A 126,194-nucleotide genomic window follows, 5' to 3' on the forward strand; every position below is an offset into this window, starting at 1 on the left:
CGCAGAGATGGGGGGACAAGATACTGGGGGCAGAGATAAGGGGGACAAGATACTGGGGGAAGAGATGGGGGACAAGATACTAGGGGCAGAGATGGGGGGGACGAGATACTGGGGGCAGAGATGGGGGGACGAGATACTGGGGGGAGAGATGGGGGGGGACGAGATACTAGGGGAGAGATGGGGGGGACAAGATACTGGAGGCAGAGATGGGGGGGACAAGATACTGGAGGCAGAGATGGGGGGGACAAGATACTAGGGGAGAGATGGGGGGGACAAGATACTGGGGGCAGAGATGGGGGGGGACAAGATACTGGGGGCAGAGATGGGGGGACAAGATACTAGGGGAGAGATGGGGGGACAAGATACTGTAGGCAGAGATGGGGGGACAAGATACTGGAGGCAGAGATGGGGGGGGACAAGATTGGGGGACAAGATACTAGGGGAGAGATGGGGGGGACAAGATACTGGAGGCAGAGATGGGGGGACGAGATACTGGGGGCAGAAATGGGGACAAGATACTGGGGGCAGAGATGGGAGGGGACAAGATTGGGGGACAAGATACTAGGGGAGAGATGGGGGGGACAAGATACTGGGGGAGAGATGGGGGGACAAAATGGGGGCGAGATGGTGGGGGCGAGATACTGGGGGGAGAGATGGGGGACAAGATTGGGGGACAAGATACTAGGGGAGAGATGGGGGGACAAGATTGGGGGACAAGATACTAGGGGAGAGATGGGGGGACAAGATACTGGAGGCAGAGATGGGGGGGACGAGATACTGGGGGCAGAAATGGGGACAAGATACTGGGGGCAAAGATGGGAGGGGACAAGATTGGGGGACAAGATACTAGGGGAGAGATGGGGGGACAAGATACTGGAGGCAGAGATGGGGGGGACGAGATACTGGGGGCAGAAATGGGGACAAGATACTGGAGGCAGAGATGGGGGGGGACGAGATACTGGGGGCAGAAATGGGGACGAGATACTGGGGGCAGAAATGGGGACGAGATACTGGGGGCAGAGATGGGAGGGGACAAGATTGGGGGACAAGATACTAGGGGAGAGATGGGGGGACGAGATACTGGGGGCAGAGATGGGGGGGACGAGATACTGGGGGCAGAGATAAGGGGGACGAGATACTGGGGGCAGAGATGAGGGGACGAGATACTGGGGGCAGAGATGAGGGGACAAGATGCTGGGGGCAGAGATGGGGGGACAAGATTGGGGGACAAGATACTAGGGGAGAGATGGGGGGACGAGATACTGGGGGCAGAGATGGGGGGGACGAGATACTGGGGGCAGAGATAAGGGGGACGAGATACTGGGGGCAGAGATGGGGGGACAAGATGCTGGGGGCAGAGATGGGGGGGACAAGATGCTGGGGGCAGAGATGGGGGGGACAAGATGCTGGGGGCAGAGATGGGGGGGACAAGATGCTGGGGGCAGAGATGGGGGGGACAAGATGCTGGGGGCAGAGATGGGGGGGACAAGATGCTGGGGGCAGAGATGGGGGGGACAAGATGCTGGGGGCAGAGATGGGGGGGACAAGATGCTGGGGGCAGAGATGGGGGGGACAAGATGCTGGGGGCAGAGATGGGGGGGACAAGATGCTGGGGGCAGAGATGGGGGGGACAAGATGCTGGGGGCAGAGATGGGGGGGACAAGATGCTGGGGGCAGAGATGGGGGGACAAGATACTGGGGGAAGAGATGGGGGGACAAGATACTGGGGGAAGAGATGGGAGGGGACAAGATTGGGGGACAAGATACTGGGCGCAGAGATGGGGGGACAAGATTGGGGGACAAGATACTGGGCGCAGAGATGGGGGGACAAGATACTGGGGGCAGAGATAAGGGGGACAAGATACTGGGGGAAGAGATGGGGGACAAGATACTAGGGGCAGAGATGGGGGGGACGAGATACTGGGGGCAGAGATGGGGGGGACGAGATACTGGGGGCAGAGATAAGGGGGACGAGATACTGGGGGCAGAGATAAGGGGGACAAGATACTGGGGGAAGAGATGGGGGACAAGATACTAGGGGCAGAGATGGGGGGACGAGATACTGGGGGCAGAGATGGGGGGACGAGATACTGGGGGCAGAGATGGGGGGACGAGATACTGGGGGCAGAGATGGGAGGGGACAAGATACTGTGGGCAGAGATGGGAGGGGACAAGATTGGGGGACAAGATACTGGGGGCAGAGATCGGGAGGACAAGATACTGGGGGCAGAGATGGGGGGACAAGATACTGGGGGCAGAGATGGGGGGGATAAGATACTGGGGGAGAGATGGGGGACAAGATACTGGAGGCAGAGATGGGGGGGACGAGATACTGGGGGCAGAAATGGGGACAAGATACTGGGGAAGAGATGGGGGGGACAAAATGGGGGCAGAGATGGGGGGACCGAGACAGGGGGATCGAGATGGGGGGGGGCAAGATACTGGGGGCAGAGATGGGGGGGACAAGATACTGGAGGCAGAGATGGGGGGGACAAGATACTGGAGGCAGAGATGGGGGGGGACGAGATACTGAGGGCAAGATGGCGGGGCAGAGATGGTGGGGACGAGATACTGGGGGCAGAGATGGGAGGGGACAAGATGCTGGGGGCAGACATGGGGGGACAAGATGCTGGGGGCAGACATGGGGGGACAAGATACTGGGGGCAGAGATGGGGGAAACAAGATACTGGGGGCAGAGATGGGGGGGACAAGATACTGGGGGCAGAGATGGGAGGGGACAAGATTGGGGGACAAGATACTGGGGGCAGAGATGGGGGGGACAAGATACTGGGGGAGAGATGGGGGGACAAGATACTGGAGGCAGAGATGGGGGGGACAAGATACTGGGGGAGAGATGGGGGGACAAGATACTGGAGGCAGAGATGGGGGGGACGAGATACTGGGGGCAGAAATGGGGACGAGATACTGGGGGCAGAAATGGGGACAAGATACTGGGGAAGAGATGGGGGGACCGAGACAGGGGGATCGAGATGGGGGGGGGGCAAGATACTGGAGGCAGAGATGGGGGGGACAAGATACTGGAGGCAGAGATAAGGGGGACAAGATACTGTAGACAGAGATGGGGGGGACAAGATACTGGAGGCAGAGATGGGGGGGGACAAGATACTGGAGGCAGAGATGGGGGGGACAAGATACTGGAGGCAGAGATGGGGGGGACAAGATACTGGGGGCAGAGATGGAGGGACATGAAGCTGGGGGCAGAGATGGGGGACATGAAGCTGGGGGCAGAGATGGGGGGACAAGATACTGGGGGCAGACATGGGGGGACAAGATACTGGGGGAGAGATGGGGGGACAAGATACTGGAGGCAGAGATGGGGGGACAAGATACTGGAGGCAGAGATGGGGGGGACAAGATACTGGGGGAGAGATGGGGGGACAAGATACTGGAGGCAGAGATGGGGGGGACGAGATACTGGGGGCAGAAATGGGGACAAGATACTGGGGAAGAGATGGGGGGGACAAAATGGGGGCAGAGATGGGGGGGACCGAGACAGGGGGATCGAGATGGGGGGGGGGCAAGATACTGGGGGCAGAGATGGGGGGGACAAGATACTGGAGGCAGAGATGGGGGGGGACGAGATACTGGGGGCAAGATGGCGGGGCAGAGATGGTGGGGACGAGATACTGGGGGCAGAGATAAGGGGGACAAGATACTGTAGACAGAGATGGGGGGGGACAAGATACTGGAGGCAGAGATGGGGGGACAAGATACTGGAGGCAGAGATGGGGGGACAAGATACTGGAGGCAGAAATGGGGACAAGATACTGGGGAAGAGATGGGGGGACAAAATGGGGGCAAGATGGCGGGGCAGAGATGGTGGGGACGAGATACTGGGGGCAGAGATGGGGGGACGAGATACTAGGGGAGAGATGGGGGGACAAGATACTGGAGGCAGAGATGGGGGGGACAAGATACTGGAGGCAGAGATGGGGGGGACAAGATACTAGGGGAGAGATGGGGGGGACAAGATACTGGGGGCAGAGATGGGGGGACAAGATACTAGGGGAGAGATGGGGGGACAAGATACTAGGGGAGAGATGGGGGGGACAAGATACTGGAGGCAGAGATGGGGGGGACGAGATACTGGGGGCAGAAATGGGGACAAGATACTGGGGGCAGAGATGGGAGGGGACAAGATTGGGGGACAAGATACTAGGGGAGAGATGGGGGGGACAAGATACTGGGGGAGAGATGGGGGGACAAAATGGGGGCGAGATGGTGGGGGCGAGATACTAGGGGGAGAGATGGGGGGACAAGATACTAGGGGAGAGATGGGGGGACAAGATACTAGGGGAGAGATGGGGGGACAAGATACTGGAGGCAGAGATGGGGGGGGACGAGATACTGGGGGCAGAAATGGGGACAAGATACTGGGGGCAGAGATGGGAGGGGACAAGATTGGGGGACAAGATACTAGGGGAGAGATGGGGGGACAAGATACTGGAGGCAGAGATGGGGGGGACGAGATACTGGGGGCAGAAATGGGGGGACGAGATACTGGGGGCAGAAATGGGGGGACGAGATACTGGGGGCAGAAATGGGGACGAGATACTGGGGGCAGAGATGGGAGGGGACAAGATTGGGGGACAAGATACTAGGGGAGAGATGGGGGGACAAGATACTGGGGGCAGAGATGTGGGGGACAAGATACTGGAGGCAGAGATGGGGGGGGACGAGATACTGGGGGCAGAGATGGGGGGGACGAGATACTGGGGGCAGAGATAAGGGGGACAAGATACTGGGGGCAGAGATGAGGGGACAAGATACTGGGGGCAGAGATGGGAGGGGACAAGATACTGGGGGCAGAGATGGGAGGGGACAAGATTGGGGGACGAGATACTAGGGGCAGAGATGGGGGGACGAGATACTGGGGGCAGAGATGGGGGGACGAGATACTGGGGGCAGAGATGGGGGGACAAGATACTGGGGGCAGACATGGGGGGACAAGATTGGGGGACAAGATACTAGGGGAGAGATGGGGGGACAAGATACTGGGGGCAGAGATGGGGGGACAAGATACTAGGGGAGAGATGGGGGGACAAGATACTGGGGGCAGAGATGGGGGGACAAGATACTGGGGGAAGAGATGGGAGGGGACAAGATTGGGGGACAAGATACTAGGGGAGAGATGGGGGGACAAGATACTGGGGGCAGAGATGGGGGGACAAGATACTGGGGGCAGAGATAAGGGGGACAAGATACTGGGGGCAGAGATAAGGGGGACAAGATACTGGGGGAAGAGATGGGGGACAAGATACTAGGGGCAGAGATGGGGGGACGAGATACTGGGGGCAGAGATGGGGGGGACAAGATACTAGGGGAGAGATGGGGGGACAAGATACTGGGGGGAGAGATGGGGGGGACAAGATACTGGGGGCAGAGATAAGGGGGACAAGATACTGTAGACAGAGATGGGGGGACAAGATACTGGAGGCAGAGATGGGGGGGGACAAGATACTGAGGCAGAGATGGGGGGGGACAAGATACTGGGGGCAGAGATGGAGGGACATGAAGCTGGGGGCAGAGATGGGGGGACATGAAGCTGGGGGCAGAGATGGGGGGACAAGATACTGGGGGCAGAGATGGGGGGGACGAGATACTGGGGGCAGAAATGGGGACAAGATACTGGGGGCAGAGATGGGAGGGGACAAGATTTGGGGACAAGATACTAGGGGAGAGATGGGGGGACAAGATACTGGGGGCAGAGATGTGGGGGACAAGATACTGGAGGCAGAGATGGGGGGGACGAGATACTGGGGGCAGAGATGGGGGGGACGAGATACTGGGGGCAGAGATAAGGGGGACAAGATACTGGGGGAGAGATGGGGGGACAAGATACTGGAGGCAGAGATGGGGGGACAAGATACTGGGGGCAGAGATGGGAGGGGACAAGATGGGGGGACAAGATACTGGGGGCAGACATGGGGGGACAAGATACTGGGGGAGAGATGGGGGGACAAGATACTGGAGGCAGAGATGGGGGGACAAGATACTGGGGGCAGAAATGGGGACAAGATACTGGGGAAGAGATGGGGGACAAAATGGGGGCAAGATGGCGGGGCAGAGATGGTGGGGACGAGATACTGGGGGCAGAGATGGGGGGACGAGATACTGGGGGCAGAGATGGGGGGACGAGATACTGGGGGCAGAGATGGGGGGACGAGATACTGGGGGGACGAGATACTAGGGGAGAGATGGGGGGGACAAGATACTGGAGGCAGAGATGGGGGGGGACAAGATACTGGAGGCAGAGATGGGGGGACAAGATACTAGGGGAGAGATGGGGGGACAAGATACTGGGGGCAGAGATGGGGGGACAAGATACTGGGGCAGAGATGGGGGGACAAGATACTAGGGGAGAGATGGGGGGGGACAAGATACTGGAGGCAGAGATGGGGGGGGACAAGATTGGGGGACAAGATACTAGGGGAGAGACGGGGGGACAAGATACTGGAGGCAGAGATGGGGGGGACGAGATACTGGGGGCAGAAATGGGGACAAGATACTGGGGGCAGAGATGGGAGGGGACAAGATTGGGGGACAAGATACTAGGGGAGAGATGGGGGGGACAAGATACTGGGGGAGAGATGGGGGGACAAAATGGGGGCGAGATGGTGGGGGCGAGATACTGGGGGGAGAGATGGGGGACAAGATTGGGGGACAAGATACTAGGGGAGAGATGGGGGGACAAGATACTAGGGGAGAGATGGGGGACAAGATACTGGAGGCAGAGATGGGGGGACAAGATACTGGGGGCAGAGATGGGAGGGGACAAGATTGGGGGACAAGATACTAGGGGAGAGATGTGGGGGACAAGATACTGGAGGCAGAGATGGGGGGGACGAGATACTGGGGGCAGAGATGGGGGGGACGAGATACTGGGGGCAGAGATGGGAGGGGACAAGATTGGGGGACAAGATACTGGGCGCAGAGATGGGGGGACAAGATACTGGGGGCAGAGATAAGGGGGACAAGATACTGGGGGCAGAGATAAGGGGGACAAGATACTGGGGGCAGAGATAAGGGGGACAAGATACTGGGGGCAGAGATAAGGGGGACAAGATACTGGGGGAAGAGATGGGGGACAAGATACTAGGGGCAGAGATGGGGGGACGAGATACTGGGGGCAGAGATGGGGGGACGAGATACTGGGGGCAGAGATGGGGGGACGAGATACTGGGGGCAGAGATGGGAGGGGACAAGATACTGTGGGCAGAGATGGGAGGGGACAAGATTGGGGGACAAGATACTGGGGGCAGAGATCGGGAGGACAAGATACTGGGGGCAGAGATGGGGGGACAAGATACTGGGGGCAGAGATGGGGGGACAAGATACTGGGGGCAGAGATGGGGGGGACGAGATACTGGGGGCAGAAATGGGGACAAGATACTGGGGAAGAGATGGGGGGGACAAAATGGGGGCAGAGATGGGGGGACCGAGACAGGGGGATCGAGATGGGGGGGCAAGATACTGGGGGCAGAGATGGGGGGGACGAGATACTGGGGGCAGAGATGGGAGGGGACAAGATGCTGGGGGCAGACATGGGGGGACAAGATGCTGGGGGCAGACATGGGGGGACAAGATGCTGGGGGCAGAGATGGGGGAGACAAGATACTGGGGGCAGAGATGGGGGGGACAAGATACTGGGGGCAGAGATGGGGGGGACAAGATACTGGGGGCAGAGATGGGGGGGACAAGATACTGGGGGCAGAGATGGGAGGGGACAAGATTGGGGGACGAGATACTGGGGGCAGAGATGGGACGAGATACTGGGGCAGAGATGGGGGGGGACGAGATACTGGGGCAGAGATGGGGGGACGAGACACTGTTGGCAGAGATGGCGGGACAAGACACTGTTGGCAGAGATGGCGGGACAAGACACTGTTGGCAGAGATGGCGGGGACAAGACACTGTTGGCAGAGATGGGGGGGACAAGACACTGTTGGCAGAGATGGGGGGGACAAGACACTGTTGGCAGAGATGGGGGGGACAAGACACTGTTGGCAGAGATGGGGGGACAAGACACTGTTGGCAGAGATGGGGGGACAAGACACTGTTGGCAGAGATGGGGGGACAAGACACTGTTGGCAGAGATGGGGGGACAAGATACTGGGGGCAGAGATGGGGGGACAAGATACTGGGGGCAGAGATGGGGGGACAAGATACTGGGGGCAGAGATGGGGGGACGAGATACTGGGGGCAGAGATGGGGGGACGAGATACTGGGGGCAGAGATGGGGGGACAAGATACTGGGGGCAGAGATGGGGGGACGAGATACTGGGGGCAGAGATGGGGGGACAAGATACTGGGGGCAGAGATGGGGGGACGAGATACTGGGGGCAGAGATGGGGGGACGAGATACTGGAGGCAGAGATGGGGGGACGAGATACTGGGGCAGAGATGGGAGGGGACAAGATTGGGGGACGAGATACTGGGGGCAGAGATGGGAGGGGACAAGATTGGGGGACAAGATACTGGGGGCAGAGATGGGGGGACAAGATACTGGGGGCAGAGATGGGGGGACGAGATACTGGGGGCAGAGATGGGGGGACGAGATACTGGAGGCAGAGATGGGGGGACGAGATACTGGAGGCAGAGATGGGGGGACGAGATACTGGGGCAGAGATGGGAGGGGACAAGATTGGGGGACAAGATACTAGGGGCAGAGATGGGGGACAAGATACTGGAGGCAGAGATGGGGTGACAAGATACTGGGGGCAGAGATGGGAGGGGACAAGATACTAGGGGCAGAGATGGGGGGACAAGATACTGGGGGCAGAGATGGGGGGACAAGATACTGGGGGCAGAGATGGGGGGGGACCGAGACGGGGGGATCGAGACGGGGGGCAAGATACTGGGGGCAGAGATGGGAGGGGACAAGATTGGGGGACAAGATACTAGGGGCAGAGATGGGGGGACAAGATACTAGGGCAGAAATGGGGGGGACATGAAGCTGGGGGCAGATATGGGGGACATGAAGCTGGGGGCAGATATGGGGAGGGATAAGATGCTGGGGGTAGAAATGGGGGATTAAGATGCTGGGGGTAGAAATGGGGGGACAAGATACTGGAGGAAGAGATGGGGGACAAGTTACTGGGGGCAGAGATGGGGGGACAAGACACTGTTGGCAGAGATGGGGGGACAAGACACTGTTGGCAGAGATGGGGGACAAGACACTGTTGGCAGAGATGGGGGGACAAGACACTGTTGGCAGAGATGGGGGGACAAGACACTGTTGGCAGAGATGGGGGGACAAGACACTGTTGGCAGAGATGGCGGGGACAAGACACTGTTGGCAGAGATGGGGGGGGACAAGACACTGTTGGCAGAGATGGGGGGGACAAGACACTGTTGGCAGAGATGGGGGGGACAAGACACTGTTGGCAGAGATGGGGGGACAAGACACTGTTGGCAGAGATGGGGGGACAAGACACTGTTGGCAGAGATGGGGGGACAAGACACTGTTGGCAGAGATGGGGGGACAAGACACTGTTGGCAGAGATGGGGGGACAAGACACTGTTGGCAGAGATGGGGGGACAAGACACTGTTGGCAGAGATGGGGGGACAAGACACTGTTGGCAGAGATGGGGGGACAAGATACTGAAAGCAGAGATGGGGGGACAAGATACTGGGAGCAGAGATGGGGGGGACAAGATACTGAGGCAGAAATGGGGGGACCAAGATGGGGGGGGATGAGATGTCAGGACAAGATACTAGGAGCAGAGATGGAGGATAAGATGATGGGGGACAAGATACTGGAGAAAGATGGGGGACAAGATACTGGAGGCAGAGATGGGGAAGGGCAAGATACTGGGGGCAGAGATGGGGGGGGACAAGATACTGGTGGCAGAGATGGGGGGACAAGATACTGGTGGAAGAGATGGGCGGACAAGATACTGGTGGCAGAGATGGGCGGACAAGATACTGGGGGCAGAGATGGGGGGGACAAGATACTGGTGGCAGAGATGGGCGGACAAGATGCTGGGGTAAAGAGATGGGGGACAAGATACTGGGGGCAGAGATCGGGGGGACAAGATACTGGGGGCAGAAATGGGGGGACGAGATACTGGGGGACGAGATGGGGGACAAGATACTGGGGGCAGAGATTGGGGGAGGATGGGGGACAAGATACTGGGGGCAGAGATGGGGGGAGATACTGGGGCGGACGAGATAATGGGGCAGAGACGGGGGGGGACGTGAAACTGGGGGCAGAGATGGGGAGACATGAAGCTGGGGCAAAAGAAACTGGGGGCAGAGATGGGGAGACATGAAGCTGGGGCAAAAGAAACTGAGGGCAGAAATAGGGGCGGGGGGACGACAACATACTGGGGGCCGTGTCGGGGGGAAAACATACTGGGGGCCGAGATGGGGGGGGGGGGGACAACATACTGGGGGCCGTGTTGGGGGGGACAACATACTGGGGGCCGTGATGGGGGGGGGACAACATACTGGGGGCCGTGTTGGGGGGGGGGGACAACATACTGGGGGCCGTGTTGGGGGGGACAACATACTGGGGGCCGTGTTGGGGGGGGGGGGGACAACATACTGGGGGCCGTGTTGGGGGGGGGACAACATACTGGGGGCCGTGTTGGGGGGGGGGACAACATACTGGGGGCCGTGTTGGGGGGGGGGGGACAACATACTGGGGGCCGTGTTGGGGGGGGACGACAACATACTGGGGGCCGTGTTGGGGGGGGACGACAACATTCTGGGGGCCGTGTTGGGGGGGACGACAACATACTGGGGGCCGTGTTGGGGGGGGACGACAACATACTGGGGGCCGTGTTGGGGGGGGACGACAACATACTGGGGGCCGTGTTGGGGGGGGGACGACAACATACTGGGGGCCGTGTTGGGGGGGGGACAACATACTGGGGGCCGTGTTGGGGGGGGGGGACAACATACTGGGGGCCGTGTTGGGGGGGAGGGACAACATACTGGGGGCCGTGTTGGGGGGGGGACACAACATACTGGGGGCCGTGTTGGGGGGGGGGGGGACAACATACTGGGGGCCGTGTTGGGAGGGGGACAACATACTGGGGGCCGTGTTGGGAGGGGGACAACATACTGGGGGCAGGCCCGCTCTGGCTAACAGTAGAGGGGCGTTGGGGCCCACGGCCCACGCTGTAGGTGGTTTCCGCACGCATCAGGGGGCCGCCGAAGTCGCGGGTTTTAGCTAGTTTCTATATCAATGTGCTTACTTTCTGATATTGCGTTATACCAGACAGATGAAGGAACCTAGTAATTCCAAAACCTTGCAATCTGTCATTGTTAGCCAATTTTAATGGATTTTAAAAGAAAGTCATTTCTAATTGTGTAAACCTGGACAACCCTTTTGAGTAGATTACAATCTGTTAATGGCAAGTGCTACTAGAACACCAACATTAATTTCTGCTACATCAGCAGATCTGTAGTCTGATCAAGACAAATTTTCAGTGAGTCAACTACACAGAAGTCACATCCAATATCAACTTTATTAGGCTATTACAACGCGCGAGATAACATCACACAAACTCGTTCGATGTATGGTCTAGACCAGGGGTCCTCAAACTTTTCAAACAGTGGGCCAGAGGCAGAGCAGGTCGCACAGACATCAAGAGCGGTGCCCTCCAATAGGTAAAGTGAAGTGTGCTCCATGGCCTGGCCCGAGCTCATTATAAATGCACGCCTGCCGGCGGGGCCAGACAAAAGTGCTTGGCGGGCCGCATGTGGCCCGCAGTTTGAGGACCCCTGGTCTAGACCAATCAGATATTCAACTGGTTCATCATGACTTTTGCATGAGCTTGCCAAACACTGGAGTAATTCCTAGGAATCTTGGCCTGATCACAGACGTCACCTCAGGTACACCAGTCAAGTTACTTGACATCCGGAAGGCTAAAAGAAATAAAGAATGATTCTTTAAAAACCATATGCAGGACCAAGTTAGCGGTTTACAAGATCTTTATCACAATGAGCTCAGAAAGATTACCACTCAGTCATAGACATCAGACTGGGGCGGTACATAAATATCATCACAGCCCATTATGAGGGTATCCACAAGGTTATAACAATGGATATGCTGGGACTGACGCTTACCCTTGTGTTGACGTGCTGTGGCCTGTGAAGAGGAGAACAATAATACATTAGACCATTAAAGATTAACGCTGTTCATAAACCTATCACTATGGGGGATCTCTTCAGTATAGCGACGATCCTTGTCACAGCCAACATGAGTGTCAGCTCAGGGTATAGTCAGCAGAGGCACGTCATCTGCTTTTTTTGGGACTTGCGCATTTCAAGCTATTGCAGTGAGTAAGTTTGTGCTGTTTTGCAGAAGAGTTTTGGTAAAATACCAACTGAATCTGCTACATGTACCAGCAAGCTTGCAGTGACCCCATCCTGTGGGAGTATAGCCTAAGGCTAGCCCATAACATGCACATTAAGAGGATTTAATGTGTTGTCCAAGATCTGACATTGCCATCTATACAGATCTACATACAGCTGACAATAGTCCCAGACTAACGCCAAGGTTAAGGTGATCTTTGATTATCTGATCATGGCCATGTTGTTCATTGTATGCATCAGCAGGCTTGTTAATGTAAAGATCATTAGCAATAAGATCTTACCTGAACGGTTCAGTTCTGTCCATGGCTGCACTCACCATCCTTAACCCTGAAAGAGAAGGTCAATTATTACCAATGCACAAGAAGTGACTTACACGCTCCGCCAAATAATCTCCAAGCTGTCAGATTAAAAATTCTCATCAGTGCAATTCAGACGAACGAGATTCCAAAGATAAGATCATCATGTCAGCTGGAGAGAAGCTGTTTAATGCTACACCACATTGACCACTAGATGCAGTTTTTTTTGCCCGTTTGGGCAGACCAGTTTATGTTGTAAAGTATACAGCACCATGGTAATGGCATGAACGACCATCTTGCCAGTGCTGTATTTTAGCTTTAGTGCTTGAATCATACAGCCGGGGAAAGCCAGGGCAATTCTTGCATGCAATGACCATCAGGTTCACCATAATTGCTATTCACGTTATGCAGGTTGCAGGACAAATGTGTTATAATGCTGAAAATTGCAAGTGCCAAGGTGGCAGCCACTGCAGTACCCAAGACTGATACCTAAAGCTACCAGAAGTGCTTGCAATTGCAGGATCATATCTTCAGGAAGCATTAGCTGCATCTGGTCTAGACAGATTGAAGTTCTGGCTAATAGACATCTTGTTCCCCAGTTAAGCAGGTACTCAACAATAATGGCAGTTTGATGGTCTAGGTCAGGGGTAGGGAACCTTCAGCTCTCCAGCCGATGTGAAACTACAACTCCCATCATGTTCCATTCACTTCCATGGGTGTTCCAAGAACAGCAGAGCAAATATGCATGTTGGGAGTTGTAGTTTTGCAACAGCTGGAGAGCCGTACGTTCCCTACCCCTGGTCTAGGCCAAAATCTAGTATACCATGTAGAACTCAAGCTTGCAGTTTGTCAAAACTTACCTGCACGATGTAAATGCTCGGTAGACATTTTAGTCACATTGGTCAGCACACTAATGTCCTGATGGCAGTGTTAGAGCATTAGGGCCCTTGCACACTCTGGAAACTGAGCCATAGTTGGTTAGAGTCCAGTGTATGGACTGTACTTTGGCATGTACATAGTCATTGCATCAGTTATAATAGAGTGAGCTCCTGAACAACCAATCACTACATGAGTGAGCCGATAGGGAGAACAATTCATGATAGCCAGGTCTGACATGATACAGTTACTCCTATGTACGCTACTAGATCAGTCCAGAAAATACAACTTACACGGACTGGACTCAGCGTGCAAAGGCCCATATACAGACATCGGAAGGCTTTTATTTTAATGCAGTCACAAAGAATGACCTGACCATGGGTTAACATTATCTTACAGCAATAAAGCCCTGTTATGTCAGTTTGGATCAGACCCCCTAGCTGGGTACAATAGAGGTGTATTATGGCTGTTTGTAGCCAATCTTACAGGTGAAGCTGCTTTCACATTGAGCCTATACGAGGCTTCCTGAACTCTGTTTAGATCTTTGTCTTTCATTTGGCAATTAATACAATTTAATTTTTGGACTTACCATTTTTTCCCCCCTTCTACAGAAATCTTAAATCTTGAGAGATTGGAGGAGCCCTGAGGAGAGAAAAGCCATTAGCCAAACAAACCAGAAAACGAAGCGCTGCTTGGTAACCACAGCTTTATCTCAGAATTAAAAGTATCATTCACTGACAAGTCAGATATATGCTTGTCTAGAATATTCATCACTGATCAGGCACAAGATGATCGAGTTATGCCACGTACACGTCTGCATTCAGGTTTTCCATTCCATTTGCTTGGGAGAACTAAAGATTGGAAACCAACTCCGCTTTAAGAGGGATTACCTGTGGACCCCGTAGACTATAATGGGGTCCACTGGGTTTCCACAAAAAAGTGGAGAGGAGTCCTGGCTCTCAGGACTTCTCTGCATTTTTTTTTTTTAAAGTAGCTTGGGGAACAAATCCTGAATGGAGAGCAGGTACAGGTGGAAACCGGGACTTATTTTTAGGTTTTTTTTTTTGACTCACCTACTGCAGCAGTCACCCATCATCTCCAGGAGAAGTGCAGCAAAGTGCTACAAAGAAAAAAACAAAACAAAACACTAAGTACAACAGAAGGTCCTCAATATTTCACCCCCATCTACAAAATTGACTGATATGGTATAATGAAACAGTCAGTACCCCAGCAATCACATGTCAGACAGAGCATGGCTACAGCTCCACTGGACCCCCAAAATCTTAGAACATTACAAGTACAGTCACCACTCAGCCAGTGAGGTTCTCTCCACGGTCAACTCAGAAAGAGAGTTCAAGTGTTATCATCTTTGTGGCTCATGTACAGAATAGGCTCAATCCAGAGTAGACTCCTGCTAGAATACCTTCTATTGGACACTCGTCATTGTCTGTTAGAGCCAGGGTTTGACACTGGATGAAGGTGTGGCACATCTAGTTTGAACTAGAATTTTCTGACATGCTAGACATGTGGGTGTGGCATCAATATAAGGCACATGGCTCAAATTTATCATGTTGCAATTTACTGGGGGCATGAGACGGGGGGAAGGGGGAGACGACGACAAGATACTGGGGGCACGAGATGGGGGGGGGGGGGGACAAGATACTGGGGCAGAGACGGGTGGACAACATACTGGGGGCAGGCCCGCTCTGGCCACTAGTAGAGGTGCGTTGGGGCCCACTGCCCGCGCTGCAGGTGGTTTGCGCAGGCATCAGGGGGCCGCCGAAGTCGCAGGATATAGCTTGTTTCTGTATAAATGTGCTTACCTTCAGATATTGCGTTATACCAGACAGATGAAGGAACCTAGTAATTCCAAAACCTTGCAACATGTCATTTCGTTAGCCAACACCCCCCCCCCCCAGAACTCTTTGGAAGCAGTGGTCACACCAAATTAGCTTCCCAACCCCCACCCCTCAACAAAATTTAAAGGGGCTTGCTTGGCTGTGTGCCTTAGGTCATTTAAAACTGACCAAGCTGTTCCCTATCCAGTTTCTCTGGGGCTTGGGACGGAAACAGCAGTCAATTTTTAAAACCCATTCAATTTTAATGGATTTTTTAAAAAAGTGTAATTTCTAATTGTGTAAACCTGGACAACCCCTTTGAGTACATTACAATCTGTTAATGGCAAGTGATACTAGAACACCAACATTAATTTCTGCTACATTGTTTAAAAGCAGATCTGTAGTCTGATCTGGAAGAGTTTTTAGTGAGTCAACAACACAGAAGTCACTTCCAATATCAGCTTTATTAGGCTATTACAAGGCACGAGATAACGTCACACAAGCTCGTTTGATGTATGGTCTAGACCAATCAGATATCTTCAACTGGTTCATCACGACTGGAGTCATTCCTGGGAATCTTGGCCTGATCACAGACATCACCCCAGGTACACCAGTCAAGTTACTTGACATCCGGCAGGCTACAAGAAATAAAGAATGATTCTTTAAAAACCATATGCAGGACCAAGTTAGCGGTTTACAAGATCTTTATCACAATGAGCTCAGAAAGATTACCACTCAGTCATAGACATCAGACTGGGGCGGTACATAAATATCATCACAGCCCATTATGAGGGTATCCACAAGGTTATAACACAGATTTGCTAGGACTGACACTTACCCCCCTTGTGTTGACGTGCTGTGGCCTGTGAAGAGGAGAACAATAATACATTAGACTATTAAAGATTAACGACGTTCATAAACCTATCACTATGGGGGATCTCTTCAGTATAGCGACGATCCTTGTCACAGCCAACGAGTGTCAGCTCAGGGTATAGTGGAATATTCATCATTGAGTCCCCTTTTGAGTATAATCATTTATATCAAGTGAGTGTATAATCCATTGCTTAAGATCACCCCAGTCAGCAGAGGCACATTTCATCTGCTTTTTTGGGACTTGCAGAATTTCAAGCTATTGCAGTGAGTAAGTTTGTGCTGTTTTGCAGAAGAGTTTTGGTAAAATACCAACTGAATCTGCTACATGTACCAGCAAGCTTGCAGTGACCCCATCCTGTAGGAGCACAGCCTAAGGATAGCACATAACATGCACAATAAGAGAGGCTTTAATGTGTTGTCCAAGATCTGACATTGCCGTCTATACAGATCTACATACAGCTGACAATAGTCCCAGACTAAAGCCAAGGTTAAAGGGATTCTACCACTAAAACACATTTTTTTCTAGTTACCACGTCGGAATAGCCTTTAAAAAGGCTATTCGTCTCTTACCTGTGGAAGTGCTCTCCGCCGCGCCGTTCGTTCAAAATACCGGTTTGTACCGGTATGCTAATTAGTTCTCTCGCAGCGATGGGGGCGTCCCCATTGCAGCTCGAAAACCGACCGCAGCGCCGCCTCTCTGGTCTTCGGTGTCCTCCCCTTGCTTCTTCAGCGTACTGTCGGACGCCTGCGCAGTACGCTCTGTTCGGCGAAGATTGCCGAACGTACTGCGCATGCGCGAAATTGCGGTCCCAGCCATAGTGCGGGCACTGCACTTTCGCGCATGCGGAGTACGTTCGGCAAGCTTCGCCGAACAGAGAGCATACTGCGCCCGACAGACGCTGAAGAGGCAAGGGGAGGATACAGAAGACCAGAGAGGCGGCGCTGCGGTCGGTTTTCGAGCTGCAATGGGGACGCCCCCATCGCTGCGAGAGAACTAATTAGCATACCGGTACAAACCGGTATTTTGAACGAACGGCGCGGCGGAGAGCACTTCCACAGGTAAGAGACGAATAGCCTTTTTAAAGGCTATTCCGACGTGGTAACTAGAAAAAAAAATGTGTTTTAGTGGTAGAATCCCTTTAAGGTGATCTTTGATTATCTGATCATGGCCATGTTGTACATCGTATGTGTCAGCAGGCTTGTTAATGTAAAGATCATTAGCAATAAGATCTTACCTGAACGGTTCAGTTCTGTCCATGGCTGCAGTCACCACCTTAACCCTGAAAGAGAAGGTCAATTATTACCAATGCACCAGAAGTGACTGACATACTCTGCCAAATAATCTCCAAGCTGTCAGATTAAAAATTCTCATCAGTGCAATTCAGACGAACGAGATTCCAAAGATAAGATCATCATGTCAGCTGGAGAGAAGCTGTTTAATGCTACACCATATTGACCAGTAGATGCAGTTTTTTGCCTGTTTGGGCAGACCAGTTTATGTTGTAAAGTATACCGCACCATGGTAATGGCACGAACTACAATCTTGCCACAGTGCTGTATTTTAGCTTTAGCGCTTCAACCATACAGCCGGGGAAAGCCAGGGCAATTCTTGCATACAATGACCATCAGGTTCACCATAAAATGCTATTCACGTTATGCAGGTTGCATGAAAAATGTGTTATAATGCTGAAAATAGCAAGTGCCAAGGTGGCAGCCACTGCAGTATACCCAAGACTGATACCTAAAGCTACCAGAAGTGCTTGCAATTGCAGGATCATATCTTCAGGAAGCATTAGCTGCATCTGGTCTAGACAGTAGATTGAAGTTCTGGCTAATAGACATCTTGTTCCCCAGTTAAGCAGGTACTCAATGGCCGTTTGATGTCTAGATCAGGGGTAGGGAACCTTCAGCTCTCCAGCCGCTGTGAAACTACAACTCCCATCATACTCCATTTACTTCCATGGGAGTTCCAAGAACAGCAGAGCAAGTATGCATGCTGGAAGTTGTAGTTTTGCAACAGCTGGAGAGCCGTACGTTCCCTACCCCTGGTCTAGGCCAACATCTAGTATATCATGTAGCACTCAAGCTTGCAGTCTGTCAGAACTTACCTGCACGATGTAAACCGCTTGGTAGACATTTAAGTCACATTCTTCAGCACACTAATATCCTGCAAAAAAAAAAAAAACCTACAGTTAGACGTGTTCTCAAGATACAAAGAAGACTAAAGAGAACAGATACTGCTCAGGAGTTCATACATTTTCATTATGATATCAAAGTGAGCTAGTTTGACTCATCATTGCAGCCTTGTCCTCCAAGCAGGAAGCTGTGCAATTACCTACCAGGTATATAGCGGTGCAGATTCATGTTCTTCCATTATCCTGCAAAGATAAGACATGCTTAGGGTTCTACTGTACACTTGGCGTAATGGATAATCTTATCTAAGAGACTCAGCAAATACCAATCAGTCATTGTACATCAGACTGGGGCGGTAATCGGAAACATCACAGATCTCATGCTAGAGTCAGATCAATGCATGTCACACTGAATTACCTGGCATAGTCAATCCAGATGCCCACCATACCTGGAAAAACAAAGACACAGTTAGTAAAACATGAACCACCATTATAGCCCGACCATAATCAAGCTGCTATATCCAACCCTTGTCAGACCGTTCCTGCTGGAACACTGCATCCATCCTCTCCTAATGAAGATGCCAGTGGGTTCGCCTTTTTCAGGCTCTGGCACCATACAGAAGGTCGGACATGTGAAGGAGTCATCACTAGGGTAAGCGACCAGTTACACCAATATACATGCTACTAAGAAATAGGATTCAAAGATATTTACCCAAGACAGGGAGGCTCCATCGTAGGTTGTTCTCAGGAGAAACATCTGCAAGAAAAAGAATCTATGAACTCTACTGAACATAGGATCACAAAGCTTTAGTAACTGCGCACATACTGCTAAGATTCCCACCACTCCCTGTAGAGAAGCAAGTTGCACTATATCTGCTCATTAGGCTTCAAAGAAGACTGCAGTTATATACAGATTCTAGCAAGATGGCTGTGCAAGAGCCCTAATGCTCTAACACTCAGTAGTCTGGAAACTGAGCCATAGTTGGTTAGAGTCCAGTGTATGGACTGTACTTTGGCATGTACATAGCAGTCATTGCATCAGTTATAATACAGTGAGCTCCTAAACAACCAATCACTACATGAGTAAGCAGGAGAACAATTCATGATAGCTAGGTCTGACATGATACAGTTACTCCTATGTACGCTACTAGATCAGTCCAGAAAATACAACTTACACGGACTGGACTCAGTGTGCAAAGGCCCTTATACAGACATCGGAAGGCTTTTATTTTAATGCAGTCACAAAGAATGACCTGACCATGGGTTAACATTATCTTACAGCAATAAAGCCCTGTTATGTCAGTTTGGATCAGACCCCCTAGCTGGGTACAATAGAGGTGTATTATGGCTGTTTGTAGCCAATCTTACAGGTGAAGCTGCTTTCACATTGAGCCTATACGAGGCTTCCTGAACTCTGTTTAGATCTTTGTCTTTCATTTGGCAATTAATACAATTTAATTTTTGGACTTACCATTTTTCCCCCCTTCTACAGAAATCTTAAATCTTGAGAGATTGGAGGAGCCCTGAGGAGAGAAAAGCCATTAGCCAAACAAACCAGAAAACGAAGCGCTGCTTGGTAACCACAGCTTTATCTCAGAATTAAAAGCATCATTCACTGACAAGTCAGATATATGCTTGTCTAGAATATTCATCACTGATCAGGCACAAGATGATCGAGTTATGCCACGTACACGCCTGCATTCAGGTTTTCCGTTCCATTTGCTTGGGAGAACTAAAGATTGGAAACCAACTCCGCTTTAAGAGGGATTACCTGTGGACCCCGTAGACTATAATGGGGTCCACTGGGTTTCCACAAAAAAGTGGAGAGGAGTCCTGGCTTTCAGGACTTCTCTGCAATTTTTTTTTTTTTTTTTTTTTTTTAAAGCTGCTTGGGGAACAAATCCTGAATGGAGAGCAGGTACAGGTGGAAACCAGGCCTTATTTTGTTTTTTTTGACTCACCTACTGCAGCAGTCACCCATCATCTCCAGGAGAAGTGCAGCAAAGTGCTACAAAGAAAGAAAAAAAACAAAACACTAAGTACAACAGAAGGTCCTCAATATTTCACCCATCTACAAAATTGACTGATATGGTATAATGAAACAGTCAGTACCCCAGCAATCACATGTCAGACTGAGCATGGCTACAGCTCCACTGGATCCCCAAAATTTTAGAACATTACAAGTACAGTCACCACTCAGCCAGTGAGGTTCTCTCCACGGTCAACTCAGAAAGAGAGAGTTCAATGTGTTATCATCTTTGTGGCTCATGTACAGAACAGGCTCAATCCAGAGTGGACTCCCGCTAGAATATCTTCTATTGGACACTCGTCATTGTATGTTAGATCCAGGGAACTAGTTTGACACTGGATGAAGGTGTGGCACATCTAGTTTGAACTAGAATTTTCTGACATGCTAGACACGTGGGCGTGGCATCAATATATGGCACATGGCTCAAGTTTATCATGTTGCCATTTTTAATTCAGTCAAGTTTCATTTTGACCAGACAATCTATTTATCACCCAAGTTAAAACCCTCTCTATTTAACCATTAGTAGATCTGGGCCATACTATACAGACAGTCTGCACAGGTCAGGAACCCATCACAAGTATAGAGGGGGTTGCACAGCACGTATAGGCAGTCCCATGCCCCTCCATTAGAATCCTACTTATGGACATAAGCTTGCTAACCCTAGCTACACCCAACTTACAACAGGGCAAGGATGTAAATATTGCTGGTACAATTATATGGCATTATTAGAATATTAAAAAAATTTAATTGTTTTAGCACACATCATAGCAAGTGGGATACACGCCACAATGGCCAGCCCTTTTAAAGTTATCCCTGAAAAATTCCTTAAAGTCCCTCCCCGCCATTAGACACCATCTAGATGTGACCAATTCTCTGAGCTGCTCATATACCAAGTTGACTAATATGGACTTCCATAGTGATACATGGAGCAGATTGCGCTCACTGATCCTAGATGTGCCCCACTGATTTCTAGTATGCGTTAAGATACAGAGATGGACTGCAAGTCCTGTGATATGGCACCACACCCAGTCCGAATGACTTTCGGAAATAAAGGAGGCCAAGAACTGTTTGCATTCATTGTGCAAGTATTAAATACATCAATAACACTGAGTAGATCACTTGCCCCTCCCCAATGTAAACATGGCGGCAGATCCGGCATGTGCTCCTTCTCTATGAAGCGACCAAGACCAGCTGAGTAGAGGCCATGACTATCATTGGGGGAGAATCAGTAGCAGTCTGAGTAGTCAGACACCGATCAGCCTGTTAACCCTATCTATGGGGATGGGGGGGGCCCTGAGAGTGACCAGGATATTCTTTAAAGTATCAGTAAATTAAATTAAAAAAAACACATTGCAGCTCCTAATAGAGGACACTTACCAGGCCACTCTGCAACACGTGCTGCCTAAGGAAACAAATAAGACATATTAGGATCTTGGAGACAACGTTAGTAAGACCCCATGAATAAGGGAAGGACTATGCGGCTCAGAGACTTCAGCTGTCCTCACAGGTCTCAGAACAGGTCTGTGAATAGTCTCATCCCAGACACGGTGACCCCGCACTGCAGGACTCGCCCCGCTCCCAAGTACCAGTCAGTGCACAACCCGCACATACCACCACTGACCACGTGGCCGGGCACAGGAGACCCCAGATTACAACTCACCATCCTAGGAGAAGCGCCCGAAACGGCCGAGCGTAAGAGCGCAGGCGCTTTTATAGTAAAGGACACCGCAAGGCATGACGGGATTGTAGGCGGGCGCGCAGACTCTGTCACTACTATTTTTTTTTTTCCTTATTTTTCTCAATAAGCTTTATCAAAACAGTTTTAACGCGCCAAAGCCGACATGTTGGAAATTAAATTTAAAAAAGCTAAAAGGAATCTGTTTCCAGGTTTGGAGCCCTGAACCAGCAGCAGCACGTCCATAGCCGGCACTTGTGTCCTCAGCTCTATTCATTGCTCCATCCAGGAGTCATTATACATTTCATCTGCTGCAGTCTGTGAAGAGATGGCTGCACACTTTTTTTTTTTTTACCCAAAAAAGTGCCCCCTTTATAAGGTACAGGGTTGTCAATGAAAAAGGGAGGAGGGATTTATTAAGACTATACGCCAGGCTTAACCACTTTCCTGGCTCCTTAATGATAAGGCTTAGCAGTCAGTCATGCCCGGCGCAGGAGTTCCGCCTGAGAAGCCACACACACCTGAGAGGTCAGCAATGGCAGACACCGGAGTATCTCATTCCTGGTCACCCCTTTAAACCAGAGGTTTTCAGTTTAATCGTTACCATACTGGTGAAATACATGATAAGCCCTGGTTCACATCTGCGTCAGTAATCCGCATGGGGAGCCCCCCGGAATACCAAACGCATTGGCAAGCGGTGTGCAGTGAAAGCACACGGATCCCATTGACTATAATGGGGTCCGTGTGCTTTCTGCACAGAACATGCAGAAAGATAAGTACTACAAGATCTACTTTCCTGTCCGCATGACTTGTGCGGAGACCATGCAGAAGGCACACGGACCCTATTAGTCTATGGCAGGGGTAGGGAACGTACGGCTCTCCAGCTGTTGCAAAACTACAACTCCCAGCATGCATACTGGCTCTGCTGTTCTGGGAACTCCCATGGAAGTGAATGGAGCATGATGGGAGTTGTAGTTTCACAGCAGCTGGAGAGCCAAAAGTTCCCTACCCCTGGTCTATGGGGTCTGTGTGCTTTCACTGCACACCGCTTGCCAATGCGTTCCAGTAGTCTGTTTGAGCGGGTCCCCACCCATGCAGACTCCTCCGAACGGTTTACCAACGCAGATGTGAACGAGGCTTATCATGCTATGAGTTACTTGGGGGGGAGCGTGCCTTTTCCCAGCTAAAAAAACCCCCCAAAACACTGTAAGCTAAGCCTTATGAGGCTGCTACTGCTTAGTAACTCAGGCACTAATCTTCTGTTCCCTAGAATTGAAGTCTACACCAGTCAGGAAATGGCGCAGAGTCCTGGTATAATGTGCACCAGGTTTATGACAAGAATTAGACTAAGGCCACACAGCACTTTGCACAGGTTTTCTCTGCAGAATTTCTTCAATTATATCCATAGGGGAACCGCCGTCGTTTCTATAGATATGATTGACATGCTGCGATTTCCAAAACTGCAACGGTTTTGGAAATCGCCAAGTGTCTGCTCTGCGTATTTTTCCCACAAAGTGGGCATGGGATTCGATAGAATTTCATCCACTTTGTTGTGACTCTAAAAGGCCACTTTTTTTTTCTAGCGGAGAACTGTAGTGTTTAGCCTTCCTGGGGGCCCAGCCTTAGGCTGAAACCCCACATTGCGGAAATGCAGCTTTTTTTTTTGTTGCAGATTGTGCTACGGTTTTGTGACCGAACCAAGAATGGCTACAAAAGGTATGAATATATAGGAAGCTCTTATACTTATATCTTCTGCTCAATCCACTCCTGGGTTTGGCTCATAAAATCAAAGTAAAATCTACCAAAAAAAAAAAAAAAAAGAGACCTCAGTAAGAGTCATTAGAGATACTGTATGGTTGGACTGAGATTTCAGAGGATGTTCTATCATGTGGGATGGAGGACTGATTTCTGGTTAAATATGGGGGGAAAAAAAAAAAAAAAAAAAAAAGCTTATGACAAGAAATTCACATGATAGAGGATAAATTGCTGACTGGTCAAGGTCTCATCACTGAGGTCCCTGCCAATGAGGGAGAGTTTTATCCCTGTCATGAATGCAGTCTCCATGAAGGCAGCCAAATCCCTAGTACAGCACTCAATATCTCCTGCTGATATGAATGGGAGTGGTGGCAAGTCACTAGGGATTTGGCCATCTTCACTGCAGGAGCCTTCTCAGCGTTTGATAAATTATCCCTGAAGGTGGGGTATGATACCCTTCCTCTGGAACGGGTAGTTTATCAATCAGTGGAATTCAGTTCCTAAAATGAAACTCCCGGTTGCCACACTATCTAGGACACAGGTCGCAACCCATGGCACGGGAGGCTTATTTCCCCTGACAGGGCAGACCGAGTCCTCGCCCAGCAGTTTCAATCAGACCAAACACGGCAACCCATGGCACGTGGCCCCAAGAAAATAAGCTGTGTAAGCAGCCATTTTCTTGTGGCTGCTTACACAGCAAGTTGTTGTAAGCAGTCATGGGCATGCGCAGTTTGCTCTGCCCGAGGCCTAATGGCATAGCCGACTGCGCATGCCTAGTAGATTGAAATGTCTGGTAATGGGAAGCGCAACTACCGCATTTCCCTGAAAATAAGACAGAGTCTTTATTAAATTGTCATCCTGAATATAGGACCCGTCTATTTTTTTGGGGGACAGCGGAGGGTGGGGCTTTGACGGTCGCACCAGAGAGCCTCACTTCACTAGTTTTGCAGCCAGCTGGATGCTGTGCACTGTGCTCCGTGTGCACAGGAAAGCTGGCTGCTGCCTCTGGGATGAGCTAGGAGAGCCGACTCCCCACAGCATATGTACAGCAGCCATCTCCCAGCTCATCATACAGCAGCAGGGACAGTGGGTACAACAGTAGAGGCAGCATCCAGGTTTCCTGAGCACATTGCACATTTGCAGCCAGCTGAAATTGTTTTTTTTTGGGGGTGGGGAGTCTTATATTAGGCAATTCAACAAAAGAAGAAGCCCATGCCTTTCTTTCAGGGGGTGGGGTCCTACTATTGGGGAAACACAGTAGGTGGTGGACCCATAGTGGTACGAGGCGTGATGGAGATAGCTAGGACCCCACAGCAGACTGAGAACGCCATCAGGGAAAGCCTGTTTTCCCAACCGCTAAATATATTAATGGAAAGTGACCCTTTTCAACGGTAAGAAAAAACCAAAAGCGTTATTACAATAAAATCATGGTTTTAATTAGTGACATAAACACATCTTGTCCAATAAAATCAAAAGTCACCCAATAAAAGGTCCATTAGAAATATTACATTTTTCATCTACATATAGGGTTAAAGGAATAAGTTAGACTATGTACATAAGTGCCATGTGGAGGGGTTAAAAGTCAGATTCTCCACACACAGAATCTGAATCATTAAGAGCAGTTTAGAGACATAACCAGTCAGAAGCTTTCCCGGGAGTTCTCATCCTCTGTTAGGTCAGGACTGTTCACGGCGATGTCCTCGTCTTCCCCCAGGATCTGGTGCCGCAGTGAGAGTGGTAAGAGCAGACTGGAGAAGTTAAAAGCATTGTTGGCAGAAGACTCACAGAAGAGATCACTCCCAGCATCAGCATCCAATTCTGAGGGGGAAAGGGACCCACTTCCAGCATTATTTCCCGCTTTCCAACGGTCTGGAGGTGGGGTGTGCTTAAACAGACAGTGGACACCATATGGACATACACCAAGAGCCGCATAGTGACGGCACACATCGCGAACAGCACTTGGGTGCTGGAAGAGGCAGTTTGAGCCATAGGGGCAACCTGCTGGCGAGCGCCAAAGGCGGCATTGCTTTCGCCTGTATAGAGACGGTGGGTGACGCTGTCTAAGACGAATGGTGTCAGGCACTTCTCTCCTCTCATTGTCGCTGTGTATGAACAGACAGCGTGGGCCATAGTTGCAGGTTCCTAGCAAATGAAAAGAGCGACAGAGTTCTGTCTTGTACTTTGGATGCTGGAAGGGTGGGCGAAGATCACTCAGGCCATGGGCAAATTGGCAGCGATTTCTATAAGCACAGTGACCATTTACAGCATATCTGTTGCAGAGTTCAGTTTTATATCGCAGAGAGGAGAGTCCTAGGCCTTTGGGTGCAGTGCAGATGGAGACAAATGCGGAGTCATCCAGAGGTGAACTCAGTGAAGAGAAGATGTCCAGACTGTCTGGGAACTTAAGAAACATCTGCAAGACAGAAAGGGTTAAAGTAAGGACATTATGCTTCCCCCAATCCAGACAGAAACTGGCATAAAGAAATGGTTTGTAGGACATTAGATAGCGATAGCTGTGGACATATACTCTAGAAGCGCTTTATACAACCTCCATCTTCTAGAGCAGTAAATGGATGTATTAACCTCCCATCAGGAACATCTGCATGCAGTCTTAAACAGGTTTTGCAGACCATAAAAGCCACTAGTCACCTACATGCAGTCAGACATGTGCATGGTCAGTGTGCTAGCAAGAAGGAGGCACAATTGTTGGCTTCACAATTGAGGTGCATGACCACACCTTGTAGCCATCAGCGTTTACAGGTAGCCATGTCAGCAATGATATAGGTCCTATGGAGTGGACAGCTGACAACTGCCCCCCTCTCTTAAAGGAGGGAGCAGAAGAACATTATTGGAAGACCCACCCTGATTTGTCTGCCCCCCTCCAACCCAACACCCCTAGTGATCACCTGTCTGGTCTTTACGTTGTGTACATGGGTTTACCTACTTGTTCAAGACTACACAGTAGGCTAAGGGAGCTTTGTCCCAAAGGGGTGAAGCAACAATAACCCGCTACACCCAGCCAAGTGCCACAGCACCGCCATACTGCCGAGTAATCCCTCACTAGGCCAATACCGATAGCATAGCCTGACAGTGAGGCAGCATTAGATTTAAAGGAGTAGTCCACGGCCTATAAATACCCAGGAACCCTAAACATCTCAATGTAATGACTATAGGTCCCACTGGAGTCTATGGGACCAGTGATCTGCAAGATTGTCAGTCCCCCATAGATCTAGTGTTGTGGATACCCTCTTTAAACCCCCCCACCTAGCCTGACAATTCAACCTGCATCGAGAAGGGGGGGGGGGGTCACCGATCAGGGAAAGCTGGGCAGAAAGACACTATAGTAATAACAGCAATTCAGACAGCTGCCGCTAGGGGGCGGTATAAACGTGACACTAGCCTCGCTGGTAACCTAGCCGTTCTGCTTAGCCCGTCACTGCAGCGATGACTACCACAGACACGCCAAATCTCCCGCCATCTCCTCACCTGGTCCTCTTTCTTCATATCCATGCTGAGAGCCGATGTCTTCACTCACCACACACTGCTGAACCCATCCAACTCCCATCCCCGCCGACTATTTAGGACAATCAATCGACCAATCACGAATCACAGTGGGGGCGTGGCAACCTGACAGACTTGCCGCTGATTGGCTGGACTAAAGGCGCGAAATTTAATTCATGACACCTGTGAATTAGGATATCAGCGCATAATAGCAGCAGCAGTGTGACGTGCTGTCTGTCAGAGCATGCTGGGAGCTGTAGTTCTACAATGTCTGGAGTAACTACAGCTGTTCTGTAGGAATACTATCCAGCCTGTCACACCTACTACAATACCATCACCCTTCATATAGATGGACGCTGACATTCAACCTGTACAGAACAATGGCTGTGGAATGTGCTGCAAAATTCTTGGAGGGTTTTTAATAAAAAAAAACGTGTTGAATGCTAGAAAATGACTAAAGATATATTATTCACCTCACCAGTCCCTGTATTGTGGCCTCTGCTGGTGAAATCTCATTTCAACACCATGCCCCATGGCATATCACCCCCTTTCCTGGCCCCAACACAGTTTAACACCCCATTTACACACACTGTAATATCTCATGGTGACCACTCCAAACAGTATAATGCCCCATAGTGGACCCTTCACATACTATTATGCCCCATAGTGGCCCCTGCACACAATATTATGCCCCATAGTGGCCCCTGTACACAGTATTATGCCCCATAGTGGCCCCTGCACACAGTATTATGCCCCATAGTGGCCCCTGCACACAGTATTATGTCCCATAGTGGCCCCTGCACACAGTATTATGCCCCATAGTGGCCCCTGCACACAGTATTATGCCCCATAGTGGCCCTGCACACAGTATTATGCCCCATAGTGGCCCTGCACACAGTATTATGCCCCATAGTGGCCCCTTCACATGCTATTATGCCCCATAGTGTCCCCTGCACACAGTAATATGCCCCATAGTGGCCCCTGCACACAGTACTATGCCCCATAGTGGCCCTGCACACAGTATTATGCCCCATAGTGGCCACTTCACATGCTATTATGCCCCATAGTGGCCCCTGCACACAGTAATATGCCCCATAGTGGCCCCTACACACAGTATTATGCCCTGTGGTGGCCCCTACACATACTATTATGCCCCATAGTGGCACGTGTCGCCTAAATGTTTTGGTAGAGCCAGCAGATATACTTTAGGCCGGGGCTCCACATGGCGTAAACACAGAGGAAAAAGCGCAACGTTTTAGTCACAGCAAAGTGTATGGGATTCTAGCGAACCCCATGCCCACTTTCCAGTAAAATTCAACCACCGTTGTGGTTTTGGAAATTGAAGCATGTCAATTATACCTTCAGAAACGTTGGTGGTTTCCCTATGGATATAATTAAAGCAGAAAGTCCGCAGAGTAAACCTCTGCACACTTTCTTTCCAAAGCGCTACATTAAGAACCGCAATGCATTTTCACTGCCTCCGCTTTTCCCAAAGCGCTTTTTTTTGTTGCAGGACGCCACGTGGGGCCTTAGCCTTAAAGGGATTCTGTCACCAAAACAAAGCATATCCTCTCAACCCTTTAAGGGGGCATTCACTCGGTGTAATGCTGCACTGATTCTGGCACGATAACTCGCATAAGAATCAGTGCTGCAAAACAGCTTTTTAACCCATTGATTTCAATGTGTTACACGTGTTAAACGGAACCCATTGAAGTCAATGGGATTCTGTTTTGCAGCGCTGATTCTTACGTGAGTTATCGTGCCAGAATCAGAGCCGTGTTACTCCATGTGAATGCCCCCTAACACCTTCATAGCTCCAAAGTGCTCATTTGCAGATTGACAAAAAAAAAAACAGCATTATCTCAGCAATGGGTGGACAAAATCAGCGTTTGATTTAGGTGACCCTAACCTATCTTTTTGTGGGGCTGGGTTGATATGTTGGGTTCTGGTGATAGACCAAGTGCTCTTACATAACAGTTGCCCCATAAGTGACATTCACAGAATCTCCCCCTACTTGAATTCTCAAGGAAACAGAGACTTTGAGGTTACATGCTCACAGCTGTTCTGTGAAAAATGGAAGGGATGGCACACAGATGGCAGCCATGCACTGTTCATCTTTTCCACGGACCCATACACTTGAGGGAATTATCCTGGACTGTTTAACAGACTAAAGTATTACTATCTGGGACGCATCCTGTGGATAGGCCATAGATGTGCAATAGATGCACCCTCTGGGCCGTACCTTGTTGCTGTGAGTAGAGAACTGACCCTACATGTATATCTCTCACTACTCAGGGTAGGTTCACACCTGCTCCTATTCTCTGTTCCGGGTTTCCATCTCTGAATCAGCTGCAAGCATGACTTTTCTCTCCACATTTTTTAGGCGGTCCCCATAATAGTCTCCGCAAGTAACTGCTTTTTAAGCGGATTAGGTTTCCATTCTTCAGGTCCCCAAGTGGACCCAAAGAACAGAAACCCCAGTGGCAGTGTGAATCTAACATCATTTCTATGGAAATTCTGAGAAAGCTGAGCACACAGGGTAATGAATGTACCGTAAATAGTAGAGAATATATTGTATATTTCAGTTTCATTAAATGTTACCTCACAAAAGACATTTACCCCTTACCCAAGGACAGGTGATAAATGTGAGATCAGTGGGCCACTGCAGGGACCCTATGATCACTACAACATGGTCCCAAGCCCCTCGTTCCTTTTTTTTTTTTTTAATGTAATGTTTATTAAAAAGAATAAAAATCAAGTTAACAAAAAGGAGGACAAAGTAAACCAATACAAAGATGAAATCAGTGCAAAGAAGGGCCATCAAGTGAAAGTGCTTAACAATTAAAACAACCCGGCCAGGGGCGTAACTTGAAGGGGTGCAGACGTACCAGGGCCCAGGAACCATAATGGGGCCATAAGCACTGGCATCAGTATTAAGATTGCAGTTTCCATCTGGCCCATAAGCCAAGGAGACCACATATTCCCCTAACCACACTAAGGTGGATTAAACTCCTTAGCACCCGTAACCATCACTATCAAGAATTCACCGTAGGGATGAGGTAAGGGGCCCTGGACAAAAGATTGAACTGGGGCTCACAAAAGTTTAGTTATGCCACTGGACATGGCCCAAGACAAAATTCATTGTAAGTAGGTGGCCTAATAGTAGTGAAGAAAGTGTGGGACCATTACGGCCTAAACCCCTCTCCTTGTGAGCATCACAGACCTGGGAATCCAGTGTCGCTTGGCATTCCAGACCCTTATTCCTCTTAATTGCGCAAGCACATTGAGGAGGAGTTGCAGAATGAAGGCAGCGGCCATACTCCATGTCTAGCCTTACAAGAAAATAAGATTAAAAAAAAGCCACATAGTGAATGTCTGTCTGAATGGATAGAACCCTAGTTTGACTGACTGTGGTCCGACCCATAGTTTTCTCTTTAGTGATTTAACACTTACCCTGTGGATATGAATTATTATTATTAGTAATGGTGTCCACCCTACTGAGGACTCTGGCGGACAGAACAGTGGACTGCTCATATGGTGTACCAATATTGATTCATCTGCCAGCAGCTTAGAAAGGCTGACCAATATTTCTATTTTTCATTGTAGGAAATGAACACCACAAGCGACAGATCTATCTAACATGTCTTCTCCTGGGCAGCTTTTTTTTTTTTCAGTTTAATGCTGGGAAAGTGTATGACACATACAGCCTATGCAGCCCAAGACTCATTCTAGGCCATCCATTTTTTTTTATTTTTTTTTAATCAATTCAGTCAACAGCAGAGCTTGGAGACCCCATAGACTATAATGAAGTCCAGTGTTTCCTTTAAGGAGTCTGGTGTTTTTTGATGGAACTGGCAATGGGGTTGACTAAGCAGAGACTCCAATGCAAAAGTGATTATCGCCTAAGATGGGATTTTATAATAGATCATTACAATGCTGTGGATCAGTTCTAATAACTGGCAGAACTACCGTCACTGTCACTTCATGTAACACACAGATAAGCCAAGTCTTTCAGCATCAGTCTTCAGAGACTTTCTATTCTGTTCAGTCAGGAAATCCTATTTTATTCTAAAGTTCTCATACACTTGGCTCCAGAAACTTTTTAATAAAAATAACTACCAAAAATATTAAAATACCGTATTTTTCGGACTATAAGACGCACTGGACTATAAGATGCACCTAGGTTTTAGAGGAGGAAAATTGGGAAAAAAATTTTGAAGCAAAAAATGGTAAAATATTTAATATATGGGAGTTGTAGTTTTGCAACAGCTGCAAGGCCACATTGACAGGTGACCCTGCAGCTGTACGGGGATGCATAGAGTGTTTTTTTTGCGGGGCCAGCTGTACTTTTTAGTTATACCATTTTGGGGAATATCTATTGCTTAGATCACCTTGTATTGAAAAAAACCCCGGTGGTTTATGAGATATATATATATATATATTTTTTTTTCTAGGGACAGGAGGTGATTTAGAACTTTTATTTATATTTTTAAAGCTTTTTTTTTTTACTATTTTATTCCCCCCCCGGGGGCTTGAACCTGCGGTCACTTGATTGCAAGTCCCATAGACGGCAATACAACTGTATTGCCGTCTATGGGACATTCTGTCTATTAGTATTACGGCTGGTCATAGAGACCAGCCGCAATACTAATACAGCAGTGACAGGCCTGGGAGCTTCATTAGGCTCCCGGCTGTCACCCGAACAGGTCGGCTCCTGCGATATCGCCACGCAGGAGCCGGCCTGCAACTTCACAGGTTGGAGAAGGCGCCGCCAATACAGACTGCAGACCCGGCATCCGCTGTACTAGAGAGGCGGATGCCGGGGAGGGATAGACGCTGGCACAGGTGCCGGGCCTGAGACATCGCTGCGCTCCACTGTCCTGCATGAAGCCAGCGGCGGGGGGACGGAGGAGCGGAATAGCATCGCCGCTGCTGGCTTCATGCAGGGCAGAGGAGCGAAGCGATGTCTCAGGCCCCAGCGCCTATCCCTTGCCGGCATCCGTCTCTCTAGTACAGCGGATGCCAGGCGCCACATTCGGACTATAAGACGCACCCTTCTTTTCCCCCCAAATTTGGGGGGAAAAAAGTGCGTCTTATAGTCCGAAAAATACGACAGGGGAGGAAATGTTTTATTTGGCTGTATAATCACATAAGTAAGAGTAAGGTTATAATCACACTACTGTGTCAACTTCTCGGCCATGAAAAGCGGATAAACTGGTCAGTTTTTGACAGCCATGTGCCATCTGTTTTCCATCCATTTTTAATGGACTTATTCATCTGTTTTATTTTTACCCAACCCCCTGATCCATTCTTATGCCCATTACAAATCAATCCATTGATATCTACAGTACTGGATCCATGTACGTGTCAAGAGTGACAAGTATAAGCCTAAATTCACACAGCCGTCATAATTTCGCATTATGGCAGTGGCAGCAAGATCTGCTACTTCCATTTTCTTCAATGGGAGGTTCATGCAACTCCTGAAGAAGGAAGCGTAGAGTTTCAGGTCCTTAAGTTTCCAAATTGCCCTGACTGCTTCTCCCTTAAAGAAGCTGTCCAGGTAAAAAATGGACAACCCCTTTAACTTTTCAATCAGCCGGGGAAATGTAAAACAAACAAACAAAAAAAAAAAAAAAAAAAAAAAAAAACTCACCTGTCCCCGATGCACCGGTGTCCTCCCTGCGTGTTCCAGTTCTTCTGCTCAGTGGGCCTCAACTTCAGTTGAACTCCAGAAGAGACCCATTGAGCAGGAGAACCGGAGAGCACCAGAAGGACACCGGAGCATCGGGGACAGAAGAGTATTAGTCATTTATTTTTTCCCACTGACCCCGGCTGTATTAAAAGTTATAGGGGGTTGTCCATTTTCACCTGGACAACCCCTTTAAGGGCTAGTTCACACGCCCACGCCCACGCGGGTTTTGACACAGAGAGAGACGCGGCGAGCCGCGTCTCTCTCTTGTCAAAACCCGCCCGCCGCGACCATCGCTGTCGCGGCTTAACCCTCTGCTGTCGGCTCAAATGAATGAGCCGACATAGGAGGGAGCTGCGGGGGGCGGAAGCCGCGCGACTGAGACAGCGCGGCTTCCGCCTGAAGAAAGGACATGTCCTTTCTTTTCTCCGCTAGCAGCAGCTCGCCGCTAGCGGAGAACAGAAGCCCGGTGGTCTCCATAGACCACCATTATAAGGGGAGGTTTTGGACGCGAAATCCGCTGTCAAAAACCTCCCCTTATACTCACGTGTGAACTAGCCCTAAGTTAGATTTCTGCAAGGTGCCACAAAAAGCCACAACACATTTTGTTCTTCTGGTTTCTTTAATAAAATAAAGTTCTGTCAAGAACAGGCCCCACAAATATCTAAACTGATACAACATCAATTCCAGCAGAGTTACCACTAAAATACACAATATACAGAAGGTGAAGTCACTTGTCCAAGTGCAAAAGGCAGAGGATGCCCATCAGCTGACCAGACCTGTAGGAGACAAAAGAGGAAAAGAGTTAACCATGAATTTGCAGATTTCTGATAAAGGGCTTCTATTCCATAGTAGTTGGAGACAGACCGTGGATATCACTAGTAGAGATGAGCGCTTACTATTCGAAACGGCCGTTTCGAATAGAACACCCATAGGAATGAATGGACACAGCCGGCACGCAGGGGGTTAAGTGGCCGACCGCCGGCAAAGTCGGCATCTGGCCGCTTCCATTCATTCCTATGGGTACGTGCTATTTGAAACGGCCGTTTTGAATAGTACTCGCTCATCTCTAATCACTAGCAATTCCATATAACACAGCCACTTTACATTATGATATACAGTATGTGGATATGAATGTGCTATGAAAGCATCATCTCCAACAGCAAGGATCTAGTTACATGAATGATCTCAATGTCTGCATTAAAATCAAATCATTTCAACTTTTTTTTTTTTTGGATGACCCATTGTAACGGGGCGTCCCAAAAACATGTTACGTCTTATTTTAGTCTACTAAGATTCAGTGCATGAGGGAGCCATGAAAACTGTATCCCCAGGGCTTTGAAAAATATTGCATTTTATGACTAGAAGCTAAATGTATGATAACACACACACAAATAATAAAATGTGGATTGTAATGTTATAGCAGGATCTTACTGCTGAAGATAGTGTAGGTCTTGTTAGTGTAGTAACCCACTTACCCAGATAGTCATCCATCAATGAGCCAATAGCAAACTGGGAAGAGAGAGCAAAAATTAGAATCCAGAAGAAAGCATTAAGACGTCTTATTATAAGCCCAGGTTCCAATAATGTGGAAATTCATTAAACTAACTAGGACTTTACTACTGATAACCTGTCTTTAACCCCTTCCCACTGCAGTCATTTTTTCGATTTTCGTTTTTGACTTCCCCCCACCCCCTTCCAAACCAAGTATCATTTTTATTTTTCCGCTCCGAGTCATATGAGGACTTAATGTTGAGAAGCTGAAAATAAATAAATAAATAAATACAGAATGGGGTGGATTTGAAGAAAAAGTGCATTTGTGCGAATTTCTTACGGTATTCGTTTTCACGGCCTTCACTGTGCAGCCAAAATGACATGTCATCTGTATCCTTTGTTTTGGTACGATTATGTGGATATCTAATTTATATGGTTCGATTTACATTTTAACCCCTTAAAAATCCCAAACTTAAGTTTTATTTTTTTTTCTTAAGGGCCAGTTCACATGGGGCTATGGAGGCTGAATTTGACGGCAGATTTCGCATCAAAATCTGCCTCCATACAATGGTGGTCTATGTAGACTGCTAGCAGAAAAAAAAAAAAAAAAAAAAAAAAAAGTGACATGACCTGAGGAAAGGCAATCAAAGTGAACGGGAGGCAGAAAACGCCTAGCTTTTTTTTTTTGCAAAAAAAAAAATAAATAAAAAAAAGCGACTGAAAGCGCGAGGCTTTTTTTTTGCAGCCATTCACTTTTACCAAAAACCGCTTCCTAATTAGGAAGTGTTTTTTTTCTGGACCAAGATAAGCCACACGTAATTTACATGTGTCCTAGCCCTAAAAGTCGCCATATTCTGACACCTGCAACTTTTTTTTTTTTTATACATCCGTGTACAGGGATGTATAGGGCATCGTTTTTTGCGGGGCCGGGTGTACTTTTTAGTTCTACCACTTTATGGAATGGTTATTGTTTTTATCACTTTTTGTTCATATTTTTATAAGTTAAACAGTGGAAAAACGGCGGTTTGGCACATTTGATTTTTTTTTTTTTCCACTACGGCGTTTACCGTATGGGAAAAATATTTTTAGAGATTTGTACAGCGGGCGTTTTCGGACACAGGGATAGCTGAAGTGTATGTGTTTTACCGTATTTAAGTACTTTTATATGTATTCTAGGTTAAGGGGGTGATTTGAACTTTTTAAAAAAATGTATTTTCTTTTCCATTTCTTAGACTCCCTAGGGGTCTGATCATTAATGAAATGCTAATGCATTACAAAATACCGGCAGTTCTATTGCAGGCTACATAGCGTAGCCTACAATAGAATGACAGGCCTGGGAGCCTCACAAGGCTCCCGGCTGTCATAGCAACATGATGCAGTCACGGGCGATCCCCAGGAAAATGGTGGCACCCACGCGCCAATGGTAAAATGGCGCCTCAAGTCAGCTTTGACCTAGGTGCCAGAGGGGATAATGCTCACAATTGGTGCAGGCAATGGTCACAGGCATTAGTGTCAGGTGTCTGCTGTATAAAACAGCAGACACCCGGCAGCTATGGTATCCGGCATCCGCCGTCGAGAAAGGGTTAAGATAAGTTGTCCAAAGCAGGTTGGCAGATGTCAGTCTCCTGACACTCATGCCGATAAAAAGAGTGGGGTATTGTATGTCAGCCAGAATTACTGAGCTGCAGCATTCTGGCATGGCCAATACAGTGTACAGATCTCTGTAGTATCAGCCAGCACAGATCAGTACACTGTGCTACTCATGGTGGCTCACACCTTCTATGATCTAAGCTGATCACCAGGAGAGCTAGGTACTAGACCTACAGAATCTTTTATGGAGGACATATCCTATATTTTGAAAAGAAAAGGTCGGATGGGATCAAATAGAATGGCACCTCCACTGAATGGGGGTCCTGTGTCCCCCATCTGACTGGAGCTGTGGTCAGACAAAAGCACTACTGCTTCATTCCAGCTCTATAGAACTGATAGTAGTAAACACTTGCTTTATCACCTATCCTGTGGGCTATTTTCTCTTCCCCTTTCACAAAGATGAGGGGGTATTGTAACTCTGTTCCAGATGGAATAGTTTACAATTTTCCAGTTCTATTTTGCACTTGGAGAATATACTAATTCCACTTACTATGTCATTCTTATCCACTCTGGTTCCAACAATCTTAAGGCGAATTTCATCATCCTGCTGAATAACTACATCCTAAAAAAAAACAACACCAAATAAATATTAATATGATCTGATATGCATACATACAGAGTATAAATAAATGAAAAAAACAAATGCTTGTACAGATTGAGAACATCTAGTCCCTTACCTCATCTACAGTCTTATAACATGGCGGGTTGGAATTTGGGTCGAACTCCATTTCAGATGGGATTGACTGAAACAACAACAAAAAAAAATTAAGTCATGACAGAAAGGCGTGTTACTAGAACAGCTCTCCAACTCTCCCCCACTAAGGGTAAGTTCACACGCAAATACACGTGTGCATAATCCAGGGCGGCTGCCGCAATGGGATGCCGGTGTAGTGCACGGCATCCCGTCGTGGCTCTCCGCTTCGGAGTAGGATCAAATGAATGGGCCTACTCTGGAGGGAGGTGTTGAGAGGCAGACGTCGCGGCTGAATCATCCTGAAGAAATGGCATGACGATTCTTTTATCAGTGAGTGGCAACATGCTGCTCACGGAAAAAAGTGTATCCTGGTGGTCTACATAGACTTCCATTGTGAGGGGGCGGATTATGAGGTGGATTCCGTGCCATAATCCGCCCCCTCTGTGCCCGTGTGAACTAGCCCTTAGGCTTGCTTGCATCAGTATTGCTGATGTACATTTTATTTCTCAATTATATGCAATTGGTTATTATTCTGCCGTCGCACTGAAAATCAGTTCTCCAAGCATAGACTAGTGATCATATACAGCAGCCAATCACAAGTAGATGGGAATAACCGGTCATTACTCCAGACCCCAAGGCAGGACTTATGGGAACAGACAAGCAGTGCAGCTCTACGCTGTTACCGTAACCTTCTCAGAGGTGAATGGGAACTACAGAAACAGCATAGGGGTGACTGGGCAGTATACTTTAGTGTGATTCCTCTGGCAACTTTATGAAGATGGACTTGACGGGAATAACTAAACTGAAAATGGATTAAACTATCATACGTACATGTCTAGAGATGAAACAAGACATGGGTCCAATTTCTGTGAACAGGCCAACCTAAAAATACAAATGAACACAAACATGTTTAACACGTAGATCTCCAGAACAGACATTACAGACTATTGTATATCCTTTACACTGGAAGCATACTATTGTATTTAACATTAAAAGGGCTGTACCAAGGTTTAAAAGGTGGCAGCAGTAAATCATTTATGATCTTTGTACCCTGTAGAGGAGATACAGTTTACAAATATACCTGTTATTCAGCATTGGACCCCAATTTCATGTAAATTACAGTGTTATCCATGTGTTTTTCCTGGGAATCTAAGTTTGAGACGCAAAACACGTTTCTTCTCAGTTGTATATGAATAAAATACTAATTTACTTGACGGCGAGGTATATAGGGAAACTCTAGACTCACATCTACAAGATAGGAATCTATCATGTGGTAAGTGGTTGTGGTCCAACGACAGGGACTACCACCATACTACTGTATTTACCATAATAAAGCTACATTTCCAGTCGGGTACAAACTCAAGTATGTTTTGTGTTTTGCAGTGCAGCTTACACAAGTTCTATTCATTCCATTTACATTCAGGAATACATAAAAGGCAACCAAAAAAATGGAGGCTTTATCTCTGCACAGCGCTCTTACCTTGTTGACTTGGGTAACAACAGCATCTACTACTTCTCCCTTAAAGGGTCGGAAAACAATAGCCTTGTATTTGACTGGATATAGCACAAAGCCCCTACCAGGCTGGATAACACCAGCACCGATATTGTCAATGGTGGTGACCGCAATCACAAAACCGTATCTAGGGAAAAGAATAAATAGATAGTTGTGAAGATCTGGACATGAGATTAAAGCATTTGTCTAGGAATCCTAAAAGTTTCCAAGCCTAAAATGTGAGAATATTAAAACACACCCATGACTCGAGTGTTTCCTGATGGTCTCAGTCACTGGTTCTGATTCTGAAACTATTAAAAGATTATCACACATCTTATAATGTGCTGTACATGCATGAGAGCAATGCAACCAATGGCTGCCCACACAGAGGATGCTAGCATGCTACAAGTGTACAAGATGGGAAGACCACATCCTTCATTCACAGAGAATACAGTAGTGTAGATGAATTTTGCAGGATTCAAATGGACGACAGGTTTGAAGGAGCATATCAATGTGTACAACCCAGCGGTAACACTTACTTGCCAGTACATGTCCCTTCCACCTCTGTGAAAAGCTTTTGCTTTACTGTATTGAGAAGGTTTGGCCCAAAATATCTTGGGTGAAGGAGAATTTCATGTTCCAGGGAGATCTATGGCAAAAAAAAGTTACACTTCAAAGATATAGCTAGAAGTCACGGGTGTTCCTTGAATCGCTAAGCACGCCAAATAAACAATTACAATCTATCTGTATACCACATTGTGTACTGAAATAACTTATTCTATAAAAGGACAGAGATACTATAATTGGGGTAGGACAGAGCCTCATCTCTCTGACTGACCTCTCAGATGAACATGGCATCGGAGGGGTTACCCGTTTGTGATTAGCATTACCTCCGATGATGGACAACTCTTTGCGTCAGCTGATTAAAGGGGTATTCTGGTCACAAGTTACCCCATAGCCACAGGATTAGGAGTAAGTTTCTGTTAGGTTGGTATCCAACCACTAGGACCCCTACCATTCGGGAGAACTGCTGTGTTTTGTACCACAATGTGAATAGAGAGGCTGAGCGTGCCATTCATTGCAGTGGGAATCACAGGTGATATGAGCACAGTCCGCTGGCTATCTCCAGTAGTTCCCACTGAAGTAAATGGAACAACAGCGCGCGTTTCCAACTTGCCATGGCGTGAGCCCACTGATCAGCAACTTAGCCCCCTACCCGCTTTTTTTATTAATATAGATTGTGAGCCCATATAGGGATCACAATGTACATTTTTTTTTTCCTATCAGTATGTCTTTGTAGAATGGGAGGAAATCCACACAAACACAGGGACAGCATACAAACTCCTTGCAGATGATGTTCCTGGCGGGATTCGAACCCAGGACTTCAGCGCTGCAAGCTGTAAACACAGCCTTAAACCACTCCATGTCTCCCCAGGCAATGTCCATAGAATGCAATGGAAATCAAGCCAACAAGTCAGGAGCCAGTGGTAACTTCTAAGCACTCTGACTCCAGACTTAAAGGATCCGTCCAGATCTATTCCAGAATAATATCAGTCCATGACCCCCTATATGATAAATCCTCCTATATATACTCACGTGATAAAACATAGCGCACGCAGAAGTCTCCTGCCCAGTGCGACACTCAGGAACAGCGTCTGTGTTCACTGTCCGAACAACAAAGCTTGTTCAAACTAGGTGGTTCCAGGGCGGAACTTCCGCTGTGTACGTCACACCAGGGCGGAAGTGACGTAGCGGCGGCGGTGTGTAACCGCTCCGGCCCTACAGCAGTGCTCGGCGGACCGTGCGAAGATTGTAACAGAAGAGAAAGCGCGTAGTACACGCGGACACTCTATGACGACAAGTTCAGACTTTATAAACGGCCACACAAGGGATCATGTCAGTGATTGGCTGAGAACCTTTTCAATCACGTGTGTCGCCGACCAATCAGCGTAGCGAGGTCAGGTCAGTCTACCTCCAATCAAATTGCGGGAGAGGCGGGTTTTTACAAGGTTTGCTTTGTGCAGGTGAGAGACAGACCCAGATCACATGACCCACAATTAAATACTGTATTATCGGTAATCGTTAGGAAAGGTCTGAGCTGGAGGAAAGGGAAAACCTAAGGCACAATAGACCCAGGACATGTATGACGTCAGGCTGTAGTGGACAAGGTGTAAGGACTGCATACACAATACAATAGGACTGCAAGGGCAATGCTTCTAGTACATACATGTTATTAGCATGGCTCAGGTCATGTAGGGGATAGATAAGGTAATATCCGCACGTACTAATAACATTGTTAGATATTCTGCTCATTGCTTTATGTCATATGTATTTGTAGGCGCTCCGGGGCCACCAGGAGGATGCCGCTGATTCCAGAGCCCCAGCTCGCCACGTCGGGGTGCTCGCTGCGAGAAACAAGGGAAGAGTTCTAAGCAGATCTTAACCTTGGGCTTTATCTATTGGATATTTTGCTGGTAAGTTGCACACGTGTGATCGCACTCTGACCAACACCAGTATTACTATAGAGCACCGCTAACCAAACAACGGGTCACGACACGGGCGCAATGTTTGGGCTGTTAGCTAGTTCAGGTCTAATCCGTCATCAGCCATATCTAGAGCACCTCACAGCTCAGGATTGGGCAGGGGAGTTGGGGAACATATATACAGTGTGTGCGTGTTTGAGCAGACTTAGGAACATAGTGGAAGGATAAGGTTATGTTCACACAGCAGAATTTGACGCTGAATTTGAGATACATTCTGCCCTGATTTCAGCTGCAAAATAAGGGTCCATGTTCCATCTTGTTACAAATTCTAATTCAACCAAGGAATATGACATATGCCACTGGTTAGGCTCTGAGTCAAAATCAGTGCTGGAAATCTTTGGCTTACCATCATGGGAGGCCGGAAGGGGGACATGGAACAGGAATTTGACAAGATGTCCACCTCAAATTTCTCTATATTCTTTTCTGTGAACAGACTTGAAGGGGCAGGAGGACGGATAGGTGGGCTGGTGGGTGGCTGTACAGGACTTACCTACAGTTGGAAGAAAAGGTTTGCGGGCAGCTGCAGAGTTTTAAAAACAATAAATCTGGGCAGGTGAGCAGTGTATACATGACCACAAGAGTCAATAGATGTCCAATTATATCATGTTCCCCACTATAGGGGCCTCTGCGAAATGTGTTCCATAATAATGGAGCTTCCTATGAACTGAACTACATTTCCCAGAGGATGCCTGGTCCTTCATGCATGAGAACAGCTGTTATGACTTATGGCAGTGCAGGCAGCAGGACTCTCAAGGGTGATGGGCACAATACAGTGGTGAAAAGTAGAGTAAGAGGCAGAATGCAGTGGAATACATATAAGAGCTTTTCTTTTTCAAATGAGGCAAAGTATGATAGTGGGGGGTCCCAAACAAAATTCTAGTTCAAAAGTGGGTTACATCTTTAGTAAAGAGGTGGTCCAGGTAAAAATGCACAACCCCTTTAACTTTTAAATCAATCGCGGCATTGGAAAAATTTTAAAAAATTCATACTCCCCTGTCCCCGATGCTCCGGTGTTCTTGCAGCGCGTTTCGGTCCTTTTGCTGAACGGGTCTCTTCCGGAGTTCCGATGATTGGCCTCAGTGGAACTCCGGAAGAGACCAGGAAGATACCGCAGGAGCAGAAGAATTGGGACACGCTGGGAGGACACTGGAGCATAAGGGACAGGGGAGTATGAAATTTTAAAAAATTTTTTCCCTACTCCTGGCTGCTTTAAAAGTTAAAGGGGTTGTCCAATTTTGCTTGGACAACGCCTTTAAGTTTGGAACCCATTGCTATAGAAAATTCATTGTGGTGTCCAACGCAGTTAACCTTATGTATATGGGGTAGAGCAGTCATATCTAACAATGGCTCTCCTAGAATGCCCTGATGGACTCCGACAGATTGGAGGATTGAAGGGGTTCTAGGTCTTCAATGGCATTAGTTAACGGGAGTCTGTCAGCTGGAAAATCGGTATCAAATTAATGGCAGTACCTTGTAGGGCAATTTTTATACTTTCCAAAGATGACTTACTTGTTCTGCATTTACATGATAATATTTTATACTTCTGCAAATTAGTTGAAAATAGCTGTCCACTGTCAGAAATGCGCTCATTACAGCTTAGCGTCATCACTGGGTTATGAGGAACGCCCACAAGTCTATGCAGAAGTACTGTTGGTTCGAGGGCATTCTTCACAGCGCAGTGATGACTCTAGATTGTAAAGCCAACCCTTCTAACAGAGTGGAGATATTGGTGCTGAAATGAACACCACTAATATCTTCAGCACCGGGGCACATACCAGCAAAGATGACAGTTTGCTGAATTCAGCACACTGTAGGCTTCTTAGTGGTGTATGATACCGTACATCTCTGAGGACATGAAGGATCCTCTTTAAAGGGGCTGTCTAGAATAATATATATACTCGCCTGTCCCCTGTTGCTCCATGTGTTTCACATTGTGTTCCAGTCCTACTGCTCCGCTGTCTCGTTTTGCCGAAAGTTCTCGCCAGCTGTGACACCACGGGTCCCTTTCCTTAGACCAATGATGAACAGCCTAAGGAAAGTTACTTGGGAAGTCCCAAGCAGTGACGTCCCGTGTCCCTCATTGAAGCCGCCGATTGGCCTCAGCAGTCACGTGTGGCAGGGACTTCCACTAGAAGAAAACATCAGGGCAGCAGAAATGGACCGTGCTGATAGACACTGAGGACAGGGGAGTACATTTTTCTCCCTTCCCCAGCTTAAAATAAAAAAAAACTAAAATTATCCTGGACAATCCTTTTAAGGCTGCATTCACATCTGCCGTTTTCAGTTTTAAAGCAACTGACACCCGACATATCCCTTTATAGTAAAGTCTGGGTTCCGTATTTAACCAGTATTTTAGCGGTCCACTTCTCCTTTGTTCTGGTCCACCAATGTACCACAACAACAGAGAGCCAGCGCTAGTGTGAACCTATCATAAGGTAAGTTTTTACATAGCAATAAATGTCTAAATATAATAATATATTATTATATATGGATTATATAAAACTGCAGGTTGATCCTTGTGAACTGCTGTATGAAAGAACCTGCAAGATTTCTACTTCCTGGGGTTGATTATTTATTGTATTTTCTTTTCCCTTTAGCCATGGAGTTCCCAGATCACAGTCGGCGCATACTGCACAGTCTTAGAGATCAACAGTCCCAGGGTTTCCTTTGTGACTGTCAGGTGTCAGTTGGCACTGCTCGCTTCCTGGCCCACCGTTCAGTCCTGGCATCATGCAGCCCGTTTTTCCACATGTCATGCAGGGAGCGACCAGACATGCAAGAACTCACACTCAACAACCAGATTGTCACGGCTCCAGCATTTTCTTTACTCCTCAGCTTTATGTATTGTGGGCGACTCAGTTTTCAGGAGGCACCTACTGAGGATGTGTTGGCAGCTGCTAGCTATTTGCACATGGATGAAGTTGTAAGGGTATGCAAGAAAAGGTTGCAAGGTCGCGCACCTGCTGAAGCAGATAGCACACGGCGAGAAGAAGAAAGCGGTACAAGCTGCTTGGGTTTAGAAGATAATAATGGAGACCAGAGGCATGAGGACTTAGAGGGTGCCCAGACAGATGAGAAGAATTTTCAATATCAAGGGCAAGAAATAGCAGGAAATGGACAGCGAGCATCTACAAGTGCCATGTACAATTTGCAAGAGGTTGCAGGGAACAACAGATATCAGAGACAGGATCCAGCAGCAAATAGCCAGAAGTTATTAACAAGCATAAAATGTCAGGCTCCTGAAGCATCTGGGAGGGGAGCGGGCATTTCTAGATTTGAGATGCAGGGTATGGCAGAGAGTGGACAGGGGGTAACAGGCAGTTCTAGGTTTGAATTGCACCAGGGAGCAGCTAGTAGTGAAGCAGTCACTGGCAGCATCAAGTGCCAGGTGCAGCAAATAGCCGTGACTAACCAGGAGGTTGCGGGCAGCTCTAGGTTTGAGATGCAGGACATTGCCACTGGTGAACAGATGGAAGAGGCCGGAAGATGTTCGGTACAGGAAGCAGTTGAAAGTACACCTATGCCATCTAATCTGAGATTCTCTTCACAGAGTCAAGATACAGGGTCAGGTGGGCATACAGGGCTTTCTAGAAGCTCGCCAAAGAGGCAAGAGCCAGCTGGTAGCACACAGGGTAATGGAAGTTCTAGATATTCTCATCTGGCACAGGACACTGTTGGCATTGGTACTCAATCCTTAACTCCTTCTAGGTACTCTTTGCAATCACAAGATGAAGCTGGTACTACGCTGCCAATAGTAGGAAACTCCAGATTCTCTGTGCAAACGCAAGATCCCACTGGGAGCATTTTAGCAGTGCAAGGTACAGTCAGATATTCACTTCAGAGTCCAGAGTTGGCAGGCAACAGCTTAGCACAGTCAGGCACCTCTAGATTTTCCTTACAAGAACCTACAGGCAGCATACAGGGAGTGCCAATGCGTGCCAGATATAACTTGCAAATTCAGGAGCCAACCGCTAGTACAGCTGCACTTCCTGGCCCATCACGATGCTTTCTACAAAGCCCAGAGTCTGCTACAAATACACTGGCACTGCCAGGAACATCAAGATACGCTCTGCATAGCCCAGAGTCCCCTGCTGCCAAGAAGGAGGAAAGAGAATGTACCAAATCTGAGTTGACAGTGACTACGACGACTCAGCCTGGCATGGAGGTAGTAGCTGCACCAAGTCCATGTAGCTCCACTGTCAGTGAGGGTCAGCCAGCTCCTGGTGTGGCCGTAAAAATAGAAGCCATTGTAATATCGGATGAAGAGTGTGAAAGAGCAGTTGGGACATTTAAAAGGCATGGGTATGATGAAGAGGAGGAAGGAGAAGAAGACTCTGGGTATGTGCCTTACCATATGATCGCAGTGCCAAGTGGGCATCACCCAAGCTATGGAGGCATATTGCCTCCTTCCATTCACCCAGATGGCATGTATTTACAAGATTTTGAAGGACATCCCGGTTTCCCTCTTTTCCCTGAAGATGTGCCCACCTGTAAAACATGCGGCAAAACCTTCTCTTGTTCGTACACCCTTCGTCGGCATGCTACAGTTCACACACGGGAACGTCCCTATGAGTGCCGTTATTGCTTGCGCAGTTACACACAGAGTGGAGACTTATATAGACATATCCGCAAGGCGCACAGTCAACAGGAGCCTGGCGCCAAAAAAGCCAAGGTTGACATGGAGCCTACCCCCCCAAACTTGCCTTAAAATACTGGTGGGTTACTTTACATCATTGAGACGATAGGAATTGACTATGTTCTTTCGAAAGGTCAAAACTATTTGGGAGAGCCGCATCCTTTGTGGACCAGGCAACGTTCATATCTCCTTTTTATCTTTATGGAGGATCTCCATTCTTATAATTTATTGCCAGTGATATTGTGGGTTTTCTGTAGAATTGCTCAAAAGCCTGAACTTGCTAAATAACTAAAGCAAGATAGCTATTAAAATATTGTTATACGTCAAAGTACGGGCTTTTTAACTTAACAGTGTGCTTCGAGGAGGTGGAAACATTGGAATACTGCTGTGCGCTGCTCTGTGCTCTGATAGTCTGGTCTGTCAGTGGTGTCTTTACAAGAGTAACTGGCCAAGCGTCATTAAACTGTGTCTTCTAATGAGTAAGTGTTGCTGTGTGTGAAATTGCTCTAGGAATATCATGTGCAAAATTCTGGCTTAACCTCTAAAGAGAATAGATTTTGCTGCACACACTGTTTTGTGATCAAAGGAATATAGAGATTTATTTTACAATATAGTTAACGCCTTTTGACACAATGCAAAATATTGGCATAGAAAGAAAGGCTAGATCAATTGGATATGACGTTTCGGTCCTTAGACTTTCATCAGACGCGATCTAGTGTGGTAGCAGGATCAGTATAAGTGTTGCCTTGACACTTATACTGATCCTGCTACCACACTAGATCGCGTCTGATGAAGGTCTAAGGACCGAAACGTCATATCCAATTGATCTAGCCTTTCTTTCTATGCCAATATTTTGCATTGTGTCAAAAGGCGTTAACTATATTGTAAAATAAATCTCTATATTCCTTTGATCACAAAACAGTGTGTGCAGCAAAATCTATTTTCACTAGTATATTTGGGTCAAAGGACCTTTTTTCGCTAGCACCACATATAATTTTAGAGTGTGCGGTACCATTGACTTTTTTGCTAACCTCTAAAGAGAGTCAGTCACCAGAACAATCCCTATAGACAATGATATACAGCCCAACTCACATGTCCATGGTATAAAGTAGAAACATAGGATTTTCGGATGCCCAGATCTTTACCCTCCAATTAAGGGCAGTGTAGCAAAGCCAATAAAGCGGAAGAAGGTCCAGCAATAATAAAAAATATTCTAGAAAAAGTATAAAAATTATCATGATTTATTACAAAAGTTACATAAAGATATGCAAGATCTCGAAGACCGGGTAATATTCGGACATAAGTAGATAACCGGCAAAGTCAGCGTTACAGGTGCTTCCATTCATTTCTATGGGTGCGTGCTGTTCGGATCGGCTGATCCGAAAAGTGTTCGCTCATCTCTAGACATAAGAATAAATTCAAACGTGATAAAAACGATTATCATACAGATAATGTATGATAATCGTATAAACAACATGATTTTGTGTCTACGGGCACGCCCAGGCCTATGTACAAAAACGGAAAAAGAAAACATGATCTGAGATCACGTAATGATGTTTCAGATAAGAAACAATTTCTTAAATGATAGAGATTTTTTAGCTGGACCCAGAGGTCAAGTCAGGAATATCCTTACCGGCAGCAACAAAGTGGAAACAAATACGGTGACAAACACAAGCACAGAGCAGAGATCAAGTATAAGAAGAAGCAACAGATATTATACATGGAGGAACAAAAATTTCCACTGAATACTTCTATGAAAATGATGTGTCAAGTTGTGATAGTCTGTTGAATTTATCATCTCTCCCCTCGTTGCATAGACCTTCTCTCCAAAGGGTTAAATTTTGTTCCGACTGAAAGTTTTAATCTGTTTTTCACCTTATCAGGACTGGTTCACATCTACGTTCGGTAATCCGTTCGGGAAGTCCGCATGGGGACCCCCGAACGGAATACCGAACGCATTGGCAAGAGGTGAGCCGTAAAAGCACACAGACCCCCATAGACTATAATGGGTTCCGTGTGCTCTCCGTGCGGTGTCCGCTGAGAACATGCAGACAGAAAAGTACTTCATGATCTACTTACCTGTCCACAAGACTCGTGTGGAAAACACACAGACCCTATTATAGTCTATGGGGTCTGTGCTCACCGCTTGCCAATGCATTTGGTATTCCATTTGGGGTGTTCTCCATGCGGAGATGTGAATCAGGCCTTAGATATAAATAAGTTTGTAAGGGCACTAACTGTTAAGAAACATTTTTTCAATGATTTGACAAATGATTCGATCCATGATGACTTTGATTCTACGTGTTCTCATGATATACAAAATAATTAATTTGGAGATATTACGTTCTCGGAACAACGCTGTCTCATTAACTTGCAGAAATCGCAAATGGTTAGTTCACAGGATAGGGGTACACATACCATCGAAATTGAGTAAAAACAATACATACTTTTATCTGGTTTCTTCAAGAGTTCCGGCACTGGACCAGTTCCAAATGGCCATGGAACGGGATTTGATCAGATTGTCTAATTCTATTGGTACAAATATGGATTTCAACTTGAATAGTAAAGAAAGATCGATCATTAAGGAGTTACAGGATAATACAAATTTAATAATCAAAATGGCAGATAAAGGGGGGATGGTAGTCGTCCTTGACAAAGATGGCTACCATAAGAGTGTGCTACAAATTCTTGAGGACTCTACAACATATAGAGAACTCAATGAAGATCCCAAAAGATTTTATTTTTCCTCTGCTTTAGATTCCATTATTTTGGAGGGGGTTATTCTGGAAAATCAGGCTAAGAACCTTAAAGTGGATTTTCCAATCGTGCCGATTTTCCATGGATTACCTAAAATCCACTAAAACATAATCCCACCTCCAGTACGTCCCGTTATTTATGGGATTGGTTCCGTAGGTCTTTAGTGAATTTAGTGGCTTGGTGGAGGTAGACGCTATTTTGGGGAGAAAAATGCTTTTACCTCTAGTATACGGGCCTTTTAGATTAACAGTGTGCTTCGAGGGAGTGGAAACATTGGAATACTGCTGTGCGCTGCTCAGTGCTCTGATAGTCTGGTCTGATAGTGGTGTCTACAAGAGTAGCGGTATGTAGCTGTATTGCCGCTATATTGATGACCTGCTATTTGTATGGTCAGGCGACATGGCGGCCATACCGCTGTTTGTGGAATAACTAAACAATAATGATTTAAATCTAAAATTGACTTACAACTTCAATCAAGTTGAGATAAAATTTTTGGATATTACACTTACAGGCAATACCTCATTCAATAATCTTTCCATCAAACTTTTTAGAAAAAAGGAATCTGGCAACACCATTTTGCACGCTAGTAGTCTACATCCAAAAACACACTATTAGGGTGCATTCACACTGAGTAAAGGCTAGCTTATTTTGTAGAGTAAAATTACACTTGTAAATTTTGCTATCCCATTGACTTCAATGATATTTTTTACAAGTGTAAAAATACGCCAGTAAAAAATACGCCAGTAAAAAATACGCCTGTAAAAATACGCCTGTAAAATATCATTGAAGTCAATGGGATAGCAAAATTTACAAGTGTAATTTTACTCTACAAAATAAGCTAGCGTTTACTCAGTGTGAATGTACCCTTAGGGTGCATTCACACTGAGTAAACGCTAGCTTATTCTGAACGTAAAACACGTTCAGAATAAGCGGCGTCTAAAGCAGCTCCATTCATTTCTATGGGAGCGGGGATACGAGCGCTCCCCATAGAAATGAATGGGCTGCTTCTTTCACTCCGTGCAGTCCCATTGAAGTGAATGGGGAGTGCCGGCGTGTACGCTCCGGCATGAGCAGAGCTTGCCGTATACGCCGGCAGTCCCCATTCACTTCAATGGGACTGCACGGAGTGAAAGAAGCAGCCCATTCATTTCTATGGGGAGCGCTCGTATCCCCGCTCCCATAGAAATGAATGGAGCTGCTTTAGACGCCGCTTATTCTGAACGTGTTATTACGTTCAGAATAAGCTAGCGTTTACTCAGTGTGAATTCACCCTTAGGGTGCATGCACACTACGTAACGCCGGGCGTGTATGAGAGCCGTACACGCCGGCGTTACAGCAGGGCTGCCGAACACTTCCCATTCACTTCAATGGGAGCGCTCGTAAACGCCGCTGTTACGAGCGCTCCCATTGAAGTGAATGGGAAGTGTTCGGCAGTCTGCTGTAATGCCGGCGTGTACGGCTCTCATACACGCCCGGCGTTACTCAGTGTGCATGCACCCTTAGGCCTATACCAGCGGGGGGACTCACCAGGGTCAGACGAGCCTGCTCAGAGTATGATGATTTCGTTTTACAAAGAGAATCTGCTTGTACTAGACTGAGAGAAAGGGCTTCTCCAAACTACATGTTACATAGGGCAAAGAAGTTAGTCAATAATAAAATGAGACTGTATTCACAGATTCCACCAGTAAAATCGATTCCTCAGGCAACCAGTTGAAAGGAGAATTTTTTTCAACCAAATACAGCAGCAATTATAGTGAGACCACTGGGATCATTAGAAAAAATATTCTCATTTTGTATCAGGAGGACTCTCTGTCAGAGATATTGGATCAGGGCGTTCACTGTGTAGCTAGGAAAGGGAAGTAATTGGGGGCTATGTTATCACCTAGCTTGTTTCAGGGATACATTGAAAATAATTCAACACAATGGTGTTCATGCACCCTGTCCTGTGCTTCCGGGCTAGGGAGGAGGAAGGCCGGAACCTCCACTATAGTCTGTGGGGGTTGCCAGTATCTTCCTGGGACCAGGGATCAGCAGCGGGCCGGAGGCTATTTAATGCCTCATTCTAGCTCCAGCCCGCCACTGGTTTTTCAGTTTCCTCTGGGAAGCAGCTCACCTTTGCTTCTACTCCTGCCTGTCTTGCTTTTTCCCTGCCTTCATGTTTTGGCCTCCTAGACCACCTCTCTCCTTGACCCGTGATTTGGACACCTCGTGACCTCCAGTGTATAACCCCGCTTTTCTGATTGCTCTTCTGCGGCACCCTCTGTTACCTCGTGACCTCCTGTGTACTGACCCGGCTTGTTTGACTATGTCCTGACTATCCCTGGATACTGTGTGACCTCCTGTTTACCGACCCAATCTGTATGACTTTCCTACGGTGCTTCCACCATTCTCTGGCGCAGGGGATAATAACACTCCTTAGGGAGTGTGCACCTACACAGGCGTATGGAGACTTACAAGCCTTTTTCGCACCACTGGGGGATTTCCCATCCTCTGGCGATCATCCGTACTGCACTCAACTCTGCTGACCAGTTTCTCCTGTTTCTTCACCCACCTAGGTGAGTGGTTTTTGGGTTTTCTGGTTCTACTGCAACTTGGCGTGCGCTGTGTGTGTGACGCTCTCTATGCGGTTGCAATTCTGGGTCCCAGAATTTACCAAGTCCAACTCCACCATCAGGAGCTCTGGTGAAGACCTCTGGGGTCTGGTTCCGCTCCGGTTTGGAGGGCATTGGATGCTCAGTGCTGTTTTGCCTCGGTGTGCGGAGGACTCTGGTTGCCCGGGACTAACTGTCCATTGTATATTGCACTAGGTTCCTAACCAATGGTTAGCCCAGAAAGGTTTCTACAAAAAATTGCCAAGTATGCCCACTTGCTGCCGTTTCTATAGGTTCTCATAACAGCTCGGCCACCAAGTCTTTTTCTATTCCTAATCGTTCAGATCAAAATTTGCGATCTATCAAATCAATTGTACGCTTTGTGATTTGCAATACATAGTATGTGCTATCCCCCTTTTGTTTTCTATTGACCATTACGACATATATTTATATTTCATATTCTATTTATGTCATGGGATTGGTAGGAGTTATCCTCCGTTATATTGGTCACACAAACACACATGGTTTAATTCTATACTTATACACTTCAGTCTTTTTCAAATTTCCCGCAATGTTCTGTATGAGTTTCATGACATCCAATTACGTTTCATTTTTGAGTCATGTGACGTAACTGTCGGATGAAAATCTGTTTTGACGGACATTAAAAGCAGGCCCGTTGACTTGTGACATGTCCTATTTTTTAACAGACGTGTGAATACACCCATAGGCTTTCTTTGCTTTGTGTGCATTAGGCCATAGTGTACCAGAGTTACTTCACAGGTTCCCTTCTAATGATATTGACTATGAACTATTCAAAGGTAATACAGTAACTATCTCACTGTTACAGGCAAACTTGTACAGTTATTGGCTACCACAGATGGCCAGGGATTTGGCTATATGCGGTTGCTGGATCATGTGGCCAGGTTCCAATTCTATATCAAAACTGCAGCAAACCCCACTCCCCAAAGCCCCTCACCCCTGGAAAAAACAACCCTATAAATCTTTGTCGTCGGAGCCAGGGCTGCCTTGTACTTTTAAAGTCGGGTTCACACGGGGTCTTTTGGTCAGGATTTTGACGCAGAATCCAGGTCAAAAAACCTCCTTTTATTGAGTTCAATGGGTTGCTTTTTTGTGATTGGTTTGTTCCCCTTTCTTGAGTTGGATTCAGCAGTGCGACCTCCCTCCCAACTAGGCTCATTCATTTGGGCCTAATCTGGAGCAGAATGCCGCCACTGGATGCTGGAGCACTGTATGCACTGCAGCGGCAACCAGTCGCGGCTAGCCATTTTTTTGGACCGGATTCTGAGGCGCCCTTCTCCCCCCCGTGTGAACCTGGCTTAAGAGAGCTCATGTAGATAGCCATAGTGTATTGGAGTTGGACCTCCACCAACATATTGATAAGCCATCTACAGTATATAGTAGTCTCAGAATACCACTTCATACCCCCATCATACTAGCATGACAGCAGTTTTAATAAATGCACTCATACAGCCATTTACTATAAATGATATATCTATATACAGTATATTACGCACATATGTAGCAGTGTTTAACTTGACTTTCTGTGCTGTGATATCCTATAATAATAACTATATAGCGCCAACATATTCTGCAGCATTTTACAAATCAGAGGGGACATGAAGAGACAATATCAGACATTACAATGTGACAAGGAAAAATGTATCAGAGTGAGGGCCCTGCTCAGGAGATATTACAATCTATGAGATCCATCTTATCTTAACTCAGAAGACAAACAAAGCCATTGCAAGAGTTGAGTTAACACCAGGGGCGTAACTTGAAGGGGTGCAGAGGGTGCAGTCGCACTGGGGCTCATAAGCATTGACATCAGTATTGAGATTGCAGCTTCCATCTGGCCCATAAAGTGGATTAAACTCCTTAGCACCCATAACCATCACTATCAAGAATTCACTGTAGGGATAAGGTCGGGGGCCCCGGACAAAAGATTACATCGGGGCCCACAACACATTAGTTACGCCACTGGTTAACAGGTTCTTAACCTGTTATATCATGTTAACCTTTGCTATGTAAGTACAAGAAAATCTCCTATAATCCTGAAGAAGCTGGTGTTTTCTGATCTGTAAGGAGACATGGCTCAGTATGAACAGTGTCCAAAGTGTGGAAGGATTATGTTATTCTCAGTAACTGGTTCTGTTTCAGGCAGAATTGTCAGTGCAGCCATTTTGCTCCTATGTTATGGGCTGGTAAGGCGGTGTAGTCAGTCGCTACCGACAATGATCATCTCCTTATCCAGGATCACTATACATATAACACACTACAATTTTAAATAGGAGCCATATTTGCTCTAAGATCTCATATCTTATATGGGATAGCAATAAGCAGATTTACTTTGCTATTTTTCCATGTACTATCTGTATGTATTAGTTATAGCCATATGTACGCAGTGTCTGACTATTATCACACCTATAAGGATTTCTATTGCTTTCCTCTAAATACCACCACGTCTTGTTACTGCCCCTGCGGGGGTGGAGAGGTCATATAGCTCGGCCTGTGTGTGGCCTACATAGAGTAACTTGTTCAGTAAGTGCATGAAGAGGTGCTCAGCCAAATACTTCATGGGACCTGTATGTCACATATAGAAAGCCATCCTGGTCCCGGTGCTGAGTGTAAACTTCCATCATTGTCATTGATAAACTTGTCATTTGATGTCCATTGACCAGTACACAGAGCGAATGCGATGGAGGCAAAGAGAGTCTGCACCTATGTAGAGAGAGGGAACATTAGCACCAAGGCTCAAATACTGCATTATGTAACATTAGAAATACAATGGCCCATGACAAATATAGTTAGAGAGTTTGGATAAGGAGAAAACAAAGAAACAGTATGGATTTTAAAAAATGCAGTTTGGGCAGAGGCCATTGGGTGGCGCCACTTCCATTAGATCCCACTGATGGATCATTTTCTGGTTCCTTTTAGCTCCTGATGAGCCCATGGAGACAATTGTGTAATTATATATATATGTGTGTGTGTGTGTGTGTGTGTGTGTGTGTGTGTGTGTGTGTGTGTGTGTGTGTGTGTGTGTGTGTGTGTGTGTGTAATTAGAAATGTGCAGATCATTAGCAAAAAAAAGTGTTGAATTCTCCAAACATTTCCATTTCGTGTACTGAATACTATGAGCTTATTGTTAATTTAGTACTTTTATTATGGCTAACATAAATAAAAGTGACCCGGTGAGGAGATCAGAACAGACCTAACAGTGGCCATTCGGCTAAACCCACCAAATTTGGCTAATTCAGCAGATCTTGGGGCAAAAAGGACTGAACATGTTGAATTTCAGTATACCTCATCTTTGCATTTTAAGGGAAGCAACCAGCCACCACCGGTGTCTGACAGTGGCTTATTCCCCTCTCCCCCACTGGGAACATGTGCATGCTCAGCCGAACTAAGCGTGCATGTGTTTGGGAAGGCCGGGAGGTGTAGTTGTTGCTGGTGGCCGAGTGTGCAAACAACTATTGAAGATGGATGGCTGCTGCATTTAGGGGATGGTTATACTATTGTTATAGATGTCCGTTCTCTTCAGTCATAGGAGGAGAGCAACGGACACAAACAGTAATAGCCGAACACTCAAGACCTGGACAACACCTCTTACCTTATCATACTGACAAATTGCCCCATTGTGATTTCAGGAGGCACAAGGAATTTGATCTTCTGAAGTGGTGGTAGCAGTTTTTCCCGATGACTTCTCTCTACTATAACCTGAACAAAAAAAACGAGAAGTAAATATGTTTTCCTATATTAATGCCAGCATTGTGGTGAATTCCTCATTCCCTCTACGCCAGCTTTCTGCGAATTCTATGAATGGCCTTAGCCCGACAGATGTATTTTACCTTCCACCAGGTTCCCGGCATTAGTTAGAATGGATATCTACACTGGCTCCTACCTGGTGTAAATTTCCATTCTCGCACAGATTTATGAAGAGGCCGCAGCCCCTTCATGAATTTCCAGTTACCTGGACCATTATGACCACAAAGACTAAGCCAGGTGTGCGATATGCCAGTCTTAATGAATTTGCCCCATTGTGCCCCACAAAGCACATATATCCTCCGGAGCACTGACCTCCTCTCTGCTCCTCTGTCGCACGCAGTATTGTCAGTATAAACAGAGGTTCAGAATATCAATGCAGGTCTATGGGAGTCAGATCAGGGCTCTAATAGACTTGCATTGATTGTGTGCATGAGGGGAGCAGAGCTGAGAGTGGTGCTCCAGAGGGGAGCACGTAACTTTGCCAATAAAAGCTGTCAATAAGTTAATAACATTACAGTATACACAATATGCATAGACACTATATAGTACATTGGTAATAAAGTACATAGCGACATGAGGAGACTGCCCAATGCTATATCTTTGCTAAAGCTGCATAAACATATCTTACCGGTATCTTACAAGGATATCTGCTCTTCACTCGATTAACTTCATGAATACGACTATCTGCAAAGACATTTGTAAGAAGCGCTTAGATATCACTTTGATAAAGAACACTTATATCATAGTGTGTAGATGCTGTGTGTGTGTCGCTGCCCTGTAAGGCAATGTCTGACCCTTTCTAGCACCACATAACATGTTCGGGGGAATTAACCAGAAACACTCATCTGCATTTTCATGTCTTTGTAGGAACTCTTGGAAGGTGCTGAGTCTCCCTCGAGCAATCCAGCTGCTAGGAAATCTTTGCATTGCCCAGGGCTATAATAATGCTTAGAGAGATCTTCCTCCAGATTACAGGTGAATAGCTTCCGAAATGTATAGGAGTACAGTGAATTAGTATTGGGGGGCGGATTTTAGAAAGGTGTATTTGAAGTCTAAAGCTGTCAGTTTACACCTTAGATCGCTGTCAGATGAATGATTGTTCAACCAACAGCCAATTCTATTGCCCCCCCATACACATGTACACTCAGCGTAGCCAAGGATATATATGATCTGATTATAAACATACCAGACGTATCAGGAACATGACTTCTACTAATCTATGCTTGTATCTATCTATTGCCATAAAGAAGATCGGATCATACACATATCATTTTTATGACAATAACCTAAAAAGTTGAAAACAACAGAACCATAAACCTTAGTCTTATCCCACTATTGTCATTTGAAGCCATCCTACACCCACCGTACCCAGCCGTGACCCATGTTAGCTTGCTTTCTCCTTACCCAGGCGTTTTCTTTGCTTGAAGGAAGTTGCGTTCATTTCCAGGCTGGTGCTGTTCATCAGGGGTGGCATTGTCGCAGTGTGTGGTCTCAGTCTCAGTGAATCTACCCCTTATTGCCCACGTTATATAAGCAGCAAGCAGCTGGAACCAGTTAGATCTGGCAGCCCCCACCCTATTACTGCTGCTAGCTCCAGGAATGCCTGAATTGCCCCCTACATCTCACACCCAGCTGTAGACCTGACCTCAGCTCCATCACTGGTGTGTGACACTCGGTGCATAAGACTTCCAGAGCGTTGTGTATCATACAGAAGTGCAGAGCTTACATCTTACTGGAGGAGCTGAAATATCACACGTTACTATAATCCCATAATCACAGGGGTAGGAAATCTCTTCTGTATGGTATCATAGGTGTAGAACATGCTGTATTGGGACCATTTCAGAAAAAGTTACTATGATTCTCCCAATATATAAATTTATATAATGGGGTCTGCACAGAGGACGCTTTCCTCCACCGGTTTCAGTTTTAAAATCACAGACACACTCCATGTGCAGCCGCTATTGCATTGGTCCACATGTCCATTGTTCTGGTCTTCAGACAGACAAAAACAACAGATAGGCAAATGCAGTGTGAACCTAGCACCAGGGCCGCTTTAACCATAGGGCCAAAAGTGCACTTGCACCGGACCCTATGGTTGCGGCCTTGGGACAGCGGGTCAGTCCTGCATTTGTTGTCCCACAGTTTGGGGCAGTGAGTCCAATGCTGCCACAACTCCAACTTATCAGCATCCTCTAGACCAGACCTGGGCAATGTACGGCTTGTGGGCCATATCCGGCCCTCTGACAGCTTCTGTCCGGCCCGCATAGCTAGTGGAAGTTTTTTCAAGGACCTGTGATGATGTCATCACAACCTATCACCAGGATAGGCTATGACTCGTTAGTGGGCGGAGCCACACGGGACTGTGTGCTTTCTGCAAACTGACGGCAATGGTGGCTGCTGGATGATAAAGAGAGAAGAGACAGCATGTGTGAGCAAGAGGGGGGAACTAGGGGCAGATGTAGGGGGGCAGTTAAGCTGAATGCACATGAAGGGGGGAAATTAAACTAGGGGGCAGATGGAGGGTGACATTAAACTGGGGCAGCTGGAGGAGGATATTAAACCATGGGGGGTAGCTGGAGGGGGACATGTCTGCCTCTAGTTGCCCCCAGTTTCATGTCCCCTCTAGTTTCTGCTAGTTTACACTGGGGCACCAGGAGAGGGACTTAATACTGTGGGACATTTGGAGGGAAACGTTATAATGTGGGGGTGTATAATGTTAGGGTGACTGTAGGAGGATTTTACTTTGTGGGGCACATGGAAAAATGATTGCGAATGGGAGGAGTTAGCGGAGAAGTGGGTGGAGCTAAATTTGCAGCGGCGTGCATGGCCCTCTAGAACTGTTACAATTTCTTACGTGGCCCCATGGGAAAATTAATTGCCCACCCCTGCTTTAGACTCTCATGAGTTGAAGACCATAGTGAAGCAGGGAGTCGTCCATTCCGTGCTTCACCATCTGGCTGCTGTCTTCATTTCTGGGAGCAGGAGTTGCGATGGCATCATTTACATTGTGCTTGTTGCTCCCTGAAGACTCCAGAGTCAGGGATAGACTAGAACAGGGAATCGGGGAAGGTGAGTATTAAGTGAGTATTAAAACAGCCCTGCCTAGCGTAGGTATGAATGTCTGATGCCAAATGAACACGGGACAAGTTTCTTCCAGCCGGACCCATCTGGTAGCACTTATCTCACAAGGTTATGTTAATGTTACAGGGTCTTATATTCTTTTTTTTTCCCCTAACAAAAAAGGGCAAGGGCTTATTTTTGGGGTAGGGTCGGTGGTTTTGCACTGACATGGCGGGAGGTAGCACTTATGCAGGATGGCTGGGAGCTACAGGATGCCTATTCTCAATCTCTGTGACATCATGTGACATAACCTAGTGCTGGAGGCGATGACTGTAACTAGGGCTTATTTTTGAAGCTAGGGATCATTTTCGGGGTAGGGCTTATTTTTGGAGAAACAGGGTTGCTAGCTGTAATGAATAACATGTATAGTAATGAGGTGGGATAGTTGCTGACATACGGCAATCTAGTCTCCTTTGTCATATTTGGCTGCTGCTTGTCCCATTGGCTCCCTCTAGTGTGGGTCCTTATCACTACACCTACAAAGTAGAGACAACACTAAGTGGATACAACTACTATTGCGCCAATGCTCTTCTTCAGGCTTTGGTAGCAGTGGCGTAACTACCACCATAGCAGCGGTAGCAGCTGCCACAGGGCCCGGGACATTAGGGGCCCGGTGACAGCTGCTATCATTATGCTCAGAGGTCTTTTCGGACCCCCGAGTATAATGATCGGGGCCCTTTCCACCAACAGGGGGCCCCAAAGCTGCAGCAACGGCTGAGACACAGGAGCTTCAGGTCTGGCTCCTCTCAGCGCTGCAGGACGCTCTCCCTCTCTCCCCCTCCCTTTCTCTGCTGTCCTCTGCCCACCAATGAGAGGAGGAGGCGGGGCTTATCCCTGCCGTCCAGCACAGAAGAGAAGAGGAAGAAGCTGCTCTAGGAAAATGAAACTGAAGCTACACAGGTACGTACTGGGGTTACTATACTTATTACTATCAGGCATTTGGGGGGATTACTTGTGTTTTAGTAACTCCATGTGCCTCATAGTAATAGCAGTTAACCCTATCATCTCCCTCACATTAACCCCTGTTTGCCTCACCATAAGAGTTACTGATATGTGAGACATTTGGGGGTAATAGTAATGAAGATACTTTATTATTACCTCCATGTCTCTCACATATCAGTAACTCTTATGTGAGGTACACAAGGCTTAATGTGAGGGACATGATAGGGTTAACTGTTATTAATATGAGGCACATGGAGTTACTAAATTGTAATGCACAGGACCAGATTTTTTTTTATCCACAATTTGTCCTGGTATAGCGGTCAGCGGTGACAGTATTTAGTCCTGTAGGGGCCACTAAGGGACATAATACTGTGTGCAGGGGCCACTAAGGGACATAATACTGTGTGCAGGGGACACTATGGGACATAATAGAGCGCGCAGGAATGCGTAGGAGGGACTCGGTCGAGATCTTCGGTGTCGGGGGGGCCCCATGTCAAAAGTTCGCCACGGGGCCCCGCCATTCCTAGTTACGCCACTGTATGGTAGGTTAGGGTATCTATGCAGGCAGTGATCTAATGTTTGTGGCCAGTCTAAAGGTTTCTTTGATCCTCTGATTTTCATAAACGTATTTGGGGCGCTCAGTTGTATCTACAAGTCCACAAAAAATAGCACAATATTGTCGCAAAGTATTACAATTGCACAATATATTTGGCACAATTTGCAGGTCGTGTTCCACACATTTCTGTTCCTGTGGTCACTTCACGACTCTCCTATTTTTGCAGCAATATTCAGTTGGCTCATGTAAATTGTAAACTTTAGCACATTTTACAACTCATCTTTGCCACACTCCCATTTCTCAGACGTTTTTAATATCAGCCACTTGTATCCTTTATTCATCTTGTCAGCCATGACCTCTTTCGTGATGTACTTGTCCTCCTCCTCATGTCTCTGCCTCCCCTCTGTGCTATTTCTTTGGAGCGGCATACCTTCCACCTCAACGACATGAAGTCTCTGCCTCCCCACTGTGACTCTGCTGCACCTTGTGACCTGTCCTTTCACTCTCAGTGCCCCCTCTCTTTTCAGTGGTCTAATGACTACATTCTTCCAAAATGTCCCCTACCTTTTAGTGTTCCTGCTTTCCCACATACAGTGCAAAAAGAAACAAAAAAAAACAAAACAAACAGAAAATTATTAGAAAAAATGAAAAGGAGTAACTAAATAAACAGGTTTATTTAAAAAAATAAAAATAAAAAACATCACGTCAGGCTAATGAGGAAAATGCAATACAGCCTTAACTTCAGGCAAAACAGTGTGAAACAAAATCCTGCTCGTCTGAGTGCTAACTAAATAATAAATACTAACTGTATGTATGGCTTACTACCAGCTACACAAATCAACAAAAAAGAGCCCAACACAGTCTCACAGTGTCAGGACAGACACAGGCACTACCTCTCGCTCCCAGGATCTGCCCAAAAGTGATCATAGGCTCATTACTGGCCTTTTATGGCCTGTTAATTCATGGAATCCCATGCCAATTTTGTAGTAAAAAACACAGCCAATTTCCAAAACTGGAGCGGTTTTGGAAATCACAACATGGCAATTATACCTACAGAAACACCAGCAGTTTCCCCACAGTTATAATTGTAACAGAAAGTCTGCGGAGGAAAACACCGTGAACTTTCTGTTTAAAGCGCTGCGGGAAGAACCGCGATGCGTTCCCACTGCGGTTTTTCCGCAGCGCTTTATTGCTACGTAACGTCCCGTGGGGCCTTAGCTTTAAGGATGAGGCCGCACATTGTGGAAAAGTTCCAATTTTGTTACAGATTCTGCTGCATTTCTTTGGGACAAAATATGGAGTGTACTTACAAGAGAGAAGTCTAAGAGCCTCCTATATAATTCCCATTAATTTCAAGGCCAGCATAATCTGCACCAAAATCCTAAGGCGAAGCAACAAGTTGCAGAAAAAGCAGTGTCTTTGACCATTATGGAAACATACCTAAAAAACCCCCCCAAAAACTGCATTTTACTGTCCTAGAATGGAAGGGCCACTCACCTAAGCGCTGCTTCAAACAGCTGATCGGAGGGTTGACTGTCAGACCACTGCTGACCTGATATTGAGAACCTGTCCTAAGAATTGGGGTTGTCCAGGAATTATAGGAAACTTTGGGTGGTTGGATTGGGTGTAAAACAAGAAAATATAATGGTGACATCTATCCAGCTTTCTGTTGTACAGTCCTTTCCCCCCTGTGCAGGGACTCATTGGGCCAGAAGTGAAGAGGTTCATATAACCAGTGAGACCAAAGAGTTGCCTCAGAGGTTTGTGTTGAGGAACCAGTGATGTGTCCGAGTGAGTCACCAGTTGCCGCTGAGCACCCAGCCAGGTCTCCGTGGTCATGTCAGCCTCTCTGCTTCCAGTCTGGAGAGTCCCACACAGAAGGGAAAGGGAAACGGGACTGCACAATGGACTGCCGGTGATAGAGGAGTATGACTTTTGTTGTACATCCAACCCAGCTGCCCATCAGTTTCCTACAACTCATGGACAACCCCTTTAAGTCCTGGAAAATCCCTTTAAGTGACATTGACACGTGTGAAGGAATCAGACAATTTGTATCAATGGTTCAATGAATATTTGGTTTCTACTATTGTGAACATAAATGTAAGACAGAAACCAATTACTAACCGCGATAATGGCGCCTTTAGTAACAATCCTCAGACCTGACCCAGTGATCAGCATAGAATGACCCCGCTCACAGCGAACACAATGCTCATGCCACAAAAACTGCGAAAACAAACTAGTAAAGTCACTTTAAGGCAGAGGGTGCGAGTAAACACACTAAAATGACTGCAAATAAATCTGCACCGTCCTCAATGAATCCGACAAAGAGGTGCAAAGAAGGGGCAGTGACCCTTGTGTGACTGTGTATGTGTATCCAGACCGGGCAGATCTGGAAACTGCTGTGTGAGGGTTATGGACGTCCTCCTGTACATACAGCGCCATCAGTCCATGTCTGATGTATGACTTCATAGGAACTTTCTGCACCTCAATGTTCCCTACTACAGATATCGATAGAATGAAGGAAACTTCTATTTTACCTCCTTTTTATATATATTATTCAGAAATATCTCAGCAGAAAACACATCTTTACCCATCCTAGACATTTACAGCATTATCTACAGAATAAGTCTCGCAGCTCCTGTCTCTACCCCATGAATTCTAGTGGAATCGTAGCTGTGCACGCGCTGTATTCTCCATTCACTTCTAGGGGATTTACCAAAACAGACAAACAAGTGTATATGTGTAAGGTGGACACACCGCTTTAAGGCCTTATTCACACAATAGTGTAGTTTTTCACGTACCTAACATCAGTGAAAAACAGCTGTGTCGGTCCGTTCAAGGGGCTTGTTCACATAACAGTGAAGAATGGTCACCACACGGCCATTTTAATAACTATGTAAGTTTGTGGGTCTATTTGCATGGCTACACATGTGAACATCAAAACAGACAAAGATAGAGCATGCCAGATTTTTTGATGGCTGTGAAAAGTGCTAAAAGCTACATCCCTAAGACCCTGTTCACATCTGCATTGGGGCCATTCTATTCCTCTATCCTCATGAAAAATGCGAAGAGAAAAGTCCTGCAAGCAGCACTTTTCTTTTTTCGTGCAGAAATCACAGAGACCCCACTATAGTCTATGGCGTCTGCAGGTTTCCTTTAGATAGGTTTCCGTTTGGGAGAGTCCCCAAGCCTCTGATGGTTGGTGATAAATTGTTCTACATAGCGCCCCATGAGGAGATTCGTGAATGAAGGTGCGAATTTCGTCCCCCTTGGTTTGTATAAATATCTTTTTTTTTTTAATTTAGATTGTGAGCCCCATATAGGGATCACAATGTACATTATTTTTTCCTATCAGTATGTCTTTGAAGAATGGGAGGAAATCCACGCAAACAAGGGTAGAACATACAAACTCCTTGCAGATGTTGTTCCTGGGGGATTCGAGCCCAGGACTCCAGCGCTGCAGTGCTAACCACTGAGCCGCCATGTTGCCTCGGTTTGTATAAATATCTTTTGTTGGAAGTAGAAAATGCGGTGCGTTAGTATAAATTTGATCGGAAGGGATCAAATTTATACCCAAGCCTCTGATGATGTGAAACTTCTGCAAACTAAGTCATTTCTGTGCACCCAGGTTGCCCGAGCTCCCTACTCCCTGGTGCAGGTGCTTCTCCCTTGCCAAACACTGCACCCTATCTCCAGCATAAGTGTGTGAACTAAATGAAGGACCTACAGGCCACATAGGTCTTGTGTTTTAAGTATGTGCATCTTGTATTAAAGGGATAAGACAAGAGGTTTAGCTCAAGGCCCCATACAAGGATGGTGCATTGATTCTCTGAGCAGATATACTGTGTTTCCCCGAAAATAGGACACCCCTCGAAAGCAAGGAATGTTTTGTTTTTTTGTTGAATTTCCTAATATAAGGCACCCCCCGAAAATAAGGCATACTCAAAAATCATTGCAGCCGGCTGAACACTGTGCGATGTTCCGTGTGCACAAGTATGCCGGCTGCTGCCTCTGCTGTTGTATCCACTGTTCTGGCTGAAGGAGGATCAGCTGGGAGATGCCCGCTGTGCATATGCTGCGGCAAGTTCACTCTCCCAGCTCGTACCAGAGGCAGCAGCCAGCATACAGCAGAGGCAGCAGCCGCCTTTCCTGTGCACACGGAGCACAGTGCACAGCATCCAGCTGGCTGCAATGCCCACAAAGAGAGGCTCTCTGGCACAACTGCCGGAAGCCTCACTTAGCCCCGCCCACCACTTCCGCTGCCGGGACAAACAGCAGCAGTAGTGCTGCTACGAAGATAGGGAAGGTAAGTAGGATACCTTCCCCTCCTCCCCTACACTACCTACAACTGGCAGTCATGCCAGTGCTCCGGAAAGGAAGTGCTGGCATGACTGCCGGTTGTCAGCCGGCAGCCGCTCCATAATAAGATGTTCCCCCGAAAATAAGACAGGTCCTATATTTAGGACGAGAATTTAATATAAGACACTGAATTATTTTCGGGGAAACATGGTAGAAACTTTATCATGCTTACCTAAGGTAAGTCTCAGACGTGCAATGGTTACAAGCAGTCTTGCTAGAGACAATGAACTTAATGGTTGCAGAGGCAGACATAAGGAAACCAGATGATTTTGCTGTTAGATTCAATGTGACTTGAATGTGGCCGCTATCGTCTTCCTAGGCCTGTTGGTTGGTTGTGCAAGCCCCTATTGTGTCCTAGTTCTCTGCCCCTCACAGGTGGTGTGCCTATCTGTTAGTGTCATTTGTCCATGGAAGGATGCCAATTGGCAGATGCCATTCTCCTCCACTTAAAGGGGTTAAAAGTGAAAGTGCACCAGAGCATTTCCTGCACCGACTTCTCTTTATTCGGGCTGCAGGTCCTTTAAGTTGGCCGCCACCACTGGGGAGACAAAGGAATAACAGCTCCGCTCTCCCTAGTTGCCCTCTGCAAAGGTATCAAAGACGCTTGGGGGTGTATATTAGGAATATAGCTTAACCAATGCAGGTAAGCTTTATTATTCCACAAATAACCCCTTTAATACTGTCACGTAGTGCACTTCTATTTATTAACCTACAAGTCAGATGTTGTGCAGATACTTCCACTTGATCTTGCCAACCAAGCCCTGCAGCCAACGCCCTTAAAGGTACAGTGTGCGTTATATATGTCACGTTTGTTTTCACAGAACAGAAGTTAGATGCCTGCTCAGGGCCATTTTAACAGATTAGTGGGTCCTGCTCAGAGGATTCATAAATGCCTCCTCCCCCTACATACTTTAATGTCTCAACATAATTTGGCCTGCCCCGTGACCATCTTATCAATATATTACATACAGATTTAAAAGCCCTGTTCCCACAGAGTTGCCCGCAGGCTCTGGCTGTCGGCTTTCCGGTATGTGCCCCAGTGGTGGCAATATTGGGGTTGTTAATTTTGGCCCCAATATCTCCCCACTATCAGAAGGGTTTTCCTCATAGCGCAGCGATGATTCCGAACTGAGAGTCACGCTCCCCCGGTACAAGTCTATAGACGAGTACTGCCTTTTTGACAGTGAGGAGATATAGGTGCTAAGTTAACGGGGCACAGTGGCGTAACTACCGCCATAGCAGCAGTGGCAGCTGCCACAGGGCCCGGGACATTAGGGGCCCGGTGACAGCTGCTACCGCTGCTATCATTATAATCAGGGGTCTTTTCGGACCCCCGAGTATAATGATTGGCGGACCGGGAGAGGTAAGAAACATAAAAAAACACTGTTACTTACCTCTCGACGATCCTGGCCAGGCCTCCTTCCTAGTTGTCTGACGTCTCTGACGTCACATGAACCCGGCTTGCGTCCTGGCTCATGTGACGTCCGACGTCATTGAAGAAGGACGGCAGCGGAGGCCGACAGTTTAGGAGTCGGGGGACAGGTAAGTAACAGTAGTTTTTTATGTTTTTATTCCTCCGGGTCTCCGATTATTATACTCTGGGGTCTGAAAAGACCCCAGAGTATAATAATTGTTTATGGGTGTCCACAGTGGGATATAATGCTATGTGCAGGGGACACTATGGGACATTATACTGTGTGCAGGGGCCACTATGGGGTATAATACTGTGTGCAGGGGCCACTATGGGGCGTAATACTGTATACAGGGGCCACTATGGGGGATAATACTGTGTGCAGGGGCCACTAAGGGACATAATATTGTGTGCAGGGTCCACTATGGCTGTATAATACTGTGTGAAGGGGCCACTATGGGGCATAATAGAGCGCGTAGGAATGCGTAGGAGGGGGTCGGTCGAGGGTGTTGGTCGGGGGGGGGGGGGGGGCTGGGGGGTTGTGGGAGGGGGGGTGTCGGTTGGGGGGGGCCCATGTCAAAAGTTCGCCATGAGGCCCCGCCATTCCTAGTTACGCCACTGACGGGGCACATATCGGAAAAACTGACAGTGCGCTGAATTCAGTACACTGTCGGCTTTCTAGCAGTGAATAAAACCGCACATTTATGAGGACATAAAAGGTCCTCTTTCAAGGTACAGATAGAGTTTAAATCGCTCCCTTCCATGTGGGACAGCACCCAAAATACTGGTCTGTCCTGCTTGATCTGGGCCAGCTGAGGGGTCCCCCACTATAACAAGGCCCTGGGCAGATGCACCGTTTGCCCGATGGTTAAAGCAAGGTTACACAAATATTCACATTGCCTGCGTTTCCACAGCCATATGTCACAGTTACATTCGCAGTCATACATTAGTAATATAGTTGCATTGTTCACACATAAATTATATTAATGTAACATGAACATAACTTTACATGAACAGAGCCCAAACTAATAATGTACAAGAGGTGGAGAGAGGCGAAATGCCAAGAGTCACCATGAGGTATCTCCCCTCTTCCAAGTGCAAGTCCCACCCTGAGGTCCTCACTGAACATCACAATGATGGGGCAGTAAAGCATTGACTTAACTGAGCTGACCAGCAGTGCCGCACACACACACACACACACAGAGGCTTATAGCGTGCTGACATGGGAAAAATACTCATTGGAACAATCTGACTAGAATTATGGCTGTGAAGCCTGTGGCCGAGAGCTGAAGCAGAGTCTCAGGCTTCTGTTATGGGTCTGCATGCTGACTGGTCCTATGAATTGTTTCCTGCACCAAAACTGAAGCAAGACACTAGGACAAGACGCTTCTATGGTCAACCTGCTGGAAGAAGAACAAAACCTCAGTCACTGCCCCCATGGAAGGCAAATTTGTAGAATTTTTCCCCATTGATTCTGATATGTTTTATGCAACTGAATCTGTGTGAGCGTACCCATAGCCTAAGACTCCACGCATATAACCAAGTGTGTACAGTATAGGAAAATAGGGACTAATATGGTAAGATTTTTCCCTCCACAAACAGCACCACACTTGGTCATAGGTGGTGACTGGTATTACAGCTAGACTCTATTTAGAGATATTCTTTGATAGCCGGTGCTCAGGACAAGGCTGTGACCAGTATGTCACCAATGCTTTCTGGAATTTTGTTCTGTACAATATGCATTAGCTTTCTTTAGCTTGCATTTTTGTCAGGAGAGGGAGGAGCAGTTGGTGGGGGAGAGGGGTCTAAAGTGACCAAAATGGCTGCATAAAAGGGAAAACTGAGGCAACCACCCACAGGCCCCCAGGTTGATGAAGGTATACAAGCAGGTACCTGGAGTGTTTAGTAGGACAACCCTATAATGTGTATGGGGACCTCCTGATAGCAGATCGGGGCTGGTGGAGATAAGGAATGGGGAGTTTAGTCTTGCCTAGTCTTTTTGTTCTTGGTAAGAAGAGCTGCTATCAGGAGAGTCTAGCAGCAATGGCTGGGCCGAGTGTGCAAGTGTATGGGGGATTTGGCTGGGATAGTTACCAACAGCTATCTGAAGTGTATGGCTGGCCCCATGATTTTTTATTTTTTTTAAAAATTTTTTTTTTTTTATGTAGATTGTGAGCCCCACATAGAGCTCACAATGTACATTTTTTCCCTATCAGTATGTCTTTTTGGAATATGGGATGGAAATCCATGCAAACATGGGGAGCACATACAAACTCCTTGCAGATGGTTTTCTGCCCTTGGCGGGATTTGAACACCAGGACTCCAGCGCTGGAGGGCTGCAGTGCTAACCACTGAGCCACCGTGAGGTCCCCGCCCCATGATTTTTCACAATGACCCAACCACAGTATAGGTAGACACCAGGACACTGCACAGGTCATCTGTTGTAGTAGCCTCCAAGTGCAGGAATGTCGCCCTTGCACCGTCTAGGGATAAGGGCTAGGACTGCTGGGCCAGGTTTAAGTTTGCACGGTTGCCAGGGTCTGTTTTGTTTCAATTAAAAGCCCGCCCCCATTGCTAAGTAAATGTATCCTTTTTGGTAAATTATAAGTTTAGGGGCACATAGCCAGGGCCTCATACCTTTGGTCTTGAATGGCTGAAAGTACGCCCGCCCACCCTGCCCCTACGGGTTTTTTGTTTTTTTCTTTTTGGGTTTTTCTCTGTGTTGTCTTTTGTTTTTCTTTCTTTCAGTTGTCACAGCAAGCGGGGAATGGTCCATGTTCCAAGAAGTTACACAAGGTTATTACATGGCAACTGATGGTCAGCGGTTGTCATAACAACGAAGATATCGGTGGTTCGGGACATGGAGTATTGCTTTGCTTATTAGTTTTTGTTTTCTTATCCCAATAAAAGCTGTGGCCAATCCCACTAACCCAATATGACGGTGTCCGTCCTTTTCTTTAAGGTGGGGGGCGGGGTTATTTCCCACTGGTTAAACAAGGTTTACGTATCATACAGGTCCCAGCAGTCATCTGCCAGTAGGCGGGGAGCATATTGAGCATTGCTCCTATTCAATAGTGGTGCTGCAATTCCTCAGACGCATGGCTATGGGGCTGCTGCAGTGCTCCTATTACTTGTATGGGAGCAGTGCTCCATGTACATTACCAGCTCTCGGCATCCAGAGGCTCCTAGAACATCTGATCTGTGTGGGGTCCACATGTCGGACCATGACACATCCCATATGGAAGATCACATACTATCCTATGCTCGGTCATCAGTAAGAACTATCAGTTTGGGACCAGGCAAACCACAAGCAGATAGACTGCCATGTTCCTATCACATGAACACAAATCCATTTTGCTATCTACCATGTACACAAAGGATATCTCGCTGGGTTAATGTGGGCGGTCTAGGTGATAACAAGTATCCAGAGACATTTCCATTTCCTATGACAATAATTTATAGGTTTATCTCTGTTTACACCTTAGACAAAGCAACATAAGAATCTGATCAGGCCGTGGTAATGGTTACATCTGGATGACAATGTCTTTAATCTCATCATCAAATTAGCAATGTTTTATCCTATGTAAGGAGATTCATTATGTTGCTAATTATTCTATACCCATTAGTATAGTGCAAATGGCCTTCCTGGTTATAATGTATGCACTACAGTCCCTGAGGTCCTTGGACTATTACAGTATATTTGCATGTACATGCAGCTTATGTTCTCATGTCAGGTGCTTTGCTCAGGTACCTGCTGGCAGTGCATTAACATGACTAAGCTGGGTGGCTCCTGCCATCTGCTCTTATCACTGGAGGGGGTGAACTCTGCTCTTATCTCCAGCCATTACACCCCACTGATTTTTATTGTTTTCCAGGAGTTGTGGGGGAGGGAGGGACATTAATGAGAACAGACAGGGTTTGGATGACAACAACCTGCTGATAATAGAAGACCCCCCCCCCCTCGAGCACACACACTGCTCTGCCTTTTACTAAGCATCTTGTAGTCCAATACATAGGCACACTTTGGTTATTTACATATGTTCACTTTCTTCTTCCACTATGGTCAGAAGACAGGCTGTCTTCATATATGACCAAGCAAGAGTTAATAATTCACTAAAATATAGAGTTCTCAAAGGCAAACCATGTCTCTAGACGGCATAGTAATCTCTAGTTAGGGAGTGAAGTGATGGGTCAGTGCAGGTTCACCACTACAGTAAACAAGAGATGGGGCCTGGTGGTTAGCAAGGATCAAAGACAAGCCATAGAGCTGCCGTAAGGAGTAACAATAAAGAAGGCAAAACATAGGGTTAAGAATGGTCAAATATATCCCAAAATATTGAGCTTGTTCAAAATGGCAAACGATCGCCTGACTTTGGCCATATACTCGCATTTTCGGTTGACCATGGCCAAAAAAAATAAAAATCCAAACTGAACCAAGGTGCTCACCAGAACCAAATGGGTATGTGTATGGGAGCGTCAGCAGGAATGAAGGTTCAACCAATGCAACCTGTGCAAGATAATGGCAGTACCGAACTTGCTACACAACAGCCCCCGATGGATCCCATCAAGTATAATGAGGTTCACTGGGTCCCCATCATGGTGTCCTTCATTGTAAGGGTGCATTCACACTGAGTAAACGCTAGCTTATTCTGAACGTAAAACACGTTCAGAATAAGCGGCGTCTAAAGCAGCTCCATTCATTTCTATGGGAGCGGGGATACGAGCGCTCCCCATAGAAATGAATGGGCCGCTTCTTTCACTCCGTGCAGTCCCATTGAAGTGAATGGGGAGTGCCGGCGTATACGGCAAGCTCTGCTCATGCCGGAGCGTACACGCCGGCACTCCCCATTCACTTCAATGGGACTGCACGGAGTGAAAGAAGCAGCCCATTCATTTCTATGGGGAGCGCTCGTATCCCCGCTCCCATAGAAATGAATGGAGCTGCTTTAGACGCCGCTTATTCTGAACGTGTTTTACGTTCAGAATAAGCTAGCGTTTACTCAGTGTGAATTCACCCTAATAGAAAAAAATAGCACAGCTTTTTCAAATAAGAATTGCAATAGTTGTGAACCTAACGCGGCATATACGATCCAGGCTCCCATTGAAATCAATGGGAGCTTTTACGGCGCTCAAAATCTCACACGCCATATAAGTGCCAGGTCACGCGGCACGTTACTCCGTGTGAATGGACACTAAGGCTGGTAAATCTGGGGCGCACATCCACCAAGACTTGGTAGTGTGAAATCAGAATAAATCTCATCCACTTTGCTGTACTACTGTACATCCCGGTGGATTAGCTTCTAGAAAGACCACAGCAGCTAAACTGTTGCAAATATGGCAAGTGTAGACACAGCCTTAGAGTGGATTTGACACCGAAATATGCTGCATTATGGTAGGTTCACACAAGCATTGGTCTCTCCATTTACATCCGCATCAACCAGGTGATGGCTGCTATGCCCATGTAGGAGGCCCCCATACACTTTCACAAGCTGTTCTTCCTGAATTCCCTATCCATATGTACTTTTGGCTGAGCATGCATGTGTTCTAATGGATCATGCAGTGAAATTCGGTATGCTGACATTCTCCGTTAGCCAAGAATTATTGCACCCACATACACATAAGACTGTCGCCTGATCGGTTTGACTAAATGTATACTTATGTTTATGTGACAGCCATGGCCTTCTGTCAGGGTACAAGCACCAGATTCCACCTAGACAGTCTAATACAGATACACACCAAGAGTGTCAGCAAAGATGCCCTCGATAGTCTCAGTTGTAGACGCTTCTAGTTTGCCAACCACAGATGTTGGGCTTCAGGAAGTGGCTGTAACCACCTGTCTGGTGACTTCTGTGCAGGAGGAGGAGGTCACATATGACCCATTTCCTGGAGTGAAAATCAGAGTGTCATTCAGAAAAAAACACAAGTGCTGCAATGTAGACATCATATCATTAGATGGGATTACCAACTTGTCTCTCCCTCATGTTCTATAACATGTGCATTTACAATTTTCCTTTTATTTCATGTTATTCCTCTTAATTCAGAGATACTTAGGCCCCCGCATACAAACAAGTGTGCCATCCAGGGTAAGGCCAATTTTGCAGCAGAATATACTCAGAAGACACTCAGACTAACACCCAAGAGCATTCAGTGATGCACTCACCTCTATGGGGGCTTCCAATCTGTTCTGCACTGATGACACGGAGCAGGATAGGTACTGTCCTATGTTCATCGGAAAGGAATGGACCACCAGAGGCCACCTCGGACGAGCATTGGATGGGACAAACGTTCGTGTGCATGGGGTCTTAAAACAAACTTACAGTACATGGGGTTCAACATTCAACAGTAAGTGAATAAAATACATGCAACCAACCTACGATAAGTAGGTAAAAATATATAAGGCTAGACAGACCATGCAGTGTTTTCCTGTGGACAGTTTTCTGTTTTTGTTAGAGATATAATATGGGGGTCCATAGCAAAATCCAACCAAGGCTACTTCTAGCACCCTGATGGCACTTTATTACGGAGTGGATATGGGGCACCTTAGTTGTTGTGTCCAATGACAGTTGGCATGTCTGCTACCAGTGGCGTAACTAGGAATAGCGGGGCTCCGTGGCAAACTTTTGACATGACCCCCACCCTCCCCCGACTGACAATGAAGACCCCATCCGCCCCCTCCACACACACACTCCTGCGCACACTATTATGCCCCATAGTGGCCCCTGCACACAGTATCATGCCCCATAGTGGCCCCTGCACACCGTATTGTGCCCCATAGTGGCCCCTGCACACAGTATTATGCCCCATAGTGGCCCCTGCACACAGTATAATGTCCCATAGTGGCCCCTGCACACAGTATTATGCCCCATAGTGATGCATGCACACAGTATTATGCCCCATAGTGGCCCCTGCACACAGTATTATACCCCATAGTGGCCCCTGCACACAGTATTATACCCCATAGTGGCCCCTACACACAGTATTATACCCCATAGTGGCCCCTGCACACAGTATAATGTCCCATAGTGGCCCCTGCACACAGTATTATGCCCCATAGTGATGCATGCACACAGTATTATGCCCCATAGTGGCCCCTGCACACAGTATTATGCCCCATAGTGGCCCCTGCACACAGTATAATGTCCCATAGTGGCCCCTGCACACAGTATTATGCCCCATAGTGATGCATGCACACAGTATTATGCCCCATAGTGGCCCCTGCACACAGTATTATGCCCCATAGTGGCCCCTGCACACAGTATAATGTCCCATAGTGGCCCCTGCACACAGTATTATGCCCCATAGTGATGCATGCACACAGTATTATGCCCCATAGTGGCCCCTGCACACACTATTATGCCCCATAGTGGCCCCTGCACACAGTATTATACCCCATAGTGGCCCCTGCACACAGTATTATACCCCATAGTGGCCCCTACACACAGTATTATACCCCATAGTGGCCCCTGCACACAGTATAATGTCCCATAGTGGCCCCTGCACACAGTATTATGCCCCATAGTGATGCATACACACAGTATTATGCCCCATAGTGGCCCCTGCACACAGTATTATGCCCCATAGTGGCCCCTGCACACAGTATTATGCCCCATAGTGGCCCCTGCACACAGTATTATGCCCCATAGTGATGCATGCACACAGTATTATACTCCATTGTGGACATCCATGAACAATTATTATACTCTGGGGTCTTTTCAGACCCCAGAGTATAATAATCAGAGACCCTAGGGAGGATACAACATAAAAAACACTGTTACTTACCTATCTCTGGCTCCGGCACGGTCCCTGCTGATGGTGGCCATCTTCAATGACATGGGATGTCATGTGACCTGGGGGCCTGTGTCGCGACGTACAAAGTTGTAGGCCCCTGTCGTGTGATGTCAGGGACATCACTGAAGTAGGCCTGAAGCCTGCCCGGAGCTCTGAGAGGTAAGTAACACTGTTTTTTATGTTCTCTTACCTCTCCCAGGCCTCCAATCATCATACTCGGGGGTCTGAAAAGACGTCACTTACCAATCCTGGCCCCAAGACATCACTTACCAATCCTGGCCCCAGCCTATTAAAAAAGAAAATTAAAAAAAAAAACAATGCAGCGGTAGCCCGGTATTTATGCCCCTGTCTGCTACCCTGGTCCTTGCACCCATGGTTTCCGTGTTTCTGATTCATGAATGTATAGAGACTGAATGTTGACAAAGACAAGTCTGGTCCACTAAATGGAGAAGAATGGCTCAGGTCACAATTTATTCACAGTGACAATGAAAAAAATATATAGGTATATATGGCCCGTCCACTACAGAAGGACTGTGTGCTGTCTGAGTCTAGTCTGTGCACACTTGGACTGAGCAGGGGCTTAAAATACAGCTGTGTGAATAAGCCGTACGGCAGATGTCTTTTCATCAAGTGTTGTTCAGACCATGGCCAGTGCTTTTGTCTATTCTACAACATCTACAGTGAAGAGACATTCACACAAAACAATTATCATTCAGATCCGAATGACCACACAATGACAAGTACCCTGACATGGCACGAAGGACCACACATGTGCTACAACTACAGAGATCCTTCATTATACGGGTATATTGACTCCAACCTATAAAGCCGAATTCTCTAATAAATTTTTTGCCTCAATTTGTGAAGTTTTTCAGAAATCTCTGTTTGTTGTCATTGTTTCAGAATCTTTGAACTTCTTGTGTTCCTTCCATCTACTAACCAATCTAACCCTGATGTCTCCATGTCCATCTGTCATTTTACCATAACACCTTGGCAGTACACCCAATGTCTAGGAGTTGTATTTGACTCTCCTTCATCCCTCATACTCAGACACTGGTACACTCTTGTCACTGGCCCCTCAAAAACATCTCCAGAATTTGCCTTTTTCTCACAACCCTCCGATTCACTCTTGTCTTGACTATTGTAATTCTCTACTAATCGGTCTTCCGCTGGTGCAGCCACCAGACTGATCTTTCTGGCGAACTGGTATACAGATGTGTCAGTCACTAACCCAAAAATCCCTATGTAGTGCTGCACCTCTCCAAAATCTTCTCCCTCGACATGGTCTACCACCCTAACTGTTCTCCGCATTTTGCCAATGACCTTAGACTGTATTATCCAAAAATCCCACTCCTGTTCTCAAGCTGCCCTGGTGCTCTGGAATGCTCTACCCTGGACAATCCGATTGATACTCAACTATAGCTTCAGGTTTATCACATGACCTGATCACATTGTTCTAAACCTCCTCACTCTATGCTAAAATTTCTTATTCTAAGCTATCTTTTGTACCCTATTTTTCACACCTGGCCCCTCCATCTAGAAGTTACCCTGCACTCCACAAAGACAAATTTCCCTCTGGAAGTAAACAATCTATTCCCTCAATGCAAGCAGTGTTTGGATATGTTTAAGGAATTGCATACAAAGTTGACATTCTACTTTTTTGGCCATTTTTTATGTGCAGACCCCATAATAGTATGCTGACTACGCTGGACCTTTCTACTTGTTGTAATACCAGTGTGGACACTCTTTATAGGGCAGAAGCCCCCTGACAATCCTTATGGTATGATGCCACCGGTCTCCTAGGCATGAGCAGAGACATTTATTTGTTTCATGCAATAACTTTGGTAGATGGGACATCTGGAAAAGAGACAACTCCCTGCTGGAGGTTTGCTCCAAAACAAGGGGGTCGATTCTTCTCCTACAATCTCACGTTAGTGAGTGGAGTCCATTACAATGGGGCAGTGGTGATCCTGGTTGGCAGCTTTATAGCTTTTTAGCTGCAGTGATCATTGAAGTCTTTCAGACACTGAAGATAACAAAGGCAAGGCTGGCCAGTGAAGTGCATAACCTGTGGAAGGAATTATAGGGAGGGTGCACTTCACTCAACATGTCAGCACAATTTCTTGGTCTGTGTAGGAGAAGTGGGGGAGGGCCATATCACTTCATACATGGGGGGATGGTATCCTTATCCTCTAAAGTGGTGAAGCTCCTGGAGTCCTGTAGAAGCTCAGTTAGAACCATATATGGAAATAGTTATATATTTTGACACAAAGGGGTATTTTTTTTGTAATTTCAAGTTAACCCCTATTCATAGTATAGGGGGTAACCTGGTGATCAGAGGGGGTCTCAGCAGTCAGATCCATATTGATCAGCAATTTAGGATCATGAGAACTGGGGTCCCACTTTCTCTTCATCAGGTTGCATTCACTCTCTATTGGACTGGCAGGGATAGCCAAGTACAATGCTTGGATATCTTCAGCGGTCCCAAAGTAACGAATGGAAGGGTCCTCGTTCTTGTGATCGCTAGAGGACCAGTAGTCACACCCCCACCCCCAATTAGCAAGTTATCCTGTGAAATAGATGGAATACCCCTTCAAGTACTATCAACACATCATCCTAAAAAGTAGTGCCATGGTCACAAAAGTTTCTTTTTAATGCAGATCCTCTAAAGTGATGTGTCTGGGACAGAATAAGAGAATACCAGAGCTGGAGGCTATATCTTCAGTGATGTTAAATTCATTCATATGTTAAGGTTCTTACACATTCAATGGCTGCCAGCTGAATGCTCCATTGTCAGACAGCTGTCACACCGGAATCCAACATACACATGCATGCTTGGTCAGGGTATGCATGTATGTGCTGTCTATTCTACCTGACTTTAGAGACATTGGATGATTATGGCTGGCATTGACAGAGGACGTGTAAATCTAATCCATCTCTCAGATTATACAGTCCTATGAAAAAGTTTGGGCACCCCTATTAATCTTAATCATTTTTAGTTCTAAATATTTTGGTATTTGCAACAGCCATTTCAGTTTGATATATCTAATAACTGATGGACACAGTAATATTTCAGGATTGAAATGAGGTTTATTGTACTAACAGAAAATGCGCAATATGCATTAAACCAAAATTTGACCGGTGCAAAAGTATGGGCACCTCAACAGAAAAGTGACATTAATATTTAGTACATCCTCCTTTTGCAAAGATAACAGCCTCTAGTCGCTTCCTGTAGCTTTTAATCAGTTCCTGGATCCTGGATAAAGGTATTTTGGACAAACAATTCAAGTTCAGTTAAGTTAGATGGTCGCCGAGCATGGACAGCCCGCTTCAAATCATCCCACAGATGTTCAATGATATTCAGGTCTGGGGACTGGGATGGCCATTCCAGAACATTGTAATTGTTCCTCTGCATGAATGCCTGAGGATTTGGAGCGGTGTTTTGGATCATTGTCTTGCTGAAATATCCATCCCCGGCGTAACTTCAACTTCGTCACTGATTCTTGAACATTATTCTCAAGAATCTGCTGATACTGAGTGGAAACCATGCGACCCTCAACTTTAACAAGATTCCCGATGCCGGCATTGGCCACACAGCCCCAAAGCATGATGGAACCTCCACCAAATTTTACAGTGTGTAGCATGTGTTTTTCTTGGAATGCTGTTTCTTTTTGGACGCCATGCATAACGCCTTTTTTTTATAACCAAACAACTCAATTTTTGTTTCCAAAATGAAGCTGCCTTGTCCAAATGTGCTTTTTCATACCTCAGGCAACTCTATTTGTGGCGTACGTGCAGAAACGGCTTCTTTCTCATCACTCTCCCATACAGCTTCTCCTTGTGCAAAGTGCGCTGTATAGTTGACCGATGCACAGTGACACCATCTGCAGCAAGATGATGCTGCAGCTCTTTGGAGGTGGTCTGTGGATTGTCCTTGACTGTTCTCACCATTCTTCTTCTCTGCCTTTCTGATATTTTTCTTGGCCTGCCACTTCTGGGCTTAACAAGAACTGTCCCTGTGGTCTTCCATTTCCTTACTATGTTCCTCACAGTGGAAACTGACAGGTTAAATCTCTGAGACAGCTTTTTGTATCCTTCTGCTGAACAACTATGTTGAACAATCTTTGTTTTCAGATCATTTGAGAGTTGTTTTGAGTAGCCCATGATGCCACTCTTCAGAGGAGATTCAAATAGTAGAACAACTTGCAATTGGCCACCTTAAATACCTTTTCTCATGATTGGATACACCTGGCTATGAAGTTCAAAGCTCACTGAGGTTACAAAACCAATTTTGTGCTTCAGTAAGTCAGTAAAAAGTAGTTAGGAGTATTCAAATCAATAAAATGATAAGGGTGCCCATACTTTTGCACCGGTCAAATTTTTGTTTAATGCATATTGCGCATTTTCTGTTAGTACAATAAACCTCATTTCAATCCTGAAATATTACTGTGTCCATCAGTTATTAGATATATCAAACTGAAATGGCTGTTGCAAACACCAAAATATTTAGAACTAAAAATGATTAAGATTAATAGGGGTGCCCAAACTTTTTCATAGGACTGTACTTGAGACGCCATTACTGCTACAATCTATAGCTAGTAATAATTTCTCTACTTATATTTGCTTTAACTATTGTGTATAACTATATTATGGGTATGTTGAATTTGGGCTGGTGGATTTTCTTAGGGACATAGGCCTTATACACACAACAGTGCCCTCCTTCATGGATGTGCCAGTCCATTTGTGGCCTAAAAATTCTTCCAGATGGCCATGATAAAACTGCATTGTCACTTCTGAAGTATGACTGCAATCTCAGCCTGTCTGTGGATGTATGGTATATGCATTTTATTGGTTGTTTGACCTACACTTATTCCTCCTAACTTCTTGATACACACGCTTGCATATGCTCTCTATGGGAAGAAGGAAGACAAATAGAGCCAGACCTCTTGTCTCCATTCAGAAAAATAAGAATCAGGCATCAGGATCCTTGTCTCCGTGACATCTGCCATCAGGGGAGAGTCAGGAGGTCCCCATTACATTAGATGATCACTTAGTTCTCCCATGTTTGGCTGACATTAATCTAAGGCCTCATTCACATCTGCGTTTGGTAATCCGGCTGGGGGAGTCCACATGAGGACCCCCTGAACGGAATACCGAAAGCAACTGAAAGTGCTGTGCAGTGAAAGCACACAGACCCCATAAACTATACTGGGGTTCATGTGCTTGCAGCAAGATCTCCGCAGGGATCATGCGGACAGGAAAGTTGTTCACAATCTACAGTACTTTCCTGTCTGCATGATTCATATGGGCAGTGCTCGGCAAGCACACGGACCCCAGTATAGTTTATGGGGTCTGTGTGCTTTCATTGCACAGCGCTTGCAGTTGCGTTCGGTATTCCGTTCTAATAACCCGGACTTAGAACATCATACATAATGATACAGATAGCTTGTGGCCAAGACAGGAGATATGGCTGTAATACAGTCCGTATATTATAGACATAGTATAGCGGTGTGAATCAGACCTGAGGAAGGGCGTATTCACACAATGCAGTTGGGTACAGTGAAAAATTTATGCAGTTTTTTTATCTTAAATAAATGTTTCACCCGTAAAACCACACTATAACCCATGCTAAATGAAAACTTCATTATTTAACTACCACAGTTATGATGTCCTTGTAACTGCAGACCCAAGTATCCCGAAAATAGAAAGGGATTGGTACAACTTTATAAAAAATATATATATTGCAAGGTATAAAAATTTTTTAATTGGAATTAATGGCAGATATCTGCAACTGTCAACACAGAGGGCAGTGTGAATGTGGCTTTATGTATTCTAGGCTGATATGGTATAGCAGGGAGATTACACAACAATAACCTTGTGCTATGGCAGGTAGTGTGCCGACCTGTCTGAGCTTTTCACCTGCTGCTCCTTTTGTCTCAGGTTTTGTGCTCCAGCTCAGTGCAAGATAAAGAGCTCAGGAAAGTCAATAGCCCGGGGGCTGCTTTTCTGCTTCTGTGCAACAGACACAAGTAGTTTATATAGGGCCAGGCACAAAAGCCTCATTCTAATCCAGAAAGCATACATTACCCTGCCTATGGACACGCAAACTGTATAGGAGAGAATATGGAAGCACAAATATATACATGAATATATAGAAGCACATATATAGACACGCACACTGCATAGATAAGCATATGGAAACACACATATAGACACACACTAGTGGATATATAGTATAGATGAATACATAGAGACACACATATAGATCACACTGTATAGATGAACATATATATATATATATACACTAGCCTCTGCGGGTTGTTGGCGTCGATAATCCGCCTATATTAAGCAAATTGCTGCTGTCGATTTTTTTCCTGCTCCAGCATTTCGGCAGCTCTCAAGCTGGCCTGCTGCTGAACTTGTTCCTCACTCCATGCCTGTGATTGTTCCGGCATCACTGCAGCTCGCTGGTACGTCATATAATGAGCATGTTGTTGGCGTTGATGATCCGCCTGGTCCGGTGTTTCGACAGCTATCAAGCTGGCCTGCCGCTGAATTCGTTCCTCGCGCTGTGCCTGTGATTGTTCTGGCATCTCAGCAGCTCGCTGGGACACCATATGGTGAGCGTGTTGTTGCTCCGCTTGAGAACTCTGTGATTTCTGGCTACCTTCATAGCTCTCGTTGTTTGTGACAAATTAGTATTTCTTTTTCCAGGCATGTTTAAAATTGGCAAACTGCCAATTTAGATTAAAGGTGTTTGCCCATGTCAGTTTGTCAGCTCTGCCTGGAGCTGATCAGATAATATGCAAATGTGTGTACAAACTCCACTGAGGGTTAGCTGAGTGTTTACACAGAGAGATAACAGCCCTGGCTTTATCAGAACCTGAGATGAGCTGCTGCCAAGAACAGTGTAGTATGTGAACATAAATTCATAACAATCATGAAGCCATGTCATTTACTGGGATAAAAAGCACAAACTATCTATGTGCCAAATCTCATTCAAATCCGTTTAGCCGTTTTTGTGTAATTAAGTAACAAACATCCAAACTTTCACATTTATAATATTAGTAGGATATATATACAGACATGTCGGTAAATGAATCCCCTATTGTTCCACATAATAGTCACAGTGACTCTCCTCCATGTGACACTGTATCTCCACTACCTGTAATAATGCATGGGTTACATACTAATGTATAATATCTATACAGTGTGAGAAAAGGGATTTTCCAGCCCCAAATGCGTTTGATGCTTAAGTCACTGGTATCTGATCTGAGGGTTTCTGACGTGCATAGATTTGCTGATCCGACTAACTCCAGCAGTGGATGTGGTCTGCTTCTATCTAAGACAGAAATAGGGGCAGAGTTGTATACAGTGGATGAGATTGCAGCTCTGTTGCTATATACTCTGTTGTAGCAGAGCTGACGCCACTATCCGTCCACTGCTGTAGTTTCTGGAGTCTGACAGATCAGCTCATCTATGTGGCATCTTGTGGATACTATCCATTGGATAAGTCATTAGAAATTCCAAGGCATTTGAGGCCATAACACCTCTTTGAAGCTATGGCCCACGGGACGATCTGAAGCGCTAAAGCCTCGCGGTTCTTCCTGCAGCGCTTTGAACAGAAAGTTCGCTGTGTTTTCCTCCGTGGACTTTCTGTTACAATTATATCTATGGGAAAGCTGCCAGCGTTTCCGTAGATATCAATGACATGATGCGATTTACCGGTTTTGGAAATCGCAGCTTGTCCGCGCTGCGGTTTAAACCGCAAAGTGTGCCTGGGATTCGCTGCGGCGTTTCCGGCCTGTGCAGCCCCGGCCTGAGGCTAAGCAAATTGCTGCGTAAAAGGACGGACATTCTGGGTCGGACATTGCCATTTTTTCTGCAATGTGTGGATGGGATTAGCCGGAATTATCCACTTTGCCGGTACTTTAATACGCAGCATTTTTCGTCGTGGCATTTCCGCTGCGACATATTTGCAACATGTCGACCATGTCCTAGTATGTTGCCTGCGACTGTCACGCCATGTCGCATACCACACCATAGAGATGTAGTCCTAGACTTATAGTCGCAGAATCGACAACTAGAACTTGGGGTCACTTGGGGTATGTATACTTCTATAGCCACATACAAGGTACATACATGGTACATACATGGTACATACTGCGCACACACGTGTAGTCGGGGCCGGGGAAAGTTTGCCCCCGTCCATGAGGTGAGGCTGCAGGTTCCCGCCCTCTGTGACGTCACTGGCTTTAAATCCCCGGCGCCTGTGCTGAGCACAAGACAAAGGCTGAGAAGATCTAAAGTGCAGAGATTGGAGGCGCAAGACTGCGACAAGCGGGCAAACCCGAGCCATAGCAGCGCAAGGAGCAGCCCAGGCTGCAAATCTGCAATCTCCGCTCATTGTCTAAGTGCTGGCATCCGGAAAGTGATTGTTCGGACCTGACGTCCAGGATCCAATTACCGGCCGGCGCTGATTGGCTGCTCCGCTGCTGGGGTCTGCAGCAGCTCCCTGGGGGTCCATGCTCTGCTCTCCAGGACCAGTCTGCAGCCTGGAATACATGGCCGAGGAGTTGTAAACCCACTGATCTGATCTGCCTTCAGACTATGAAGCCTCAGACTTCCCCTCATACCCGTGCATGGGTGAACAGATGTCTGGAGGTGACCACCACAGGTCTGAAGGAGCTCCAAATCATGAGAGAAGAGACAGAGAAGAAGGTCAGAGAAGTTCTGGAGGAGCAAAGAAGTCCAAAGAAGAGGGAAAGCAGAAGCAAGAACCTGGACATGGATCAGAGAAGACGAAGTGCAGAGGACGAGGTTCTGATCAGAGTGAGAAGATGTCATCTAGAGACCTTCCAGGAGATCACTCCTTCAGAGAACTCAGATCTCATACATGACCTCGTAGAAGTGTCTCAGGTCAAAATTCCTCCAAGAAAGCCGACTCAATGGAGTGTAGCGTCACCTAGAACGTCAAAGACCTTCAAAGAACCAAGCCAGGAAAGTTCCATGGACCATCCACAAACTGCAAGCAGACAGAACCAAGCACCGTCCGATAGGGTCACCGGCCACCGACCATCTACATGGTCCAGAACAGAAGGTCAAGGACTAGACAAGGCTAACTATAACCTGGAGCAAAGTGAAGACCGTTTGGTGAGTCAGATGATGTGTTATATGTCTATTCTGTAGCATCGTATGTGGTGGTGACCCAAGAGCTTACACTCTATGATAGCCACACAGTAGCATAAATACATAGGAAGTGGCCTTATCCCTGAATGCACCTTTTAGGAAGGTTACCATCCGATACCTTCTGTGTTCCTGTATCTCCCTGTTTGTGTAAGAGGTGTGTGTTTGTGTAAGGTGTGTTACGAGCGAGCCTTTGCCTAATTGCAGGACAAAGTCTTCCTATCACTGAGGGGTAAAAGGTGACATTACCGCTCCTCCGAAACTATGACCAGGACATTTATCAATGCACAATCCCCCCCCCCCCCCCCCCATTTTTGGGGTGTAATGATGGTTTGGATTTCCCAAATGTCAGTGCAGATCGAGCCTTATTTCCCCTTCACAGACCCAATCCTTAGGGACAGGCAGCCATTAGGTCTATCCTTACATTTTGGAGGCTTCCTACAATATATAGGCAGGACAATGAGATATTTTGAATCCCTTCTATTACAGACTGCCATATACAACAGCTCTTAGCCTTTCATGGACTCCATACTGTAGCCTGTAAGGTTGTCTTAGGCCCGGTTCACATCTGCGTTCGGTATTCCATTCCGGAAGTCGGCTTCCCCCTCATGACATGGGTATGCACTGTATAGTCACATAGCGGAATCCCTCAAAATTTCGCTCTCCATTGACTTCAGTGTGCAAGTGCTTTATTTTTTTTCTAGTGTGTTTTTTTAGCTGCATCTCTCTACATGAGGATTTGGCCATATGATGTATCAGAATCTTACAACTTCTGCGTAGAATCTAAAGTAAAGTTACGTGGAAGTCGTTTTTTTTCTTGCTCCACTCACATTATGTTGACATCTCCGCCTGGCTGTCCGTTGCTCTGGTCCATTAGAGGACCAGTACATTGGGGACCGTCAAACTCCATTGACTGTAATGGGATCTGTAGAGTATCCGTTGTGTTAGGGAGCCTTCACACGGAGTAAACACGCGTGTATTTTTGCAAAATACACGTGTAAAAAAATAAGACTCCCATTGAGTTCAATGACATTTTACAGGCGTATTTTTACACGTGTAAAAAAAAAATTTTGCAAAAATACACGCACGTTTACTCCGTGCGAAGACTCCCTCAAACAGAAATAGTCAGACTTGCAGTACCTTTTTCGCCCAATAGTTTCTGGTGGTCACTGCAATGGAGTCTCCAAATGCAAATTCTAAACCCCGCCTTTAGGGAAATGCTGCTACTTTAAGGAAGGGACAGTCACATGACAGCTTGGTTTTGGACCCTATGACTGAAGCTGTTACCTGTATTACTGTATCCTTGTTATAGCAGTTCAGGTTGTTTTTTGACTTGATCCACATTTTGGTAAAACTGTGCCACCCGGTGGCCAAAGTACCTGTTGCATGTTGTAGTCTCATTGTATCCTATAGAATGTAGCCCCCCACTCCACACCCCCCAATACAAAATCATTATTTGCTTAATGGTAACCTATAGGGCCGCGTCCCATTATTGGGCACATACATGTATTGTTCACCCTTCAGATTAATAGGCTCATTTTATCTCGTGTCTGCATCGACTTGTGATGACGTATCTCTATCGTTTGCACCTACTGTATGATCTACCTTTAAGGTTAATAACTTGATGCTTCAGGTTTGCAGACATGACTTGGAAGCTCTGGATAACCACATTGGTTGGGCCAAGTATATATAAATTCCTAGATCTCCATGTTATGTCTCCCTAACCATTTTGTTTTCCCTCCAGCCGCTGTCCGTGTTTCCCACTGAAACTGCATCATTGCGCAGGATTGGATCTGGATCTTCGGGACCTCGGCTCCGATTGGGAAGTTCTGGAGTTACAAGTGATCTGTTTACAAAGAGGATGAATGGGAACTGTCTGTCAGCCCATAGCTCAGGTACTCGAAAGATGCTATTAAAGAGTTAACACCTTATGTGTATTGGATACTGATGACCTATCATTTTTTTTTAAATGTAGATTGTGAGCCCCATATAGGGATCACAATGTACATTTTTTTTCCTATCAGTATGTCTTTGTAGTATGGGAGGAAAGTGATGCAAACACGGGAGAACATACAAACTCCTTGCAGATGTTCCTGGCAGGATCTGAATCCATAACTTCAGCGCTGCAGTGCTAACCACTGAGCCACAGTGTTGCCCCTACTGATGACCTATCTGTAGGATAGGTCGCTAGTATGTAATCGGTGGGGTCTGACACCTGGAGCATGCACTGATCAGCTGATCCGAAGAGGTATACAGTGCTCTGCTCCCTGGCACCACCACTACAGTTTACAGAGTGTGGTGTTGGTGAATTGTAAGGGGGTGTTCACACTTGCGCCGCTGTCCGCTCGCCAAAACAGCAGAAAAAACAGCTTGGGGACGGCTTGCTGGCGGTCAGTTTAAAAACCCATTTATTTCAATGGGTTTTAAAGCAAATTGCCGGTGTCCTTTGCTCGGACATGCAGGACTTTGTGTCCGTGCAGAAAAACCCCAGCTTGATGGCGTGAGGCTGCATATGGACACCGGTGGTTTCCTTTACAAACCCATTAAAACTAAAGGGATTTTTAAACTGACTGCCGGAAAGCCATCCCCCAAGCTGTTTTTCCTGCCATTTTGACGGATTCACGGCAGGTGGACAGCGGCGCAAGTGTGAACGCCCCCTATCTCTGCTCCCATTCACTTGAACTGGACCAGAGCTTCTGCCAGCTAGATAAGCCGGGTGTTTTACCCCAAATAATTTGACATTAATGGCCTATCCTGTGGACAAACCCCTTAAAGTCAATAGGCACGGAGTGTATACTGTACAGCTTCATTTGGAGGATCTTTCCACTTGTTACCCGGATGGTGTAACACAAGAGGAGCCCTCGGTGATCTGTTACTTTTTGAGGGACGAGATGTTTAAGGTGAATTATTCGCAAGCGGGCCCCTAATACAGTATTATCAAAGAATATGAGCAGTGGGAGAATGTGATGATTCTTCTGTACAGGTGACATCTGCAGCGGTCTAGTGTGAAAATCGTTATAAAAGAATGTAAGAAGTCTTTGCATTTTGTATAGTTCTGGATAGAAACCAACATGGTTGTGTAGAACATTCAGCATGTATGAACCTATTGTGCCATCTCTCCTGCAGGCTTCTATGATACAAGCGACCTGGACTCCACATCGTCATCCCGTTCTTCCCTCTGTAGTGATATCTCATGTCACACATCTGTCTCATTGATGTCCCCACATAGAAGCTCTGGGATGAGACCCAGGTCTATAGATTGTAGTCTGGAAAGGAAAAGGGAGCTGCAAAATGGAATGGCTCAAACAAAGAGGCCAATGTCTGCAGGTAATGTATACTGATAGCGGGTTCTCTCATCTTATGGCTCCTGTGCACATCAGAGCAAAGTCATTTGAACCCGCTCATGATGGCCGGACCACCGACTTGGGCTTAGTTCTTATCTGTGCTGGAGGACCAGAACAGACACATGAACCGCAAAGATGGCAGACACCAATGTAGCCTAAGGGACACATTGACTATAACTGGTCCCGACAAATATCTGTTCTTTTATCTGCCCCAGAAGGACACCTGGAACAGATATGAACCCAAGCTTATGTGTATGGGGTCCTCCAATCTGTTAGGGAAAAGAAAGATTGGGAAGATGAGGTGTCTGGCTGCCACCTCCTCACCACATTCAGAATACATGCACTCTCGGCCAAGCGTTACATTCATCTGGATGTATTAAGGGGAATTATTAAAATCTTGACTAACATTCCCCCTCGCCCATGTCACTCACGTATATTTTGTACATTATATTATTGTTGGCTAAAATATTTGGTATGGCCCATGGAACCCCAAGAATAGACTGGTATCAATCCTAATTTTTTAAATAAATCTACCTACTTTTAGACATCCCTTTAATTATATAAAATGTAATTCCGTATTTTTATTTCCCATAGGTGCCCTGGACGGCTATTTACGATCTGCTTCAATTTCTCGATTTGACCTCTCGCAAAGTTTCGATGCGACTTCCTGTGACTATCCCTATGCTGGCACCCCTCCACTCTGCGCAATCCAACAGCGGCAAAAAGCTGAACGCTATATCTACAAGTTGGCCCTTAAATACCGCTGCAAGCCAGGAGGGTCTACCATACGTCCAGACCTTGGTCCACCAACTCCCAGGCGCCCAGCTCAAGCCTTTCCACCATCTGGTAGCCATGTTAGCTGCCCTTCTTCACCACAAGTCACTTCACTATCTTCTAGCCTGGTGGATGTTCGCAAACACTCCACCGGTTCTTGGGGACGATTTCTTAGTCGTGTCATGCTGAAGAAGGACTCTAGAATTGCAGCCTCAGAGATAAACCTTGAAAGGTGTGGGCAAGGTTCACGCGATACCCTGCAATGTCCGACGTTGTCAGACGGGCCGTTCACACGGACAAAATCATTCCGTGACTTGCTGACTGTTAAATCCTTTAAGAGGAGCCAGAAGGGGCTGAACAAAGTATGGTAGCTGCCTGTCTGCAGACACACACGTCTTCAAGAAGAGGAACTTAAGGTGGACCTCTTCCGGCAGGTGGTGGCTTTCCATTGCAGATTAGGCCCAGATTACTGGGTCTGATCAGTGGGGAGTCTCGAGTTGCGGAATCCACGGAAAAAAAACTCTAAATCCTGCTGTGTTAACAGGACCTTCAAGTGTGTTGTCATTGTCTATGTAAATATATACAGTGTATATATTATATATAGATGTAGCAGAGTTAACCTGAACTTCTGCAGTTGGTATAAACTTCCGCAGTGTGATATCTTATCACAGAAGGCAGCAAAAAACCTATGAAAAGTCATTGAAAAAACATTTTTCATTGTTTTTTCTGTCTGTGATAATCTCGCTGCAGAAGTTCGGGATAACTCCGCTCCATCTGGACCTCAGATATATATAAAAAATGTTTATACTATAATTAAAGTATAAAAGTAGAAACTTTTTTTTTTTTTTCCCTCATTTGTAAAATTTTCCCTTGAGCTGGTTTCTCCAAAATTAAATAAATAAAAAATAAAAAAAATCCCTCTCCGCAGTTCCGTTTCCATCGTTGTTGACCTGTTTTTTGTTGTTTTCTTTTTTATAGCTGGTGACTGCTGCAGAAACCTTTTAATGTTATTTACTGATTGTTTCCCTTGTAAAATAAATGTTTTAGCATAACTGTACCTTTTTTTTTTTTTTAGTACACTCTTGGCCAGACGATTTATCAAAAATCACAATTATTAGAACAACTTGTCTCTATTATGAGTAGTGAAGGATTATTTTAGCTTTTTACATACCATATCCCCCTATTTATATGCAACTGAATTTTGTCTAGGTTGGTCGCCTATCCACATACAGTTTTTCCCCGAAAATAAGATAGTGTCTTATATTAAATTCTCCTCCGAAATATAGGACCGGTCTTATTTTCGAGGGATGTCTTATGCAGCGGCTGGAGCGGGGGACAATCAGCAGTCATGCCAGCGCTTCATTAGTGGAGCGCCAACATGACTGCTGGTTGTAGGTGGTCCGGGGGGGTAGGTATGGTACTTACCTTCCCCATCTTCGTAGCAGCACTGGTGCTGCTGTTGGTTGTGTCGGAAGTTGTGGACTGGGCTTAGTGGAGATTAGTTAGGCTTCCAGCTGTTGCGCCGGAGAGCCTCACTTACTGGGCATTGCAGCCGGCTGAACGCTGTGCTCCATGTGCACAGGAAAGCCGGCTGCTGCCTCTGCTGGGATACCACTGTTCCGGCTGCTGTGGGATGAGCTGGGAGAGTGGACTCCCCGCAGCATTCAATGCTTTCCCAGCTCATCCTACAGCAGCAGGAACAGTGGTATCACAGCAGAGGCAGCAGCCGGCTTTCCCGTGCACACGGAACATCGCACACAGTGTTCAGCCGGCTGCAGTGTTTTTTGTGGACGCCTTTTTTTTGGGGAGGGGCTTATATTAGGCAATTTAACAAAAGCTCCCCCATGCCTTACTTGCGGGGGATGTCTTATTTTCGGGGAAACCCGGTAGTATACAGGTAGTAACATACCCTTTAGTCAATGGTAATGTAAGACACAAAATGCTTGAAATAATCGATTGATTCACTGATCTGGCTTTCAGTTTTGGTTATTTTACAATGAATTGCCCAACGCTAGAATTACATACAGTCAAGAATGCAGCCGCAATATATTTTAGTAACGTGTCCTGTAAGTGATGGTTTCTTAGCGACTCCGCTAATATGTCTGTTTAGAAAATGTCTTTGTATTAGAAGTTCTATTACATATAAAGGATTACATGTGTTGCTGCCACTAGGCCGTCTCCCTTCTGGCTAATTTGCTCCTCACTCCCACAATTAGGAGATTTTGTCCTTAGTCAAAATCAAGCCTGGTTCATAGTGAGTTGAGGGAGGGCGGCCTGTTTTGTCTTCATGGAGCGGGGAGGGCCTGGGTCTCCTCACAGCCTCTACATGTCTGCACACAACTTTCTCTGGGTGTATACGGCAGACACAGAGGAAATCCAGCAGCTTCTACAATGTAAGGAGAGTTTACTATGTACTGTTAGATAGTAGTGTTATTGATGATGGGAGGGGCAGTAAGCATTTATTGTGCTAGGATAGATATTCTGATCAGCTGTTTATTTGCCATTTTACATTTACTCCTGGCTGAATTACACAGAGAAACCTGTAGGAGTAGTAATGGTCAGGGGAGGGCTGACTGCTTCCTAATAATACACGCCAATAGCCTCTTTGAGAAAAGTAAAGTGTGCTGCTGGGATTCACATGAATCCCATCCACTTTGCCTGCACTGTACAATGCCACGATTTTTCCCACAGGGGCAAATTGCGGCGTTCTGGTCCATGGGGCCCCGGCCTAAAGCAGGTCTGTAATTGTGTGCAATTGTGGATCCGCACATTATTAAAGGGATTCTACCATTAAACTACCTTTTTTTTTTTTTCTAATGAACACGTCGGAATAGCCTTAAGAAAGGCTATTCGTCTCCTACCTTTAGACGTGGTCTCCGCCACACTGTTCCGTAGAAATACCGGTTTTAACCGGTATGCAAATGAGCTCTCCGCAGCAATGAGGGCGGGCCCCAGCGCTGAAACACCGATGAGCACGTCCCCATTGCTGCCCAGAGCTCTTTCCTTTTTGGGTAGCCGCTCTTGCACTTCAATACAGGAGCCAGCCGGCGGCCATTTTGGGGTGGCCTCTCTATGCTCCTGTATAGAACTACAAGAGCAAGAGAAGCCAGAAGAGGCGGAGTTGCTGCAGAAGAAGGAGGCGGCGCAGGAAAGAGCTCTCGGGCAGCAATGGGGATGCGCTCATCGGCCTTTCAGCGCTGGGGCCCGCCCTCATTGCTGCGGAGAGCTCATTTGCATACCGGTTAAAACCGGTATTTCTACGGAACGGCGCAGCGGAGACCACGTCTAAAGGTAGGAGACGAATAGCCTTTCGTAAGGCTATTCTGACGTGGTAATTAGAAAAAAAAAAGTAGTTTAATGGTAGAATCCCTTTAAGGTTAAATTGCTGTGTTGGTAGTTTGTGATAAATTAGTGGGTTTTGGGTTGCAGTTTGGGCACTCGGTCTCTAAAAGGTTCGCCATCACTGTCCTAGACCATCGTTTCCATTGCAAGCTATCAAGGAAAAAAAATGTCAGCACCAAGATGGTTAAAAAAATATTTAAAATTCCACAAATGTTTTAATTACAAATGATTAACTTTTACCTACAAATTTAAAAATGGTTCATGGGAAACCCCTTTAAACTGTTCAACTACTTGTAGGTAAGGAGGAAGGTAGTCTCACAAAGTATCTGGTGGCCCTATGGCGGGCTAGGTGTTTGATGCATGCTAAACCGACCAACCAGAGGGAAGACAGGTGAGGTCTGGCCACTAACATATAGGAACATGAAGACACCGAGAGCTGCTGTTACATAAACAAAGTTTTTACATTTATTTCATTTAAACTTTAGAGACAATCCACAAGTAGAAATTTACAATCCCTAGTCAAACATGCCCTGATATCGCTGTTTCTCCTCTGCCCGGGAAGCGCTGATGGCGGCGTCCGCCAGTTGTAAATAACGTCTGATGTTGGTATCTATGAGAGGAAAGGAGGGAGAAAAGCATATTGTTACTATATGAAAAGTGGTGACATTGTAAAGGATTTTACATTGTGAAAGAAAATCAATGCGTGAGAGGATTGTAAAATAAAGGGTGAGATTTTTTTGTAAATATAAACATTTTTTAGGTTGAAAAATATAGAATTTCAACCCATTTGTAGGGAATGTAGATTACCTATTGAAGCACGATTAAGACTATGGGTACCGTGAGACAGTAAGGCCCCACTGAGACTTCTTAATGTTGTCTGGTGTCAGCATCCATAGTGACCTAGCCATTGTCTGCATAAGTTATCAGTGTGAACGAACCCCTTTCGTTTTTTTATTTTTTCTTGTAAACACTTGGCTAAGCCCCATACTGCTGAAGATGCCACAAAAATGGTTAAACATGTAGTGGGGGGCATGAATTCGTTGTTTTATTTTAGTATCCAAGACTGTTCGACTAAGTACGGGGCTAGTGGTGCAAACTAAACTAGTGTTTAGATGTAGATAAAAAGCAAACTGATTTGGTTGCCATTATACCACCACGCTGTCATTATGTTTTGGATACTAGGAGGTTTTCATTGGTGTTTTAGCAGGAAATACAGGGTTAATTTTGCTTTAGAAGAATTGGAACATCTATACACATGCACCCTATCCTGGGTGGCACGGGTGCTGCCTTAGGGGAATCTGAATATTTCCACACCCCATGCATCTGTAGCGTCAATAAAGATACACTGTTATTTGCTCTATAAGGCTGAGTCCCCATGTTGCAGAATCGCTACTTTATTTTGTTGCAGATTTTGCTGCTTTTTTCAAGCCAAAGCCAGGAGTGGCTACAAAAGGAATGGGAAATATATAGGAAGCTCTTACACTTCTACCTTTTGCTCAATCCACTCCTGGCTTTGACTCAAAAAACCGCAGCAAAATCTGCAACAAAAAAAGCTGCGTTCCCACGACGTGAGGCTAGACTCAGGCCACATTTTTTTCTATGCTGTTCATGCCTCTGTTATGCTAGGTTCACACTAGCTTTTCGGTTTCCGTGCTTCAGGTCCGCTTGGGGACCTGAGAAATGGAAACCCTGTCCGCTTAAAAAGCAGTTACATGTGGAAAGTAGAGAGGATTCGAATACTAGATTCGAATAGTTTTGAATACCTCCGCTCCCATAGGAATGCATTGCTGTACCGCAAGTGGTTAAGCGCCGGCCGCTCCCATGCATTCCTATGGAGCAAGTTATTCGATTCTAGTATTCGAATCAACTCTAGTGGAAAGTATAAACTGTAATGGGGTCTGCCGAAAACAACAAAGGGAGAATTCCTCTTTGCAAAACAGTGCTGGAAAATGAAGTGGAATGCACTACAGAAAATATGCACAGTGCAGCGCCCCCAGCAGATCACATGACTGCCGGTTTGTGAAGTAGCTGCACCATGATGACTTCCATAGCTGTACACACAGCGCTCATTTAAAGGGATTCTATCATTAAAATCACATTTTTTCTCGATCACACGTAGGAATAGTCTTAAGAAAGCCTATTCTTCTCCTACCTTTAGATGTCTTCTCTGCGCCGCCGTTCGGTAGAAATCCCGGTTTTTGTCTGTATGCAAGTGAGTTCTTTGGCAACACTGGGGGCATCCCCAATGCTGCGGGGAGAACTCTCCAGCGCCGCCTCCATCTTCTTCAGGACTGGCCTCTCTGCGCGTCTTCTTCCGGAGCTGGGTTCAAACTTCTGTGTAGGCGGGCATTTTTCTTGTGGCCGCGGGCATGCACAGTCTGCTCTGCCCAAGGCCCGATGCCTAGAAGTTTGAACCCAGCTCCGGAAGAAGATGCGCAGAGAGGTCATTCCTGAAGAAAATGGAGGCGGCGCCTCCGATGCTGCGAGAGAACTCATTTGCATACCGACAAAACCGGGATTTCTACCGAACGACTGCTCGGAGAACACATCTAAAGGTTGGACAAGAATAGGCTTTCTTAAGGTTATTCCTACGTGTGATTGAGAAAAAAAATGCGATTTTAATGATCTGACAGCCGATATATAAAGCAAGTGCTGCAGAATCCTACCTTTTGGTTGTTTGGAAGCCGCTTTTGTTAAATAATCGTAGGCTCTGCTGTAGTCTTTTAAGTGATAGCTGGAGACACCGGCGCGATATAACGCCTTCACATTATCTGGCTGGATTTTTAGGGCCTGTAAACTGCATTCATAAACACGTTCATACTTTGGGGGTTGACTCTGCAGGAGACAGGCTAAAAGACAGAAAGGCTGGTTAGAATTGTTAGAAATATTGCATCTTTTACATTTGCCAGATCTTTAGAACCTTGATATACCTGCTAAATTACTATAACAATCTGCTTGAAGATTTTTGAGTTTCTCCATTTGCTGAGACGAGAGCTCAAGAGATTGTGGGCCCAGACCAGACAGAGGACTAAGCAACTGAGGATCTAGGCTACGGAGCTGGAGGAGGGCGCGGTGGTACAGACTCACAGCCTCTCGTATGCGGTGTTCAGAGTAGCACGTGTTGCCCTGAGACTTGAATAAACTTGCTTGTGAGAGTCGATCTTCAATACTTCCATCCTGAAACACGTAATAAAAAAAGGTCAAAAACGTTCTATATATATCTAGATACTATTCACTTGTAAGTAGAGATGTTACTGTAAAGAAAAAAAGTTAAGAATTGGCTCAAAAATATGAATAAAGGAGTAGTTACCCCCTGACCCTCTGCTTGGGACCCCCCCTTCCCCCATTGGTCTCCAGTTCCTAATTGCTCAAAATGCACAAGAAATGACACCTGATTATTCATTGTTTGATGCGGCCCCCGCTGCTGCCGGTGATCGGGTGAATGACCATGAGAGAACGTTCCTTGTTCTGAATGGACGCTAAGCTGCAGTGATTCGCCTCGGCTACTACAAGGAGAATGGAGCTTCCAGGTTTCAGCTCCTGGACGGTGGGGATGACAAGTTGTGGATCTCCATTGACATGATACTAATGAACAATCCTAAGGTCATCAATATATTTAACATAGAAAACCCTTTTAACAAGCAACAGAGCTCCTCAGATAGGGGAGGGGGAGATTACTGTGCTGTCTATCTTCAGCTTTTCCACCTATCAGCCGGTTTAATTGAATTTGGCTGATAAGGGCTGAGATAAGGAGTCCGTTACCTCTGTATGTAATGCAAGCTGACTCAAATCCAGCTCTGCTACATCAGTTTCCACATCAGCTTTATACTGTGGTAATACATTTACAACCAATCACTCATTACTGACTGCAGACTTAGATAGCAGAGCAAGTGAAACCCCGCCCACCAATGTGCCGAGAAATCCAGGAAGTGAAGAGAGCACAGAGCCTGCAGAACAAGAGTTATGAGAATACCCCTTTAATACATTTTGTAATATACTTTATTAACAAATTTGGATCATTTTTGTGAAAATTCAGCATTTTTTAAACTCTTTTGTTTGCTTTTGTATTGTCAGACATAAGATCATGATGGAGTGCTGCTACAATGAAACTAATCAGAGAATACAGGGCTTTATGTCTTTACGGCTCAGGCTACATGGCGACTTTGGCCAAAGATAGTCATTTCACCCTGCGATTCCTTCGCTAATGCAAGTGAATGGAGTCACACTGCACCCCTAAGGGTCCATTCACACAGAGGAAAATGGTGTGGAATTTGGTGTGGAATTTCAGCGCTGAAAAAAAAGCCTCCCATTGACTTCAATGGTTTCCTTTTTCTGATAGTGGAAAAAAAAAAAAAAAAAAGCTAGCAGAACCCATTGAAGTCAATGGGAGGCTTTTCTTCAGGACTGAAATTCTACACCAAATTCCTCATCATTTTCCTCCGTGTGAATGGACCCTAAAGGTACTGTGGCTTTTAGACTCAAAAAGATTGAGCAGTGCTGGAGATGCAGCATCTCGAGGTCTTGATGCGACTCCATTTACTTACAATATTGAAAGAGTCCCAGCTAAGTAGCTGTGTAACCCAAGCCTAAATAATAGTTCTGGTTTACCTTGAGTTTCTACTGAAGCTTCCTATAGTATCCTTTGATGGTCTGAGGCCCCGTTCACACGGGGCAAGAGGGGGCCGATTATGGCGCTGAATCTACGTCATAATCCGCCCCCTCACTATGAAGGTCTACGTAGACCGCAGTTTACTTTTTTCCGTGAGCGGCATGTTGCTGCTCACGGAAAAAAGAAATGAGCTGCTCTTTCTTCAGGCGGACTCTGTGGCTGATTCAGCCCCGGCGTCTGCCTCGCGGCAGCGCCCTCTGTACTAGGCCCAGTCATTTGAGCCTACTCCGGAGGGGAAGCTGCAACGGTCGGAAGCCGCGACAGTCGTATTTTAGCTCTACTGTGACGCGGCTCCCCTTGTGAACGGGGCCTAAATGTGACTCCATTTACTTACAATATTGAAAGAGTCACAGCTAAGTAAGCTGTGTAGCCCAAGCCTAAATGAGGCTAAGTTCACACGGGGTATTTTGGTCAGGATTTTGAGGCCGTAGCTGGTCAGTTCTTTTTTCCAGGAGCCGTTTGTTCCAGCTCCCAGAAAAAAAAGTAGTGAGACGCTCATTTTTTTTCAGGCGGAGTCGCCTCACAACATCCGCCTGAAGACGCTCCCTCCCGACTAGGCCCATTCATTTAGGCCTAATCCAGAGAGGAGTGCACTGCACTGGCATCCAAAAACCCTGTGTGAACTTACAGTAATAGTTCTGGTTTACCTTGAGTTTCTACTGAAGCTTCCTATAGTGGTCTTTGGTATTTGGTGGTCTTAGCAGACATGAAGGAGAGTCCAAGTACATAACAGCAATGTTTAAACCTCAAAACATGCATCTTGGGTTATTACAGGGAAAAGGCAGGACATGATAAATGTGTTGACCCAGCAGAGACCACACCTTGTAGAACAATCAGGAGATCACACTGGATCCCAATACTCCCAATCAATGATATATAACGCCACCAATGTTAGAGGACATGATATAATACAAATAATAATAAACAATTTCGCAATATTTTAAAGATTTCATTCATTTTTGCATGCAGGGTTCCTCTGTCCGCTTGAGAAGTCGGACATCTTCTCTTGCGGACAGGGAAGGACGGGCACGGAGTGCAAAAGAACGCACCCGATGCCCATTCCAGTGAATGACAGGTGTCACGGACACATCTAGTGTCCGCTCCTAGTGTCCGTGACAGATTTTGAGCGGACACTACATGTCGGACACCGACGGCAGTGTGAACGCTCCCTTAGTGGTGACAGTGGTGTCTTTATCAGCCAATGGATACGACCATGAATTCAACAACTTGTCAAAGACTCAGTCACGATTTCCTTAGGGCCCTTGCACACGATGTAACGCGGAGTTCATTCTGACACTTAAACCCGTGTCAGAGTCAGCGCTTCAAAACAGAATCCCGTTGACTTAAATGGGTTCCGTTTAACGCGCATAACACATTGAAATCAATGGGTTAAAAAGCCTCCCATTGATTTCAATGTGTAGCGCGCGTTAGACGGAACCCATTGAAGTCAACGGGATTCTGTTTTGAAGCACTGACTCTGACACGGGTTTACGTGTCCGAATGAGCTCCGCGTTACATCGTGTGCACGGGCTCTTACTGTGGGTGGTTTACATCTGTGTTTGGTATTCCGTTCGGGGAGTACGCTTACCGAGCGCAGATGACAACCAGGCCTTAGTGTCTCAAATTGCCCTGAGGTTTCTCTTTAAAATTCTGAAAAATGTACCGTAATTATTTATATTTGGAAAAACTCCCGGTAGCGATGACATCACATACATCCTACATGTGACCGTTACAGCCAATCCTCAGCTTCACATGGACACAGAAGCTGGCCGCAACGTTCACATGAATGACATCATCACCTCCGCACCAACAGCCCGTAGGGAGAACACAGGGTAGATTTACAAAACTGGCTTTGTTGCTTATAGCAACCAATCACAGGCCAGCCTTAATTTTCAGAGCACAGAAAAAAAGATTGGTTGCTACGGGCAACAAGGCCAGTTTCATAAATCTGCCCCAATTGGTTTATGCATAGCTGGAGAATCCCTTTAAATTGCCATTCCTAGAGGGGTCCCCCATAGAGCAATACAATAATGGAGGAGTAAACAGGATTCGTGACAACCCCCCGCCCAGAAAAGCTGTGAGGCCGCTAAACTCTACCTGCTCAGCCATAGCTCACACCCAGTGACATGCTTCTCCGGCACACCTCTGCCTGCCTGCAGCCGGTAGCTCATCACGTGACACCAAATTTAAATAACTTTATTCATCTCTCACAGAAACACGACCGCGCAGCAGCAATAAGACGCGGCTCAGACTGGAGGCCGCACTGGATCCATTATATGTGAATACAATAACCTACTGGATCAAACGTTCCGCAATTATAACAAATACTATAAACCTGGCCAATCACACACTGCTACGTCACAGACACTCGCTGTCAATCCAGACACTAAAGGGCGGGAACACGAGAACCTGTCATCTGACACAAAGAGCCAATGACCGCCAATTATAAATGTTGTACTCCAAGGGGCGGGGCAGCTCACAATTTCAATACTCCAAGGGGGCGGGGAAACTTAACAGCCGGCCAATCACAGGTAGAAACGTTCAGTTGGTTAGCCTGTCCCGCCTGGTTTAACCAATCAGCGGACCGAACGTTAAAGGGGTACGTCCCCGAGGAGAGAGAGACATTATTTGTCAATAAGCTCGGTAGAGAAAGGCTGGCGACGTGTTAACGGAACGGAAAGCGTAAACGGCGCTGTCGTGATACGTGTGCTGAGGCCGTAGGCTGCGTGAGTTATAAAGCTGGGCTCACTTCCGCCAGCTTGCCGCTCACTTCCCTCCACTTCCGGGGTGTGGTCTCAGGAGCGCAGTCCACTTCCTGTGTGTTCAGAGCACATCCGCCCTGTGTGTCTTTATCTGTGATCAGCGGCATCATGAGCGGCCTGGACCCGCGCAGGATGAAAGTGACGGAGCTGCGAGCTGAGCTGCAGCGTAGGGGGCTGGATTGCCGGGGACTGAAGGCTGAACTCAGCGATCGGCTGCAGGAGGCGCTAGACTCCGAGATGCTGGGAGGAGAGGAGGAGAGAGCGCCCGGCAGCATGGAGGAGGAGACGGAGGAAGAGCGGGCCCTCGATCTCGCGGAGGGGGAGGACGAGGACGAAGCTGCAGCCGCCGAGGAGCCGCTGGAGGATGAAGAGGAAGAGGCAGCAGCGGCGCACAATGAGCAGGCGTGCGAAGCCCGCGAGGAAGAGGCGCCTGCAGAGAGCGCTGCGGAGCCGGCCGAGGAGATGGATGCGGCGCCACCTGCTGGTGATGGTGCAGGCAATCTGAATGGAGCGGCGCAGAAAGAGGAGGCCGGAGACTCTGAGGGGAAGGCGGAAGGTGAGAACTACAACTCCCATCATGTGTCCTAGTGATTCCTGCAACAGCTGGAGAACTACAACTCCCACAATGTGTCTAGGAGATGTAGTATCACAACAGCTGGATAGTCATTGTGGTTATAATAGACACTAGGGGGCGTAAGCTGGCACAGTATAAGTGATGACATGTGTCAGTGCTGTAAGGTATAGTGTTGTGTATACCTGCTTTATGTACCTGGACCACCATCCTGGTAGATATCCTGCCCCCTAGCTTCGATGTCTGGTACTGCTGGGTGGTTTTTGTATATACGGATCCATTCATTTAGTCATTATGTACGCGACTATCCGGTGACTATATATTTTTTTGTTATATGCAGGATCTTTACTAAACTTATGCTCTTATTCTTTATAGATGGACAGAAGGACAAAAAAGATAAACAGGGCAAGAATGCCGGAGCGCGCCAGGGGGTGAAAAGAGTGCGCGAAGAAGAGCAGCGGGGACGCACATATCACGAATACAAAGAAGAAGGTTACTATAGTCGGTGCGTTGTCTCTATATAAGCTCAATGTGGCTACTATTATTGGCTTTATTAGAGCCCTGGCTGACACATCTGTCCAGTTGTGTATTTATTGCTGCAGGACTAAGTGGATTTGCAGTCTGGAATTCGAGTAATATATGCTAATGGCATAGGCAATATGGCTATATTCTGGCACAGATCCTACCATGCCTTAGTAGTCTGAGACTCTTCCCTGCACTTGAGTGGCCCATCCAAGGATGTGGGGGTGCCTCAGACTATTCTATGGACAGTCTGCTCTGGAATGGACCGGCCTAGTATATGGGTCACCCATGTTTACTATCTTATATACTCTTCAGTTCAAAGGCCACTGAGACCCCCAAACATAATTCCCCTGCAGCGGACACTACTGGCCAAATGTACCATCACATGAGATCAAGGGACTTGCCCTTTTAAGGGTTTGTTCACTCTACCGTTAGTGAAGTCTCTTGCTCTCATCCATCATAGAATCAGAGCCACGGCCTAAACGTCAAAAGAGCAACTGTTGCAGCCGGAGCCCCCTCCAACTTTATATTTTCTCATTCTGTCAGGCAGAAGAAAATGTTATTCAGTTATGACTTTTATTGTAAAAACGAACAAACTTCACTGAAGAAGGCCGCCATCTTGCTTTTCACAGATGAAGGGAGCTCTGCCTGCATCTGTCACACTTTTGGCATTTTAGGCCTTTGCTCTGATCCTATGACAGATGAGAGTAATGGACTTCATTAACAGGAGTGTGAACTGTAGCTGCCCCCTGTAAGGACTTGGTAGGATAATGTTGTTTCAATTCTCAAAGTTCTCTGTTCTTTTCAGGTCCAAGTCACCTGTACCGACTGAGGAGGCGGCCGACGAAGTGGAAGACAGCGTCCTGTGTCTTGATAAATGTGAGGATTTCTCTACCACTTCCTAGTTATAATTCTGAAAAATAAATCTTTATCACCTATCGACAGGAACCTTGAAATAAAGTAATATATAGTAAGATACACACACACACACGACTGGTTGGAAATTTCCAGAGGCAAAGGGCAATGGTGGAAAGATAAACTGTTCTCCTTTCTTCCATACATTGTACAATAACCTGCATTCTCAGTGCAAACACTATTAAGAGTGCAGACTACTGTGAACTGTGCACACAAGATGGCGCTAGAGGGTTTCTCAGCCCTACTGTATTACTTCTTCCCAAATTGGCTCTAAGACATCCTTGCTTGAAGCCTATAATCTCGAGTCTGGTGACCAAAGAAAGTATATAATTTTTACAGTAGAATTTTTGGCGCAGTGGAGCCTTGGAGTGGTTTCTGCCGAACCTGCAAATATCAATTAATCCAGCTGACCTGCTAATATCTATGCAGGCCTACTGACAGTAGATGTCATATTGTTGGAGTTTACCTGGCTCTTTTTACTATTCTTGGAGATGATCTTTCTCCCCCTCTCCCGTTTTAGTATAAAGGCTGTGACCAAGTGTTGAGCAAGATGGCTGTTAGCTGTGAAACAAGATTTCAGCCAACCAAAGTGTGTGACTTTAAAGGGGTTATCCACTTTCTACAATTCATGCGCTGTTTCCACACTGCCTCGGTACTGGTGGGGTGGGGGACTCCTGCAGATCTAATATTGATGGCCTATCCTGAGAAACTGGATAGACCTGATTCTTTTGTTCTTGGAGATGTGTGGAATCTAACAGCAGCTTTCACCTATGCACTGCTCAGCCAAGCATGCCTGTGTGTTGGAGGGTGGGGGGTGTTTGGCTGGTGGCCGTCTGTCTACTCACTTTCTCATCTCTGGTTCTAGCTAACTGTGATCTGCAGTTTAAAATGGATAAGGACCGCTTTGGTGGACGGCCTCTGTTTTCTGAGAAGTTCCCTTCTTTGTGGTCAGGATCTCGAGCTACTCATGGAGTGTCAAAAGGAAAGGCCTATTTTGAAGTCCAGGTAAGAGATGGTTTTCTTGCTGTGCAGTGGGTCTTACAATAGTTCTACATTACCATAGTGTTGCATTGACTCTGGATTCATCAGGTCCTCTTTTGTCTGTTTACTGCATAATATTGCAAAGTCGTGGATCTCTTTGGTCTTTTATTGCCATCTGAAGCTTGTATTTGGATGTGTATATAATAAGGGGCTCCGGGTATTCATATGTTAATGAACCCCCAGCAATAAAGCTCTTCTAATTCACTAAAGCTAGTGAATTGCTAACTCTATGCTCGCATGTCCATTGGGCCAGGTGGACTCAAATACTGGTTATATACAGAGCCCAATGGACCCCATTGATTATAATTGTTTCCATTGTCTTTAAAAATAAGTGACCTTTCAGATTTCAGGCTGACATTGCAACAGAGTCAAATGTGAGCACAGCCTAATAATGTGAATATGGAACACAATATATCTAATTCTACATTATCAGGTACTGTATATAGTAATGTTATGACTAATAAATTTGTTGGAAATCTTAACTCTTATTTTAAAAAAAATCTAATGTGATCAGTAACATAAATGTATGTATGTGATGATGGGAGGGTCACAAGAACAAGGGTCCACTACGTGAATGTAGTGTAGGTGCAAATGAATGACCACCGCACTCACCTCTATGGGACTGATGGAGATGGGAGAAGTCAGACATATATAACCTAAGTGGGAGACCCCTTTAAGTGATTTTTTTTTTTTATATACGTTTGAAGGGGGGCAAAATCTCCTCTTGTCCGATTAAAGAGCAGAGTTCAGGAGAATTAACAATATAGCTAGAGCTAGAAATGGCTTCTATAAGCTGCTTTTATACTGCAGGACCCAATGTGATGCCTCACTGGTTATAAGAGCTGGGTAATCCCTATTTTTCTTCTGGTGACGACGTAAAGATTTCCCCCCCAGTATGTTGTCAATGACTAGTTCCAATCCTTAACAAGCCATCTTGATCTTTTTCTGTAGGTGACTGAGAATCTTCCCGTGAAGGAGGGCTGTACCGAAACTCCTGTGCTCCGCGTGGGCTGGTCCGTGAGTGGCTCTGCTCCTCAGCTTGGTAAATTTCTCACACTCTACCAGTCTGTCCCAACATGGTATGTCATGCCGATGCTTACCCCTCACTTGTCTGACAGGTGAAGATGACTTGTCTTTTGCTTATGACGGACGTGGGTTGAAGGTCACCAGCTCAAACTTTGAATCCTATGGGGAGGCTTTTGAAGCAAATGATGTGGTTGGCTGTCTTGCTGTAAGTTCCTGCTTTACTGTAACTCTTATTCTAGTCTAGTACACACTGGTGCAGATTGACTAATCCTGTCTAATAGACACTACAAACGTCCAGGTCATCACCGTGGCTGATAAATTTCACCGTTTCAGACGGACTAGTCCAAGCTTATTCTCCCGATTTGTTGCCCTGATTTACACCAAAAAAATCAACAATTTTAGTGCACAAAGTTGCACTTTAAACCTCGCCCCTTGTTCTCGATTATCCCTACGTATACTGGCTCTATGTAAAAAATGTATAAAGTTGCTTTCACCATTTCACCATCTCACCACCTGACATTTAAGCACTGTGCACCAGGTTACATTGTGAGTATTGCTTCTTTCCTCTGCACAGCTTTGGCGTTTTTTCTGCTAAGATGATTTTAACACTCAGGTCCCAAAACCAGTTGGTGGGAAATGTAACTTAAGGTGCTCATATATGTTAATTCTCCCCACTCCCTGTACACTTAAACACTGATAGGTTAAAAGGGGGCCATTCACCGCCTCCAACCGGTCCAGCTCCTTATCACTTAATAGGCTCCACTGATTCTGGAAGTTAGATTTTATTTTTTTTCCCTTCTCTCTAGCCTCCACCATTCCTGAGAAATCAATACTGTTAGTTTTGGTATCTGATGTACTATGTAGTCTCTGTACGATCAGGTTGGTGTTAGGCAGGAGCAGACAAGGGGTGTGATTTTGAGCTCTGACACCGGCTGTCTCTGATAGCTCTGAATCAGGCCCCACTCCTGTCTGACCCCGCCCACCTGACATCAGACACCCTAACTGCGCTTGTTGCTCAGGAATGGTGGAGACTAGAGAGAACACTCTAACTGTGGTGGATCAGGGACTATTAACAGATGCTAAGAACTTGAATTGGTGGAGATGGCGAAAGGTTTTCTTTAAACTTGCATATGTTCTGAATGAAGAGGGGTAAGCCTCTGTCAGAAATCTCTGGTGACTACTTACCTCCTGGGGGAAAAAAAGTGATTGAGCATCATGGCGGCTTCCTTCTTCCCGGTATGATTAGAGTGTCCAAGGCCCGTCTATGTATAAACCTCAATCTGACTGAAACTAAAAGGCATATATCCCAGAAATACTGATTAAAGATTTATGGCTTGTTCTGAGGTTAGACCATAGAAACAAAGGCGTTAATACAAATGTGTCGCTTCAGATCCAGACTTAACCTCTGTTTCCTCTTTTCTGTACAGAACCTAGACTCTGACCCGGTGGAGATATCCTTCACTAAAAATGGCACCGACTTGGGCCAGGCTTTTGTTGTGGATAAAAGTACCTTGGGAGATCAAGCACTACTGCCCCACATCTTGTGCAAAGGCTGCACCTTCCAGGTTAACTTTGGACAGAGAGAAGAACCCTGGCATCCACCACCCGATGGCTTCTCGTTTCTGAAAGAATTCCAGTCTGAGGATCTGACAAGGACACCTCTTCCCCCTAGTACTGCAGAGGAGTGTGAGGTAAGATAAAAATCGTGTGGGCTTTTTGCCTGCTGACGTGTCCTCTTCCTTATCTCTTACAAGTGTTTGGAAAGTTTTGTACTGGTGTTAATAATAATAATAATAATTTAAGAAATAATAAAAAATTAATATTCATAATGAAAATTTTTTCCCCTGCTTACTGGATGGGGCATAAGAACTTGATCACTCGGGAATTGCTGGGATCCAAGAGTAATCAGAATGGAGGTCCACACATGCTAACTTACTTGGTGAACCAGTATGACCATCAATCCATTCACTTCTATGGGACTACCAGTGATCCCTATTTCAGAAGTCCTGTAGGTGAATGGTGCGATGCTTGCGATTGTGTCTCCATTCATATGGGACATTAGTAGGGCATGCTACTGGACCCTGCACAATGACTTCTTCTCTATCTCGGGTGTCTCATAGTGGGATAACCGTTTTAAAGACTCGTCTGTTCCCCTAATATGTCTGTATTACAAATTCTGTGTATTTCCGATAATCTATTTTTTTATTCTGCATTATTTTCCAGGTTTTACTGATGATTGGTCTCCCAGGTACTGGCAAAACCACTTGGGCCAAAAATTATAGTAAAGACAACCCAGAAAAGCGGTTCCAACACCTTTCTACAGAAGCATTAATCCCACAGTTAAAGGTATGTTCATAGACTGATAGTATGCTGCTTGCAAAACCTATAAACAATCTTTCTGCATATATTTAATGGGGTTATGGCCCCTCTTCACGTGCCCCCTTATAGCATATGAATGTTGTTGTGAAGTCTCCATGTTCTGAGCTGGAACGGAGTTACTCTGTAGGAACATCTTTGGTTCTATGGGCCCATGGTGACCATGTGTTACCTGGTTGGGCATTTACCTGAATACCTGCCATGTCATACTACTCTTGCGCCACACGTTTTGGCTTTAAAGGTTAAAAGTGAGAATTAAAATTTTTCCCCTAGCATTGCTATCCTTGCTGTCAGCTTTATAGGTAATCCGTCCACTATACTGAATATTTTAAAGTAATAGGATTCTCTCCCTACAGACCGCTGGTCCGGATACCCCAGAGCTGGACCAAAAAGCTAAAGATAATCTTGTGCAGTTGGCAACAAAATGTCTCATCAGGCTGGTACCGGTGGCTGCACGCAGAAAGGGCAATTACATTATTGATCAGGTGAGACTAGTAACATATGGCATCAGCTATACCGGGCGCTTGCCTTGTGGCTTCTATCCTATTAACCAGTTTTATATTTTAGTGCACAGTGTATAGCTCAGCTCAACGCAGGAAGATGCACTGCTTCAAGGGGTTTCAGCGCAAAGCCGTGGTCCTGGTCCTCAAGGATGAAGACTGGAAGAGTAGGTTGGAGTCTCGCAAAGAGAAAGAGGAGGAGATTGTTCCTGACTATGTGCTCCTGGAAATGAAAGGTAACTGATGACCCCGACGGTAACTGCGGTGCAGGATTTTTATTTTTTGCAAAATTTTAAATCTTCATTTCTCCTTTCAGCTAACTTTGTCATCCCTACCAAGAGTGACTTTCTAGAGGATGTTGTCTATGCGGAGCTTGGCCAGGAAGAAGCTGATGCTTTGGTAGCTGAGGCTAAGAAGGAGGCACGCCAAAAGCTTCCTACAAATGACAAGAGGGGAAATCGCATGCAAAAGCGAGCCCGCACAGAAAGAGGCCGAGGAGGTGGCGGTAAGTCACAGGACATCTGAGGCCTTGATGGGGAATTGGACAATTACCAGTATTTGATGGGTTATTTGCTTTCTATCCTAGGAAACTATCAGCAGCAAAGGAACTTCAACAGTCGGATGTACATGCACCACTCCAGGCCGCAACCCTATCATCAGCAGCCACCACGGCAATACTGGGGGCCCCAAAGAGGAGGGGTAAGTAAATGGAGATTTCCTCTGCAGACTTTGTCCTAATTATACCTATATGGATAACGCCAGCGTTTCCATAGGTATGATTAAAGGGGCTCTATCAGCAAAATCAAGCTGATAGAGCCCCACATATGCATGAATAGCCTTTAAAAAGACTATTCAGGCACCGTAAATGTTATATTAAACTACCCCCCAGTTTTAAAATAATACCCTAAAAAAGAATGTGATCTACTTATGCATCATGCACGCTGGGCGGGCATTCGGGGTGCGCCGTCTTCTTCATCCACGCCTCCTCTTCCTCCAATGTCCTCGGGTCCCGTCCTCCTCCGGCGCTCGCGAACTGACATTGATAAAAAAAAATGTCCTGGGCGCATGTGCAGTAGCATGATTAGCTCTAAGCATGATTTTTCTGATGGAGCCCCTTTAACAATTGCTGCAATTTTTGCAATGTTGGGCCCTGGTCGAAGTGTCGCATATGGACTTGACTGGTGTCCTCAGCTTGCATAGAAAAGGTTTACATAGCCAACGTCATGGTAAAGTTCAGTGATCAGCAGACTTCAAGTTTACACGTGTATTTTTCCCTTTTCCTAAATATTCAGGGTTACCAGAATTTCTACGACCGTTATTCTGACCAGCAAAATAGATACTACGGACAGCAGAACTACAGACCACAGAACAGGGGGGTAAGTTTTATGAACAAAATCCATGAGAACAGAGGATGATGCCGGGCAACTTACAGATTTCTTGTGTAAATGTAGCTGTACGACTTGCTCATAATTTCCACTTAGCTGGAACCACTGGACATCAAAGCCTGTACGGTTTCTCTTTGGCAATCCCCATAGAGTTCTATGGAGCGGCAGAGAACATGTCTGATCACCACTCCAATCAGATGGGGGTCTCAGGACCACCATTCCTAGTAATCTTTCCTTTTAGATTAAGAATAACCTATTACATGAATCATACTTGAAATATCCATTTTAACTTGGGTTGCCCAGCGATGGTTGGAAAACGCAACATTCACATATCCTTATTTGGGGCCAGGCCCAATTCTGATATCTGTAATAGAATTGCCTTTTAGGGGTCTGTATTGTGAGCGTGCCACTTGGGCCCTATGTAGTTCTGTTAAAGGGATTCTATCAATAAAATGCAATTTTATTTTTTGGCTTTAAGAAAGGCTATTCTTCTCCTACCTTTAGATGTCTTCTCCGGGCCGCCGTTTGGCATAAATCCTGGTTTTCATCAGTATGCAAATGAGTTCTCACAGCACTGGGGGCGTCCCCAATACTGCGAGAGAACTCTCCAGCGCCGCCTCCATCTTCTTCAGGAACGGGTCTTTTTCCGGCGGTGGCTTCAAACTTCTAGGCCTCGGGCAGCCGACTGCGCATGCCTGCCTTCCACAAGAAAATGGCCGCTTACAATACTGTGTACCATTTTCTTGTGGCCAATGGGCATGCGCAGTCTGCTTTGCCTAAGGCCTAGAAGGTTGAAGCCAGCGCCGGAAGAAGCAGAGAGAAGCTGTTCCAGAAGAAGATGGAGGCGGCGCTGGAGAGTTCTCTCGCAGCATTGGGGACTCCCCCAGTGATGCGAGAGAACTCATTTTCATACCGACAAAAACTAGGATTTATACCGGATGGTGGCGCAGAGAAGACATCTAAAGGTAGGAGAAAAATAGGCTTTCTTAAGGCTATTCCAACCTGATACCCAGAAAAAAATTGCATTTTAATGCTAGAATCCCTTAAAGCTTGAGCCCCAGAACCCTGTGGTGTGTGGTTCAGCACAGTTGCACTATATACATGATAGTATGATTAATATATTAATAGACTTCGTGTTCTGTTTTTTCTCAGCAGTGGCAGAACTACAATGACCGATCACAATACTGGGATTACTACGGCTATCGTGGATATCGGTGAAAGAAGTCATAACGCAGGGGAAGGCAGCACGGGGGGCTTGGATTGTATATTTCTTTTTTTTTCTTTTCTTTTTTTTTTTTTTTTTTTTCTACATTAAAAGAAAAGCAAAAAATCCTTTTGTGAAGAAAGTGCAGCGCATGTAAAGGGTCATGGACTTGATCTCCTTTCAACGTGTGTGTGTTTTTTGTCAAGCTTAGAAAACCTTGTGAGGTGTATTGCAGAAATGTCACCCCCCAGGACATCTTGCAGCAGACACCTGTGTGAATGTCCGAACAGAGGGCTCCGTCCTGCCCTGCATCCTCCTGCTTAGCTGGGAGTAATATGCAGTAATTTTTACTTCCGTCTCATTATAACCCTGTAACCTTTTTAATTTTTATGCCAAGAAACATTTTTAAGAAATAAATTTCGTGTGATGTCATTTCTCTACAATTTTGTTGTGGGGGAGGGGGCCTCCCACATCTGTATGCTGCCCGCCACCTGCTTCTTCACACTGCTCTGGCTTCATTGTTATTAATGTAGAAAAAAAGTAGACAATAAACCCACCATAACTTGTTGATAAACATTGTCTGTGTGCCCCTGTGGCGTCAGATTGCTTCTGCATCTATAACGGATTCTTCCCCTTCTTGCTTTGTGACACTACAGCTCTTCACGGCTTCTGTTAACTTGCTAACCTGGTTCAACCCCTTTATCATCTATCTGCAGCATGGGTAATAACTTGCCGATTGGTGGGGGCCTGGCTGCTCAGACCAACACCTGTCACAAGACTGGTCCCAGTTTCCCATATGAATGGAGCGGCAGATCACACGGGTGCATTGCTGCTGCTTCAGCTCATCTCAGTTGGCAATCCCGACATGTTCTATACCAGTTCCTTGTCGTATGACTTTTGCACGCAGTTTTCTTATATAGGGTCTATGTGCGGTTTTATAGATTCAAACAAACCTCACTTAGATCCAGTTATCACTCCCCACATAGAGAACCGCACCCAAAAAGCGTTTTAGGAAAAACTGTGGTGGAAGCATATTGTGGTTTTCCCCGCAGTGCTTATCAGTCTACAGCATTTCCATAGATATTTTTGACATGCTGCGATTTACAAAAACGTGACCGTTCTTGAAATCGCAGCATATTGGCTACATAAATTTTTTTTTGTTTCTCTATCAGTATGTCTTTGGAATGTGGAAGGAAACCCATGCAAACACAGGGAGAACATACAAACTCCTTGCATATGTTGTCCTTGGCAGGATTCAAACCCAGGACTCCAGCACTGCAATGCTAACCACTGAGCCACCGTGTTGCCTTATTTTTCTGTAATGTGTGCATAGGATTAGCCAGAATCCCAACCACTTTGCATGAGCTGTAAACCGCTGCAGCAAAATGGTGGCATTTACAGTATGCAGGGCCCCCCAGCTTTAGTGTTTTCATACAGAACAAATTCAGGGCTGCGTTTGCTCTGTTGTGTATGTGACATGTTTTTATAGTTGTGTGCACAAGGTCTCATACTCAATCAACTGCCTGTCCTTGTCTGCTGTGTTGAGGTCCTATAGGTTCTCTCATTAAAGGAGCTGTCCAGGATGTGGACAAGTTTGACAACCCATAGTTTGCCGCTGGGGACAAGTTGATGTGTTCACTGGTGAAGAGCTATTTGTGTCAGAAGGGCATTTCTGACAGTCTAGGAGGAATGCCCCTCCTGAGTCAATAGTGCTATACTGTCAAGAGGGGATGTTCCTTGCCACCCAGCGTCATCGCTGGGCAGCAAGGAACACAGTTCAGGGCTATGGACTCTGTCAGGAGGGGGTGTTCCTCACAGACTGTCAGAAACGCCCTTCTGACACTGAAGAGCTACAGAACCAGCACAGGTAGCTCTTCGCCAGGGGCACATAACGGGAAAGCTGACAGTTTGCTGAATCGCATGTATCCGTGGACATGGAAGGTCCTCTTTAACAGGGAGGTGAATGGAGACATCTCTGAGTGAAGTACAAAGAATTATGGCAGGTGTAAGAAAACTGGAAGATGCCCATGTTAACAAATGCAGAAGATGCCACAAGCTCAAGACACTGTTAAAGGTATTTGGGTGCATTTATTAAGTTATTACTAGCACTAACAGATCTTTATTTAAAAATTCTCAAGATTTAGGCTCGTTTCTGGGCATAAACTATTTTTTTTTTTTATTACCATAGGAATAAATGGAGCAGTAGTGCACTTGTTTCTCCATTGCACCATTCATACAGGAGGGAATAAAGGATCCCCCCCCCAGCTGTCAGATCTCTACTCATCAGACACATGGAACATTAGGGTGACTGTAGGGGCATTACACTGTGCACAAAGAAAAATGAATGAGAATGGGTGGAGCTAAACTTGCAAATATTGTCACTCATTCTGTTCTTTGAAAGTTAGGAGGTATGGTTCTTATGCCTTTTCCCTGCAGCATCCTCTAGTATTGGGTAATAATAGCCCGGGTATGCTGGAACTTCTAGTTCTCTCCTCCTGGCCATCTGGCTGTTAAAACACATTGGAGGTTGGCATGTCCCAAACACAATCTGCGGACATAGATAGAGTTCAGTGCAGGGGTGGAGCAGGGATCCATCACTGGTATCACTTTAGGCTGTTACAAGCCAGAGACAGCACAGACTGGAGGAGATTTGCAGACAGCAAAGAGGTAGGCAGGCTCAGATTGGGGTGTCTAGGGCCCACTGCCATGACCCTGCAGATCAGCATTACTGAGACACAACGGCTAAAGGTAATAACATGTCAGGAGCCATGCTGCTCACCCACTATACCATGTGCAGCACTGCACTACCTAAACCTACTACTACAGCTTATATTGCAAGTGGACAGCATGGCTCCTAGAATTGTTACCATTACCTGTAGCTGCCGCATCCTGGAAAAGTTGATCTGCAGAGGTCCTGGCTTGTTGTATCATCGCAGATGTAATATTGAAAGCATATCCTAAGGACAAGCCATCATTATTAGAAACATAGATAAATCCTTTAAAGTGGTTGTCCAGGAATTGGAGCAACTCATGTTCGGGATGGAAGATGTAAAATAAAAAAGCATACTCCGCTGTCCCCGGTGCTCTGTTGTCCGCCGCCAGTGTCCATTCAGTCTCGTGCTGGCACTCCTTGCTGGGAGTTCCGCACCTCATGTGATCACTGAGACCAATTAGGTACAGGATTTCTAGAAATGAGACGCCGCCATGAGACTGAACTCCAGTTTATAGACAACCTCTTTTAAGGGGTTGTCTGGGCCAAATCTTTTATAGCCACTTTACTACTCCCCCATAATGTATGGGGAATAGAGATGAGCGAGTACTGTTCGGATCAGCCGATCCGAACAGCACGCTCCATAGAAATGAATGGAAGCACCTGGTACTTCCACTTTGACATCGGCCGGCCGCTTAACCCCCCGCGTGCCGGCTACGTCCATTCATTTCTATGCGAGCGTGCTGTTTGGATCGGCTGATCCGAACAGTACTCGCTCATCTCTAATGGGGAACAGTGATTGGGCTAACATCCTGTGTGGAAGGGGGACGTTAAACTGTGTAATTGAAGATTGTATAGATAATCTGTTTTCCCTTAGTCCGACACAGCAGCACAACACATGGGGTATTCCTGTCCCTGTGTGCTGTCAGGACAGGTGGAACTTTTAATCAATCAAGCTTCCCCTATAAGGGGTTAGAGAGATCCCCCTCCCCCCATGTTAATTATAAAGAAAAAATTTAGACAAAATATGTCCATTCAGAGGAAGATATAATGAGAGGGTAGCTTGTGCTGCTGTTTCGGACTAAGGGAAAACAGATTATCTATATAATCTTCCATTCCCCTTTCGTCCAAACAGCAGCACAACACATGGGGATGTAGCAAGAAAACCCCCTTATGTGGAGTGACCTCTTGGCATGCAGAGGACAAAACTGATTGCCCAAAGGCGACAGCCTCTGAGGTACGCCAATCTAGCAGCACATATGCGCTCCAGCCACACAGAATGCCTCTCGGCATAGGAAGTAGCGACTGCTCTGGTAGAATGAGCACACGGAACAGCAGGAGCAGCTAAACCCTGCGAATGAAAATAGCAAAGAATTGATTCCTTTAACCCCTTCCCAACATCCGCTGTAATAGTACGGCGCTGCCGGGAAGGACTTCCCGCAAACCTGCATGGTACGCACATACTGTGTGTGTACCATGCGCTGCGGGTGTCAGCCATAACATACGTCTGACTATGCCCTGTAACACCCGAGTCCGGAACCGGGTTCGATCACGGGTGTTAACCCCTGAGATGACGGCAGTCAAACATGACCGCCGGCATCTCAGGGGTTTCGGTATCTTTGCGGACTGATCGGCACCCCCTCAACAGTTTCGGGGGTGCTGATGTTCGTAGGGGGCAGCCCGGGGTCTGATCAGTGACCCCGGGTCTTCCCCATCACTTACCCCTCCACATACCTGGTTGATCCTGCCAGGAATGGAAGCTGTCATCCCGTGCGTCTACACAGGCTGACAGCTTCCTGTACACTGCAATACACGTGTAACACGTGTATTGCAGCGTACATCTAACTAAGCAGTGATCAGCATATCACTGCTTAAATCCCCCATGGGGACAGAAAAAAAAAGTTTAAAAAAAGTAAAGATAAAATTTTTTTTTAAAGTTTAAAATAAATTAGAAATAAATAAATAAAGCCCCAAAAATACCTTTTTCCCATATAAAATGTTTTACTATGTAAAATAAACAAAAATAGCAAAAAAAATTACATATTTGGTATCACCGCGTCTGTAAAAACCTGAACAATAAAATTAGAACATTATTTAACCCGAACGGTGAACGTCATAAAAAAAAAAAAAAAAAATGTAGAAAACCGCGCAAAATAATGATTATTCACCACCTTTCCCTTACAAAATGTTCAATAAAAAGTAATCAAATGGTCAAATGAAAACCAAAATGGTACCAATAAAAAGCAGAGGTCATCCTGCAAAAAATAAGCCCTCAACCAGCTCTGTCTAGCGAAAAATAAAAATGTTATGCCTCTCAGAAGATGGCGATGCAAAAATAATTGAATTTTTTCCCAAAATTGAATTTTATTCTGCACAAATAGCAACGCATTAAAAAATAATATAAATGAGCTATCGCCATAACTGTACCGACCCGCAGAATAAAGGTAACATGTTACTTATGCTGTACGCTGCACGGGGAAAAAAAAAAAAAATGCTAAAAAGCAATGCCAGAATTGATGTTTCCTTTTACATCCCACCCAGAAAGAATTAATAAAATGTAGTCAATAAGTTACAGGCCCCAAAATGGTGGCATTGAGAAGTACATGTAATACCGCAAACAACAAGCCCTCATATGCCCACATTGCCAGAAAATAAGAATAAAAATGTAGCTTGTACAATGTGAAGACAAAAACCCCAAAAGTCGTCAAATCATTAGGACATAAGTGGCTGCGACTAGAAGGAAATGTATAAGCTGTGCGAGCGTTTTCAGGGGACACCCCATATTTAGAGCTTATGAGAGAGAAGACACCAGCGCTGATCCCCCAGAATGCTCCTCTTCCCCATCCGTGTCATAGGAGCTAGTGGGAAAATAGAATGGGATTTGGTGTACCCAATTTACTCCGCACAGCTTACATATTCACTTTGGGGTTACTAATGCTCACTACATCACTTAATAAATTCTTTGAGGGGTGCGGTTTTCAAAATGGGGTCACTTTCTAGAGGTTTCCACTGTTTTGACTCCTCAAGGGCTTTGTAAATGCGACATGGTTCCTGAAACTGATCGCAGCCAGATCTGCCCTCTAAAAGCTCCTTGGCGCGCCTTCCCTTCTGCGTCTCGCTGTGCATCCATATATTAGTTTACACCCACAAGTGGGGTACTATGGTAGTCCGGAGAACTTGCAGAATAAATTGTGGGATGCGTTTTCTCCTTTAACCCCTTGTGAATGTGCAAATTCTATGGCTAAACGAAAATATTAGTAAAATAAAATCAAATTTGAAAATTTCACCTCCATTTTGTATTAATTCCTGTTAAGCACTTATAGGGTTAAATTACTAGGTATATGTTGTTTTGGCTTATTTAAGGGGTGCAGTTTTGAAAATGGGGTGATTTATGGGGGTTTCTAATACAAGGGTCTTTCAAAACCCCTTCATAACTGGATTAGTCCCTTAAAAAATGGGTTTTGGAAATTTCTTGAAAATTTTCAATATTGTTGTTTCACTTGTAAACCTTATAATGTTCGCAAAAAATAAAAGGGTGACTAAAGTTTGATGCCGACATAAAGCAGAGATCTGGGACATGAGATTTATGATATAATTTTGGCGGTCTGACTATCTGTATGCAATGCACATCATTTCAAACTTTATAAAATGCATATTTTTCAAAATTTCCACCAAATTTCCTATTTTTTCATAATTAAACACAAAACATATCAACCAAAATTTACCACTAACATGAAGTACAATGTGTTACGAAAAAAACAGTCTCAAAATCACTTTGGTAAGTTAAAGCATTCCAAAGTTATTGCCACATAAAGTGATACATGTCAGTTTTGAAAAATCCAGCTTGGTCAGGAAGTCAAAAAGTGCCATCGGCGGGAAGGGGTTAATGCATATTGCACATTTTCTGTTAGTACAATAAACCTCATTTCAATTCTGAAATATTACTGTGTCCATCAGTTATTAGATATATCAGACTGAAATGGCTGTTGCAAACACCAAAATATTTAGAACTAAAAATGATTAAGATTAATAGGGGGGCCCAAACTTTTCATAGGACTGTATGCTACTACCGTAGATTGATATTACATTGATGTTATTGATGTTAGTCAATAGGATTTCATGTAACTCCATTCACGGCTTCCATGTGTGGCAGGATAGTAGATATGAGACAATATGTACAATATGTTTCTGTTCAGGAGCCAGCCAGGACGGACATCGATATGGACCACCTTCCTGAAGACGACGAGACTTTCGACGTGCCCACCATGATGGCATCGGCACTGCTGGCCGGATTCACCTTTAATGTCAGTGTCGGGGTCTTTTATCTGTAGTTCTTACTTTCTGTCTATTTATAACACTGAACACATACAACGTGTCTACACTACACGGAATTCAGAAAAATCATGAAAACCTCTTTGAGACCTCCCAAAACTGCGCAAGTGATCTTCTAGAGGAGTGGTCTTCTCAAAGAACATGTATAAGAAGTATGTATAATATATAGTACAAGGGAAAAATCTGTGGTGTTTTAGAGAGGTATTTTACATGCTGTCATGGAGAATATTAGTGTATATATATATATATATATATATATATATATATATATCCTATACTGAAGATTACACACTATGTAATGGTGCCCTGGCAATGATGGAATAAAATAAGGGTTGTTTAGAGACCAGGCCGGGGCCTATGGACCTTCTTATCTTCCATTTTGCCCTGGAGATGCCAAACCTCTATTTTCCTCCCAGATTTTCGGCCTCCTTAGGACATGAATGAATAAATCTGGACATATCTTTGCTGTTATAAAGGCAGTGCATCATTGTACATTGGCCCCATGTTACTATTGGGGTTCAGACCCCACCTCACCCTTATCACGCCCATATACTGTATAGGAGAAATGGCTGGACATGTCTATGGCCTACTCCATGGATGTCTATGGGGGATATAGAGACAGCCAAGCCAGAGACTCTCTTAGACTTCAGACTAGAAGCCACAGACACATGTTGTCACCTCTATACTTCTTCCTCACTGTTAGGAACCTCCGAATGGCCATCAGGGATGGTGTGTGATGGAGGATCCAGGGCTACGTTCTATGTCTCCTCCCTATAGTGCGGCCCTGTTCTTCATCACTTACATTTGATCGGCACTTTTTACATTTGTCTCATAAGCATTATATAATATATAAGGTTTTGATCTTGTGGCCATATTTGCAACTGAGTTGTAACAAGTAAATATAAGAATTTTTCTTGCAGCCTCCTCCTCTCTTCATCACAGAGCACATCATGAGGAGGGCCGAGGACTACGTAAGTGATACCAGCGGACACTACACTAGAGAAGCGCAAATACATTTACATATCATTTACACTGATATGACCCAAATACCTGCCACAAAATATTGTATTTATCTCCCATACATCACCTCCTGCAAGTAGATACAATCCTATATGACACATGATGTTGTCTCTTTCCAGTTCTTCAGGAATCTACAAGAAGAGGAGGAAGAATTTACTATAGCGAAGGTGAGAACCTCATTCACATGTCCTCTGTACTTTTTCACCTTCTTTACATGTATTTACAGGTATGAAGTCTTGTTATGTTACATGTGATGTTTTTCTATCCCAAATACTAAGGCTTAGGTCATATGGGCAGTCACACTGTGATAGTAGGTTATAGATGTGAACAAGCCCTTACCTGCTATACAGATGACCAGAGACCCCTATGAACACGAAATGTTGTCATTTCCATATTTTTCTAGAGATGTATCCAGAACTTGAGTAGATGAAAGTGACTCTAATATTATATTATTACTATATTCTTATGACAGGCAAAACTCATCCAACTCCGGATTACCGAGAGCTACGTAAGTGATATCTGCAAATCATCATAACACAGGACATAATATTACATAATATTCAGATTTGTCACATACATCTGATATTCCAGAAATCCCCCTTCACTGCCCCCTCCCCACATAAAACAATATCATACAGTTGTGTTAGTTATTGTTCTGTATTGTAGCGCTCTATAGAGATTGTCATCATACACATCAGTCACTGCCCACAATGGGGCTCACTATATAATGTCCCTATATCACACACATATACAATAGGGTCAGTTTTATAGGAATATCAGTATATTGTGGAGTGTAAAGTAAACTCAAAGGGAACTCATGTAAATAGCAGGAGAACAGACAAACTCAATGCACATGTTGTACTTTGTACTTTCCAGAACTTCTTAGGTTTAATATGATATTTATCTCTTTACTTCTCCAAGGATGAAGATGACGATGAAGATTCTGAGGACGGGGTAAGAGCCTTGTACATATGCACTGTAATACATACATGTGATCACAGCCCAGAAGATCTCAGAGTCTATAATTCTGCAGATTCTTCTTATTCCACATGTTACTGACTGATCACATCCAGATCCTGACACATAACATGTCATTCCATTACACCAGCACCAGAGATCCTCTATAGAGCGGGATCTTCTCACCACTTCTTATAGATCCACTAGATTACTACACATGGTAATAATATTACATGGCACAGAAAACTAACCATTACCTGATCTATTGCAGCGGCTCTACATGAAGCTCGATGATGGCGTGACAATCCTGGATGATGTAAGTGATGTCACTGTATGATCATATTATATCATGGAGATCCATCATTTGTCTTGACAGTTATCTGAAATAAAAGGATTTATATTCATTTGTGACTTCATTTTATTCATAGGAACCAGCGATGGAGACGTCTGTAGAGTCCTCAGAGGAAGAAAAGCATACGAAAAATCACCAGGCATAAATTAATGCAAAAATACAAAATCTTTAATTCAATAAAAATACACATAACAAAAGCACATATAACAATACATATAAAAGATACAGGGAAACTGATATACCAAAAAGCAGAGGCACAAGATGGTATGGAAAGATGTTACAACGAGTATTGTAGCAGCAAAAAGTGACACAGAGTACATACAATTAGCTGGGTGTGCAAGTAGAACAACACTGAAACCCCTTAAGGAAGATATATAATGACCCATTAAGATGTCCCTATGTACCAGTTGGTAAAAAAGGGTTAACTGTGCAAAAAGGATACCTGCATGTTATAACCAGAAAGGTCAAAGACTTGCCCCAAAAATCAATTGTGCAGTATATATGCCTGCATGCAGAAAGTAACTCACATGAAAGACCTAATAGAGGGGTTAACTGTGCAATGTATGTGACTGCATGCATGAACCTATAGACAAAAGGACTTTTGCCCAACAATCCAGGGTTAATTATGCATTCTATGTATCCATATGAATGGGTATGTGAGAGATATATCATATCCCTTGACAAAGCCATATAGCCCCTTATATGGGGGTTATTTTCGCCTTCCTCTGGTTCACACTATTTTATGCAGAAAATCCTATAAATTCTACTGGATGGATAAAATTTCTAGCGCCGGTGAGCGTTTTATGCGCTCATGTACTGCATTTCCGACTCTGTGTCCGGTTTAAAAAAACAGTTTCGCCGCGGAGAGCATAAAACGCTCACCGGCGCACACGGCCAGAGACTTTTCAAGCCCATTCAAATGAATGGGATTGAAACATGCCGGCAGGTTTCCATCTCCTGCCCCTGTTTTGTGCAGGAAATGGAAACCTGCAGAATGTAGTATGGGCGCAGATGTGAACGAGACCTGAGTGTTTTATGCTCGGACATGCAGGACTCTGTGTCCAGTTTAAAAAAAAAACGGTTTCGCCGCGGAGAGCATAAAACGCTCACCGGCGCTTACGGCCGGACTCGAAATGACAGGTTTCCATCTTCTGCATGCAGAAGACGGAAACCTGATAACGGAGTCCAGACGCTGGTGTGAACCCAGCGTAAACCACATTATACTGTCCACTTTAATACAAGATTTACAAATGGAATTTCCCTTTCTCACAGGTTTTCAATGCTTTCTGCCTTAAATGACATGTTAGCTACCCCCATATCTCCTTGTCTTGTTCTTTTAATACTTCTCTTTTTCCTACTCCAAGACCAATAAATAAAGGCAGAAAAGCCCAATACCCCAGCAAGTGCTGCCAAACCAACTCCTATTGCCAAATACATAGAAGATCCAAGTGCATCATAGGTATGGAATATGCCACATGGTCCTACAATATCTTCCTGGTCCAGCTCTTCATCTCCATGGTCTACCTGGTTTTCTCCTGCATCATTTATGGCTACCACACACACCCTGTAAGCAGTTCCTGGAAGGAGATTTGTTATTGAGAAGAAGCGGTATGTCTGATTGAGTAAGGGTCCCACCTCCAGTGGTCCTTCAGGTGTACCGTACATCACTCTATATGACTGCACAGTTGAGAGAGGAGAACACCAGCTCACCCCAATTCCAGCCTGTCCAGCAATAACCTGTCTCAAACGGGGCGATTCAGGAAGAACTGAGCTTCCACTAATCCCAGGCAGTGGTGAACCTAGCCTCTCTGCTGCCTGAGGCGGACAATCAAAAGACACCCCCCCTAAACCCCCCCCCCCCCACTGTTGAGTCCGGGGCGGGGCGGGGCGGGGGGTGTTTTTCATCTTTTGATCATCTGCTGCAGACAGCTGGGGGTGCTAGCGAGAACATTACAATAAATACAATGCAGTAATATTTTGTGTAGTAATACTCACAGGAGACGTCTTCCCACATTTCCTGTCTCTTCCCTCTGGACCGCCATGACCACTTCTTCCAGCTGTGATTTGACTCTGTAAAGTTTGAAACATAGACATCTTTGACGCCTCACTTCTCCACGCACCCAACCCCTATATATATATGTATATGAGGGAACATAATAAACAGTGTTACCTCTCCGGGATTCGATGTTAATCCTAGCAGGCTTTGGGCCTATGTGGTAATGTCCCAGACGTCACGTGGTCTGCAATATTACCATTTAGGCCCAAAGCCTGTGCTAGCAGTACCATACAGGCCCAAAGCCTGTGGTAGCAGTAACAGATTGTTGCCATACAGTCAAACCTCAGAAAAGAATAACCACACATCACTTGTAATAAAATATAATGAATTTTATTAATATCCACTAAAATTAAGGACATACAGAAAAATACATAATATAAGAATACATATAGGGGGAATTAATCAATGTATCAGTATACCAGAACAGTATATAGGTAGGTGAAAGAGTTACTGAGGTATAATATAACAATATGCTGTAACGTAAATCATTCAGTGCTGTTCAATAGTGTACAAGGGTATATATATATAATACTATTACAATAATAGTAAAACGATTAATATCACCACTTCACCAGAATCATCCATAAAACGCTTATCAAATACCTACACTGTCAGGGAGCCTGTGCGCGTTTCACCCATAAACCAATGGGCTTCGTAAGGGGACACTGACAAGATGAACACTGAGAAGGTGAACACTGGGACTTGTAATGACTTGTGTGACTCCTCCCCTCCTGATAGTGCTCGTCTATGGACGAGTGCTAGGGGAGGCGTTCCCCCCGCTCTCACAGTATAGCGCTATAGGCGGTGCCGTGTGGAAGGGCGTCCCTGACTGACTGTCAGGAATGCCCTTCTGACGGTGAAGATATGGTACCGATACCGATAGCTCTTCACCCGGGGCACAGAACATGAAAGCCGACAGTGCGCTGAATTCAGCGCACTGTTGGCTTTCTAGCGATATATAAAACCGCATGAGCCCCAACTGATGAAAGGTCCTCTTTAAAGGGGCCCTATCAGCAAAATTTTGTTGTATGAGCCCCACATATGCGTGAATAGCCTTTAAAAAGGCTATTCAGGCACCGCTAATCTTATTTTAAACCCCGCTCCTGTTTTAAAATAAAACTATAAAAACATATAGGTAAATCATACCTTTGTATGCACAGGGGGCGGTCGTGCACAATCCAACGTCATCTTCGGTCCCGCCTTCCTCTTCTTTCTTCTTCCAGCGACGTCCTCCTGTCCTGGCTCTTCTCCGCCTTCATCTTCTGTTCTTCTGGAGTGAAGACGTTCGTGAGCGTACTACGCATGCTCGCGTAGTTCTAAGGGATACTTAGAACTACAACAAAAATGGCGTCGGCGCGTGCGCAGTAGCGCTCCAGAGGGAGCGCTCCGGAGGGAGCGCTACTGCGCACGCGCGGGATTTGAATGCAACCCGCCGGAAGAACAGAAGATGAAGGCGGAGAAGAGCCAGGACAGGAGGACGTCGCTGGAAGAAGAAAGAAGAGGAAGGCGGGACGGAAGATGACGTCGGATCGTGCACGACCGCCCTCTGTGCATGCAAAGGTATGATTTACATACATGTTTTTATAGTTTTACTTTAAAACGGGAGCAGTGCCTGAATAGCCTTTTTAAAGGCTATTCACGCATATGTGGGGCTCATACAGCAAAATTTTGCTGATAGAGTCTCTTTATGCCTATGAGGAGACCACCAACTGCAGCTTCAGTGATGTCATCACCCTGAGTTGATGCAAGAGGAATTGGAGGAGGATAAAGGACTGGGTCAGGCTCTTTATGGTGGACAGTCCTTGGATACCTAGACTGGAAGAGGGGGAGGAGAAGGAAGATTCTTTTTTGGATGCAGAGGGAGCCTTGATATGTTACAGCCAAGAGAAGAAGCTGACCCTTATTTCTATCAAGATGATAATGAAGATCACAATGGACAATTGGGTGGCACGGTGGCTAAGTGGTTAGCACTGCAGCCTTGCAGCGCTAGAGTCCTGGATTAAAATCCAACTAAGGAATGAGTACTGAATCACCAACGCTTTTACTGGAAAGCCAAAATGGGGGTATTTTTCCCTGTCTCCTAAAGAGAGGACAAATTGGCATATTATCAGGATAGGCTGTATACCAACATCTTGCTGCAGCTATTTATTTTTTTTTTGGGGGGGGGGAGGGGCACTGCAAGTGCCAGTCACATGTACCCCGGTACCCTCCTCTGGCAGTGCCACAGCTACAAGTATCAGGAGGAAAGGCAGCAACATCAGCAGCCACTACAGTATCTGAAACATGACAGACTAGAAATAGTCACCGTGACACCGAAGCAGCAACATGTGTTGTTTTGTTGTTGTTTTTTTGTTTTTTTTACCTTCCCTGGCCTCATCCAATTTTTTTTAAATCCTGGATAACCCCATTTTGGATAACTATGCAGTATATTTAACCCCACCTTTGTCACTTATTAAAGCAGAATCCACTTAACAGACTACCTAGCTGTGTGGTGGCTTGTATCTTTCAGCTGGCTCATATGACCATTACTAATTTGGACTTCAATACGGTGATATTTTGAGTGGATTGCGCTCACACTTCCATTGAAATAAATGGGCAAGTTGGGAGGTGTTTTTTTCAGGGAGTTTTTGCGGCATATTCTGTCTGAAAATCGGTCTGCAAAAAACCTAACCTAAATGTCATCTAAAGCCACCGACTAGGGAAGATTTATCAACCCTCTATGACATTTTTGGATGGCGTTGTAGCACAAAGGTACCCCCCCCCCCCAATGTTGGCAAAGTGGAGCGATACGCCATCCTACTAATATTATAAATGTGAAAGTTTGTGTGTTTGGATGTTTGTGAGTTTGGATGTTTGTTCCTCAATCACGCTAAAACGCCTGGACGGATTTGCGTGCAATATTCCACAAACATAGTTTTCCCTCAGGATTGAGTCACAGGCTACTTTTGGTGCCACTAAACAACATGGCTTCCTAGCAGGAGACTCACAAAAGCAGGACTCCTAGCCCCAGCTATAGACTCACACACACTGCCTGGCATTTCCTGCCTCAACCTGCCTGCACACTCCTTACTGTCACCTCAGGAGTGGCCCTCACTCTACTCACTCACATTTACATATAGATTTCCACTATATAACACATCACATTGTCTGTATCACTACATACACAATACAAAACATCACATTGTAATTACATGTATCTCCTATCACTGCTATATACAGTACCTGATACATATATACTCCTGTACACAGGCTGTATATCCTATTAATATTATAAATGTGAAAGTTTGTGAGTTTGTGGGTTTGTGTGTTTGGATGTTTGCATGTTCGAATGTTTGTTCCTCAATCACGGAAAAACCGCTCGACCGATTCGGCTGAAATTTTCCACAAACATAGTTAATACGCCCGATTAAACAATAGGCTACTTTTCGTCACAATAGCGCACACACGTTTGTGCCAGGACCCCCACAAAACCCAAACTCACACCACCATCTCTGCAATCTCACACACTTTGGACCATAGCAAGCCACAAAATTCATATTGCCCTCTACAGCCTCGCCCCTAACCCCACACAATCTCATATACATATACTTTACCACTTTGCCCCTCACCTTAACGATACTCCAGGAGGCTCTCTTTAACGCTCCGGAGCAGCCATGTTTGCCGACCCCCACCGCTCTGACAATCCGCGACACCCCCCACCCATGTCAATACCCCTAGGCGGTCTACAAAATGCAAAAAAATTTTTTTAAAAAAAGTAAAAAAAAATATAAAAAAAATAAATAAAAAGGATTAAAAATTCAAATCACCCCCTTTTCTCTAGAACACATATAAAAGTACTTAAAAACTGTGAAACACATACATATTAGGTATCCCCACGTCCGAAATCGCCCGCTCTACAAAGCTATACAAATATTTTTCCTGTTCGGTAAACGCTGTAGCGGGAAAAATGGTCAAAAGTGCCAAACCGCTGTTTTTTCACTGTTTTGATTCTGATAAAAATTTGAATAAAAAGTGATCAAAGCAATAACATTTCCCGAAAATGGTAGAACTACAAAGTACACCCAGTCACGCAAAAAAAGACGCCCTATACATCCCCGTACACGCACGTATAAAAAAGTTACGGCTGTCGGAATATGGCGACTTTTCAAAAAAAAAAAATTTAAACACAGTTTTGGATTTTTTTTAAGGGGTCAAAATGTAAATAAAACCATATAAATTTGGTATCCCCAGAATCGTAAGGAAACACAGAATACAGGGGACATGTCATTTTGGTTGCACAGTGAACGCCGTAAAACCAAAGCCCGTAAGAAAGTCGCAGAAATGCATTTTTTCTTCAAATCCACCCCATTCTGAATTTTTTCCCTGCTTCCCAGTACATTATATAGAATAAATAATGGCGGCATCAGGAAGAAAAATTTGTCCCAGGAAAAATTAAGACCTCATATGGCTCTGGGAGCGGAGAAATAAAAAAAGTTATGGGGTTTAGAAGGAGGGGAGTCAAAAACGAAAATCAAAAAATGCCATCGGCGGGAACTTCAAATACTTCTGTCCCAAAGTCACTATGTAAAGTTTCTCACAACACCGTATAGCAGCTCAAATACAAATTAACTTCAACACAAAAGTCTCATGTATTGTCTGAATTACAGCAAAAACAAGATACAAAGTTACATTTCATATCCCATACCTTATACACAGTACTAACACCTTACCCATGCCTGTATATACCCACTTCTACAATCACCGCAGACGAAGTCGCGGGTACCAGCTAGTTCTTAATAAATCTGACCCATTGTATCTACAGTATACAAAGATAAACTAGGAAGTTTCTTAAATAATCTACCCGGTACAGACACACAGCCTGAAAGAGATTATGTACTGTGATAGAAGTGAGTGTTCTGTGCCATTTAAAGGTTAGCTGTGGTCTCACCAAACCCAGAGGTCCAAAAAGGGGGATCAGATAATGGGTGGGGGTCAAAAGAAAGGGAACCAAATACAGTGTGTGGGCCAAAAAAAGGGTGGAATATTATGTATTGGCGGCCAGTAAAGGGGGCATTATACAGCGTGAGGGTCAGTAAAGGAGGTGTTATTCACTGTAGGTTCCAGCACAGGTGGCATTATACAGTGTGGGGGCCAGTAAACTATGGAACAGCAGAGAGGCCAGGTTCACACCTGCCTCAGTAGGCCAAAAAAAGGGCAGCATATTATATGTTGGGGGCCAGTAAAGGAGCGTTATACAGTGTGGTGGCCAACAATGGGGTGTTATACAGTTTGGGGCAGTGACATAACTAAAGTCTTGTGGACCCTGGTGCAATCTTTTGTCCGGGGTCCCCTACCTCATCCCTACAGTGAATTCAAGATAGTGATGGTTCTGGGTGCTAAGGAGTCTAATCCACCTTAGTGTGGTTAGGGGAATCTTTAGGTCTACTGGGTTTATGGGCCAGATGGAAGTTGCAATCTCAATACTGATGCCAGTGCTTATGGGCTCCCTAAGGCTCCTGGGCCCTGGTGTGACTGCACCCTCTGCCCCCCCTCAGGTTACGCCCCTGGTGTGGGAACCAGTAGACTGTGGAGCAGAGAGGCTAGATTCACCCCTACCTCAGCGGGCCAAAAAAAAGGGCAGCATATTATGTGTTTGGGGCCAGTAAAGGGGGCGTTATACAGTGTGACAGTCAATAGACTGTGGAGCAGCAGACAGGCTAGGCCCCTTAAAGCCTAAAATATGAGCACTCTGACCTGGTCTGGCCAGGATTAAACGTTCCTATTCCCTGGACTGCAAAGTTGTATAAAGTATGAAATAACTGAGCATAATGGTAGAAATAAACACTAAATGTGAATACGGCTATACAGTTACACATATTACAGGCATATGCTAAACGTAAAGGCAACGTGTAATGTAAACTGATCTGACTGGTTGATATGGACAACTATTCTTAGGACCGGGCCGCTGCATAAGCTCTGACTGGGCGCGTTTCGCGCATGCGTCCTCCTCCCCCCTCCCTTCCGCTCCCCTCCCGGCGTCTGCGTCGCCGTGGTGACGCGGTCGGGTGGGGGGCGGAGCCACGCTCCGTCCCCTTCTTATCCTTCGGCGCTGGGCGGGGACTTCCTTTCGGATCCCTGCCAGCGACGAAGGAGGAAGTTTTTCCCTCCCACCCTCCCCTTTATCCTATTGCACTTTACCGGGTTTTGTTGTGTTCTCCCTTTATTTGGTTTTGTTTCAATTTGTTTGCCTCAGTATTTGTGTTTTTGCATGTATTTCGTTTGGTTTGGTTGTGTTTCTTGTTTAGTTCTTTGTTTATTTATTTATTTATTTGTTTCCATAGGTGTCACAGCTGGCATGATCGGCAGGACCTTGTCCCCTCCCCTTACGTCATTCTGGATAAGGCGCGCCACCGCTGGATACAACAGACATGCACACCGCTAGCGGTGCCTGGGCATTCCTTGTGGCGCGCTCCCCTCGCTCTTCTAATTTGGGGCAACAGGTTTCTGCTGACATGTCTATTTTCAATAATAAAGCTGTGGCCGACCCCCACTTAACCCAAGATGATGTGTCTGTGCCTTTATTTCTTAAGGGGGGTAAGTTTGGGGTTTTCAGTATCATGTAGGGAGGGGCTTATCCCCCCCCCTTTTTTTCCAGGGGTTACATTATGCGTATTGCGCTCAGTCAACATCATCTGGTCTTGGCTTTTCTATATGAAACCTGGAGTGACATACATTTCACAATGGGGTGTATATATATATATATATATATATATATATATATTAGCTTTTACCCGCGACTTCATCTGCGGTGATTTGAGAATTGGGCGGACACAGACGTGTAAAACTGTAAAAGTACTTTAAAAAGTTTGGTGGGCTAGCAAATGTGATGTGTTATATTGTGTATCTAGTGATACAGACAATGTGATGTGTTGTATTGTGTATGTCGTGATACAGACAACGTGATGTGTTGTATTGTGTATGTCGTGATACAGACAACGTGTTGTGTTGTATTGTGTATGTCGTGATACACACAATGTGATGTGTTGTATTGTTTATGTTGTGATACAGGCAATGTGATATGTTGTATTGTGTATGTCGTGATACAGACAATGTGATGTGTTGTATTGTGTATGTCGTGATACAGACAATGTGATGTGTTGTATTGTGTATGTCGTGATACAGACAATGTGATGTGTTGTATTGTGTCAGACAATGTGATGTGTTGTATTGTGTCAGACAATGTGATGTGTTGTATTGTGTCAGACAATGTGATGTGTTGTATTGTGTATGTCGTGATACAGACAATGTGATGTGTTGTATTGTGTATGTTGTGATACAGACAATGTGATGTGTTGTATTGTGTCAGACAATGTGATGTGTTGTATTGTGTCAGACAATGTGATGTGTTGTATTGTGCCAGACAATGTGATGTGTTGTATTGTGTATGTCGTGATACAGACAATGTGATGTGTTGTATTGTGTCAGACAATGTGATGTGTTGTATTGTGTCAGACAATGTGATGTGTTATATTGTGCCAGACAATGTGATGTGTTGTATTGTGTATGTCGTGATACAGTCAATGTGATGTGTGGAAAGCTATATGTAAAATGTGAGGGAGTAGAGTGAGGGCTACTCCTGAGGTGACAGTAAGGAGTGTGCAGGCAGGAAATGCCAGGCAGTGTGTGTGAGTCTATAGCTGGGGCTAGGAGTCCTGCTTTTGTGAGTCTCCTGCTAGGAAGCCATGTTGTTTAGTGGCACCAAAAGTAGCCTGTGACTCAATCCTAAGGGAAAACTATGTTTGTGGAAAATTGTACGCAAATCCGTCCAGGCGTTTTAACGTGATTGAGGAACAAACATCCAAACTCACAAACATCCAAACACACAAACTTTCACACTTATAATATTAGTAGGATATACACTCACCGGCCACTTTATTAGGTACACCATGCTAGTAACGGGTTGGACCCCCTTTTGCCTTCAGAACTGCCTCAATTCTTCGTGGCATAGATACAACAAGGTGCTGGAAGCATTCCTCAGAGATTTTGGTCCATATTGACATGATGGCATCACACAGTTGCCGCAGATTTGTCGGCTGCACATCCATGATGCAAATCTCCCGTTCCACCACATCCCAAAGATGCTCTATTGGATTGAGATCTGGTGACTGTGGAGGCCATTGGAGTACAGTGAACTCATTGTCATGTTCAAGAAACCAGTCTGAGATGATTCCAGTTTTATGACATGGCGCATTATCCTGCTGAAAGTAGCCATCAGATGTTGGGTACATTGTGGTCATAAAGGGATGGACATGGTCAGCAACAATACTCAGGTAGGCTTTGGC

At 45.8% G+C, this 126,194-nt stretch overlaps 8 protein-coding genes, 2 long non-coding RNA genes and 9 other non-coding genes across 22 annotated transcripts; 3 read left to right on the forward strand and 16 right to left on the reverse strand.

The window, feature by feature from the left end:
• Window positions 1–11,618: 11,618 nt before the first annotated feature.
• LOC142212572 (uncharacterized) lies at window positions 11,619–12,864 on the reverse strand. Its single transcript, XR_012717203.1, has 3 exons — window positions 12,631–12,864; window positions 12,101–12,122; window positions 11,619–11,899 (listed from the first exon to the last, which is right to left on the reverse strand). It is a non-coding gene; the product is annotated as an uncharacterized LOC142212572 (long non-coding RNA).
• On the reverse strand, window positions 11,975–12,047 carry LOC142214759 (small nucleolar RNA SNORD31). The gene has a single exon (XR_012717322.1). It is a non-coding gene; the product is annotated as a small nucleolar RNA SNORD31 (small nucleolar RNA).
• On the reverse strand, window positions 12,745–12,816 carry LOC142214757 (small nucleolar RNA SNORD30). The gene has a single exon (XR_012717320.1). It is a non-coding gene; the product is annotated as a small nucleolar RNA SNORD30 (small nucleolar RNA).
• Window positions 12,865–14,826: 1,962 nt separating the features above from the next.
• On the reverse strand, window positions 14,827–14,896 carry LOC142214755 (small nucleolar RNA SNORD26). The gene has a single exon (XR_012717318.1). It is a non-coding gene; the product is annotated as a small nucleolar RNA SNORD26 (small nucleolar RNA).
• A 908-nt stretch (window positions 14,897–15,804) lies between these two features.
• Window positions 15,805–22,078, reverse strand: LOC142213240 (uncharacterized). Its single transcript, XR_012717229.1, has 11 exons — window positions 22,054–22,078; window positions 21,771–21,795; window positions 20,326–20,372; window positions 19,836–19,887; window positions 19,077–19,121; window positions 18,783–18,813; window positions 18,572–18,610; window positions 18,341–18,399; window positions 17,468–17,512; window positions 16,198–16,222; window positions 15,805–15,997 (listed from the first exon to the last, which is right to left on the reverse strand). It is a non-coding gene; the product is annotated as an uncharacterized LOC142213240 (long non-coding RNA).
• LOC142214760 (small nucleolar RNA SNORD31) lies at window positions 16,073–16,145 on the reverse strand. Its single transcript, XR_012717323.1, has one exon. It is a non-coding gene; the product is annotated as a small nucleolar RNA SNORD31 (small nucleolar RNA).
• LOC142214758 (small nucleolar RNA SNORD30) lies at window positions 17,581–17,652 on the reverse strand. The gene has a single exon (XR_012717321.1). It is a non-coding gene; the product is annotated as a small nucleolar RNA SNORD30 (small nucleolar RNA).
• Window positions 18,469–18,534, reverse strand: LOC142214753 (small nucleolar RNA SNORD29). Its single transcript, XR_012717316.1, has one exon. It is a non-coding gene; the product is annotated as a small nucleolar RNA SNORD29 (small nucleolar RNA).
• LOC142214761 (small nucleolar RNA SNORD31) lies at window positions 18,675–18,744 on the reverse strand. The gene has a single exon (XR_012717324.1). It is a non-coding gene; the product is annotated as a small nucleolar RNA SNORD31 (small nucleolar RNA).
• On the reverse strand, window positions 18,889–19,017 carry LOC142214695 (small nucleolar RNA SNORD22). The gene has a single exon (XR_012717277.1). It is a non-coding gene; the product is annotated as a small nucleolar RNA SNORD22 (small nucleolar RNA).
• On the reverse strand, window positions 20,556–20,628 carry LOC142214754 (small nucleolar RNA SNORD26). Its single transcript, XR_012717317.1, has one exon. It is a non-coding gene; the product is annotated as a small nucleolar RNA SNORD26 (small nucleolar RNA).
• A 3,384-nt stretch (window positions 22,079–25,462) lies between the features above and the next one.
• On the reverse strand, window positions 25,463–27,333 carry LOC142214441 (uncharacterized). The gene is made up of 2 exons (XM_075283388.1): window positions 27,310–27,333; window positions 25,463–26,236 (listed from the first exon to the last, which is right to left on the reverse strand). The coding sequence occupies exons 1-2, from the start codon at window positions 27,331–27,333 to the stop codon at window positions 25,463–25,465; spliced, it is 798 nt and encodes a 265-aa protein (XP_075139489.1).
• A 6,282-nt stretch (window positions 27,334–33,615) lies between these two features.
• POLR2G (RNA polymerase II subunit G) lies at window positions 33,616–40,037 on the reverse strand. The gene is made up of 8 exons (XM_075280532.1): window positions 39,940–40,037; window positions 38,883–38,992; window positions 38,332–38,491; window positions 37,683–37,733; window positions 36,835–36,900; window positions 36,648–36,719; window positions 34,492–34,525; window positions 33,616–33,792 (listed from the first exon to the last, which is right to left on the reverse strand). Exons 1-8 carry the CDS (start codon window positions 39,949–39,951, stop codon window positions 33,779–33,781), a joined length of 519 nt encoding a protein of 172 aa, XP_075136633.1. The 5' UTR covers window positions 39,952–40,037; the 3' UTR covers window positions 33,616–33,778.
• Window positions 40,038–40,087: 50 nt separating this feature from the next.
• ZBTB3 (zinc finger and BTB domain containing 3) lies at window positions 40,088–46,002 on the forward strand. 3 transcript variants are annotated; one of them, XM_075281523.1, is made up of 3 exons: window positions 40,088–40,367; window positions 40,682–40,817; window positions 43,484–46,002. In XM_075281523.1, the coding sequence occupies exon 3, from the start codon at window positions 43,486–43,488 to the stop codon at window positions 45,592–45,594; it is 2,109 nt and encodes a 702-aa protein (XP_075137624.1). In that variant the 5' UTR covers window positions 40,088–40,367; window positions 40,682–40,817; window positions 43,484–43,485; the 3' UTR covers window positions 45,595–46,002. The 3 variants fall into 3 exon arrangements, with proteins under 3 accessions (XP_075137624.1, XP_075137626.1, XP_075137627.1); XM_075281525.1 differs by having other exon boundaries at window positions 40,088–40,305; XM_075281526.1 differs by lacking the exon at window positions 40,088–40,367 and adding an exon at window positions 40,390–40,513.
• A 7,417-nt stretch (window positions 46,003–53,419) lies between these two features.
• Window positions 53,420–56,127, reverse strand: LOC142212574 (microtubule-associated protein 1 light chain 3 beta-like). The gene is made up of 4 exons (XM_075280534.1): window positions 56,058–56,127; window positions 55,282–55,337; window positions 54,499–54,605; window positions 53,420–53,609 (listed from the first exon to the last, which is right to left on the reverse strand). Exons 1-4 carry the CDS (start codon window positions 56,125–56,127, stop codon window positions 53,450–53,452), a joined length of 393 nt encoding a protein of 130 aa, XP_075136635.1. The 3' UTR covers window positions 53,420–53,449.
• A 25,312-nt stretch (window positions 56,128–81,439) lies between these two features.
• On the forward strand, window positions 81,440–86,522 carry LOC142214442 (uncharacterized). The gene is made up of 4 exons (XM_075283389.1): window positions 81,440–81,982; window positions 83,760–83,910; window positions 85,142–85,342; window positions 85,954–86,522. Exons 1-4 carry the CDS (start codon window positions 81,440–81,442, stop codon window positions 86,502–86,504), a joined length of 1,446 nt encoding a protein of 481 aa, XP_075139490.1. The 3' UTR covers window positions 86,505–86,522.
• A 3,422-nt stretch (window positions 86,523–89,944) lies between these two features.
• On the reverse strand, window positions 89,945–96,340 carry TTC9C (tetratricopeptide repeat domain 9C). Its single transcript, XM_075281542.1, has 4 exons — window positions 96,242–96,340; window positions 92,406–92,652; window positions 92,142–92,324; window positions 89,945–90,085 (listed from the first exon to the last, which is right to left on the reverse strand). Exons 1-4 carry the CDS (start codon window positions 96,251–96,253, stop codon window positions 89,991–89,993), a joined length of 537 nt encoding a protein of 178 aa, XP_075137643.1. The 5' UTR covers window positions 96,254–96,340; the 3' UTR covers window positions 89,945–89,990.
• A 360-nt stretch (window positions 96,341–96,700) lies between these two features.
• HNRNPUL2 (heterogeneous nuclear ribonucleoprotein U like 2) lies at window positions 96,701–107,158 on the forward strand. 2 transcript variants are annotated; one of them, XM_075281528.1, is made up of 14 exons: window positions 96,701–97,462; window positions 97,853–97,982; window positions 98,808–98,878; window positions 99,780–99,919; window positions 100,907–100,997; window positions 101,074–101,186; window positions 102,409–102,672; window positions 103,205–103,327; window positions 103,714–103,842; window positions 103,925–104,093; window positions 104,174–104,362; window positions 104,444–104,556; window positions 105,150–105,233; window positions 106,398–107,158. In XM_075281528.1, exons 1-14 carry the CDS (start codon window positions 97,015–97,017, stop codon window positions 106,458–106,460), a joined length of 2,127 nt encoding a protein of 708 aa, XP_075137629.1. In that variant the 5' UTR covers window positions 96,701–97,014; the 3' UTR covers window positions 106,461–107,158. The 2 variants fall into 2 exon arrangements, with proteins under 2 accessions (XP_075137629.1, XP_075137628.1); XM_075281527.1 differs by having other exon boundaries at window positions 96,702–97,462; window positions 106,395–107,157.
• Window positions 107,159–117,083: 9,925 nt separating this feature from the next.
• On the reverse strand, window positions 117,084–117,722 carry LOC142214443 (LRRN4 C-terminal-like protein). The gene has a single exon (XM_075283390.1). It carries the CDS (start codon window positions 117,720–117,722, stop codon window positions 117,084–117,086), a length of 639 nt encoding a protein of 212 aa, XP_075139491.1.
• Between the last annotated feature and the right edge of the window lie 8,472 nt (window positions 117,723–126,194).

This window comes from Leptodactylus fuscus, chromosome 7 (assembly GCF_031893055.1).
Source record: "Leptodactylus fuscus isolate aLepFus1 chromosome 7, aLepFus1.hap2, whole genome shotgun sequence".
NCBI classification, from domain to species: domain Eukaryota; kingdom Metazoa; phylum Chordata; class Amphibia; order Anura; family Leptodactylidae; genus Leptodactylus; species Leptodactylus fuscus.

Coding starts and splice junctions, on each gene's coding strand:
- LOC142214441 (XM_075283388.1), bottom strand. CDS start 27,333: ATGGATATGAAGAAAGAGGACCAG. Junction 26,237..27,309: donor ATATGAAGAAAGAGGACCAG/GTGAGGAGATGG, acceptor TCTGTCTTGCAG/ATGTTTCTTAAGTTCCCAGA.
- POLR2G (XM_075280532.1), bottom strand. Junction 36,901..37,682: donor CTTGTTTCATCTCTAGACAT/GTACGTATGATA, acceptor TTGTTGTTTCAG/TCAATCCCATCTGAAATGGA. Junction 36,720..36,834: donor GTTATAAGACTGTAGATGAG/GTAAGGGACTAG, acceptor GTTTTTTTTTAG/GATGTAGTTATTCAGCAGGA.
- ZBTB3 (XM_075281523.1), top strand. CDS start 43,486: ATGGAGTTCCCAGATCACAGTCGGCGCATACTGCACAGTCTTAGAGAT.
- LOC142212574 (XM_075280534.1), bottom strand. CDS start 56,127: ATGCCACCCCTGATGAACAGCACCAGCCTGGAAATGAACGCAACTTCC. Junction 55,338..56,057: donor CAAGCAAAGAAAACGCCTGG/GTAAGGAGAAAG, acceptor ATGTCTTTGCAG/ATAGTCGTATTCATGAAGTT. Junction 53,610..54,498: donor CAATTTGTCAGTATGATAAG/GTAAGAGGTGTT, acceptor CTCTCTACATAG/GTGCAGACTCTCTTTGCCTC.
- LOC142214442 (XM_075283389.1), top strand. CDS start 81,440: ATGAAGCCTCAGACTTCCCCTCATACCCGTGCATGGGTGAACAGATGT. Junction 81,983..83,759: donor AGCAAAGTGAAGACCGTTTG/GTGAGTCAGATG, acceptor TTTTCCCTCCAG/CCGCTGTCCGTGTTTCCCAC. Junction 83,911..85,141: donor TCTGTCAGCCCATAGCTCAG/GTACTCGAAAGA, acceptor TCTCTCCTGCAG/GCTTCTATGATACAAGCGAC.
- TTC9C (XM_075281542.1), bottom strand. Junction 92,325..92,405: donor TTGTTATAGTAATTTAGCAG/GTATATCAAGGT, acceptor TCTGTCTTTTAG/CCTGTCTCCTGCAGAGTCAA. Junction 90,086..92,141: donor GGCTTCCAAACAACCAAAAG/GTAGGATTCTGC, acceptor TTCCTCTCATAG/ATACCAACATCAGACGTTAT.
- HNRNPUL2 (XM_075281527.1), top strand. CDS start 97,015: ATGAGCGGCCTGGACCCGCGCAGGATGAAAGTGACGGAGCTGCGAGCT. Junction 101,187..102,408: donor ATGTGGTTGGCTGTCTTGCT/GTAAGTTCCTGC, acceptor TTTTCTGTACAG/AACCTAGACTCTGACCCGGT. Junction 104,557..105,149: donor GGGGGCCCCAAAGAGGAGGG/GTAAGTAAATGG, acceptor CTAAATATTCAG/GGTTACCAGAATTTCTACGA.
- LOC142214443 (XM_075283390.1), bottom strand. CDS start 117,722: ATGAAAAACACCCCCCGCCCCGCCCCGCCCCGGACTCAACAGTGGGGG.